This window comes from Aristolochia californica, unplaced genomic scaffold, assembly GCF_029961685.1.
Source record: "Aristolochia californica isolate CCGP_79_NKW_82.1479 unplaced genomic scaffold, dmAriCali1.0.hap1 SCAF_15, whole genome shotgun sequence".
NCBI lineage: Eukaryota > Viridiplantae > Streptophyta > Magnoliopsida > Piperales > Aristolochiaceae > Aristolochia > Aristolochia californica.
Genome location: NW_027181826.1, coordinates 14,941,198 through 15,085,376, shown reverse-complemented (window position 1 = coordinate 15,085,376; position 144,179 = coordinate 14,941,198).

Here is a 144,179-nt window from a genome sequence, read left to right as displayed (position 1 = left end):
AATAATTTTCTTCTCTTACAATCATTATAGTTTTCAAATATTTTTTCACACATAAACTCTAATTTTCATTTTGTTGTGATCTTTTTGCCTTATATCTTTTTTGTTTACGAGAAAAATGGGAGAGTGAAAACTCAATTTTGGATGTGAAAAAAAATTTGAACATCCAAAATGGAAATGCACAAATGCTGAGAGAGATAATTCAAAAAAGTATTTGTGATTTTTAAGGATAGGCAAAAAGTGTGTTGTTTGGCTCTGGTAAGAATCCAACCACACGTTAACTTGAGAATTTAATGTTTTCTACTCCTTGAAATTTTTGGATCATAACGTATCTTGCATCCTCAACATGTTTCTGGCATGGATATCCACCACACTTAAAACTTGTTAGGATTAGTTCGAAGTCTCTTTCCTATAAAATTCCACCAAGCTATTATTAGGGGGTTATACTAGTATAATTTCCCAAACATGGATAACAAAACTTTGGAGTTCATTTTTAGTGCGTGAAATAATTTTCTTCACTTACATTTGTGATAGTTTTCAAATTTTTTTGCTCACATGAACTCTAAAATTTTCATTTTGTTCGATCTATTTGCCTTATATCTTTTTTCTTTACGTGAAAATGGGAGAGTAAAAACTCAAGTTTGCATGTGAAAAAAAAATTGAACGTCCAAAATGGAAATCCACAAATGATGAGAGATATAATTCCAAAATGTATTTGTGATTTTTAAGGATAGACAAAAAGTGGGTTGTTTGGCTCTAGTAATCCAACCACACATTAACTTGAGAATTTAATTTTTTCTACTTCTTGAAATTTTTGGATATTTAGGTCACTTGCAACCTCAACATGTTTCTGGCATGCATATCCACCACACTTAAAACATGTTAGGATCAATTAGAAGTCTATTTCCAAATAAATTTCACCAAGCTATTATTAGGGGGTTGTACTAGTGGAATTTCCCAAACATGGATAACAAAAACTTTGGAGTTCATATTTAGTGCCTGTAATAATATTCTTCACTTACATTTATTATTTTTTTTAAATTTTTTTCACATAGGAACTCTAAAATTTTCATTTTGTTGCGATCTAATTGCCATATATCCCTTTTGTATACGACAAAAAATGGGTTAGTGAAAACTCAAGTTTGGATGTGAAAAAAAATTTAAACATCCAAAATGGAAATGCACAAATGCAGAGAGAGATTATTCCAAAAATTTTCTGTAATTTTTAAGGATAAGCAAAAAGTGGGTTGTTTGGCTCTATTAGGTATCCAACCACACGTTTACTTGAGAATTTTTTTTTTTTACTCCTTGAAATTTTAGGATCATTACGTCACTTTCATCCTCAACTTGTTTCTTGCATGCATATCCACCACACTTAAAACATGTTAGGATCAGTTATAAGTCTCTTTCCTATAAAATTCCACCAAGCTATTATTAGGGGGTTGTACTAGTGGAATTTCCCAAACATGGATAACAAAACTTTGGAGTTCATTTTTAGTGCGTGAAATAATTTTCTTCATATACATTTATTATAGTTTTCAAATTTTTTGCTCACATGAACTCTAAAATTTTCATTTTGTTGCGATCTATTTGCCTTATATCTTTTTTGTTTACGTGAAATATGCGAGTGTTAAAACTCAAGTTTGCACGTGAAAAAAATTTTGAACGTCCAAAATCGAAATCCACAAATGCTGAGAGATATAATTCCAAAAAGTATCTGTGATTTTTAAGGATAGACAAAAAGTGGGTTGTTTGGCTCTGGAAAATATCCAACCACACATTAACTTGAGAATTTAATTTTTTCTACTTCTTAAAATTTTTGGATCATTAGGTCACTTGCTACCTCAACATGTTTCTGGCATGCATATCCACCACACTTAAAACATGTTAGGATTAGTTAGAAGTCTCTTTCCTATAAATTTCCACCAAGCTATTATTAGGGGGTTGTACAAGTGGAATTTCCCAAACATGGATAACGAAAAATTTGGAGTTCATATTTTGTCCGTGTAATAATTTTCTTCACTTACATTTATTATAGTTTTCAAATTTTTTTGCACTCAGGAACTCTAAAATTTTCATTTTGTTGCGATCTATTTGCCATATATCTTGTTATTTACGACAAAAATGGGAGAGTGAATACTCAAGTTTCGATGTGAAAAAAAATTTGAACATCCAAATTGGAAATGCACAAATTCTGAGAGAGATAATTCCAAAATGTATCTATAATTTTTATGGATAGGCAAAAAGTGGGTTGTTTGGCTCTGTTAAATATCCAACCACACGTTAACTTGAGAATTTAATTTTTTCTACTCCTTGAAATTTTTAGATCATTAGGTCACTTACATCCTCTACATGTTTCTGGCATGCATATCCAACACACTTAAAACATGTTAGGATCAGTTAGAAGTCTCTTTCCTAAAAAATTCCACCAAGCTATTATTAGGGGGTTATACTAGTGGAATTTCCCAAACATGGATAAAAAAATGTTGGAGTTCATTTTTAGTTTGGGAAATAATTTTCTTCACTTACATTTATTATAGTATTCAATTTTTTTTGCTCACATGAACTATAAAACTTTCATTTTGTTGAGATCTATTTGCCATATATCTTTTTTGTTTACGAGAAAAATGGGAGAGTGAAAACTCAAGTTTGGATGTGAAAAAAAATTTGAACATCCAAAATGGAAATGCACAAATGCTGAAAGAGATAATTCCAAAAAGTATCTTTGATTTTTAAGGATAGGCAAAAAGTGGATTGTTTGGCTCTGGTAAGCGTTAACTTGAGAATTTAATTTTTTCTACTCCTTGAAATTTTTTGGATCATTAGGTCACTTGCATCCTCAACATGTTTTTGGCATGCATATCCACCACACTTAAAACACGTTTGGATCAGTTAGAAGTCTCTTTCCTATAAAATTCCACAAAGCTATTATTGGGGGTTGTACTAGTGGAATTTCCCAAGCATGGTTAACAAAAGTTTGTAGATCATATTTAGTGCGTGAAATAATTTTCTTCACTTACATTATTATAGTTTTCAAATATTTTTGCACACATGAACTATAAAATTTTCATTTTTTTGTGATCTATTTGCTTTATATCGTTTTTGTTTACGAGAAAAATGGGAGAGTGAAAACACAAGTTTGGATCTAAAAAAAAAATTATTAATTTTTGGATCATTAGGTCACTTGCATCCTCAACATGTTTCTGGCATGCATATCCACCACACTTAAAACATATTAGGATCAGTTAGAAGTCTCTTTCCTATAAAATTCCACCAAGCTATTATTAGGGGGTTGTACTAGTGGAATTTCCCAAACATTGATAACAAAACTTTTGAATTCATTTTTAGTTCGTGAAATAATTTTCTTCACTTACATTTATTATAGTTTTCAAATTATTTTGCTCACATGAACTCTAAAATTTTCATTTTGTTGCGATCTATTTGCCATATATCTTTTTTGTTTACAAGAAAAATGGGAGAGTGAAAAATCAAGTTTGAATCTGAAAAAAAAATTGAACTTCCAAAATGGAAATTTAAAAATACAGAGAAAGATAATTCCAAAAAGTATCTGTGATTTTTAAGGATAGGCAAAAAGTGGTTTGTTTTGCTTTGGTAAGTATCCAACCACTCGTTCACTTGAGAATTTAATTTTTTCAACTCTTTGAAATTTTGGGATCATTAGGTCACTTGCATCCTTAACATGTTTCGGGCATGCATATCCTCCACACTTAAAACATGTTAGGATCAGTTAGAAGTGTCTTTCCAATAAAATTCCACCAAGCTATTATTGTGGGGTTGTACTTGTGGAATTCCCCAAACTTGGATAACAAATCTTCTGGTATCATATTTAGTGCGTGAAATTTTTTCTTCACTTACATTATTATAGTTTTCAAATATTTTTGACAACATGAACTCTAAAATTTTCATTTTGTTGCGATCTATGTGCCTTATATCTTTTTAGTTTACTAGAAAAATGGGAGAGTGAAAACTAGAGTTTGCATATGAAAAAAAATTTGAACATCAAAAATGGAAATGCACGAATGCTGAGAGAGATAATTCTAAAAAGTATCCATGATTTTTAACGGCAGGCAAAAAGTTGGTTGTTTGGCTCAGGTAAGTATCCAACCACATGTTAACTTGAGAATTTAATTTTTTCTACTCCTTGAAAATTTTGGATCATTAGGTCACTTGAATCCTCAACATGTTTCTGGCATGCATATCCACCACCCTTAAAACATGTTAGGATCAGTTAGAAGTCTCTTTCCGATAAAATTCCACCAACATATTATTAGGGGTTTGTACTAGAGGACTTTCACAAACATTGATAACAAAACTTTCGAGTTCATTTTTAGTGCGTGAAATAATTTTTTTCACTTACATTTATTATAGTTTTCAAATATTTTTGCACACATGATCTCTAAAATTTTCATTTTGTTGCGATCAATTGGCCTTGTATCTTTTTTGTTTACGAGAAAAATGGGAGAGTGAAAACTCAAGTTTGGATGTGAAAAAAAATTTGAGCATCCAAAATGGAAATGCACAAATGCTGAGAGAGATAATTCAAGAAAGTATCTGTGATTTTTTAGGATAGGCAAAAAGTGGGTTATTTGGCTCTGGAAAATATCCAACCACACGTTAACTTGAGAATTTAATTTTTTCTACTCCTTGAAATTTTTGGAAAATTAGGTCACTTGCCTCCTCATCATGTTTCTGGCATGCATATCCACCACACTTAAAACATGTTAGGATCAGTTAGAAGTCTCTTTCCAATAAAATTTCTCCAAGCCATTATTAGGGGATTGGACTAGTGGAATTTCCCAAACATGGATAAAAAAATTTGGAGTTCATTTTTAGTGCGTGAAATAATTATCTTCACTTACACTTATTTTAGATTTCAAATTTTTTTGCACACATGAACTCTTAAATTTTCATTTTGTTGTGATCAATTTTCCTTATATCTTTTTTGTTTACGAGAAAAATAGGAGAGTGAAAACTCAAGTTTGTATGTGAAAAAAAATTTGAATATCCAAAATGGAAATGCGCAAATACTGAGAGAGATAATTTACAAAAGTATCTGTGATTTTTAAGGATTGGCAAGAAGTGGGTTGTTTGGCTATGGTAAATATTCAACAACACATTAACTTGAGAATTTAATTTTTTGTACTCCTTGAAATTTATGGATCATTAGGTCACTTGCATCCTCAACATGTTTCTGGCATGCATATCTACCACACTTAAAACATGTTAGGATCAGTTACAAGTCTCTTTCCTATAAAATTCCACCAAGCTATTATTAGGGGGTTGTACTAGTGGAATTTCCCAAACATGGATAACAAAACTTTGGAGTTCATTTTTAGGGCGTGAAATAATTTTCTTCACTAACATTTATTATGGTTTTCAAATTTTTTTGCACACATGAACTCTAAAATTTTCATTTTGTTGTGATCTATTTGCCTTATATCTTTTTTGTTTACGAGAAAAATGGGAGAGTGAAAATCAAGTTTGGATGTGAAAAAAAATTTGAACATCCAAAATGGAAATGCACAAATGCTGAGAGAGATAATTCTAAATAGTATCTGTGATTTTTAAGGATAGGCAAAAAGTGGGTTGTTTGGCTCTGGTAAATCCAACCACTCATAAACCTGAGAATTTAATTTTTTCTACTCCTTGAAAGTTTTGGATCATTAGGTCACTTGCAACCTCAACATGTTTCTGGCATGCATATCCTCCACACTTAAAACATGTTAGGATCAGTTAGAAGTCTCTTTCCTACAAAATTCTACCAAGCTATTATTAGGGAGTGGTACTAATGGAATTTCCCAAACAAGGATAACAAAACCTTGGAGTTCATATATAGTGCGTGAAATAATTTTCTTGACTTACTTTTATTTTAGTTTTCAAATTTTTTTTGCACACATGAACTCTAAAATTTTCATTTTGTTGCGATCTATTTGCATTATATCGTTTTTGTTCACGAGAAAAATGGGAGAGTGAAAACACAAGTTTGGATCTAAAAAAAAAATTGAACAACCAAAATGGAAATGCACAACTACTGAGAGAGATAATTCCAAAAAGTATATGTGATTTTTGAGGATAGGTAAAAAGTGGGTTGTTTGGCTCAGGTAAGTATCCAACCACATGTTAACTTGAGAATTTTATTTTCTCTACTCCTTGAAATTTTTGGATCATAAGGTCACTTGCATTCTCAACATGTTTCTGGCATGCATATCCAACACACTTAAAACATGTTAGGATCAGTTAGAAGTCTCTTTCCTATAAAATACCACCAAGCTATTATTAGAGGGTTGTACTTGTGGAATTTCCCAAAGATGGATTTTTCAGTTCATTTTTAGTGCATGAAATAATTTTCTTCACTTATATTTATCATAGTTTTCAAAATTTTTTGCACACATTAACTCTAAAATTTTCATTTTGTTGCGATCTATTTGCCTTATATCTTTTTTGTTTACGAGAAAAAAGGGAGAGTGAAAATTCAAGTTTGGATCTGGAAAAAATTTGAACATCCAAAATGGGAATCCTCAAATGCTGAGAGAGATAATTCCAAAAAGTATCTGTGATTTTTAAGGATAGGAAAACGGTGGGTTGTTTGGCTCTGGTAAGTATCCAACCACATGTTAACATGAGAATTTAATTTTTTCTACTCCTTGAAATTTTTGGGTCAATAGGTTACTTGCACCCTCAACATGTTTCTGGCATGCATATCCACCACACTTGAAACATGTTAGGATCAGTTAGAAGTCTCTTTCCTATAAAATGTCACGGAGCTATTATTAGGGGGTTGTACTAGTGGATTTTCCTACACATGGATAACAAAACTTTGGAGTTCATTTTTAGTACGTGAAATAATTTTCTTCACATACATTTATCATAGTTTTCAAATTATTTTGCACACATGAACTCTAAAATTTTCATTTTGTTGCGATGAATTTGCCTTATATCTTTTTTGTTTACGAGAAAAATGGGAGAGTGAAAACTCAAGTTTGGATGTGAATAAAAATTTGAACATCCAAAATGGAAATGCACAAATGCTTAGAAAGATAATTCCAAATAGTATATGTGATTTTTAAGGATAGGCAAAAAGTGGGTTGTTTGGCTCTGGTAAATATCCAACCACACATTAACTTGAGAACTTAATTTTTTCTACTCCTTGAAATTTTTGGATCATTAGGTCACTTGCATCGTCAACATATTTTTGGCATGCATATCTACCACACATAAAACATTTTAGGATCAGTTAGAAGTCTCTTTCCTATCAAATTCAACCAAGCTATTATTATGGGTTTGTACTAGTAGAATTTCCAAAACACGGATAACAAAACATGAGAGATCATATTTAGTGCGTGAAATAATTTTCTTCACTTACATTTATTATAGTTTTCAAATATTTTTGCACACTTGACCTCTAAAATTTTCATTTTGTTGCGATCTATTTGCCTTATATCTTTTTTTTTAACGAGAAAAAAGGGAGAGTGAAAACTCAAGTTTGGATCTAAAAAAAAATTTGCCCATCGAAAATAGAAATGCACAAATGCTGAGAGAGATAATTCCAAAAAGTATCCGTGATTTTTAAGGGTAGGAAAAAAGTTGGTTGTTTGGCTCTGGTAAGTATCCAACCACACGTTAACTTGAAAATTTAATTTTTTCTAGTCTTTGAAATTTTTGGATCATTAGGTCACTTGCATCCTCAACATGTTTTTGGCATGCATATCCACAATACTTAAAACATGTTTGGATCAGTTAGAAGCCTTTTTCCTATAAATATCTCCAAGCTATTATTAGGGGGTTGTACTAGTGGAATTTCCCAAACATGGATAACAAGACTTTGGAGTTAATTTTTAGTGCGTGAAATAATTTTCTTCACTTACATTTATTAAAGTTTTTGAATTTTTTTGCACACATGAACTCTAAAATTTTCATTTTGTTGCGATCTATTTGCCTTGTATCTTTTTTGTTTACGAGAAAAATGGGAGAGTGAAAACTCAAGTTTGGATCTGAAAAACAATTTGAACATCCAAAATGGAAATGCACAAATGCTTAGAGAGATAATTCGAAAAAGTATCTGTTATTTTTAAGGATAGGCAAAAAGTTGGTTGTTTGGCTCTAGTAAATATCCAACCACACGTTCACTTGAGAATTTAATTTTTTCTATTCCTTGAAATTTTTGGATCGTTAGGTCACTTGCATCCTCAACATGTTTCTGGCATGCATATCCACCTCAATTAAAACATGTTATGATCGGTTAGATGTCTCTTTCCTATAAAATTCCGCCACTATTATTAGGGGGTTGTACTAGTGGAATTTCCCAAACATTGATAACGAAACTTTGGAGTTCATTTTTAGCGCATGATATAATTTTTTCACTTACATTTATTATAGTTTTCAAATTATTTTGCACACATGAACTTTAAAATTTTCATTTAGTTGAGATCTATTTGCCATATACCTTTTTTGTTTACAAGAAAAATAGGAGAGTGAAAAATCAAGTTTGAATCTGAAAAAAAATTTGAACATCCAAAATTGAAATTCACAAATACAGAGAGAGAAAATTCCAAAAAGTATCTTTGATTTTTAAGGATAGGCAAAAAGTGGTTTGTTTGGCTCTAGTAAGTATCCAACCACTCGTTCACTTGAGAATTTAATTTTTTCTACTCTTTGAAAATTTGGGATCATTAGGTCACTTGCATCCTCAACATGTTTCTGGCATGCATATCCTCCACACTTAAAACATGTTAGGATCAGTTAGAAGTGTCTTTCCTATAAAATTCCACCAAGCTACTATTATGGGGTAATACTTGTGGAATTTCCCAAACATAGATTACAAATTTTCTGAGATCATATTTAGTGCGTGAAAAAATTTTCTTCACTTACATTATTATAGTTTTCAAATATTTTTGAACACATGAACTCTAAAATTTTCATTTTCTTGTGATCTATGAGCCTTATATCTTTTTTGTTTACTAGAAAAATGGGAGAGTGAAAACTTGAGTTTGCATCTGAAAAAAAATTTTAACATCCAAAATGGTAACGCACGAATGCTGAGACAGATAATTCCAAAAAGTATCCGTGATTTTTAAGGGTAGGCAAAAAGTTGGTTGTTTGGCTCTTGTAAGTATCAAACCTCACGTTAACTTGAGAATTTAATTTTTTCTACTCCTTGAAAATTTTAGATAATAAGGTCACTTTCTAGCATGCATATCCACCACACTTAAAACATGTTAGGATCAGTTAGAAGTCTCTTTCCTATAAAATTCCACCAACCTATTATTAGGGGGTTGTACTAGAGGAGTTTCACAAACATTGATAACAAAACTTTGGAGTTCATTTTTAGTGCGTGAAATAATTTTCTTTACTTACATTTATTATAGTTTTCAAATATTTTTTCACACATTATCTCTGAAGTTTTGATTTTTTTGCGATCAATTTGCCTTAAATCTTTTTTGTTTACGAGAAAAATGGGAGAGTGAAAACTCAAGTTTGGATGTGAAAAAAAATTTGAACATCCAAAATGGAAATGCACAAATGCTGAGACAGAGAATTCCAGAAAGTATCTGTGATTTTGTAGGTTAGGCAAAAAGTGGGTTGCTTGGCTCTAGAAAATATCCAACTACACATTAACTTGAGAATTTCATTTTTTCTACTCATTGAAATTTTTGGATCATTATGTCACTTGCCTCCTGAACATGTTTATGCCATGCAAATCCACCGCACTTAAAACATGTTAGGATCAATTAGAAGTCTCATTCCTATAAAATTCCACCAAGCTATAATTCGGGGGTTGTACTAGTGGAATTTCCCAAACATGGATAATAAAACTTTGGAGTTCATTTTTAGTGCGTGAAATAATTTTCTTCACTTAAATTTATTTTAGTTTTCAAATTTTTTTGCACACATGAACTCTAAGATTTTCATTTTGTTGTGATCCATTAGCCTTATATCTTTTTTGTTTACGAGAAAAATGGAAGAGTGAAAACTCAAGGTTGGATCTGAAAAACAATTTGATCATCAAAAATGGAAATGCACAAATGCTAAGAGAGATAATTCCAAAAAGTAACTGTGATTTTTAAGGATAGGTAAATAGTGGGTTGTTTGGCTCTGGTATATATCCAACCACACGTTAACTAGAGAATTTAATTTTTCTACTCCTTGAGATTTTGGTATGATTAGGTTACTTGCATCCTCAACATGTTTCTGGCATTCTTATCCACCACACTTAAAACATGTTACAATTAGATAGAAGTATCTTCCCTATAAAATTCGACCAAGCTATTACTAGGGGGTTGTACAAGTGGAATTTCCCAAACCTGGGTAACAAAACTTTGGAGTTATTTTTTAGTGCGTGAAATAATTTTCTTCACTTATATTTATTATAGTTTCCAAATTTTCTTGCACACATGAACTTTAAAATTTTCATTTGTTGCCATCTATTTGCGTTATATCTTTTTTGTTTACGAGAGAAATGGAAGAGTAAAAACTCAACGTTGGATCTGAAAAAAAAATTTGATCATCTAAAATGGAAATGGCCAAATGCTAAAAGAGATAATTCGAAAAAGTATCTGTGACTTTTAAGGATAAGCAAAAAGTGGGATGTTTGGCTCTAGTAAATATCCAACACAACGTTCACTTCAGAATTAATTTTTTTCTACCCCTTGAAATTTTTTGATCGTTAGGTCACTTGCATCCTCAACATGTTTCTCGCATGCATATCCACCACGCTTAAAACATGTTAGGATCAGTTGGAAGTCTCTTTCCTATAAAATTCCACCAAGCTATTATTAGGGGGTTGTACTAGTGGAATTTCCCAAACATGGATAACAAAACTTTGGATTTAATTTTTAGTGCATGAAATATTTTTTTCACTTACATTTGTTATAGATTTCAAATTTTTTTGCACACATGAACTCTAAAATTTTCATTTTGTTGCAATCTATTTGCCTTATCTATTTTTTGTTTACGAGAAAAATGGGAGAGTGAAAACTCAAGTTTGGTTCTAAAAAAACAATTTGAACATCCAAAATGGAAATGCTCAAATGCAGAGAGAGATAATTCCAAAAAGTATCTGTGATTTCTAAGGATAGGCAAAAAATGGGTTGTTTGGCTCTGGTAAGTATCCAACCACACATTAACTTGAGAATTTAATTTTTTCTACACTTTGAAATTTTTGGATCATTAGGTCACTTGCATCCTCAACATGTTTCTGGCATGCATATCCACCACACTTAAAACATGTTAGGATTAGTTAGATGTCTCTTTCCTATAAAATTCCACCAAGCTATTATTAGTGGGTTGTACGAGTGGAGTTTCCCAAACATGGATAACAAAACTTTGGAGTTCATTTTCAGTGCGTGAAATAATTTTCTTCACTTATATTATTATAGTTTTCAAATATTTTTGCACGTATGAACTCTAAAATTTTCATTTTGTTGCGATCTATTTTCCTTATATCTTTTTGGTTTACGAGAAAAATGGGAGAGTGAAAACTCAAGTTTTGATGTTAAAAAAAATTTGAATCATTAAGTCACTTCCATCCTCAGCATGTTTATGGAAAGCATATCCACCACACTTATAACATGTTAGGATCTGTTAGAAGTCTCTTTCCTATAAAATTCCACCAACGAGCCATTCATTTCCAAGGACTAAATCTAGTCCTGAGTTTATGTTTGATCCTAAACTAATGAACTTTGGAATCATAAACTTTTCACCTCCAATGTCGAGATCAATGTTTCGGGCTTCGCAAGGAAGAGAGATATTTTCTCCGGAGCCAACGGTTACTTGAAGGGGTAAGCTATTATTAGGGGGTTGTACTAGTGGAATTTCCCAAACATGGATAACAAAACTTTGGAGTTCATTTTTAGTGCATGAAATAATTTTCTTCACTTACATTTATTATACTTTTCAAATTTTTTTGCACACATGAACTATAAATTTTCATTTTATATCTTTTTGTTTACGAGAGAAATGGGAGAGTGAAAACTCAAGTTTGGTTCTAAAAAACAATTTGAACATCCAAAATGGAAATGCTCAAATGCGGAGAGAGATAATTCCAAAAAGCATCTGTGATTTCTAAGGATAGGATAAAAATGGGTTGTTTGGCTCTGGTAAGTATCCAACCACACATTAACTTGAGAATTTAATTTTTTCTACACTTTGAAAATTTTGGATCATTAGGTCACTTGCATCCTCAACATGTTTCTGGCATGCATATCCACCACACTTAAAACATGTTAGGATTAGTTAGACGTCTCTTTCCTATAAAATTCCACCAAGCTATTATTAGTGGGTTGTACGAGTGAAATTTCCCCAACATGGATAATTAAACTTTGGAGATCATATTTAGTGCGTGAAATAATTTTCTTCACTTACATTTATTATAGTTTTCAAATATTTTTGCACACATGAACTCTAAAATTTTCATTTTGTTGCGATCTATTTGCCTTATATCTTTTTTGTTTAGGAGAAAAATGGGAGAGTGAAAACTCAAGTTTGGATCTGAAAAAAAATTTGAACATCCGAAATGGAAATGCACAAATGCTGAGAGAGATAATTCAAAAAAGTATCTCCAATTTTTAAGGATAGGCAAAAAGTGGGTTGTTTGGCTCTCGTAAGTATCCAACCACACATTAAACTGAGAATTTAATTTTTTCTTCTCCTTGAAATTTTTGGATCATTACGTCACTTGCATCCTCAACATGTTTCCGGCATGCATATCCACCACACTTAAAACATGTTAGGATCAGTTAGAAGTCTCTTTCCTATAAAATTTCACCAAGCTATTATTAGGTAGTTGTACTAGTGGTATTTTCCAAACATGGATAACAAAACTTTGGAGTTCATTTTTAGTGCGTGAAATAATTTTATTCACTTACATTTATTATAGTTTTCAAATTTTTTTGCACACATGAACTCTAAAATTTTCATTTTGTTGCCATCTATTTGCCTTATATATTTTTTGTTTATGAGAAAAATGGGAGAGTGAAAACTTGAGTTTGGATGTGAAAAAAAAATTGAACATCCAAAATGGAAATGCATTATTGCAGAGAGAGATAATTCCAAAAAGTATCTGTGATTTTTAATGATTGCCAAAAGTGGTTTGTTTGGCTCTGGTAAATATCCAACCACACGTTAAGTTGAGAATTTAATTTTTTCTACTCCTTGAAATTTTTGGATCATTAGGTCACTTGTATCCTCAACATATTTCTGGCATGCATATCCCCCACACTTAAAACATGTTAGGAACAGTTAGAAGTCTCTTTCCTATAAAATTCCACCAAGCTATTATTAGGGGGTTGTACTAGTGGAATTTCCCAAACATGGATAACAAAACTTTGGAGTTCATTTTTAGTGCGTGAAATAATTTTCTTCACTTACATTTATTATACTGTTCAAATTTTTTTGCACACATGAACTCTAAATTTTCATTTTATATCTTTTTGTTTACGAGAAAAATGGGAGAGTGAAAACTCAAGTTTGGTTCTAAAAAACAATTTGAACATCCAAAAAGGAAATGCTCAAATGCGGAGAGAGATAATTCCAAAAAGTATCTGTGATTTCTAAGGATAGGCAAAAAATGGGTTGTTTGGCTCTGGTAAGTATCCAACCACACATTAACTTGAGAATTTAATTTTTTCTACACTTTGAAATTTTTGCATCATTAGGTCACTTGCATCCTCAACATGTTTCTGGCATTCATATCCACCACAATTAAAACATGTTAGGATTAGTTAGACGTTTCTTTCCTATAAAATTCCACCAACCTATTATTAGCGGGTTGTTGATGTAGAATTTTAGTTACATCGACTTTTATACCTCGCAAGCGTATGAATCGTTCATGTAATCTAGCAGTAAGCGAGGGTCATATCCACAGGGAGGATTGAATTTCGTGTATTCTTCAGTCAACTAGCCTAACCAAATATGATGAATTAATATGAACTAAACACTAATTCTATCCTAAATTATCAAGCAATATATTTAATTAACTACTTGCACAACAGGAAACGTTAACTCTGGATTTTACCGTGATTCGTGCCTCTCTCAAGCGCCACGTAACCACGAATCCGGATTTCTCAATCCTTGCGTCTAGCCCCTCTCGGGCGCCTAGAGTTGAAGACAGAAATCGGATCAAAATACCAAAATCTCCTCAATTATAATCTTACCCTAATTAACTAATTTAATCAAATATCAAGAAAACAAGTCTTAAATAAAATTAATTATCAAATCAAATTCAATTAACATTCAAAACCTAAGTTCAAACCATATAAAAAATCAAATTCAATAATGACGAAATACTCCCCTTCTTCCTCCTCTCGCTCGGGCAGCAACTCGTTCTCACGGGTGCTGTGATTTCCGGAAATTGGTGGCGTCGGGTAGCAATAGTCAGTGGCCGGAGGTAGAGACGACGCCGGCGACGACGGTTAGAAGCCGACGGACGGAGGTAACGTCCGGCGAAGAGTGAAACAGAGCTAACGTTCTCTAACCGGCTCTCTCGAGTCTCGGTTGGAGTCGGAATGGCTCTGGGACTGGTCGGAATATGTAAACGACACCGGAGGATGGTCGGAAATAAGAAGTGGCACCGGAGAAGCCCTCTCGGATCCCCTCCCGGCCTGGCGAGCGACTGTCGAACTCACCTCGACGGAGACTCTCTCGAGCTCTCCTCGGGTTTGTTCTCAGTTGCTGGACGGCGGTGGACGGCGGTGGATGACGGTGGCGTGGCGAAAGGTCTTGGCCGGCGAACAGCGGTGGGGAACTCCTCTCGGGTCCTCCCCTGTTTCCGGTCAAAGTCCTCTGTTTTTCTCTCCTCCTCTTCTCTTTACGCTCTCCTCTCTTCACGCTCCTTTCCTCTTCGGGTTTTCCCTCTCGGGTCCCCCCTCTCGGGTCCCCTTTCGACCTCTCCCTCGCTCGACGCCCCCCCTTTCCTTTAAATACCATCTTGTTTATTTTAAAACAATTTGACCTAAAAATCATCTCCATTTCACTAAGGGTATTTTGGTAAATATCTCCTTCTCCACCGTAATTCTCCTGAAATTCCATAATTAAATCTATAAAAAGCATTTCAGGAAGAAATAAACCTTAAAAACAATAAAATATAATTCAGGAGAGAAAAATATACAATATCGACAGTGATTAATGCCAAATTCAATAAATGCTCATTTCATTTGAAAACCGATAAATAACCACCTATAACACAATTATAAAGGTTATTCTATTATAATTAACTTAATTCTCATGTCAGAATATAGCATCTATCACACCCCCAAACCTAAATCTTTGCTAGTCCCTAGCAAAACAACAATCAAACCAAAATTAAGCCTAAGAAAACAAAATGCCACTTTCGTAGGGAGCACGATTGCATTTAGCGCATGCAACAAGCCGTTAAACCCCTACTCTACAGTAGTGGACGAGTTATGTCTCGTGAGGGTTTGCATGGAATTTACCCACAAAATTCATATAAATCAATAATATAAAAAGAAAAACTGAAGAAAATTTACTCCTCATTAGCATATGACTAACATTTAGTATCGTAAAATATCTGAAAATCATATGAGATCTTGCGAAATATTAAAACCTGTGTAAAATATAGCCTATTATCAATCCAAATACACTCATTATTACTCCACCTGAACCAATGTGACCCATAAGCTATTACTTCAACAGAACAAAGAGGCAACAAATAACAATAAAATCCTGGTCACATCACAATTAAGAGAAAATAGTAAAGTAAGTCTGTTGTCTTACAATCTCACAAAAGAAATATACCAATTTCAATCTTGACTTGCAACTTCTTTCAAATTACAATTCATCATCAAAGTTAAGGAAACTCATTGCTTCCAGATTTAGAACCATTTTACGCTATTACCAGCGCACTTTTGCTATTACCAGCGTATTTTTTTTTCTTCACTGAATACTTTTGGTATTACCACCATTTTGTATTCGTCTTCACTGCACATGCACTTATTTTTAAGTAACCGACTGTTCCGGTGCATGTCCCTGGGTTTGCCCAGGCTGTTTCTGAAGTTATCTGTCTTTTGCAAGCAAGAGCATTTCCATTTGCATTCATACATTACAACAAGGAATTTCACTGAGGTATAAAAAGGAATGAGTTCAAACAGGCATACAAGACTATTCAGACTAACATAGATCAACACTAGATTTACATGTTCTCTTTTGCAACTAAGTTCCAAGTCTAATGCAATAGTAAGTTATCCCATTGAATTCTCATGAATCACAACAAATGATATCAGATTTCTACTAGGCATATTCCACACAGTTTTACGAAAATTTTTGAAACACATTTGATCAACTTATTTTAACTCTACTAATGTTAACCACATACTAAGAGGAGTAATTTGAAAACCGGTAACATAAATCAAAAGAAAATTATTGCTAAGACATAAAAGAGTCGTTTTCCCCCCCAAACCTAAACCTGACATTGTCCTCAATGGGGAAAAGTTAAAACACTATAACGACTACAAAAAAAATAAAAATAAAAATAATAATAAAGACCCCCAGGAATGATACATAGTCTCCCTCGAAGAAGGTTTACTCGTATCAGCCGTACCCGTAGGTAATCATCCGTAGATGAAACCGCTATCCCACATCACACTTTGAAGAAATCTCCGTGTGACTGGCCACTGAAGGCAGCAGGAATCACGCGCTGAACACAAGTCCTTAAGTTACTCACCATAAGGTTTTCATTCAATACTTCAAGATCGAACTGGTCAATCCCAGAACGGTTGTTTGAGTACAGACCTCTCAAACTAGGGACCAAAAGTCTGGTCATCGACTACCGGAACCATTTATGCTCTCAGCCGGTAAGAGAGTATGAATAAACCAAAAAATAAAATAAAAATAGAAATAAAAGTAAAACTGTAATGTACAAAGGGATAGAAACGTGGGGATTGCCCACAATGTGCTAAGTTTATAGTCGTAAGCAAGACTTTGACGCATTCAAGATGAATTCTCAAGATACGGTTTGAGCCTCTGACCGTTAACTTTGAAGACCGACCCGTCTTCGTGATTGCGGATCTCAATAGCGCCATGAGGAAACATCTGTGTGACCTCAAATGGACCGGACCATCTGGATCTTAGCTTCCCTGTTGCAGGTAACTGTAATGGTTCACCCTGATTGCCCATGGTAGCTCTTACTTTGACTTCAGGTGTTTTCCTACAAATCTGTTCTACCTCTTCAACAAAGGGAGCTAATGGTCCACCTAGGGAGCGGCGCCCGTGCATAAAAACACAAAAAGAAACAAAACGAACTATCAAATTAAGCTAACAAACTCACTACTAAAAATATGAACTAACTAGAATAAATAAAAAAATTTCATAAAAAAAAAAAAATCCCAAGCAAAAATTATGAAAGCAGAAATAAAATAAAATAAAATAAAATAAAATAAAATAAATAATAAAATAATATAAAAATAAATCTAACCTAAGACCATGGAGAACAAAGAAATACACTTAATACGTGCCTCCCCGGCAACGGCGCCAAAAACTTGATGTAGAATTTTAGTTACATCGACTTTTATACCTCGCAAGCCTACGAATCGTTCATGTAATCTAGCAGTAAGCGAGGGTCATATCCACAGGGAGGATTGAATTTCGTGTATTCTTCAGTCAACTAGCCTAACCAAATATGATGAATTAATATGAACTAAACACTAATTATATCCTAAATTATCAAGCAATATATATAATTAACTACTTGCACAACAGGAAACGTTAACTCTGGATTTTACCGTGATTCGTGCCTCTCTCGAGCGCCACGTAACCACGAATCCGGATTTCTCAATCCTTGCGTCTAGCCCCTCTCGGGCGCCTAGAGTTGAAGACAGAAATCGGATCAAAATACCAAAATCTCCTCAATTATAATCTTACCCTAATTAACTAATTTAATCAAATATCAAGAAAACAAGTCTTAAATAAAATTAATTATCAAATCAAATTCAATTAACATTCAAAACCTAAGTTCAAACCATATAAAAAATCAAATTCAATAATGACGAATTACTCCCCTTCTTCCTCCTCTCGCTCGGGCAGCAACTCGTTCTCACGGGTGCTGTGATTTCCGGAAATTGGTGGCGTCGGGTAGCAATAGTCAGTGGCCGGAGGTAGAGACGACGCCGGCGACGACGGTTAGAAGCCGACGGACGGAGGTAACGTCCGGCGAAGATCGAAACAGAGCTAACGTTCTCTAACCGGCTCTCTCGAGTCTCGGTTGGAGTCGGAATGGCTCTGGGACTGGTCGGAATATGTAAACGACGCCGGAGGATGGTCGGAAATAAGAAGTGGCACCGGAGAAGCCCTCTCGGATCCCCTCCCGGCCTGGCGAGCGACTGTCGAACTCACCTCGACGGAGACTCTCTCGAGCTCTCCTCGGGTTTGTTCTCAGTTGCTGGACGGCGGTGGACGACGGTGGACGACGGTGGCATGGCGAAAGGTCTTGGCCGGCGAACAGCGGTGGGGAACTCCTCTCGGGTCCTCCCCTGTTTCCGGTCAAAGTCCTCTGTTTTTCTCTCCTCCTCTTCTCTTTACGCTCTCCTCTCTTCACGCTCCTTTCCTCTTCGGGTTTTCCCTCTCGGGTCCCCCCTCTCGGGTCCCCTTTCGACCTCTCCCTCGCTCGACGCCCCCCCTTTCCTTTAAATACCATCTTGTTTATTTTAAAACAATTTGACCTAAAAATCATCTCCATTTCACTAAGGGTATTTTGGTAAATATCTCCTTCTCCACCGTAATTCTCCTGAAATTCCATAATTAAATCTATAAAAAGCATTTCAGGAAGAAATAAACCTTAAAAACAATAAAATATAATTCAGGAGAGAAAAATATACAATATCGACAGTGATTAATGCCAAATTCAATAAATGCTCATTTCATTTGAAAACCGATAAATAACCACCTATAACACAATTATAAAGGTTATTCTATTATAATTAACTTAATTCTCATGTCAGAATATAGCATCTATCAGTTGTACGAGTGACATTTCCCAAACATGGATAATTAAACTTTGGAGATCATATTTAGTGCGTGAAATAATTTTCTTCACTTACATTTATTATAGTTTTCAAATATTTTTTCACACATGAACTCTAAAATTTTCATTTTGTTGCGATCTATTTGCCTTATATCTTTTTTGTTTAGGAGAAAAATGGGAGAGTGAAAACTCAAGTTTGGATCTGAAAAAAAATTTGAACATCCGAATTGGAAATGCACAAATGCTGAGAGAGATAATTCAAAAAAGTAACAGTGATTTTTATGGATAGGCAAAAAGTGGGTTGTTTGGCTCTGTTAAGTATCCAACCACACATTAACTTGAGAATTTAATTTTTTCTACTCCTTGAAATTTTTTGATCAGTACGTCACTTGCATCCTCAACATGTTTTCGGCATGCATATCCACCACACTTAAAACATGTTAGGATCAGTTAGAAGTCTCTTTCCTATAAAATTCCACCAAGCTATTATTAGGTAGTTGTACTAGTGGAATTTTCCAAACATGGATAACAAAACTTTGGAGTTCATTTTTAGTGTGTGAAATAATTTTCTACACTTACATTTATTATAATTTTCAAATTTTTTTGCACACATGAACTCTAAAATTTTCATTTTGTTGCAATCTATTTGCCTTATATCTTTTTTGTTTATGAGAAAAATGGGAGAGTGAAAACTTGAGTTTGGATGTGAAAAAAAAAATTGAACATCCAAAATGGAAATGCATTATTGCAGAGAGAGATAATTCAAAAAAGTATCTGTGATTTTTAATGATAGCCAAAAGTGGGTTGTTTGGCTCTGGTAAATATCCAACCACACGTTAAGTTGAGAATTTAATTTTTTCTACTCCTTGAAATTTTTGGATCATTAGGTCACTTGCATCCTCAACATATTTCTGGCATGCATATCCCCCACACTTAAAACATGTTAGGATCAGTTAGAAGTCTCTTTCCTATAAAATTCCACCAAGCTTTTATGAGGGGGTTGTACTAGTGGAATTTCCCAAACATGGATAACAAAACTTTGGAGTTCATTTTTAGTGCATGAAATAATTTTCTTCACTTACATTTATTATAGTTTTCAAATTTTTTTGCACACATGAACTCTAAACTTTTCATTTTTTTGCGATCTATTTGCCATATATCTTTTTTTTTGCGAGAAAAATGGGAGAGTGAAATCAAAAGTTTGGATTGGAAAAAAAATTTGAACATCCAAAATGGAAATGCACATATGCTGAGAGAGATAATTCCGAAAAGTATATGTGATTTTTAAGGATAGGAAAAAAATCGTTGTTTTGCTCTGGTAAATATCCAACTACACGTTAACTTGAGAATTTAATTTTTTCTACACCTTCAAATTTTTGGGTCATTAGGTCACTTGCATCCTCAACATGTTTCTGGCATGCATATCCACCACACTTAAAACTTGTTAGGATCAGTTAGAAGTCTGTTTCCTATAAAATTCCACCAAGCTATTATTAGGGGGTTGTAGTAGTGGAATTTCGCAAACAGGGATAAAAAAACATTGGGGTTCATTTTTAATGTGGGAAATAATTTTGTTCACTTACATATATTATAGTTTTCAAATTTTTTTGCTCACATGAACTATAAAATTTTCATTTTGTTGTGATCTATTTGCCATATATCTTTTTTGTTTAGGAGAAAAATGGGAGAGTGAAAACTCAAGTTTGGATGTGAAAAAAAATTTGAACATCCAAAATGGATATGCACAAAACCTGAGAGAGATAATTCCAAAAAGTATCTTTGATTTTTAAGGATAGGCAAAAAGTGGATTGTTTGGCTCTGGTAAGCGTTAACTTGAGAATTTAATTTTTTCTACTCCTAGAATTTTTTGGATCATTTGGTCACTTGCATCATCAACATGTTTTTTGCATGCATATCCACCATACTTAAAACCTGTTAGGATTAGTTAGAAGTCTCCTTCCTATAATATTCCACAAAGCTATTATTTGGGGGTTGTACTAGTGGAATTTCCCAAACATGGGTAACAAAACTTTGGATACCATATTTAGTGCGTGAAATAATTTTCTTCACTTACATTATTATAGTTTTCAAATATTTTGGCACACATGAACTATAAAATTTTTATTTTTTGCGATCTATGTGCCTTATATCTTTTTTTATAACAAGAAAAATGGGAGAGTGAAAACTTCAAGTTTGCATCTGAAAAAAAATAATAACATCCAAAATTGAAATGCACGAATGCTGAGAGAGATAATTCCAGAAAGTATCCGTGATTTTTAAGGGTAGGCAAAAAGTTGGTTGTTTGGCTCGGGTAAGTATCCAACCACACGTTAACTTGAGAATTTAATTCTTTCTACTCCTTCAAATTTTTGGATCATTAGGTCACTTGCATCCTCAACATGTTTCTGGCATGCATATCCACCACACTTAAAACTAGTTAGGATCAGTTAGAAGTCTCTTTCTTATAAAATCTCCAAGCTATTATTTGGGGGTTGTACTAGTGGAATTTCCCAAACACGGAAAACAAAACTTTGGAGTTCATTTTTAGTGCGTGAAATAATTTTCTTCACTTACATTTATTATAGTTTTCAAATTTTTTTGTACACATGAACTATAAATTTTTATTTTGTTGCGATCTATTTGCCTTATATCTTTTTTTTTCCGAGAAAAATTGGAGAGTGAAAACTCAAGTTTGGATCTGAAAAAAATTTGAACATCCAAAAATGGAAATGCACAAATGCAGAGAGAGGAAATTACAAAAAGTATCTGTGATTTTTAAGGATGGGCAAAAAGTGGGTTGTTTGGCTCTGGTAAGTATCCAACCACACGTTAACTTGAGAATTTGATTTTTTCTACACCTTGAAATTTTGGGATCATTAGGTCACTTGCATCCTCAACATGTTTCTGCCATGCATATCCACCACACTTAAAACATGTTAGGATAAATTAGAAGTCTCTTTTTTATAAAATTCCACCAAGCTATAATTAGGGGCTTGTACTAGTGGAATTTCCCAAACATGGACAATAAAACTTTGGAGTTCATTTTTAGTGCGTTAAATAATTTTCTTCACTTAAATTTATTTTAGTTTTCAAATTTTTTTGCACACATGAACTCTTAAATTTTCATTTTGTTGCGATCTATTTGCCTTATATCTTTTTTGTTTACGGAAAAAATGGGAGAGTGAATACTCAAGGTTGGATCTGAATAATAATTTTGATCATCTAAAATGGAAATGCAAAAATACTAAAAGAGATAATTCCAAAAAGTATCTGTGATTTTTAAATATAGGCAAAAAGTGGGTTGTTTGGCTCTGGTATATATCCAACCACACGTTAACTTGAGAATATAATTTTTTCTACTCCTTGAAATTTTTGGATCATTAGGTTACTTGCATGCTCAACATGTTTCTGGCACGCATATCCTCCACACTTAAAACATGTTAGGATCAGATAGAAGTATCTTCCCTATAAAATTCAACCAAGCTATTATTAGGGTGTTGTACTAGTGGAATTTCCCAAACATGGATAACAAAATTTTGGAGTTAATTTTTAGTTTGTGAAATAATTTTCTTCACTTATATTTATTATATTTTTCAAATTTTTTTGCACACATGAACTCTAAAATTTTCATTTTGTTGCGATCTATCTACCTTGTATCTTTTTGGTTTTCGAGAAAATTGGGAGAGTGAAAACTCAAGTTTGGATCTGAAAAAAAATTAGAACATCCAAAATGGAAATGGACAAATGCTGAGAGAGATAATTCCAAAAAGTATCAGTGATTTTTATGGATAAGCAAAGAGTGGGATGTTTGGCTCTAGTAAATATCCAACCACACGTTCACTTGAAAATTTAATTTTTTCTACTCATTGAAATTTTTGGATCGTTAGGTCACTTGCAACCTCAACATGTTTCTGGCATGCATATCCACCACACTTAAAACTTGCTAAGATCAGTTGGAAGTTTCTTTCCTATAAAATTCCACCAAGCTATTATTAGGGGGTTGTACTAGTGGAATTTCCCAAACATGGATAAGAAAACTTTGGAGATCATTTTTAGTGCGTGAAGTCATTTTCTTTACTTACATACATTATAGTTTTCAAATATTTTTTCACACTTGAACTCTAAAATTTTCATTTTGCTGCGATCTATTTGCCTTATATCTTTTTTTTTACGAGAAAAATGGGAAACTGAAAACTCAAGTTTGGATCTGAAAAAAATTTGAACATCCAAAATGGAATTGCACAAATGCTGAGAGAGATAATTCCAAAAAGTATCTGTGATTTTTAAGGGTAGGCAAAAAGTGGGATGTTTGGCTCTGGTAAATATCCAACCACACGTTCACTTGAGAATTTAATTTTTTCTACTCGAAATTTTTGGATCGTTAGGTCACTTGAATCCTCAACATGTTTTTGGCATGCATATCCACCACTCTTAAAACATGTTAGGATCAGTTAGAAGTCTCTTTCCTATAAAATTCCACCAAGATATTTTTAGGGGGTTGTGCTAGTGGAATTTCCCAAACATGGATAACAAAACTTTGGAGTTCATTTTTAGTGCGTGAAATAATTTTCTTCACTTACTTTTATTATAGTTTTCAATTTTTTTTGCACACATGAACTCTAAACTTTTCATTTTGTAGCGATCTATTTGCCATATATCTTTTTCGTTTTCGAGAAAAATGGGAGAGTGAAAACCCAAGTTTGGATGTGAAAAAAAATTTGAACATCCAAAATGGAAATGCACAAATGAGGAGAGAGATAATTCCAAACAGTTTCTGTGATTTTTTAGGATAGGCAAAAAGTGGGTTGTTTGGCTCTGGAAAATATCCTACACTCGTTAACTTGAGGATTTAAATTTTTCTACTCCTTGAAATTTTTGGATCATTAGATCACTTGCCTCCTCAACATAATTAAGGCATGCATATCCACCACACTTAAAAAATGTTAGGATCAGTTAGAAGTCTCTTTCCTATAAAATTTCTCCAAGCTATTATTAGGGGGTTGTACTAGTGGAATTTCCCAAACATGGATAAAAAAACTTTGGAGTTCATTTTTAGTGCGTGAAATAATTTTCTTCAATTACCATTTGTTATAGTTTTCAAATTTTTTTGCGCACATGAACTCTAAAATTTTCATTTTGTTGCCATCTATTTGCGTTATATTTTTTTTCTTTACGAGAGAAATGGATGAGTGAAAACTCAACGTTGGATCTGAAAAACAATTTGATCATCTAAAATGGAAATGCCCAAATGCTAAGAGAGATAATTCCAAAAAGTATCTGTGATTTTTAAGGATAAGCAAAAAGTGGGTTGTTTGGCTCTAGTAAATATCCAACCACATGTTCACTTCAGAATTTAATTTTTTCTACCCCATGAAATTTTTGGATCGTTAGGTCACTTGCATCCTCAACATGTTTCTGGCATGCATATCCACCACGCTTAAAACATGTTAGGATTAGTTGGAAGTCTCTTTCTTATAAAATTCCACCAAGCTATTATTAGGGGGGTGTACTAGTGGAATTTCCCAAACATGGATAACAAAACTTTGGATTTAATTTTTAGTGCATGAAATAATTTTCTTCACTTACATTTATTATAGTTTTCAAATTTTTTTGCACACATGAACTCTAAAATTTTCCTTTTGTTGCGATCTGTTTGCCTTATCTCTTTTTTGTTTACGAGAAAAGTGGGAGAGTGAAAACTCAAGTTTGGATGTGAAAAAAAAGTTGAACATCCAAAATGGAAATGCACAAATGCTCAGAGATAATTCCAAGAAGTATCTGTGAGTTTTAAGGATAGGCCAAAAGTGGGTTGTTCGGCTCTGGTAAATATCCAACCATACATCAACTTGAGAATTTAATTTTTTCTACTCCTTGAAATTTTTGGATCATTATGTCACTTGCATCCTCACTATGTTTCTGGCATGCATATCCACCACACTTAAAACATGTTAGGATCAATTAGAAGTCTGTTTCCTATAAAATTCCACCAAGCTATTATTGGGGGGTTGTACTAGTGAAATTTCCCAAACATGATAACAAAACTTTGGAGTTCATTTTCAGTGCGTGAAATAATTTTCTTCACTTATATTATTATAGTTTTCAAATATTTTGGCACATATGAACTCTAAAATTTTCATTTTGTTGCGATCTATTTGCCTTATATGTTTTTGGTTTACGAGAAAAATGGGAGAGTGAAAACTCAAGTTTGGATGTTAAAAAAAATTTGAACCATTAAGTCACATGCATCCTCAGCATGTTTGTGGAAAGCATATCCACCAGACTTATAACATGTTAGGATCAGTTAGAAGTCGCTTTCCTATAAAATTCCACCAACGAGCCATTCGTTTCCTAGGACTAAATCTAGTCCTGAGTTTATGTTTGATCCTAAACTAATGAGTTTTGGAATCATAAACTTTTCACCTCCAATGTCGAGATCAATGTTTCGGGCTTCGGCAGGAAGAGAGATATTTTCTCCGGAGCCAACGGTTACTTGAAGGGTAAGCTATTATTAGGGGGTTGTACTAGTGGAATTTCCCAAACATGGATAACAAAACTTTGGAGTTCATTTTTTGTGCGTGAAATAATTTTCTTCACTTACATTTATTATACTTTTCAAATTTTTTTGCACACATGAACTCTAAAATTTTCATTTAATATCTTTTTGTTTACGAGAAAAATGGGAGAGTGAAAACTCAAGTTTGGTTCTAAAAAAAAATTTGAACAACCAAAATAGAAATGCTCAAATGCGGAGAGAGATAATTCCAAAAAGTATTTGTGATTTCTAAGGATTGGCAAAAATTGGGTTGTTTGGCTCAGGTAAGTATCCAACCGCACATTAACTTGAGAATTTAATTTTTTCTACACTTTGAAATTTTTGGATCATTAGGTCACTTGCATCCTCAACATGTTTCTGGCATGCATATCCACCTCACTTCAAACATGTTAGGATTAGTTCGATGTCTCTTTCCTATAAAATTCCACCAAGCTATTATTAGCGGGTTGTACCAGTGGAATTTCCCAAACATGGATAATAAAACTTTGGAGATCATATTTAGTGCGTGAAATAATTTTCTTCACTTACATTTATTATAGTCGTCAAATATTTTTGCACACATGAACTCTAAAATTTTCATTTTGTTGCGATCTATTTCCCTTATATCTTTTTTGTTTAGGACAAAAATGGGAGAGTGAAAACTCAAGTTTGGATCTGAAAAAAAATTTGAACATCCCAATTGGAAATGCACAAATGCTGAGAGTGATAATTCAAAAAAGTATCAGTGATTTTTAAGGATAGGCAAAAAGTGGGTTGTTTGGCTCTGGTAAGTACCCAACCACACATTAACTTGAGAATTTAATTTTTTCTACTCGAAATTTTTGGATCATTACGTCACTTGCATCCTCAACATGTTTCCGGCAAGCATATCTACCACCCTTCAAACATGTTAGGATCAGTTAGAAGTCTCTTTCTTATAAAATTCCACCAAGCTATTATTAGGTAGTTGTACTAGTGGAATTTTCCAAACATGGATAACAAAACTTTGGAGTTCATTTTTAATGCGTGAAATAATTTTCTACGCTTACATTTATTATAGTTTTCAAATTTTTTTGCACACATGAACTCTAAAATTTTCATTTTGTTGCCATCTATTTGCCTTATATCTTTTTTTGTTTATGAGAAAAATGGGAGACTGAAAACTCGAGTTTGGATGTGAAAAAAAATTGAACATCCAAAATGAAATGCATTATTGCAGAGAGAGATAATTCAAAAAAGTATCAGTGATTTTTAAGGATAGGCAAAAAGTGGGTTGTTTGGCTCTGGTAAGTATCCAACCACACATTAACTTGAGAATTTAATTTTTTCTACTCCTTGAAATTTTTGGATCATTAGGTCACTTGCATCCTCAACATATTTCTGGCATGCATATCCCCCACACTTAAAACATGTTAGGATCAGTTAGAAGACTCTTTCCTATAAAATTCCACCAAGCTATTATTAGGGGGTTGTACTAGTGGAATTTCCCAAACACGGATAACAAAACATTGGAGTTCATTTTTAGTGCGTGAAATAATTTTCTTCACTTACATTTATTATAGTTTTCAAATTTTTTTGCACACATGAACTCTAAACTTTTCATTTTTTTGTGATCTATTTGCCATATATCTTTTTTTCACGAGAAAAATGGGAGAGTGAAAACTAAACTTTGGATGTAAAAAAAAATTTGAACATCCAAAATGGAAATGCACATATGCTAAAAGATATAATTCCGAAAAGTATATGTGATTTTTAAGGATAGGCAAAAAGTGAGTTGTTTTGCTCTAGTAAATATCCAACTACACGTTAACTTGGGAATTTAATTTTTTCTACACCTTCAAATTTTTGGATCATTAGGTCACTTGCATCCTCAACATGTTTATGGCATGCATATCCACCACACTTAAAACATGTTAGGATCAATTAGAAGTCTCTTTCCTATAAAATTCCACCAAGCTATTATTAGGGGGTTGTACTAGTGGAATTTCCCAAACAGGGATAAAAAAACCTTGGAGTTCATTTTTAATGTGGGAAATAATTTTCTTCACTTACATTAATTATAGTTTTCAAATTTTTTTGCTCACATGAACTATAAAATTTTCATTTTGTTGTGATCTTTTTGCCATATATCTTTTTTGTTTACGAGAAAAATGGGAGCGTGAAAACTCAAGTTTGGATGTGAAAAAAAATTTGAACATCCAAAATGGATATGCACAAAACCTGAGAGAGATAATTCCAAAAAGTATCTTTGATTTTTAAGGATAGGCAAAAAGTGGATTGTTTGGCTCTATTAAGTATTAACTTGAGAATTTAATTTTTTCTACTCGAATTTTTTGGATCATTAGGTCACTTGCATCCTCAAAATGTTTTTGGCATGCATATCCACCACACTTAAAACCTGTTAGGATCAGTTAGAAGTCTCATTCCTATAATATTCCGCAAAGATATTATTTGGGGGTTGTACTAGTGGAATTTCCCAAACATGGGTAACAAAACTTTGGAGATCATATTTAGTGCGTGAAATAATTTTCTTCACTAACATTATTATAGTTTTCACATATTTTGGCACACATGAACTATAAAATTTTTATTTTTTTGCGATCTATGTGCCTTATATCTTTTTTTATTACGAGAAAAAAGGGAGAGTGAAAGCTCAAGTTTGGATAAAAAAAAAATTTGAACAACCAAAATGGAAATTCACAAGTGCCGAGAGAGATAATTCCAAAAAGAATCTTTGATTTTTAAGGATAGGAAAAAAGTGGGTTGTTTGGCTCTGGTAAGTATCCAACCACACGTTAGCTTGAGAATTTAATTTTTTCTACTTCTAGAAATTTTTGGATCATAAGGTTACTTGCATCCTCAACATGTTTCTGGCATGCATATCCACCACACTTAAAACTTGTTAGGATCAGTTAGAAGTGTCTTTCCTATAAAATTCCACCAAGCTAATATTAGAGGGTTGTACTTGTGGAATTTCCCAAACAAGGTTTTTTGAGTTCATTTTTAGTGCGTGAAATAATTTTCTTCACTTACATTTATCATAGTTTTCAAATTTTTTTGCACACATGAACTCTAAAATTTTCATTTTGTTGCGATCTCTTTGCCTTACATCTTTTTTTTTTACGAGAAAAGTAGGAGAGTGAAAACTCAAGTTTGGATCTGAAAAAAATTTGAACATCCAAAATGGGAATGCACAAATGTTGAGAGAAATAATTCCAAAAAGTATCTGTGAATTTTAAAGATAGGAAAAAAGTGGGTTCTTTGGCTCTGGTAAATATCCAACCACACGTTAACTTGAGAATTTAATTTTTTCTACTACTTGAAAATTTTGGATCATTAGGTCACTTGCATCCCCAACATGTTTCTGGCTTGCATATCCACCACACTTAAAACATGTTGGGATCAGTTAGAAGTCTCTTTCCTATAAAAATTCTCCAAGCTGTTATTAGGGGGGTGTACAAGTGGAATTTCCCAAACAAGGATTTTGGAGATCATTTTTAGGGCATGAAATAATTTTCTTCACTTACATTTATCGTAGTTTTCAAATTTTTTGCTCACATGAACTCTAAAATTTTCATTTTATTGTGATCTATTTGCCTTATATCTTTTTGGTTTACGAGAAAAATGGGAGAGTAAAAATTATAGTTTGGATCTGAAAAAAAATTTGAACATCCAAAATGGAAATGCACAAATACCGAGTGAGATAATTCCAAAAAGTGTCTGTGATTTTTAAGGATAGGCAAAAAGTGGGTTGTTTGGCTCAGGTAAGTATCCAACCACATGTTAACTTGAGAATTAACATTTTCTACTCTTTGAAATTTTTGGATCATTAGGTCACTTGCATCTTCAACATGTTTCTGGCATGCATATCCACCACACTTAAAACATGTTGGGATAAGTTAGAAGTCTCTTTCCTATAAAATTCCACCAAGCTATTATTAGAGGGTTGTACTAGTGGAATTTCCCAAACAAGAATAACAAAATTTGGAGATCATTTTTAGTGCGTTAATTAATTTTCTTCACTTACATTTATTATAGTTTTCAAATATTTTTGCATACTTGAACTTTAAACTTTTCATTTTGTTGCAATCTATTTGCCTTATATCTTTTTTTTTTACGAGAAAAATGGGAGAGTGAAAACTCAAGTTTGGATCTCAAAAAAAATTTCAACAACCAAAATGGAAATGCACAAATGTTGAGAGAGATAATTCCAAAAAGTATTTGTGATTTTTAAAGATAGGCAAAAAGTGGGTTGTTTGGCTCTAGTAAGTATGCAACCAGACGTTTACTTGAGAATTTAATTTTTACTCCATGAAATTTCTGGATCATTAGGTCATTTGCATCCTCAACATGTTTCTGGCATGCATATCTATCACACTTAAAAGATGTTAGGATAAGTTAGAAGTCTCTTTCCTATAAAGTTCCACCTTGCTATTATTAGGGGGTTGTACTAGTGGAATTTCCCAAACATAGATAATAAAACTTAGAAGTTCATTTTTGGTGCATGAGATAATTTTCTTCACTTACATTTATCATAGTTTTCAATTTTTTTTGCACATGAACTCTAAAATTTTCATTTTGTTGCGATCTATTTGCCTTATATCTTATTTGTTTAGGAGAAAAATGGGAGAGAGAAAACTCTAGTTTGGATCTGAAAAAAAAATTGAACATCCAAAATGGAAATGCACAAATGCTGAGAGAGGTAATTCCAAAAAGTAATTGTGATTTTTAAGGATAGGCAAAAGGTGGGTTGTTTGGCTCTGGTAAGTATCCAACTGGACGTTAACATGAGAATTTAATTTTTTCTACTCCTTGAAATTTTTGGGTCATTAGGTCACTTGCATCCTCTACATGTTTCTGGCATGCATATCCACCACACTTAAAACATGTTAGGATCAGTTAGAATTCTCTTTCCTATAAAATTCCACCAAGAAATTATTCGGGGGTTGTACCAGTGGAAGTTCCCAAACATGGAGAACAAAACTTTGGAGTTCATTTTTAGTGCGTGAAATAATTTTTTTAGTTACATTTATTGTAGTTTTCTAATTTTATTGCACACACGAACTCTCAAATTTTCATTTTCTTGGGATCTTTTTTCCTTATATCTTTTTTTTTTTACGAGAAAAATGGAAGAGTGAAAACTCAAGTTTGGATCTGAAAAAAATTTGAACATCCAAAATGGAAATGCAAAAATACAGAGAGAGATAATTCCAAAAAGTATCTGTGATTTTTAAGGATAGGCAAAAAGTGGGAGGTTTCGCTTTGGTAAGTATCCAACCACACGTTAACTTGAGAATTTAATTTTTTCTACTCTTTGAAACTTTTGGATTATTAGGTTGCTTGCATCTTCAACATGTTCCTAGCAGGCATATCCACCACACTTAAAACAAGATAGGATCAGTTAGAAGTCTCTTTCCTATAAAATTCCACCAAGCTATTATTAGGGGGTTGTTCTAGTGGAATTTCCCAAACATGGATAACAAAACTTTGGAGATCATTTTTAGTGCGTGAAAAAATTTTCTTCACTTACATTTATTATAGTTTTCAAAGTTTTTAGCACACATGAACTCTAAAATTTTCATTTTGTTGCGATCTATTTCCCTTATATCGTTTTTGTTTACGAGAAAAATGGGAGAGTGAAAATCATGTCTGGATGTGAAAAAAAATTTTGAACATCCAAAATGGAAATGCACAAATGTTGAGAGAGATAATTCCAAAAAGTATCTGTGATTTTTAAGGATAGCTAAAAAGTGGGATGTTTGGCTCTGGCAAATATCCAACCACACGTTAACTTGAGAATTTAATTTTTTCTACTCCATGAAATTTCTGGATCATTAGGTCACTTGCATCCTCAACATGTTTCTGGCATGCATATCTACCACACTTAAAACATATTAGGATAAGTTAGAAGTCTCTTTCCTATAAAATTCCACCAAGCTATTATTAGGGGGTTGTACTAGTGGAATTTCCCAAACATGGATAAAAAACTTTGGAGTTCATTTTTAGTGCGTTACATAATTTTCTTCACTTACATTTATTATAGTTTTCAAATTTTTTTGCACACTTCAACTCTAAAATTTTCATTTTGTTGCAATCTATTTTCCTTATATCTTTTTTGTTTAAAAGAAAAATGGGAAAGTGAAAATCAAGTTTGGATGTGAAAAAAAAATTAAACATCAAAAAGGGAAGTGCACAAAAGATGAGAAAGATAATTCCAAGAAGTATCTGTGATTTTTAAGGATAGGCAAAAACTGGGTCGTTTGGCTCTAGTAAATATCCAACCACACATTAACTTAGGAATTTAATTTTTTCTTCTCCTTGAAAATTTTGGATCATTAGGCCACTTGCAACCTCTACATGTTTCTGGCTTGTATATCCACCACACTTAAAACATGTTAGGATTAGTTAGGGGGTTGTACTAGTGGAATTTCCCAAACATGGATAACAAAACATTGGAGTTCATTTTTAGTGCGTGAAATAATTTTCTTCACTTACATTTATTATAGTTTTCAAATTTTTTTGCACACATGAACTCTAAACTTTTCATTTTTATGCGATCTATTTGCCATATATCTTTTTTTTACGAGAAAAATGGGAGAGTGAAAACTAAAGTTTGGATGTGAAAAAAATTTGAACATCCAAAATGGAAATGCACATATGCTGAAAGATATAATTCCGAAAAGTATATGTGATTATTAAGGATAGGCAAAAAGTGAGTTGTTTTGCTCTAGTAAATATCCAACTACACGTTATTTAATTTTTTCTACACCTTCAAATTTTTGGATCATTAGGTCACTTGCATCCTCAACATGTTTCTGGCATGCATATCCACCACACTTCAAACATGTTACGATCAATTAGAAGTCTCTTTCCTATAAAATTCTACCAACCTATTATTAGGGGGTTGTACTAGAGGAATTTCCAAAACATGGATAATAAAACTTTGGAGTTCATTTTTAGTGCATAAAATAATTTTCTTTACTTACATTTATTATAGTTTTCAAATATTTTTGCACACATGAACTCTAAAATTTTCATTTTGTTGCGATCTATTTGCCTTATATCTTTTTTGTTTACGAGAAAAATGGGAGAGTGAAAACTCAAGTTTGGATATGAAAAACAATTTGAACATCCAAAATGGAAATGCCCAAATGCTGAGAGTGATAATTCCAAAAAGTATCTGTGATTTTTAAGGACAGGCAAAAACTGGGTTGTTTGGCTCTGTTAAATATCCAACCACTCATTAACTTGAGAATTGAAGTTTTTCTACTCCTTAAAATTTTAGGGTCATTAGGTCACTCGCATCCTCAACATGTTTCTAGCGAGCATATGTACCATACATAAAACATGTTAGGAGCAGTTAGAAGTCTCTTTCCTATAAAATTTCTCCAAGCTATTCTTAGGGGGTTGTACTAGTGGAATTTCCCAAAAATGCATAAGAAAACTTTGTAGTTCACTTTTAGTGCGTGAAACAATTTTTTTGCACACATGAACTGTAAAATTTTCATTTTGTTGCAATCTATTTGCCTTATATCTTTTTTGTTCACGAGAAAAAAGGGAGAGTGAAATCTCAAGTTTGGATTTGAAAAAAAAAATTGAACATCCAAAATGGAAATTCACAAATGCTGAGAGTGATAATTCCAAAAAGTATATGTGATTCTTTAGGATAAGCAAAAAGTGGGTTGTTTGGCTCTGGTAAATATCCAACCACACGTTAACTTCAGAATTTAATTTTTTCTACTCCTTGAAATTTTTGGATAGTTCGGTCACTTGCATCTTCAATATGTTTATGGCATGCATATCCACCACAATTAAAACATGTTAGGATTAGTTAGAAGTCTCTTTCCTATAAAATTCCACCAAGCTATTATTAGGGGGTTGTACTAGTCGAATTTCCCAAACATGGATAACAAAACTTTGGAGTTCATTTTTAGTGCGTGAAATAATTTTCTTCACTTACATTTTTTGTAGTTTTCAAATTTTTTTGCAAACATAAACTCTAAAATGTTCATTTTTTTGTGATCTATTTCCCTTATATCTTTTTTGTTTACGAGGAAATTGGGAGAGTCAAAACTAAAGTTTGGATGTGAAAAAAAATTTGAACATACAAAATGGAAATGCACAAACGCTGAGAGAGATAATTTCAAAAAGTATCTGTGATTTTTAACTATAGGCAAAAAGTGGGTTGTTTGGCTCTGGTAAATATCCAACCACATGTTAACTTGAGAATTTAATTTTTTCTACTCATTGAAATTTTTGGATCACTAGGTCACTCGCAATCTCAACATGTTTCTTCCTTGCATATCCACCACACTTAAAACATGTTAGGATCAGTTAGAAGTCTATTTCCTATAAAATTCCACCTAGTGGAATTTCCCAAACATTGAGAACAAAACATTGGAGTTTATATTTAAAGCGTGATATAATTTTCTTCACTTACAGTTTTTATAGTTTTCAAATTTTTTTCCACACAGGAACTCTAAAATTTTAATTTTTTTGCGATCTATTTGCCTTATATCTTTTTTGTTTACGAGAAAAATGGGAGAGTGAAAACTCAAGTTTGGATCTGAAAAAAAATTTTGAACATCCAAAACGAAAATGCATAAATGCTGAGAGAGATAAGTCCAAAAAGTATCTGTAATTTTTAAGGATAGGCAAAAGGTGGGTTGTTTGGCTCTGGTAAGTATCCAACCACAAGTTAACATGAGAATTTAATTTTTTCTTCTCCTTGAAATTTTTGGGTCATTAGGTCACTCGTATCCTCAACAAGTTTCTGGACACATAAAATATGTTAGGAGCAGTTAGAAGTCTCTTTCCTATAAAATTCCACCAAGCTATTATTAGGGGGTTGTACTAGTGGAATTTGCCAAACATGGATAACAAAACTTTGGAGTTTATTTTTAGTGCGTGAAATAATTTTCTTCACTTACATTTATCATAGTTTTCAAATTTTTTTGCACACATGAACTCTAAAATTTTCATTTTGTTTCAATCTATTTGCCTTATATCTTTTTTGTTTATGAGAAAAATGGGAGAGTGAAAACTAAAGTTTGGATCTGAAAAAAAAATTTGAATATCCAAAATGGAAATGTACAAATGCTGAGAGAGATAATTCCAAAAAGTATTTGTTATTTTAAAGGATAGGCAAAAGGTGGGTTATTTGGGTCTCGTAAGTATCCCACCACACGTTAACATGAGAATTTAATTTTTTCTACTACTTGAAATTTTTGGGTCATTAGGTCACTTGTATCGTCAACATGTTTCTGGCATGCATATCCACCACACTGAAAACATGTTAGGATCAGTTAAAAGTCTCTTTCCTATAAAATTCCACCAACCTATTATTAGGGGGTTGTACTAGTGGAATTTCCCAAACATGGATAACAAAACTTTGGAGTTCATTTTTAGTGCATGAAATAATTTTTTTCACTTACATTTATTATAGTTTACAATTTTTTTTGCACACATGAACTCTTAAATTTTCTTTTTGTTGCGATCTATTTGCCTTATTTCTTTTTTGTTTACGAGAAAAATGGGAGAGTGAAAACTCAAGTTTGGATCTGAAAAAAAGTTTGACCATCCAAAATGCAAATGCACAAATACAGAGAGAGATAATTCCAAAAAGTATCTGTGATTTTTAAGGATAGGCAAGAAGTGGATGGTTTCACTCTGGTAAGTATCCAACCACACGTTAACTTCACAACTTAATTTTTTCTACTCCTTGAAATTTTTGGATCATTAGGTCACTTGCATCCTCAACATGTTTCTGGCATGCATATCCACCACACTTAAAACATGATAGGATCAGTTGGAAGTCTCTTTCCTATAAAATTCCACCAAGCTATTATTACGGGGTTGTACTAGTGGAATTTCCCAAACATGGAAAACAAAACTTTGGAGTTCATTTTTAGTGCGTAAAATAATTTTCTTCACTTACATTTATTATAGTTTTCAAATTTTTTTGCACACATGAACTCTAAACTTTTCATTTTGTTGCGATCTATTTGCCTTATATCTTTTTTGTTTACGAGAAAAGTCGGAGATTGAAAATCAAGTTTGGATGTGAAAAAAAATTTGAACATCCAAATTGGAAATGCACAAATGCTGAGAGAGATAATTCCAAAAAGTATCTGTGATTTTTAAGGAAAGGTAAAAAGTGGGTTGTTTGGCTCTGGTAAATATCCAACCACACGTTAAGTTGAGAATTTAATTTTTTGTACTCCATGAAATTTTTGGATCATTAGGTCACTTGCATCCTCAACATGTTTATGGAATGCATCTCTACCACACTTAAAACAAGTTAGGATCAATTAGAAGTCTCTTTCCTTTAAAATTCCTCCATGCTATTATTAGGGGGTTGGACTAGTGGAATTTCCCAAACATGGATAACAAAACTTTGGAGTTCATTTTTAGTGCGTGAACTAATTTTCTTCACTTATATCTTTTTTGCCTACGATAAAAATGAGAGAGTGAAAACTCAAGTTTGGATCTGAAAAAATAAATTGAACATCCAAAGTGGAAATGCACAAATGCTGAGAGAGATAATTCCAAAAAGTATCTGTGATTTTTTAAGATAGGCAAAAAGTGGGTTGTTTGGCTCAGGTAAATATCCAACCCCACGTTAACTTGAGAATTTAATTTTTTCTACTCCTTGAAATTTTTGGATGGTTCGGTCACTTGCATCCTCAAATTTTTTCTGGCATGCATATCCACCACACTTAACACATGTTAGGATCAGTTAGAAGTCTCTTTCCTATAAATTTCCACCAATTTATTATTAGGGGGTTGTACTAGTCGAATTTCCCAAACATAGATAACAAAACTCTAATGGTCATTTTCAGTGCGTGAAATAATTTTCCTCATTTACTTTTTTTATAGTTTTCAAATTTTTTTGCACACATGAACTCTAAAATTTTCATTTTGTTGCGATCTATTTGCCTAATATCTTTTCTGTTTACAAGAAAAATGGGAGAGTGAAAACTCAAGTTTGGATGTGAAAAATTTTTTTAACATCCAAAATGGAAAATGCACGAATACTGAGAGAGATAATTCCAAAAAGTATCTATGATTTTTTAGGATAGGCAAAAGGTGGGTTGTTTGGCTCTGGTAAATATCCAACCACACGTTAACATGAGAATATAATTTTTTCTACTCCTTGAAATTTTTGGATCCTTAGGTCACTTGCAACCTCACCATGTTTCTGGATTGCATATCCACCACACTTAAAACATGTTAGGATCAGTTAGAAGTCTCTTTCCTATAAAATTCCACCTAGCTATTATTAGGGGGTTGTACTAGTGGAATTTCCCAAACAAGGATAACAAAACTTTTGAGTTCATATTTTGTACGTGAAATAATTTTCTTCACTTAAATTTTTTATTGTTTTCAAATTTTTTTGCACACAGGAACTCTAAAATTTTCATTTTGTTGCGATGTACTTGCCTTATATCTTTTTTGTTTACGAGAAAAATGGGAGAGTGAAAACTCAGGTTTGGATCTGAAAAAAAATTTGAACATCTAAAATGGAAATGCACAAATGCTGAGAGAGATAATTCCAAAAAGTACCTGTGATTTTTAAGGATAGGCAAAAAGTGGGTTGTTTGGCTCTGGTAAGTATCCAACTAACACATTAACTTGAGAACTTAATGTTTTCTTCTCCTTGAAATTTTTGGATGAATAGGTCACTTGCATCCTCAACATGTTTATGGCATACATATCCACCACATTTAAAACATGTTAGGATCAGTTTGAAGTGTCTATCCTTTAAAATTCAACCAAGCTATTATAAGGGGGTTGTACTAGTAGAATTTCCCAAACATGGATAACCAAACATTGGAGTTAATTTTTAGTGCGTGAAATAATTTTCTTCACTTACATTTATTATAGTTTTCAAATCATTTTGCACACATGTACACTCAAATTTTCATTTTGTGGCGTTCTATGTGCCTTATATCTTTTTTGTTTATGAGAAAAATGGGAAAGTGAAATCTCAAGTTTGGATCTGGAAAAAAAAATTTAACATCTAAAATGGAAATGCACAAATGCTGAGAGAGATAATTCCAAAAAGTATCTGTAATTTTTAGGGATAGGCAAAATGTTGGTTGTTTGGCTCTGGTAAATATCCAACCACACGTTAACTTGAGAATTTAATTTTTTCTACTCCTTGAAATTTTTGGATCATTAGGTCACTTGCATCCTCAACATGTTTCTGGCATGCATATCCATCACACTTAAAACATGTTAGGATCAATTAGAAGTCTCTTTCCTATAAAATTCTACCAAGCTATTATTAGGAGGTTGTACAAGTGGAATTTCCCAAACATGGATAAAAAAACTTTGGAGTTCATTTTTAGTGCATGAAATAATTTTCTTCACTTACATTTATCATAGTTTTCAAATTTTTTTGCACACATGAACTCTAAAATTTTCATTTTGTTGTGATCTATTTTCCTTATATCTTGCTTGTTTAGAAGAAAAATGGGAGAGTGAAAACGCAAGTTTGGATCCGAAAAAAAATTTGAACATCCACAATGGAAATGCACAAATGCTGATAGAGATAATTCCAAAAAGTATCTGTGATTTTTTAGGATAAGCAAAAAGTGGGTTGTTAGGCTCTGGTAAGTATCCAACCACACGTTAACTTGAGAATTTAATTTTTTCAACTCCTTGAAATTTTTGGAGCAATAGGTCTCTTCCATCCTCAACATGTTTCTGACATGAATATCCACCATACTTAAAACATGTTAGGATCATTTAGAAGTCTCTTTCCTATAAATTCTACCAAGCTATTATTAGGGGGTTGTACTAGTGGAATTTCCCAAACATGGATAACAAAACTTTCAAGTTAATTTTTAATGCGTGAAATAATTTTCTTCACTTACATTTATCATAGTTTTCAAATTTTTTTGTACACATGAACTCTAAAATTTCATTTTGTTGCGATCTATTTGCCTTAAAACTTTTTTGTTTACAAGAAAAATGGGAGAGTGAAAACTCAATTTTGGATCTGAAAAAAAAATTGACCATCCAAAATGGAAATGCACAAATTCTGAGAGAGATAATTCAAAAAAGTATATGTGATTTTTAAGGATGGGCAAAAAGTGGGTTGTTTGGCTCTAGTAAGTATCCAACCACACGTTAAATTGAGAATTTAATTTTTTCTACTCCTTGAAATTTTTGGATCATTAGGTCACTTGCATCCTCAACATGTTTCTTGCATGCATATCCACCACACTTAATACGTGTTAGGACCAGTTAGAAGTCTCTTTCCTAAAAAATTATTCCAAGCTATTATTAGGGCGATGTACTAGTGGAATTTCCCAAACATGGATAACAAAACTTTGGAGTTCATTTTTAGTGCGTGAAATAATTTTCTTCACTCACATTTATTATAGTTTTCAAATCTTTTTGCACACATGAACTCTAAAATGTTCATTTTGGTGCGATCTATTTGCCTTATATCTTTTTTGTTTACTAGAAAAATGGGATAGTGAAAACTCAAGTTTGGATCTGAAAAAAAATTTGAACATCTAAAATGGAAATGCACAAATGCTGAGAGAGATAATTCCAAAAAGTATATGCGATTTTAAAGGATAGGCAAAAAGTTGGTTGTTTGGCTCTGGTAAATATCCAACCACACGTTAACTTGAGAATTTAATTTTTTCTACTCCTTGAAATTTTTGGATCATTAGGTCATATTCATCCTCAACAAGTTTCTCGCATGCATATCCACCACATTTAAATCATGTTAGGATCAGTTAGAAGTCTCTTTCCTATAAAATTCCACCTAGCTATTATTAGGGGGTTGTACTAGTGGAATTTCTCAAACATGGATAACAAAACTTTGGAGTTCATTTTTAGTGCGTGAAATAATTTTCTTCACTTACATTTATTATAGTTTTCAAATTTTTTTGCACACATGAACTCTAAAATTTTCATTTGATTGCGATCTATTTGCCATATATCTTTTTTGTTTACGAGAAAAATGGGATAGTGAAAACTCAAGTTTGGATATGAAAAAAAATTTGAACATCTAAAATGGAAATGCAAAATGATGAGAGAGATAATTCCAAAAAGTATCTGTGATTTTTAAGGATAGGCAAAAAGTTGGTTGTTTGGCTCTGGTAAATATCCTACTACAAGTTAACTTGAGAATTTAATTTTTTCGACTCGAAATTTTTGGATCATTAGGTCACTTGCATCCTCAACATGTTTCTGGCATGCATATCCACCACACTTAAAACATGTTAGGATCAGTTAGAAGTCTCTTTCATATAAAATTCTACCAAGCTATTATAAGGGGGTTGTACTTGTGGAATTTCCCAAACATGGATAACAAAACTTTGGTGTTCACTTTTAGAGCGTCAAATAATTTTCTTCACGTACCATTTTTTTATAATTTTCAAATTTTTTTGCACACGTGAACTCTAAAATTTTATTTTGTTGCGATCTATTTGCCTTATATCTTTTTTGTCTTCAAGAAAAATGGGAGAGTGAAAACTCAAGTTTGGATCTGAAAAAAATTTGAACATCCAAAATGGAAATGCAGAAATGCTGAGAGAAATAATTCCAAAAAGTATCTATGATTTTTGAGGATAGGCAAAAAGTGGGTTGTTTGGCACTGGTAAATATCCAACCATACGTTAACTTGAAAATTTGATTTTTCTACTCCTTAAAATTTTTGGATCATTAAGTCACTTGCATCCTCAACATGTGTCTGGCGTGCATATCCACCACATTTAAAACATGTTAGGATCAGTTAGAAGTCTCTTTCCTCTAAAATTCCACCTAGCTATTAGGGGGTTGTACTAGTGGAATTTTCCAAACATGGATTACAAAACTTTGGAGTTCATTTTTAGTGCATGAAATAATTTTCTTCACTTACCATTTAGTATAATTTTCAAATTTTTTTGCACACATGAACTCTAAAATTTTCATTTTGTTGTGATGTATTTGCCTTATATCTTTTTTGTTTACGAGAAAATGGGAGAGTGAAAACTCAGGTTTGGATATAAAAAAAAATTTGAACATCCAAAATGGAAATACACAAATTCTGAGATAGATAATTCCAAAAAGTATCTGTGATTTGGAAGGATTGGCAAAAAGTGGGTTGTTTGGCTGTGGCAAATATTCCACCACACGTTAACATAGAATTTAATTTTTTCTACTCCTTGAAATTTTTGGATCATTAGGTCACTTGCATCCTCAACATGTTTCAGGCATACATACCCACCACATTTAAAACATTTTATGATCACTTAGATGTCTCTTTCCTATAAAATTCCACCAAGCTATTAGGGGGTGGATAACAAAACTTTGGAGTTCATTTATAGTGCGTGAAAGAATTTTCTTCACATACAATTTATTATAGTTTTCAATTTTTTTTGCACACATGAACTATAAAATTTTCATTTTGTTGCGATCTATTTGCCTTATATCTTTTTTGTTTATGAGAAAAATGGGAGAGTGAAAACTCAGGTTTGGGTCTGAAAAAAACTTTGAACATTGAAAATGGAAATGGGCAAATGCTAAGAGAGCTAATTCCAAAAAGTATTTGTGATTTTTAAGGATAGGCAAAAAGTTGGTTGTATGGCTCTGGTAAATATCCAACCACTCGTTAACTTGAGAATTTAATTTTTTCTACTCCTTGAAATTTTTGAATCATTAGGTCACTTGCATCCTCAACATGTTTCAGGCATGCATATCCACCACATTAAAAACATGTTAGGATCAGTTAGAAGTCTCTTTCCTTTAAAATTCCACCATGCTATTAGGGGTTGTACTAGTGGAATTTTCCAAACATGGATAACAAAACTTTGGAGTTCATTTTTAGTGCGTGAAATAATTTTCTTCACTTAGATTTATTATAGTTTTCAAATTTTTTGGCACACATGAACTCTTAAATTTTCATTTTCTTGCGATCAATTTGCCACATATCGTTTTTTTTTTTTACGAGAAAAATGGGATGGTGAAAACTAAGTTTGGATCTGAAAAAAAATTTGAACTTCCAAAATGGAAATGTACAAAAGCTCAGAGATATAATTCCAAAACGTATCTGTGATTTTTAAGGATAGGCAAGAAGTTGGTTTTTTGGCTCTGGAAAATATCCAACCACACGTTAACTTGAGAATTTAATTTTTTCTACTCCTTGAAATTTTTGGATCATTAGGTCACTTGTATCCTCAACATGTTTCTGGCAGGCATATCCACCACATTTAAAACATGTTAGGATCAGTTAGAAGTCTCTTTCCTATAAAATTCCACCAAGCTATTAGGGGTTGTACTAGTGGACTTTCCCAAACATGGATAACAAAACTTTGGAGTTCATTTTTAGTGCGTGAAGTAATTTTCTTCACTTACATTTATTATTGTTTTCAATTTCTTTTGCATTCATGAACTCTAAAATTTTCATTTTGTTGCGATCTATTTCCCTTATATCTTTTTTGTTTATGAGAAAAATGGGAGAGTGAAAACTCAGGTTTGGATCTAAAAATAAAAATTGAACATACAATAAGGAAATGCACAAATGCTGAGAGAGATAATTCCTAAAAGTATTTGTGATTTTGAAGGATAGGCAAAAAGTGGGTTGTTTGGCACTGGTAAATATCCAACCACATGTTAACTTGAGAATTTAATTTTATCTACTCCTTGAAATTCTTAGATCATTAGGTCACTTGCATGTTCAACATGCTTCTGGCATGCATATCCAGACATTTAAAACATGTTAGGACCAGTTAGAAGTATCTTTCCTACAAAATTCCACCAAGTTATTAGGGTTTGTACTAGTGGAATTTCCTAAACATGGATAACAAAACTTTGGAGTTCTTTTTTAGTGCATAAAATAATATTCTTCACTTACATTTATTATAGTTTTCAAATTTTTGTGCATACATGAACTCTAGAATTTCCATTTTTTTGCAATCCATTTGCATTATATCTTTTTTGTTTACTAGAGAAAAATAGGAGAGTGAAAACTCAAGTTGGGATCTGAAAAAAAAATGAATATCCAAAATGGATATGCACAAATGCACAGAGAGATAATTCCAAAAAGTATCGGTGATTTTTAAGGATAGGCAAAAAGTGGGTTGTTTGGCTCTGGTAAATATCCAACCACACGTTAAATTGAGAATTTAATTTTTTCTACTCCTTGAAATTTTTGGATCATTAGGTCACTTGGATCCTCAACATGTTTCTGGCATGCATATCCACCAAATTTATAACATGTTAGGATCAGTTAGAAGTCTCTTTCCTATAAAATTCCACCAAGCTATTAGGGGTTGTACTAGTGAAATTTCCCAAACATGGATAACAAAACTTTGGAGTTCATTTTTAGTGCGTGAAATAATTTTCTTCAATTACCATTTGTTATAGTTTTCAATTTTTTTTTCATACATGAACTCTAAAATTTTCATTTTGTTGCGATTTATTTGCCTTATATCTTTTTTCTTTACGAGAAAAATGGGAGAGAGAAAACTCAGTTTTGGATCTGAAAAAATTTGAACATCCAAAATGGAAATGCTCAAATGCTGAGAGAGATAATTCCAAAAAGTACATGTGATTTTTAAGGATGGGTAAAAAATACGTTATTTGGCTCTAGCAAATATCCAATCACACATTAACTTGAGAATTTAATTTTTTCTACTCCAAGAAATTTTTGGATCATTAGACCACTTGCATCCTTAACATGTTTCTGGCATGCATATCCACCACATTTAAAACATGTTAGGATCAGTTAGAAGTCTCTTTGGGATAAAATTCCACCAAGCTATTAGGGGTTGTACTAGTGGAATTTCCCAGACATGGATATCAAAACTTTGGAATTCATTTTAGTGTGTACAATAATTTTCTTCACTTACATTTATTATTGTTTTCAAATTTTTTTTCATACATCAACTCAAAAATTTTCATTTTGTTGCGATCTATTTGCCTTATATCTTTTTTGTTTATGAGAGAAAAGTAGGAGAGTGAAAACTATTGTTTGGATCTGAAAAAAAATTTGAACATCCAAAATGGAAATGCACAAATGCTGAGAGAGATAATTCCAAAAAGTATCTGTGATTTTTGTGGATAAGCAAAAAGTGGGTTGTTTGGCTCTGGTAAATACCCAACCACACTTTAACTTGAGAATTTAATTTTTTCTACTCCTTGAAATTTTTGGATCATTAAGTCACATGCATCCTCAACATGTTTCTGGCATGCATATCCACCACATTTAAAACATGTTAGGATCAGTTAGAAGTCTCTTTCCTACAAAATTCCACCAAGCTATTAGGGGTTGTAAGAGTGGAATTTCCCAAATATGGACAACAAAACTTTGGAGTTCATTTTTAGTGCGTGAAATAATTTTCTTCACTTACATTTATTATAGTTTTCATATTTTTTTTGTGTAAAAGAACTCAAAAATTTTCATTTTATTGCGTTGTATTTGCCTTTTATCTTTTTTGTTTACGAGAGAAAAGTGGGAGAGTGAAAACACAAGTTTGGATCTGAAAAATAATTTGAACATCCCAAATGGAAATGCACATACGTTGAGAGAGATAACTCCAAAAAGTATCTGTGATTTTTAAGGATAGGCAAAAAGTGGGTTGTTTGGCTCTAGTAAATATCCAACCACACGTTAATTTGAGAATATAATTTTTTCTACTCCTTGAAATTTTTGGATCACGAGGTCACTTGCATCCTCAACTTGTTTATGGCATGCATATCCACCATATTTAAAACATGTTAGGATCAGTTAGAAGTCTCTTTCTTATAAAATTCCACCAAGCTATTAGGGGTTGTACTAGTGGAATTTCCCAAACATGGATAACAAAACTTTGGAGTTGATTTTTCGTGCGTGAAATAATTTTCTTCAATTACCATTTATTATAGTTTTCAATTTTTTTTTCATACATGAACTCTAAAATTTTCATTTTGTTGCTATTTATTTGCCTTATATCTTTTTTCTTTACGAGAAAAATGGGAGAGAGAAAGCTCAGTTTTGGATCTGAAAAAATTTGAACATCCAAAATCGAAATGCTCAAATGCTGAGAGAGATAATTCCAAAAAGTATCTGTGATTTTTAAGGACGGGCAAAAAATACGTTATTTGGCTCTAGCAAATATCCAACCACACATTAACTTGAGAATTTAATTTTTTCTACTCCTAGAAATTTTTGGATCATTGGGCCACTTGCATCCTCAACATGTTTCTGGCTTGCATATCCTCCACATTTAAAACATGTTAGGATCAGTTAGAAGTCTCTTTCGGATAAAATTCCACCAAGCTATTAGGGGTTGTACTAGTGGATTTTCCCAGAGATGGATAACAAAACTTTGGAGTTCATTTATAGTGCGTACAATAATTTTCTTCACTTACATTTATTATTGTTTTCAAATTTTTTTTCATACATCAACTCAAACATTTTCATTCTGTTGCGATCTATTTGCCTTATATCTTTTTTGTTTATGAGAGAAAAGTAGGAGAGTGAAAACTATTGTATGGATCTGAAAAAAAATTTGAACATCCAAAATGGAAATGCACAAATGCTGAGAGAGATAATTCCAAAAAGTATATGTGATTTTTGTGGATAGGCAAAAAATGGGTTGTTTGGCTCTGGTAAATACCCAACCACACTTTAACTTGAGAAAATAATTTTTTCTACTCGTTGAAATTTTTGGATCATTAAGTCACATGCATCCTCAACATGTTTCTGGCATGCATATCCACCACATTTAAAACATGTTAGGATCAGTTAGAAATCTCTTTCTTATAAAATTTCACCAAGCTATTAGGGGTTGTGTGAGTGGAATTTCCCAAATATGGACAACCAAACTTTGGAGTTCATTTTTAGTGCGTTAAATAATTTTCTTCACTTACATTTATTATAGTTTTCATATTTTTTTGTGTAAATGAACTCAAAAATTTTCATTTTATTGCGTTGTATTTGCGTTTTTTCTTTTTTGTTTAGGAGAGAAAAGTGGGAGAGTGAAAACACAAGTTTGGATCTGAAAAAAAATTTGAACATCCCAAATGGACATGCACATATGTTGAGAGAGATAACTCCAAAAAGTATCTGTGATTTTTAAGGATAGGCAAAAAGTGGGTTGTTTGGCTCTAGTAAATATCAAACCACACGTTAACTTGCGAACTTAATTTTTTCTACTCCTTGAAATTTTTGGATCACGAGGTCACTTGCATCCTCAACTTGTTTATGGCATGCATATCCACCATATTTAAAACATGTTAGGATCAGTTAGAAGTCTCTTTCCTATAAAATTCCACCAAGCTATTAGGGGTTGTACTAGTGGAATTTCCCAAACATGGATAACAAAACTTTGGAGTTGATTTTTGGTGCGTGAAATAATTTTCTTCAATTACCATTTATTATAGTTTTCAATTTTTTTTTTCATACATGAACTCTAAAATTTTCATTTTGTTACGATTTATTTGCCTTATATCTTTTTTCTTTACGAGAAAAATGGGAGAGAGAAAACTCAGTTTTGGATCTGAAAAAATTTGAACATCCAGAATAAAAATGCAGAAATGCTGAGAGAGATAATTCCAAAAAGTATCTGTGATTTTTAAGGATAGGCAAAAACTAGGTTGTTTGGCACTGGTAAATATCCAACCACACGTTAACTTGAGAATTTAATTTTTTCTACTCCTAGAAATTTTTGGATCATTAGGCCACTTGCATCCTCAACATGTTTCTAGCATGTATATCCACCACATTTAAAACATGTTAGGATCAGTTAGAAGTCTCTTTCCTATAAAATTCCACCTAGCTATTTGGGGTAGTACTAGTGGAATTTCCCAAACGTGGATAACAAAACTTTGGAGATAATTTTTAGTACGTGAAATAATTTTCTTCACTTACCATTTAATATAATTTTCAAATTTTTTTGCATACATGAACTCTAAAATTTTCATTTTGTTGCGATCTATTTGCCTTATATCTTTTTTGTTTACGAGAAAAATTAGAGAGTGAAAACTCAGGTTTGGATCTGAAAAAAAATTTGAACATCCAAAATGGAAATGCGCAAATGCTGAGAGAGATAATTCCAAAAATTATCAGTGATTTTTAAGGAATGGCAAAAAGTGGGTTGTTTGGCTCTTGTAAATATACAACCACACGTTAACTAGACAATTTAATTTTTTCTACTCCAAAATTTTTTTGGATCATTAGGTCACTTGCATCCTCAACATGTTTCTCGCATGCTTATCCACCATATTTAAAACATGATAGGACCAGTTAGAAGTCTCTTTCCTATAAAATTCCACCAAGCTATTTGGGGGTTGTACTAGTGGAATTTCCCAAACATGGATAACAAAACTTTGGAGTTCATTTTTAGTGCGTGAAATAATTTTCTTCACTTACACTTATTACAGTTTTCAAATATTTTTGTATACATTAACTCTAAAATTTTCATTTTGTTGCGATCTATTAGTCTGATATCTTTTTTGTTTACGAGAAAAATGGGAGATTGAAAACTTAGGTCTGGATCTAAAAAAAATAAATTGAACATACAAAAATAAAATGCACAAATGCTGAGAGAGAAAATTCCAAAAAGTATATGTGATTTTGAAAGATAGGCAAACAGTGGGTTGTTCGGCTCTGGTAAATATCCAACCACACGTTAACTTGAGAATTTAATTTTTTCAACTCATTGTAATTTTTGGATCATTAGGTCACTTGCATCTTCAACATGTTTCTGGCATGCATATCCACCACATTTAAAACATGATAGGATCAGTTAGAAGTCACTTTCCTATAAAATTCCACCAAGCTATTAGGGGTTGTACTAGTGGAATTTCCCAAACATGGATAACTAAACATTGAGTTCATTTATAGTGCGTGAAATAAATTTTTTCACTTACATTTATTATAGTTTTGAAATTTTATTACATACATGAACTCAAAAATTTTCATTTTATTGCGATCTATTTGCCTTATATCTTTTTGGTTTACGAGAGAAAAGTGGGAGATTGAAAAAACAAGTTTGGATCTGAAAAAAAATTTTAACATCCCACATGGAAATGCACAAATGCTGAGAGAGATAATTCCAAAAAGTATCTGTGATTTTTAAGGATAGGCAAAAAGTGGATTGTTTGGCTCTGGTAATTTTATCCATCCACACATTAACTTGAGAATGTAATTTTTTCTACTCCTTGAAATTTTTGGATGATTTGGTCACTTGCATCCTCCACATGTTTATGGCATGCATATCCACCACATTTAAAACATGTTAGGATCAGTTAGAAGTGTCTTTCCTATAAAATTCTACCAAGCTCTTAGGGTTTGTACAAGTGGAATTTCTCGAACATGGATAACAAAAAATTGGAGTTCATTTTTAGTGCGTGAAATAATTTTCTCCACATACATTTATGCTAGTTTTAAAATTTTTATGCAAACATGAACTCTTAAAATTTCATTTTGTTGCGATCTATTTGCCTTATATCTTTTTTGTTTACGAGAGAAAAATGGGAGAGTGAAAACTCATGTATGGAGCTGAAAAAAAAAATTTGAACTTCCAAAATGGAAATGCACAAAAGCTCAGAGATATAATTCCAAAAAGTATCTGTGATTTTTAAGGATAGGCAAAAAGTTGGTTGTTTGGCTCTAGTAAATATTTAACCACACATTAACTTGAGAATTTAATTTTTTCTAGTCCTTGAAATTTTTGGATCATTAGGTCACTTGCTTCCTCAACATGTTTCTGGCATGCATATCCACCACATTTAAAACATGTTAGGAGCAATTAGAAATCTTTTTCGTTTAAAATTCCATAGAGCGATTAGGGGGTGTACTAGTGGAATTTCCCAAACATGGATAACAAAACTTTGCAGGTCATTTTTAGTGCGCGAAATAATTTTATTCACTTACATTTATTATAGTTTTCAAATTTTTTTGCATACATGAACTCTAAAATTTTCATTTTGTTGCGATCTATTTGCCTTATATCTTTTTTGTTTACGAGAAAAAAATGGGAGAGTGAAAACTCAAGTTTGGATCAGAAAAAAAATTTTAACATCCAAAATGGAAATGCACAAATGCTGAGTGAGATAATTCCAAAAAGTATCTGTAATTTTTAAGGATAGGCAAAAAGTGGGTTGTATGGCTCTGGTAAATATCCAACCACTCGTTAACTTGAGAATTTAATTTTTTGTACTCCTTGATATTTTTGGATCATTAGGTCACTTGCATCCTCAACATGTTTCAGGCATGCATATCCACCACATTAAAAACATGTTAGGATCAGTTAGAAGTCTCTTTCCTTTAAAATTCCACCATGCTATTAGGGGTTGTACTAGTGGAATTTCCCAAACATGGATAACAAAACTTTGGAGTTCATTTTTAGTGCGTGAAATAATTTTCTTCACTTAGATTTATTATAGTTTTCAAATTTTTTGGCACACATGAACTCTTAAATTTTCATTTACTTGCGATCAATTGGCCATATATCTTTTTTGTTTTTTCGAGAAAAATGGGAGGGTGAAAACTCAAGTTTGGATTTGAAAAAAAAATTTGAACTTCCAAAATGGAAATGTACAAAAGCTCAGAGATATAATTCCAAAAAGTATCTGTGATTTTTAAGGATAGGCAAGAAGTTGGTTTTTTGGCTCTGGAAAATATCCAACCACACGTTAACTTGAGAATTTAATTTTTTCTACTCCTTGAAATTTTTGGATCATTAGGTCACTTGTATCCTCAACTTGTTTCTGGCAGGCATATCCACCACATTTAAAACATATTAGGATCAGTTAGAAGTCTCTTTCCTATAAAATTCCACCAAGCTATTAGGGGTTGTACTAGTGGAATTTCCCAAACATGGATAACAAAACTTTGGAGTTCATTTTTAGTTCGTGAAGTAATATTCTTCACTTACATTTATTATTGTTTTCAATTTCTTTTGCATACATGAACTCTAAAATTTTCATTTTGTTGCTATCTATTTGCCTTATATCTTTTTTGTTTACGAGAAAAATGGGAGAGTGAAAACTCAGGTTTGGATCTAAAAATAAAAATTGAACATACAATAAGGAAATGAACAAATGCTGACAGAGATAATTCCTAAAAGTATTTGTGATTTTGAAGGATGGGCAAAAAGTGGGTTGTTTGGCACTGGTAAATATCCAACCACATGTTAACTTGAGAATTTAATTTTATCTACTCCTTGAAATTCTTAGATCATTAGGTCACTTGCATGTTCAACATGCTTCTGGCATGCATATCCAGACATTTAAAACAAGTTAGGATCAGTTAGATGTATCTTTCCTATAAAATTCCACCAAGTTATTAGGGTTTGTACTAGTGGAATTTCCAAAACATGGATAACAAAACTTTGGAGTTCTTTTTTAGTGCATAAAATAATATTCTTCACTTACATTTATTATAGTTTTCAAATTTTTGTGCATACATAAACTCTAAAATTTCCATTTTTTTGCAATCCATTTGCCGTATATCTTTTTTGTTTACCAGAGAAAAATGGGAGAGTAAAAACTAAAGTTGGGACTGAAAAAAAAATGAATATCCAAACTGGATATGCACAAATGCACTGAGAGATAATTCCAAAAAGTATCAGTGATTTTTAAGGATAGGCAAAAAGTGGGTTGCTTGGCTCTGGTAAATATCCAACCACACGTTAAATTGAGAATTTAATTTTTTCTACTCCTTGAAATTTTTGGATCATTAGGTCACTTGGATCCTCAACATGTTTCTGGCATGCATATCCACCAAATTTATAACATGTTAGGATCAGTTAGAAGTTTCTTTCCTATAAAATTCCACCAAGCTATTAGGGGTTGTACTAGTGGAATTTCCCAAACATGGATAACAAAACTTTGGAGTTCATTTTTACTGCGTGAAATAATTTTCTTCAACTACCATTTATTATAGTTTTCAATTTTTTTTTCATACATGAACTCTAAAATTTTCATTTTGTTGCGATTTATTTGCCTTATATCTTTTTTCTTTACGAGAAAAATGGGAGAGAGAAAACTCAGTTTTGGATCTGAAAAAATTTGAACATCCAAAATGGAAATGCTCAAATGCTGAGAGAGATAATTCCAAAAAGTATCTGTGATTTTTAAGGATGGGAAAAAAATAGGTTATTTGGCTCTAGCAAATATCCAATCACACATTAACTTGAGAATTTAATTTTTTCTACTCCTAGAAATTTTTGGATCATTAGGCCACTTGCATCATTAACATGTTTCTAGCATGCATATCCACCACATTTAAAACATGTTAGGATCAGTTAGAAGTCTCTTTGGGATAAAATTCCACCAAGCTATTAGGGGTTGTACTAGTGGAATTTCCCAGACATGGATATCAAAACTTTGGAATTCATTTTTAGTGCGTACAATAATTTTCTTCACTTACATTTATTATTGTTTTCAAATTTTTTTTCATACATCAACTCAAAAATTTTCATTTTATTGCGATCTATTTGCCTTATATCTTTTTTGTTTATGAGAGAAAAGTAGGAGAGTGAAAACTATTGTTTGGATCTGAAAAAAAATTTGAACATCCAAAATGGAAATGCACAAATGCTGAGAGAGATAATTCCAAAAAGTATCTGTGATTTTTGTGGATAAGGCAAAAGTGGGTTGTTTGGCTCTGGTAATTACCCAACCACACTTTAACTTGAGAATTTAATTTTTTCTACTCCTTGAAATTTTTGGATCATTAAGTCACATGCATCCTCAACATGTTTCTGGCATACATATCCACCACATTTAAAACATGTTAGGATTAGTTAGAAGTCTCTTTTCTACAAAATTCCACCAAGCTATTAGGGGTTGTACGAGTGGAATTTCCCAAATATGGACAACAAAACTTTGGAGTTCATTTTTAGTGCGTGAAAAGATTTTCTTCAGTTACATTTATTATAGTTTTCATATTTTTTTGTGTAAAAGAACTAAAAAATTTTCATTTTATTGCGTTGTATTTGCGTTTTATTTTTTTTGTTTATGAGAGAAAAGTGGGAGAGTGAAAACACAAGTTTGGATCTGAAAAAAAATTTGAACATCCCAAATGGAAATGCACATACGTTGAGAGAGATAACTCCAAAAAGTATCTTTGATTTTTAAGGATAGGCAAAAAGTGGGTTGTTTGGCTCTAGTAAATATCCAACCACACGTTAACTTGAGAATTTAATTTTTTCTACTCCTTGAAATTTTTGGATCACGAGGTCACTTGCATCCTGAACTTGTTTATGGCATGCATATCCACCATATTTAAAACATGTTAGGATCAGTTAGAAGTCTCTTTCCTATAAAATTCCACTAAGCTATTAGGGGTTGTACTAGTGGAATTTCCCAAACATGGATAACAAAACTTTGGAGTTGATTTTTGGTGCGTGAAATAATTTTCTTCAATTACCATTTATTATAGTTTTCAATTTTTTTTTCATACATGAACTCTAAAATTTTCATTTTGTTGCTATTTATTTGCCTTATATCTTTTTTCTGTACGAGAAAAATGGGAGAGAGAAAACTCAGTTTTGGATCTGAAAAAATTTGAACATCCAAAATGGAAATGCTCAAATGCTGAGAGAGATAATTCCAAAAAGTATCTGTGATTTTTAAGGAGGGGCAAAAAATAGGTTATTTGGCTCTAGCAAATATCCAACCACACATTAACTTGAGAATTTAATTTTTTCTACTCCTAGAAATTTTTGGATCATTAGGCCACTTGCATCCTCAACATGTTTCTGGCTTGCATATCCACCACATTTAAAACATGTTAGGATCAGTTAGAAGTCTCTTTCGGATAAAATTCCACCAATCTATTAGGGGTTGTACTAGTGGAATTTCCCAGACATGGATAACAAAACTTTGGAGTTCATTTTTAGTGCGTACAACAATTTTCTTCACTTACATTTATTATTGTTTTCAAATTTTTTTTCATACATCAACTCAAAAATTTTCATTTTGTTGCGATCTATTTGCCTTATATCTTTTTTGTTTATGAGAGAAAAGTAGGAGAGTGAAAACTATTGTTTGGATCTGAAAAAAAATTTGAACATCGAAAATGGAAATGCACAAATGCTGAGAGAGATAATTCCAAAAAGTATTTGTGATTTTTGTGGATAGGCAAAAAATGGGTTGTTTGGCTCTGGTAAATACCCAACCACACTTTAACTTGAGAATTTAATTTTTCTACTCCTTGAAATTTTTGGATCATTAAGTCACATGCATCCTCAACATGTTTCTGGCATGCATATCCACCACATTTAAAACATGTTAGGATCAGTTAGAAATCTCTTTCTTATAAAATTCCACCAAGCTATTAGGGGTTGTACGAGTGGAATTTCCCATATATGGACAAGAAAACTTTGGAGTTCATTTTTAGTGCGTGAAATAATTTTCTTCACTTACATTTATTATAGTTTTCATATTTTTTTGTGTAAATGAACTCAAAAATTTTCATTTTATTGCGTTGTATTTGCGTTTTTTCTTTTTTGTTTACGAGAGAAAAGTGGGAGAGTGAAAACACAAGTTTGGATCTGAAAAAAAATTTGAACATCCCAAATGGAAATGCACATATGTTGAGAGCGATAACTCCAAAAAGTATCTGTGATTTTTAAGGATAGGCAAAAAGTGGGTTGTTTGGCTCTAGTAAATATCCAACCACATGTTAACTTGAGAACTTAATTTTTTCTACTCGTTGAAATTTTTGGATCACGAGGTCACTTTCATCCTCAACTTGTTTATGGCATGCATATCCACCATATTTAAAACTTGTTAGGATCAGTTAGAAGTCTCTTTCCTATAAAATTCCACCAAGCTATTAGGGGTTGTACTAGTGGAATTTCCCAAACATGGATAACAAAACTTTGGAGTTGATTTTTGGTGCTTCAAATAATTTTCTTCAATTACCATTTATTATAGTTTTCAATTTTTTTTTCATACATGAACTCTAAAATTTTCATTTTATTGCGATTTATTTGCCTTATATCTTTTTTCTTTACGAGAAAAATGGGAGAGAGAAAACTCAGTTTTGGATCTGAAAAAATTTGAACATCCAAAATGGAAATGCTCAAATGCTGAGAGTGATAATTCCAAAAAGTATCTGTGATTTTTAAGGATGGGCAAAAACTAGGTTATTTGGCTCTAGCAAATATCCAACCACACATTCATGAGAATTTAATTTTTACTACTCCTAGAAATTTTTGGATCATTAGGCCACTTGCATCCTCAACATGTTTCTGCCATGCATATCTACCACATTTAAAACATGTTGGATCAGTTAGAAGTCTCTTTCGGATAAAATTCCACCAAGCTATTAGTGGTTGTACTAGTGGAATTTCCCAGACATGGATAACAAAACTTTGGAGTTCATTTTTAGTGCGTACAATAATTTTCTTCACTTACATTTATTATTGTTTTCAAAAAAATTTTCATACATCAACTCAAAAATTTTTATTTTTTTGCGATCTATTTGCCTTATATCTTTTTTGTTTATGAGAGAAATGTAGGAGAGTGAAAACTATTGTTTGGATCTGAAAAAAAATTTGAACACCCAAAATGGAAATGCACAAATGCTAAGAGAGATAATTCCAAAAATTATCTGTGATTTTTGTGGATAGGCAAAAAGTGGGTTGTTTGGCTCTGGTAAATACCCAACCACACTTTAACTTGAGAATTTAATTTTTTCTATTCCTTGAAATTTTTGGATCATTAAGTCACATACATCCTCAACATGTTTCTGGCATGCATATCCACCACATTTAAAACATGTTAGGATCAGTTAGAAGTCTCTTTCCTATAAAATTCCACCCAGCTATTAGGGGTTGTACGAGTGAAATTTCCCAAATATGGACAACAAAACTTTGGAGTTCATTTTTAGTGCGTGAAATAATTTTCTTCACTTACATTTATTATAGTTTTCATATTTTTTTGTGTAAAAGAAGTCAAAAATTTTCATTTTATTGCGTTGTATTTGCGTTTTTTCTTTTTTGTTTACGAGAGAAAAGTGGGAGAGTGAAAACACAAGTTTGGATCTGAAAAAAAATTTGAACATCCCAAATGGAAATGCACATATGTTGAGAAAGATAACTCCAAAAAGTATCTGTGATTTTTAAGGATAGGCAAAAAGTGGGTTGTTTGGCTCTAGTAAATATCCAACCACACGTTAACTTGAGAACTTAATTTTTTCTACTCGTTGAAATTTTTGGATCACGAGGTCACTTGCATCCTCAACTTGTTTATGGCATGCATATCCACCATATTTAAAACATGTTAGTATCAGTTAGAAGTCTCTTTCCTATAAAATTCCACCAAGCTATTAGGGGTTGTACTAGTGGAATTTCCCAAACATGGATAACAAAACTTTGGAGTTGATTTTTGGTGTGTGAAATAATTTTCTTCATTTACATATATTATAGTTTTCAAATTCTTTTGGATACATGAACTCTTAAAATTTCATTTTGTTGCGATCTATTTGCCTTACATCTTTTTTGTTTACGAGAGAAAAATGGGAGAGTGAAAACTCAAGTTTGGATCTAAAAAAAAATTTGAACTTCAAAAATGGAAATGCACAAAAGCTCAGAGATATAATTCCAAAAAGTATCTGTGATTTTTAACGATAATCAAAAAGTGGGTTGTTTGGCTCTGGTAAATATCCAACCACACGTTAACTTGAGAATTTAATTTTTTCTAATCCTTGAAATTTTATGATCATTAGGTCACTGGCATCCTCAACATGTTTCTGGCATGCATATCCACCACATTTAAAACATGTTAGGATCAATTTGAAGTCTCTTTCCTATAAAATTCCACCAAGCTATTCGGGGTAGTACTAGTGGAATTTCCCAAACATGGATAACAAAACTTTGGAGTTCATTTTTAGTACATGAAATAATTTTCTTCACTTACATTTGTGATAGTTTTCAATTTTTTTTGCATATATGAACTCTAAAATTTTTCATTTTGTTGCGATCTATTTGCCTTATATCTTTTCTGTTTACGGGAGAAAAACGGGAGAGTGAAAACTCATGTTTGGATTTGAAAACAATTTTGAACCTCCAAAATGGAAATGCACAAATGCTGAGAGTGATAATTCCCAAAAGTATCTGTGATTTTTAAGGATAGGCAAAAAGTGGGTTGTTTGGCTCTGGAAACTGAGTCCTCCACCTCGGAAAACTCAGAGAACATGTTAGACTCTTCAGGTTTCTTCTCTGAATGAGTATCCGCATAAACGCAGAGCATGTTGCATCTGGAAATTCTTATATCACGATCATGCTTAAACTACCCGGATATATCAAATTCCATATACACGCTCTAGTAGATACAGGAAGTTCATATTGTCTAACTAGACAAAATCTACTTCCCACAGATCTATGGAAACCACTTGAAGCGCCCCTTCAAGTAACAGTTGGCTCCGGAGAAACTATCTCTCTTCCTGCCGAAACCCACAACATTCATCTCGACATTGGACGTGAAAAATTTATGATTCCAAAACTCATTAGTTTAGGATCAAACATAAATTCCGGACCAGATTTAGTCCTAAGAAATGAATGGCTCATGTTTCATGCCCCTGTTGAGCAAACACCAGCCTACTATAAACTTCGATGTCGCACTCGACGTGAAATCGACAATACTGTTGTCTTTGTCTACGCAGTAAAACCTACTGAAGCCTATGCCATTTCTGGCAATGGAGCTGTCCTCCATCAGGTCTTCAAAAAACGCAGCAAGCGTGGTGATGAAATTCCTCCCTTAGAAGCTCTACTCCTCGCTGAATCCTGTGAATCTGAAGTTCAGCAACTTCTAGAATCCACTTGTTCTGAGAAACCCTTAGAATGGTGGCATAAGCAAAAACCATATGCAGACCTCGAACTTCTAGATCCTGAAAAAGAAATCCGAGAGAAACCTATGGTTTATACTCCTTCTGATGTTGAAGAATTCTCAACACAGATAAATGATTTGCTGGCTCAAGGTTTAATCCACACAAGTCATTCTCCACATACATCTCCTGCTTTCCTGGTAAGGAATCACGCAGAGATAAAACGAGGTAAAGCTCGAATGGTCATTAACTATAAAAAGGTTAATGAAGCCAAAAAAATGGATGGCTACTATCTTCCTAACAAAGAAAGATTGATAGCTGCCATAAGAGGAAAACAATGGTTTTCTAAATTTGATTGCAAATCTGGGTTTTGGCAAATTCGTTTAACCGAAAGAGCTATTCCCCTAACTGCATTTAGTTGTCCTTCAGGACATTATGAGTGGCTTGTAATGCCCTTTGGGTTAAAACAAGCACCCAACATATTTCAAAGAAGAATGGATGATATTCTCAAACCATTCTTTAAATTTTGCTTAGTTTATGTTGATGATATCCTAGTCTTTTCAGAAACTAAGGATCAACATAAAGAGCAATTACTAAAGGTCTTAAATGCCTTAAAAACTGCTGGGATAGCACTCAGCAAAAAGAAATCAGAGTTGCTTAAAACCAAGATCGATTTCTTAGGTCTAAACATCTCAAAAGGAGAAATCATTCTTCAAAATCATATTCTGGAAAAACTAGCTGCTTTTCCAAATGAAATTGAAGATATAAAACAACTTCAACGTTTCTTAGGATGCCTAACATATGCTGAACAATTCATACAGAATTTAGCAGAAATTAGGAAACCCCTTCAAAAGAAACTAAAGAAAGACATCAAATGGGAATGGACACCCACTGATAGTCTTGAAGTAATCCGGATCAAACAGATGATGAAACACCTCCCGGTGTTAACTCTACCCGATCCAGATGCAAATCTGATTTTAGAAACTGACGCCTCTGATCACACTTGGGCAGCAGTCCTAAAATGCAAAATCAATGATTTTGAAAGAATATGCAAATATACATCAGGAACATTTTCATCTGCTGAAACAAACTATCATTCTTATGAAAAAGAAATTTTAGCAGTAAAAAATGGGATAAAAAAGTTTTATATTTATCTCGCTCCCATAGAATTTCTGGTAAGAACTGACTGTAAAAATTTTGTCGGTTTTATGACAAGAAATTTAGAAGATTCACTTTGTCACGGTAGGTTACTCCGTTGGCAGCAATGGTTCTTTCAATTCTCTTTCACTGTTGAACACATTAAAGGAGATAAAAACTATTTACCTGACACTCTTACTCGAGAATTTTCTTGTGTTACAGACAGGTAAAATGGATCCCCTCAGCAGCACCCTGACGGACCTAGCAGCAGCAATTGCCGCACTCACGGTATTGCTCTCAACCCTACAGTCACTGTTCGACAGTCTTTTAGTTCTCTCAGAACGAGGAGACATTTATGAGAATTGTGCCCGTTACGGGTTAAGTGGAGAACTCTTACAACTCAAGGTTAAAGAATTAACCGAAGAGTTAAAAGAACTCACCCTATGGCATGAAATGCCAAGCTCCTCCGGGACTTCTACCGGATCTCCATTGCGAGAAAAGGAAGCCACAACGTCAGCTAATCAGTAGGCGGATGACTTTAGTGTTTTGATAAATACAGGTCGACCCAGGATTTCTACCGGTCATGCCAGGCATGAGAAGGAAATCACAACCCAATCTTCTCTGAAGATAGGGGAATCAGGGATTTCTACCTGCCAGTCAAGAGCTGGAAAGGAAACCTTAACGATTTCTTTGAAATCGGAATCAGGGACTTCTACCTGTCAGTCTAGAGCTGAAAAGGAAGTCTTAACGGATCCATCCCTGATGGAAACGGACTTGTCTAGGAATGAGAAATCATTCAAGACAAAATTGGTTACCCCGTCTGAGTTTACAAGGTTGAAAAGCCTAAATAAACCAGATAAAACTAGTTTTAATGAGTTTGAGTTTTTAAAGAAATTTAAACCTTTAAAACTTTCGGACATTATGTCTGAGGAACCCTCGCTACGCCCTCAACAGGTGGACAACGTTCGTTGAAAGATCGAATCCGATCATACTGTTCAATTCCAGAGATGGAATGAACAAATTGGACAAGGGATGAACACTCCCTTCTTCACCACTGAGCCCAACAACAGTTTGAATCAAGTGAAGCTGAGTCATGAAATAGACTCAAAATATGCATCCATGCTTTATGCATATGGATTCATAAAACAACTGGTATTGCCCTCCACCGACTTATCAGTATTGGAGAAAATGCCAAAGGAATTTATGGAGGCTTGCAAAAGCTTTATCTCCATAACGAAGAGTAAAGGAATTCGACTGCATTTCGTTTCCTGTATTGCTGAAATTGTTACTGACACCAAAATGTTTCCAAGCATTTCCGTCGTGACTATTGAAGGCATCAAAGAAGGTGACGCCAACATGGAATATGATCCCAGACATGTTCCAAAAGCCAAGCCTTGCCCAGAAGCAGTCTGGCCAACCAGACGTATCCACGGGCTAAAACACCTGATACAGCTCATGAAGCAGCTGATTCAGAATAAGAGAAGCTTCGTCTACAAGACCTCCGTCCCATTGACGATCATCTCTAAACCTAAACCCTAAACCCTAAACCCCAACTGGTAGGTCAGAAGGAACTCATCGGTCCTTCTTACGACACCGTGTTGAAAACTGGATAGACAAATGTTTGTCCAATAATAGGCTATCCACATGGATGGCTATCCACATGGATGGCATGACAAGAATAATCCAATATTAAATAATATAATGGATTTAGTTGGTGATATACATCACAGCTTCTTTCTGAAAAGATGCTGGGAAAAATACACCCCAGAAAGCGTTGCTTTCCTATGCTTAGGAATAGAAAGTGACGTTAATGAACAAGTACAGAAACTCAAGAGAAGAATTAATGCTCATCTTGAGGTACTTAAAACAGGAAATACTGACGAAACAGTACGTTTCCTTACAGATCTACAAAGCTATGTAGATGAAGAAATAAATCCTTCTAGGATCTTAGCACCAATCCGAGAAGCGAAAATAAAGATGGTTAATAACAAACCATCAAAAAAGGAGTTACAAGAAGTAATTTGCAAAATATCTTCTGTAAAAACTCATCATGGAACAGATAGAGATCGTCTTATACGAGATATTTGTGCCTTAACACAAAATGAGAAATTGAGAGAACTTGTTATACAACACATCACTCCTTTCATCACTTTGTATCAATTGGAACGATTGTTTGAACTCCTGTTCCAAAAATTAGAAGAGACCTCAACTCATCTAAAATTCCTAAATGTCTGAACAAATAGGAATCGAATGTACTTCTCTCCAAAACAGTGTTCATATACATCATGAAACACAGGGAGAATACGATGAACATCCTAATCTCATGCAGGATGGACAAAAGTGGACAATAAGTATCCCTAGGATAACTGAAGTCTACAACAAAGATTGGATTGAATTCCAAAAGAAATCCTTCGTCTTCCAAAAGGAACTATCTGTAGAAATACAGGATACCGACTCAGGTACTTTTTGCTACAGATTATTAAGTGAATCTGACTTAGCTAAGCTAAAGAGATTCAAATACGTCCATTATGGACTAGTTCGTATAGGATTAGACCCCTTAATACGAATCAATCAGAATTTACCCTTCATAGCAGCTATAGTAGATAACTCTGTGAAGAATAATTTTGAAAAGGCCCTACTCGGAGGAGTTAGAGCAAATTTAGGATTAGGCCTAGTATCCTTTACAACATGGCCCAATCTACAAATAGATTTAGAAGACAAGCACATCCAAGACACCTTGTCCCTAAAAATCTATACAGACAACTGGTCAAAAAATGGAATTCAACCAGGAATAAGAGTTATGCACATACTTGTATGCATAGTAGCCCGAGGAATCAACACTGGAAAGGTTCCAGTTAAAGATTCAAAGAAACTCACAGAATTAGCCAAAAACATTGGTTATTCTGAAAACTTGACCATTTTCAAATATGTCCATTATGGACTAGTTCGTATAGGATTAGACCCCTTAATACGAATCAATCAGAATTTACCCTTCATAGCAGCTATAGTAGATAACTCTGTGAAGAATAATTTTGAAAAGGCCCTACTCGGAGGAGTTAGAGCAAATTTAGGATTAGGCCCTGTATCCTTTACAACATGGCCCAATCTCCAAATAGATTTAGAAGACAAGCACATCCAAGATACCTTGTCCCTAAAAATCTATACAGACAACTGGTCGAAAAATGGAATTCAACCAGGAAGAAGAGTTATGCGCATACTTGTATGCATAGTAGCCCGAGGAATCAACACTGGAAAGGTTCCAGTTAAAGATTCAAAGAAACTCACAAAATTAGCCAAAAACATTGGTTATTCTGAAAACTTGACCATAGAAGAACTCGACCCAAGAGAGTTAACATGGCCAACAGAATGGGTAGTTCAACCTTTGGCACCCAGACACCTTCCTCTCTCTCGAAAAACCATAAAGGAGATAGAAGGAAAACTAGTGATCACAAACACTAGACCCAGCTTTTCCATCGAACAGGACAGGCCCTCTACCTCACTAAGTAGAACCTCAACTAGTTCCCGTTTCGAAGGAATAGGAAATCCAAGGCCCAATGCTTATGTTCCTCTTCACATAGATGATGGCACATAATCCATACAAAGCCTTAGGTCCACCTACAGGAAATAGTGACATTGTCACCAATTCCATTCAAACCTTAGAGTCTTATGGTAAGACCCTTAATAGGTTAGAAAAAACTGTTGAAAACCTCCAACAGAAAATAGATTTCCTCTATGATGAACATAAACATAGAGAAATAATAAAGTGTCAAAACATCCTAGAAAATATTGACCATGAAAATAGTCCTATTTTCTTCAAAGAGTTAACAGAACTTAAACAAAGTTTAGATAATCTAAACAAAGATAAAATGCAAGAAATTCTGACAGAAGTCTTAGCATTAAAAGAACATCAAGCTTCAAAAGAACGTCTAGGTTCTCCAAGTCCATCACGGTATAAAACACCTTTTACACCTTGGACACCAGAATGATCTATAAAAGGAAACTTTTAGATCGTTTAAAATTAAAAAGAGAAAGCCTTGACCTCGCTTTACTCCAAAGAAATACTCTTCAGCCAGAAGATAATACAATCCCAGCAATGGTATGGTATTACTATTTTTGGGAAAGATATTCTGATCGCATCTACAACCTTAGATGCAAGATCAAGAAAATCAAAAGGAAGCTAAATCTTTTAGCTTTGTAAAATGATCAGTAGAGCAAGACTACTAGATCAACTTTGTCTGGTACGGTCAATGCAAGCCCAAAATTGGCAAGCCAGAGAAACTCTCACACCAATAAATGATACCGATATAGCTTATCAGGCATATCTAAATAAATGGTGGAGATTAACCAGTAGAGAAATTCTACTACGGTATCTTATTAAAAAGTTTCAACGGAAGCTTCAAGAATTAGCTCTATGACAGAGTTTTTCTATTTAATGGATATGGAAACTCCATTACCATTAGGCCTTCCTGACATCACCGGATGGCTTAAAAACCTAGTGTACATTGCAACACCTTGCATAGCACCTAGAAGAAAAGATCTAGCACCACCTGCTTTTAGGATCGCTTCAAAAGCATCATCCTCCACCTATGATGAAGTTTACGCAGAATATAATACCTTCGGTCGTCAACCGATTTATTATGTTCAAGAAGAAAAACCTTCTTCTAGTAAACAACAAGAGCAACACGACAGTGAACCAGAAGCCTGGGAATCTGATGAAGTTGCAGAAGAAAATACCAAGAAAACAGACTACTCTGCTAAAGACAAAAAGGCAGATGATCTTGGTAAAAGGTTTCGAATGCTTCGTGGTAGTGACCATTTTGAAGCAGAAACTTCAAGGGTACGAGATACCCACATGGAAGATAGCTTTCAAGATAACTTCCGAAACCGTACTGCGGTTCATCCGCAAGAACGAGAAAGTTTCTCCCACTCCAAAATATCCCTGGGAGGACAAAGGTATTCGACAAAATACACAAATGTCGATCCTTCAAATGCTACTAAGGGACACCGAACCATAGATAGCATAAACCCTTTTGGATTTTACCTCAACTTGGATTGCCCCAAGGATGGAGAAAAAGTCCTTAAAGATTGGGAAAGAAGCATGAGCAATGCTGCAAATATGCATGAATCTTGGAACCAAGAATCAGCATTTAATTTCTTTACCCATGCTTTACAGGGTAATGTAGCTCTTTGGTGGGACAACCTTCCCGAAGACCAAAAACGAGCTAATACCTCAATATCGATAGCCAATATCTTGAAAGGATTAGTGGCTAAGATATCAAAGGAATTTCTAGGAATACATCCAACCCTAGAAGCCTACAATGAGAATACTAAACAAAGAAAACGTTTAGAAACTCTTCAGAAATTAAACAAGTTACAAATCTGTAACATTTGTTTTTATGAGAAGTATTACTGCGAGTTTGCAAGTTACTTCTATAAACTGCAAAAAGAAGACCAGAAAACTTATTTGTCTATCTTTTATACAAAATTGCCAGAACCATTTGCACATGTAGCTGAAAAAGACTACGTTACAAAATATTGGCAAAACAATCCAGAACTTGGTACTTTAACCATGGATATTTTCCTAAACATTGATACTTTAGGAAGAAGGCATAGATTTTTACAAGACATGTTGGCAAATCTTTGTGAAGCCCAAAAACTACAAAAGAAAAGTAGTAAGGCAAATAAACAAACATTATGTTGTTCAAATCAGAATAAAAATGTAGGAGCTTATGGTTGCAAAATCACCTCACATAAGCAACAAAAATATCCTAAGAAAAAATTTAGGATACAAAAAAGTTCTACAACAAGGTACACTCCTAAAAAGAGATACTTTCGAAAGAGAACAAATTCTGGCCCGACCACATCCAGTAAAGGGTCAAATGCATACTGCCCAAAGGGGAAAACCCAAGCAAATGCAAATGCTGGATATGCCAGAAAGAAGGACATTTCGCCAGAGATTGTCCAAATGAACAACAACAACGGCGGTACAGTACATACATGTTACTAGCCGAAGAAAATGGATTGGAAATCATCCATTACGATGACATCCAGTCAGAAGATGAGGTATATGAACTTCATCTCAAAACCGAGTCTTCCTCCTCAGAAAACTCAGAAAATATGAGTGACTCTTCAGGCACAACTTTTGCCTAAAAATAGGTCATGCTTTTGCTTACCCGTTATACAAATGGCAGCTAGCGTGGTGATTTATCTCCCACTATTGTCATAAAATACTTTCTCTACTCCTGCATCATGCATTATAGAGAATTTGATAATTAACCTGATACTCTTACCACTCGAGATTTTCTTGTGTTACAGACAGGTAAAATGGATCCCCTCAGCAGCAGCCTGACGGACCTAGCAGCAGCAATTGCCGCACTCACGGTATTGCTCTCAACCCTACAGTCACTATTCGACAGTCTTTTAGTTCTCTCAGAACGAGAAGACATTTATGAGAATTGTGCCTGTTACGGGTTAAGTGGAAAACTCTTACAACTCAAGGTTAAATAATTAACCGAAGAGTTAAAAGAACTCACCCTACGGCATGAAATGCCAAGCTCCTCCGGGACTTCTACCGGATCTCCATTGCGAGAAAAGGAAGCCACAACGTCAGCTAATCAGCAGACGGATGACTTTAGTGTTTTGATAAACACAGGTCGACCCGGGATTTCTACCGGTCATGCCAGGCATGAGAAGAAAATCACAACCCAATCTTCTCTGAAGATAGGGGAATCAGGGATTTCTACCTGCCAGTCAAGAGCTGGAAAGGAAACCTTAACGATTTCTTTGAAATCGGAATCAGGGACTTCTACCTGTCAGTCTAGAGCTGAAAAGGAAGTCTTAACGGATCCATCCCTGATGGAAACGGACTTGTCTAGGAATGAGAAATCATTCAAGACAAAATTGGTTACCCCGTCTGAGTTTACAAGGTTGAAAAGCCTAAATAAACCAGATAAAACTAGTTTTAATGAGTTTGAGTTTTTAAAGAAATTTAAACCTTTAAAACTTTCGGACATTATGTCTGAGGAACCCTCGCTACGCCCTCAACTGGTGGACAACGTTCGTTCAAAGATCGAATCCGATCATACTGTTCAATTCCAGAGATGGAATGAACAAATTGGACAAGGGATGAACACTCCCTTCTTCACCACTGAGCCCAACAACAGTTGGAATCAAGTGAAGCTGAGTCATGAAATAGACTCAAAATATGCATCCATGCTTTATGCATATGGATTCATAAAACAATTGGTATTGCCCTCCACCGACTTATCAGTATTGGAGAAAATGCCAAAGGAATTTATGGAGGCTTGCAAAAGCTTTATCTCCATAACGAAGAGTAAAGGAATTCGACTGCATTTTGGTTCCTGTATTGCTGAAATTGTTACTGACACCAAAATGTTTCCAAGCATTTTCGTCGTGACTATTGAAGGCATCAAAGAAGGTGACACCAACATGGAATATGATCCCAGACATGTTCCAAAAGCCAAGCCTTGCCCAGAAGTAGTCTGGCCAACCAGACGTATCCACGGGCTAAAACACCTGATATAGCTCATGAAGCAGCTGATTCAGAAAAAGAGAAGCTTCGTCTACAAGACCTCCGTCCCACTGACGATCATCTCTAAAAGCTATAAAGAGACTCCGGCATCCGTCCAGACCAGTCTTGAAGTTACGCTGAAGAAACTCCTTGGAGGAAATATCCCCTTCAGCAAAACAACAAAGGAAAGCTTCTGCCAGATGGCCCAGAAGACTTTTTCTAAGGAGCACACATGTAAACTGTGCACAGAAAGGCAGCTGTCCGAATGAGCAGTCAGCAGCCACGTCAACCGACTAGTCAGCAGCCATGTCAGCAGACTAGGCCCACGACGAAAACAAAGTCAGCAAAGGCGGCTCAAAAGTCTGCCATGGCGGCTACAAAAAGTCATCAATGACGGCTACACAAGTCAACAAAGATGGCTAAAAAAGATTCCTGCACGTCATCATCATGACGTCACAAGCAGAAAAGACATTTCTACCCCTGCTTTCGGCGCCGAAAGATAATAATGCAAGGGCAAAAGAGACATGCCAAAAAGACAAAAGTTACCCTTTGTCTTTAAACGCACACCTTACAATCAAGGGTAAAGGTGGAAAAGCTGAACAATCTTCAGCTATAAATACGATGCTCCTCCAGAGGAAACATCATCGAAACTTGGAGCAACTCACCAATAGACGAGCATTAGTTCCGAAGAAGAAGGCGATTTCCGGCGACCTTTCTCCGGCAAGTTCCTCAAGCACGGTATGTGCTTAAACAGCCGTAATGGCTGAGTAAAAAAGAGGGAACCGACCGGTGCCACGGTCGGTAACTTCGGGAGTTATGTAGATAAGTAGTTTTTCTTTTCCTTTTTTAAGGGTATGTATTTTATGTTTTGTTTTAGACAATGTTTTTTATATTTCCGTATGTTTATAAATATGATCTCCACAGTAGTTGTTTTTACTGTTCATATTCCGCATCTATGTCTTGATCTCCACAATGTTTGTTTTTACTGTTCCATAGTTACTGTTCAAAAGTACTGTTCATTTTTACTATTCATGATTACTATTCATGTTTACTGTTCACTCGTCAAAAAGAAATAGTATCGAAATAGTGCCAAATAGGACAGACGCTAGAGACTTAGAATTATTCGGCTAAGTTCTAGAGACAATTTAATTTTTTCAACTCCTTGAAATTTTTGGATCATTCGGTCAGTTGCTGTTATGCACGCAATAACATTATTATTTTAGTTGTTTTATTTAATTTACTTTATTTTATTTCAGTTTTAGGCCATAGGGGTATTTTTGGAATTATTTATTAATAGGGATATTTTTGAAATATTTTATTCATAGGGATATTTCTGTAATATTTTATTAAACCCTAACAGGGTGAACCCTATTTAAGGGGTAAGAGTAATGAGAAAAGGAAGCATTGAAGTATTAAGAATTAGGTTAAATCTAGCGTAAAGAGGCTTAGAGTTCTCCTCAACAAGCTCTAGGGTTTTCAAGCTTCCCTTTGGCTTGATCTTTCGTTTTCGTTTTCCATGTCTTCCTTCAATCCTTACTATCCGTACGGTAATCCATGGCAGATTGCAGATCCACCCAAAGAATCCACGTGTCAGATTCGGGATTGTAACAACTGGTATCAGAGCAGGAACACAATGAATTATTCTATATCTCAAGAAGGAACACAAGCTCGCATGGAGAAGGCATACAATTCCGCGGACAAACTATGCAAAGAATTTGGAGAAGCACGAGCATTATATGAAATTTTCATGGAATGCTGGACAAGGGAGCCACGTGCTGCCGCAAAACAGGTCACACGACCTAAATTTGCCGAGCACGACAGTGGCATAGAAGACGCAGAAGCTCTCTCGGACAAACAGAAGACTGTCTCGAGAAAACTCTCCAAAAATCCATAATCCGACGGCGGATACACCGGAATTTCAAAAATGGAAGAGGCTCACCCTTTCCCAATGGACGCCGTGAGTATCTCCGAACCGAAGCTGTAGCAGGGAGGTGATTTCCTAACAGAGGAAATCCTGAAATCGTCGGCACGGGAGGATTTTGGGATGAACGAAAATCTGAAATCGGAGGGGAATAGGAAATTCCGTCGGTGCCGTAGGCGAAATTTCCAATGGAATATCCGTCGGGCTCTATTCCGGGGGGCTGAGAAACAGAGGTTCTCTGTCTCGGCAATGCTCCCAGCGGCGAAGCCCCAATGGGCTTCTCATCGCCACCGGCGAAGCAGGATAGTTCATCGGCGCCGTAAGCAACTTTTTCGTAAGGGATCTCGGTTCCGGGAGGCTGAGCAACAACGATTCACAAGTTTTCGAGACCCCTCTATCTCGGAAACTATCCAGGCGGCGAAGCCCCGATGGGCTGTGATTCGCCACCAGAACATCAGGCGATTCTGTCGGTGCCGGGAGAGAGGAAGGAGACGCCCATCGTCGGACTTCGTCGGTGCCATGAGGAACAGAACTGTCGGCCCCCTAGTTCGGGAGCCGGAGGAAGAAGACAACTCCCGATTAAATTTTCCAAACTTAGGAAAATTTAATCGGCCTGGTCCGCTGAGTCGCACGCCGGACCGGGTTCCTGAACAGAGTCAACCCAGGTTAACTCGGACCGGCCCCAAAAAAAAAAAAAATAAAAAAAAAATTGGCATCCAGAGGGGGGGTCGTGTGCCGGACCGGGTTCCTAAACCGAGTCAACCCAGGTTAACTCGGACCTGGCCAAAAAAAAAAAAAAATGGCATCCTGAAGGGGGTCATAGCTATTGCAGATGCTACTACGGCACCGGTGGAGACGTCGGCATACAGACACTACTTCCGAGCTTGAGGACAAGCTCGTCTTCCAAGGGGGATGTTATGCACGCAATAACATTATTATTTTAGTTTTTTATTTAATTTACTTTATTTTATTTTAGTTTTAGGCCATAGGGGTATTTTTGGAATTATTTATTAATAGGGATATTTTTGGAATATTTTATTCATAGGGATATTTCTGTAATATTTTATTAAACACTAACAGGGTGAACCCTATTTAAGGGGTAAGAGTAATGAGAAAAGGAAGCATTGAAGTATTAAGGATTAGGTTAAATTTAGCGTAAAGAGGCTTAGAGTTCTCCTCAACGAGCTCTAGGGTTTTCAAGCTTCCCTTAGGCTTGATCTTTCGTTTTCATTCTCCATGTCTTCCTTCAATCCTTACTATCCGTACGGTAATCCGTGGCAGATTGCAGAACCACCCAAATAATCCACGTGTCAGATCCGGGACCGTAACAGTTGCATCCCCAACATGTTTCTCACATGCACATCCAACAACATTTCAAACATGTTAGGATCAGTTAAAATGTCTCTTTCCTAAAATTCCACCAAGCTATTAGGGGATGTACTAGTGGAATTTTCCAAACAAGGATAAAAAAACTTTGGAGTTCATTTTTAATGCGTGAAATAATTTTCTTCACTTACATTTATTATAGTTTTAACATTTTTTTGCATAAAAGAACTCTAAAAATTTTATTTTATTGCGATCTATTTTCCTTATATCTATTTTGTTTACGAGAAAAATGGGAGAGTGAAAACTCAAGTTTGGATTTGAAAAAAATTGAACATCCAAAATGGAAATGAATAAATGCTGAGAGAGAGAATTCTGAAAAGTATCTGTGATTTTTTAGCATAGGCAAAAAGTGGGTTGTTTGGCTCTGGTAAATATCCAACGACACGTTAACTTGATAATTTAATTTTTTCAACTCTTTGAAAATTATGGATCATTAGGTCACTTGCATCCTTAACATGTTTCTGGCATGCATATCCACCACATTTAAAACATGTTAGGATCAGTTAGAAATCTCTTTCCTATAAAATTCCACCTTGATATTAGGAGTTGTACTAGTGGAATTTCCCAAACATGGATAACAAAACTTTGGAGTTCATTTTTAGTGTGTGAAATAATTTTCTTCACTTACATTTATTAAATTTTTCAAATTTTTTTGCATACATGAACTCTAAAATTATCATTTTGTTGCGATCTATTTGCCTGACATCTTTTTAGTTTACGAGAAAAAAAGGGGACAGTGAGAACTCAAGTTTGGATCTGAAAAAAAATTTGAACATCCAAAATGGAAATGCACAAATGCTGAGAGAGATAATTCCAAAAATTATTTGTGATTTTTAAGGATGGGCAAAAAGTACATAGTTTTGCTCAGGAAAATATTCAACTACACGTTAACTTGAGAATTTAATTTTTTCTACTCCTTGAAAATTTTGGATCATTTGGACACTTGAATCCTCAACATGTTTCTGGCATGCATATCCACCACATTTAAAACATGTTAGGATCAGTTAGAAGTCTCTTTGTTATAAAATTCCACCATGCAATTAGGGGTTGGGCTAGTGGAATTTCCCAAACACGGATAACAAAACTTTGGAGTTCTTTTTTACTGCGTTAAATAATTTTCTTCACTTACATTTATCAAACTTTTTTGCATACGTGAACTCTAAAATTTTCATTTTGTTGCGATCTATTTGCCTTATATCTATTTTGTTTGCGAGAAAAAAAGGGAGAATGAAAACTCAAGTTTGGATCTGAAAAAAAATTTGAACATCCAAAATGGAAATGCACAAATGCTGAGAGATAATAATTCCAAAAAGTATCTGTGATTTTTAAGGATAGACAAAAAGTGGGTTGTATGGGTCTGGTAAATATCCAACCACACGTTAACTTGAGAATTTAATTTTTTCTACTCCTTGAAATTTTTGGATCATTAGGTCACTTGCGTCCTCAACATGTTTCTGGCATGCATATCCAACCACATATCAAACATGTTAGGATCAGTTAGAAGTCTCTTTCCTATAAAATTCCACCAAGCTATTAGGGGTTGTACTAGTGGAATTTCCTAAACATGGATAACAAAACTTTGGAGTTCATTTTTAGTGCATGAAATAATTTTCTTCTCTCACATTTACTATAGTTTTCAAAGTTTTTTGCATACATGAACCCTAAAATTTTTGTTTTGTTGCGATCTATTTGCCTTATAACTTTTTTGTTTACGAGAAAAAAAAGGGAGCTTGAAAACTCAAGTTTGGATCTGAAAAAAAAATGAACATCCAAAATGGAAATGAACAAATGCTGAGAGAGATAATTCCAAAAAGTATCTGAGATTTTTAAGGATAGGCAAAAAATGGGTTGTTTGGCTTTGGTAAATATCCAACCTCACGTTAACTTAAGAATTTAATTTTTTCTACCCCTCGAAATCTTTTGATCATTAGGTCACTGGATCCCTCAACATGTTTCTGGCATGCATATCCACCACATTTAAAACATGTTAGGATCAGTTAGAAGTCTCTTTCCTATAAAATTCCACCAAGCTATTAGGGGTTGTACTGGTAGAATTTCCCAAACAAGGATAACAAAACTTTGTAGTTCATTTTTAGTGCGTGAAATAATTTCCTTCACTTACATTTATTATAGTTTTCAAATTTTTTTGCATACATGAAATCTAAAATTTTTATTATGTTGTGATCTATTTGCGTTATATCTTTTTTGTTTACAAGAAAAAAAAGGGAGAGTGAAAACTCAAGTTTGGATCTGAAAAACAATATAAAATTCCAAAATGGAAATACACAAATGCTGAGAGAGATAATTCCAAAAAGTATCTGTGATTTTTAAGGATAGGCAAAAAGTGGGTTGTTTGGCACTGGTAAATATCCAACCACACGTTAACTTGACAATTTAATTTTTTCTAATCCTTGAAATTTTTGGATCATTAGGTCACTCGCATCCTCAACATGTTTCTGGCATGCATATCCACCACATTTAAAACATGTTAGGATCAATTTGAAGTCTCTTTTCGATAAAATTCCACCAAGCTATTAGGGGTAGTACTAGTGGAATTTCCCAAACATGGATAAAAAACTTTGGAGTTCATTTTTAGTGCATGAAATAATTTTCTTCACTTACATTTGTTATAGTTTTCAATTTTTTTTGCGTATATGAACTCTAAAATTTTCATTTTGTTACAATCTTTTTGCCTTATATCCTTTTTGTTTACGAGAGAAAAATGGGAGAGTGAAAACTCATGTTTGGATATGAAAAAAAATTTGAACCTCCAAAATGGAAATGCACAAATGCTGAGAGTGATAATTCCAAAAAGTATCTGTGATTTTTAAGGATAGGAAAAAAGTGGGTTGTTTGGCTCTGGTAATTATCCAACCACATGTTAACTTGACAATTTAATTTTTTCAACTCCTTGAAATTTTTGGATCATTAGGTCAGTTGCATCCTCAACATGTTTCTGGCATGCACATCCAACAACATTTCAAACATGTTAGGATCAGTGAAAATGTCTCTTTCCTCTAAAATTCCACCAAGCTATTAGGGGGTGTACTAGTGGAATTTCCAAAAAAAGGATAACAAAACTTTGGAATTCATTTTTATTGCATGAAATAATTCTCTTCACTCACATTTATTATAGTTTTCAAATTTTTTTGCATACAAGAACTCTAAATTTTTTATTTTGTTGCGATCTATTTTCCTTATATTTTTTTTGTTTACGAGAAAAATGGGAGAGTGAAAACTCAACTTTGGATCCGAAAAAAATTGAACATCCAAAATGGAAATGCACAAATGCTGAGAGAGATAATTCTGAAAAGTATCTGTGATTTTTAAGGATAGGCAAAAAGTGGGTTGTTTGGCTCTGGTAAATATCCAACCACACGTTAACTTGAGAATTTAATTTTTTCTACTCTTTGAAAATTATGGATCATTAGGTCACTTGCATCCTCAACATGTTTCTGGCATGCATATCCACCACATTTAAAACACGTTAAGATCAGTTAGAAATCTCTTCCCTATAAAATTCCACCTAGATATCAGGGGTTGTACTAGTGGTATTTCCCATACATGGATAACAAAAATTTTGAGTTCATTTTTATTGTGTGAAATAATTTTCTTCACCTACATTTATTATAGTTTTCAAATATTTTTGCACACATGAACTCTAAAATTTTCATTTTGTTGCGATCTATTTTCCTTATATCTTTTTTGTTTACGAGAAAAATGGGAGAGTGAAAACTCAAGTTTGGATCTGAAAAAAAATTAGTACATCCAAAATGGAAATGCACAAATGTTGAGAGAGATAATTCCAAAAAGTATCTGTGATATTTAGGGATAGGCAAAAAGTGGGTTATATGGCTCTTTTTAATATCCAACCACACGTTAACTTGAGAATTTAATATTTTACACTCCTTGAAATTTTTGGATCATTAGGTCACTTGCATCCTCAACATGTTTCTGGCATGCATATCCAACCACATTTAAAACATGTTAGGATCAGTTAGAAGTCTCTTTCCTATATAATTCCACCAAGCTATTTGGGGTTGTACTAGTGGAATTTCCGAAACATTGATCAGAAAACTTTGGAGTTCATTTTTAGTGCATGTAATTACTTTCTTCACTTAAATTTATTATAGTTTTCAAATTTTTTTGCATACATGAACTCTAAAATTTTTATTTTGTTGCTATCTATTTGACTTATATCTTTTTTGTTTACGAGAAAAATGGGAGAGTGAAATCTCAAGTTTTGGATCTGAAAAAAAATTTGAACATCCAAAATGGAAATGCACAAATGCTGAGAGAGATAATTCCAAAACGTATTTGTGATTTTTTAGGATGGGCAAAAAGTGGGTTGTTTTGTTCTGGAAAATATCCAACTACACGTTAACTTGAGAATTTAATTTTTGCTACTCCTTGAAATTTTTGGATCATTAGCACACTTGAATCCTCAACATGTTTCTGGCATGCATATTCACCACATTAAAAACATGTTAGGATCAGTTAGAAGTCTCTTTGTTATAAAATTCAACCATGCAATTAGGGATTGTACTAGTGGAATTTCCCAAACACGGATAACAAAACTTTGGAGTTCATTTTTAGTGCGTGAAATAATTTTCATCACTTACATTTATTAAAGTTTTCAAATTTTTGCATACATGAATTCTAAAATTTTCATTTTGTTGCGATCTATTTGCCTTATATCTTTTTAGTTTACGCGAAAAAAATGGGAGAGTGAGTACTCAAGTTTGGATCTGAAAAAAAATTTGAACATCCAAAATTAAAGTGCACAAATGCTGAGAGAGATAATTCCAAAAAGTATCTGTGATTTTTAAGGAAAGGAAAAAAGTGGGTTGTTTAGCTCTGGAAGATATCCAACCAAACGTTATCTTGAGAAATTAATTTTTTCTACTCGAAATTTTTGGATCATTAGGCCACTTGCATCCATAACATGTTTCTGGCATTCATATCCACCACATTTAAAACATGTTAGAATCAGTTAAAAGTCTCTTTCCTATAAAATTCCACCAAGCTATTAGGGGTTGTACTGGTATAATTTCCCAAACATGGATAACAAGACTTTGAAGTTCATTTTTAGTGCGTGAAATAATTTTCTTCACTTACATTTATTATAGTTTTCTAATTTTTTTGCATACATGAACTCTAAAATTTTCATTTTGTTGCGATCTATTTGCCTTATATCTTTTTTGTTTACTAAAAAAAAAGGGAGAATGAAAACTCAAGTTTAGATCTGAAAAAAAATTTGAACATCCAAAATGGGAATGCACAAATGCTGAGAGAGATAATTCTAAAAAGTATCTATGATTTTTAAGGATAGACAAAAAGTGGGTTGTTTGGGTCTTGTAAATATCCAACCACACGTTAACTTGAGAATTTAATTTTTTCTACTCGAAATTTTAGGATCATTAGGTCACTTACGTCCTCAACATGTTTCTGGCATGCATATCCAACCACTTTTCAAACATGATAGGATCAGTTAGAAGTCTCTTTCCTAGAAAATTCCACCAAGCTATTAGAGGTTGTACTAGTGGAATTTACCAAACATGGACAACAAAACTTTGGAGTTCATTTTTAGTGCATGAAAGAATTTTCTTCACTTACATTTATTATAGTTTTCAATTTTTTTTGCATACATGAACTCTAAAAATTTCATTTTGTTGCGATCTATTTGCCTTATAACTTTTTAGTTTACAATAAAAAAATGGGAGAGTGAAAACTCGAGTGTGGATCTGAAAAAAAATTTGAACATCCAAAATGGAAATGCACAAATGCTGAGAGAGATAATTCCAAAAAGTATCATAGATTTTTAAGGATAGGAAAAAATTTAGTTGTTTTGGTCATGTAAATATCCTACCACACGTTAACTTTAGAATTTTATTTTTTCTACTCCTTGAAATTTTTTGATCCTTAGGTTACTTCTATCCTCAACATGTTTCCTGGCATGCATATCCACCACATTTAAAACAAGTTAGGATCAGTTATAAGTCTCTTCCCAATAAAATTCCTTCTAGCTATTAGTGGTTGTACTAGTGGAATTTCCCAAACATGGATACCAAAACATTCGAGTTCATTTTTAGTGCGTGAAATAATTTTCTTCACTTACATTTATGATAGTTTTCAAATTTTTTTGCATACATGAACTCTAAAATTTTCATTTTGTTGTGATCTATTTCCTTTATATCTTTTTTGTTTACGAGAAAAAAATGGGAGAGTGAAAACTCAAGTTTGGATCTGAAAAAAAGTTTTGAACATCCATAACGGAAATGCACAAATGCTGAGAGAGATAATTCCGAAAAGTAACTGTGATTTTTAAGGATAGGCAAAAATTGGTGGTTTGGCTCACGTAAATATCCAACCACATGTTAACTTGTGAATTTAATTTTTTCTACTCCTCGAAATCTTTGAATCATTAGCTCACTTGATCCCTCAACATGTTTCTGGCAAGCATATCCACCACTTTTAAAACATGTTAGGATCAGTTAGAAGTCTCTTTCCTATAAAATTACACCAAGCTATTAGGGGTTGTACAGGTAGAAATTTCCTAACATGGATGACAAAACTTTGGAGTTCATTTTTAGTGCGTGAAATAATTTTCCTCACTAACATTTATTATAGTTTTCAAATTTTTTTGCAAACATGAACTCTAAAATTTTCGTTTTGTTGCGATCTATTTGCCTTATATCTTTTTTGTTTACGAGAAAAAAAAAAGGAGAGTGAAAACTCAATTTTGGATCTGAAAAAAAAACTGAACATCCAAAATGGAAATGCACAAATGCTGAGAGAGATAATTCCAAAAAGTATATGTGATTTGTTAGGATAGGCAAAAAGTGGGTTGTTTGGCTTTGGTAAATATCCAACCACACGTTAACTTCAGAATTTAATTCTTTCTTCTCCTTGAAATTTTTGGGTCATTAGGTCAATTGCATCCTCAACATGTTTCTGGCATGCATATCCACCACATTTAAAACATGTTAGGATCAGTTATAAATCTCTTCCCAATAAAATTCCACCTAGCTATTAGGGGTTGTACTATTAGAATTTCCCAAACATGGATGACAAAACTTTTGGAGTTCATTTTTAGTGTGTGAAATAATTTTCTTAACCTACATTTATTATAGTTTTCAAATTTTTTTGCCTGCATGAACTCTAAAGTTTTCATTTTGTTGCGATCTATTTGCCTTATATCTTTTTTTTTTTTACGAGAAAAAAGGGAGAGTGTAAACTCAAGTTTGGATCTAAAAAAAAATTTGAACATCCAAAATGGAAATGCACAAATGCTGAGAGAGAAAATTCCAAAAAGTATCAACGATTTTTAAAGATAGGCAAAAAGTGGGTTGTTTGGCTCTGGTAAATATTCATCCACAAGTTAACTTGAGAATTTAATTTTTTCTACTCCTCAAAATCTTTGGATCATTAGGTCACTTGATCCCCCAACATGTTTCTGGCATGCATATTCACCACATTTAAAATATGTTAGGATCAGTTAGAAGTCTCTTTCCTATAAAATTCCACCAAGCTATTAGGGGTTGTAAAGGTAGAATTTCCCAAACAAGGATAACAAAACTTTGGAGTTCATTTTTAGTGGATGAAATAATTTATTTCACATACATTTATTATAGTTTTCAAATTTTTTTGCATACTTGAAATCAAAAATTTTCATTATGTTGTGATGTATTTGCCTTATATCTTTTTTGTTTATGAGAAAAAACACGAAGAGTGAAAACTCAAGTTTGGATCTGAAAAAAAATTTGAACATCCAAAATGGAAATGCACAAATGCTCTGAGAGATAATTCTAAAAAGTATCTGTGATTTTTAAGGATAGGCAAAAATTGGTTTGTTTGGCACTTTTTGGATCATTAGGTCACTTGCATCCACAACATGTTTCTGGCATGCATATCCACCACATTTAAAACATGTTAGGGTCAGTTGGAAGTCTCTTTGTTATAAAATTCCACCAAGCTATTAGGGGTTGTACTAGTGGAATTTCCCAAACATGGATAACAAAACTTTGGGGTTCATTTTTAGTGCGTGAAATAATTTTCTTTACTTACATTTATTAAAGTTTTCAAATTTTTTTACATACATGTACTCTAAAATTTTAATTTTGTTGCGATCTATTTGCCTTATATTTTTTTTGTTTACAAAAAAAAAATGGAAGAGTGAGAACTCAAGTTTGGATCTGAAAAAAAATTTGAGCATCCAAAATTGAAATACACAAATGCTGAGAGAGATAATTCCAAAAAGTATATGTGATTTTTAATTATAGGCAAAAAGTGGTTTGTTTGGCTCTGGTAAATATCCAACCACACGTTAACTTGAGAATTTAATTTTTCTACTCCTTGAAATGTTTGGATCATTAGGTCACTTGCATCCATAACATGTTTCTGGCATACATATCCACCACATTTTAAACATGTTAGGATCAGTCAGAAGTCTTTTTCCTATAAAATTCCACCAAGCTCTCAGGGATTGTACTAGTGGTTTTTCCCAAACATCGATAACAAAACTTTGGAGTTCATATTTAGTGCATGAAATAATTTTCTTCTCATACATTAATTGTAGTTTTAGAATTTTTTTGCATACTTGAACTCTAAAATTTTCATTTTGTTGCGGTCTATTTGCCTTACATCTTTTTTGTTTACGAAAAAAAAAAATGGGAGAGGAAAAATTGAAGTTTGGATCTGAAAAAAAATTTGAACATCCAAAATGGAAATGCACAAATGCTGAGAGATATAATTCCAAAAAGTACCGGTGATTTTTAAGGATAGGCAAAAAGTGGGTTGTTTGGGACTGGTAAATATCCAACCACACGTCAACTTGAGAAATTAATTTTTTCTACTACTTGAAATTTTTGGATCATTAGGTTACTTCTATCCTCAACAAGTTTCTGGCATGCATATCCACCACATTTAAAACATGTTAGGATCAGTTATAAATCTCTTCCCAATAAAATTCCACCTAGTTGTTAGGGGTTGTACTAGTAGAATTTCCCAAACATGGATAACAAAACTTTGGAGTTCATTTTTAGTGTGTGAAATAATTTTCATCACTTACATTTATGATAGTTTTCAAATTTTTTGTATACATGAACTCTAAAATTTTCATTTTGTAGTGATCTATTTGCCTTATATCTTTTTAGTTTACGAGAAAAATATGGGAGAGTGAAAACTCAAGTTTGGATCTGAAAAAAAAAATTGAACATCCAAAATGGAAATGCACAAATGCTAAGAGAGATAATTCCAAAAAGTATCTGTGATTTTTAAAGATAGGCAAAAAGTGGGTTGTTTGGCTCTGGTAAATATCCAACCACATGTTAACTTGAGAATATAATTTTTTCTACACCTCGAAATCTTTGGATCATTAGGTCACTTGATCCCTCAACATGTTTCTTGCATGCATATTGACCACATTTAAAACATGTTAGGATCAGTTAGAAGTCTCTTTCCTATAAAATTCCACCAAGCTATTAGGGGTTGTACAGGTAGAATTTCCCAAACATGGATAACAAAACTTTGGAGTTCATTTTTAGTGCGTGAAATAATTTGCTTCACATACATTTATTATAGTTTTCAAATTTTTATGCATACATGAACTCTAAAATTTTCATTTCGGTGCGATCTATTTGGCTTATATCTTTTGTCTTTACGAGAGGAAAATGGGAGAGTGAAAACTCAAGTTTGGATCTGAAAAAAAATTTGAACATAAAAAATAAAATTGCACAATTGCTGAGAGAGATAATTCCAAAAAGTATCTGTGATTTTTAAGGATAGGCGAAAAGTGGGTTGTTTGGCTCTGGTAAATATCCAACCACTCGTTAACTATAGAATTAAAATTTTTCTACTCGTAATTTTTTGATCATTAGGTCACATGCATCCTCAACATGTTTCTAGCATGCATATCCACCACATTTAAAACATGTTAGGATCAGTAAGAAGTCTCTTTCCTATAAAATTCCACCAAGCTATTAGGGTTTGTATTAGTGGAATTTCCCAAACATGGATAACAAAACTTTGGAGTTCATTTTTAGTGCGTGAAATAATTTTCTTCACTTACATTTATTATAGTTTTCAAATTTTTTTGCATACATGAACTCTAAAATTTTCATTTTGTTGCAATCTATTTGCCTTATATCTTTTTTGTTTAGGAGAGAAAAATGGGAGAGTGAAAACTCAAGTTGGGATCTGAAAAAAAATTTGAATATCCAAATTGGAAATGCACAAATGCTCAGAGAGATAATTCCAAAAAGTATCTGTGATTTTTAAGGATAGGCAAAAAGTGGGTTGTTCGGCTTTAGTAAATATCCAACCACACGTTAACTTGAGAATTTAATTTTTCTACTCCTTTAAATTTTTGGATCATTAGGTCACTTGCATCCTCAACATGTTTCTGGCATACATATCCACCATATTTAAAACATGTTAGGATCAGTTAGAAATCTCTTTCCAATAAAATTCCACAGAGCTATTCGGGGGTGTACTAGTGGAATTTCCCAACCTCATTTTTATTGCATGAAATAATTTTCTTCACTTCAATTATTATAGTTTTCAAATTTTTTTCATACATGAACCCTAAAATTTTCATTTGTTGCGATCTATTTGCCTAATACCTTTTTTGTTTATGAGAGAAAAAAGAGAGAGTGAAAACTCAAGTTTGGATATGAAAAAAAATTTGAATATCAAAAATGGAAATGCACAAATGCTTAGAGATATAATTCCAAAAAGTATCTGTGATTTTTAAGGATAGGCAAAAATTGGGTTGTTTGGCTCTCGTAAATATCCAACCACACGTTAACTTGAGAAATTAATTTTTTCTACTCGAAATTTTTGGATCATTAGGTCACTTGCATCATCAACATGTTTCTGGCATGCATATCCACCACACTTAAAACATGTTAGGATCAGTTAGAAGTCTCTTTCCTATAAAATTCTATAGAGCTATAAAGGGGTGTACTAGTGGAATTTCCCAAACATGGATAACAAAACTTTGGAGTTCATTCTTAGTGCGTGAAATAATTTTATTCAGTTACATTGCCTTATATCTTTTTTCTTTACGAAAGGAAAATGGGAGAGTGAAAACTCAAGTTTGGATCTGAAAAAAAATTTGAACATTCAAAATGGAAATGCGCAAATGCTGAGAGAAATAATTCTAAAAAGTATCTGTGATTTTTAAGGAGTGGCAAAAAGTGGGTTGTTTGGGTCGGGTAAATATCCAACCACACGTTAACTTGGGAATTTAATTTTGTCTACTCCATGAAATTTTTGGATCATTAGGTCACTTGCATCCTCAACATCTTTCTAGCATGGATATCCACCACATTTAACAACATGTAAGGATCAGTTAGAAGTCTCTTTCCTATAAAATTCCACCAACTATTAGGGGTTGTACTAGTGGAATTTCCCAAACAAGGATAACAAAACTTTGGAGTTCATTTTTAGTGCGTGAAATAATTTTCTTCACTTAGATTTATTATAGTTTTCAAATTTTTTTGCCAACATGAACTCTAAAATTTTCATTTTGTTGCTATCTATTTGCCTTATATCTTTTTTGTTTACAAGAAAAATGGGAGAGTGAAAACTCAGGTTTGGATCTGAAAAAAAATTTGACTATCCAAAATGGAAATGCACAAATACTGAGAGAGATAATTCCAAAAAGTATCTGTGATTTTTAAGGATAGGCAAAAAGTGGGTGGTTTGGCTCAGGTACATATCCAACCACACGTTAACTTGTGAATTTAATTTTTTCTACTCCTTGAAATTTTTGGATTATTAGGTCAGTTGCATCCTCAACATGTTTCTAGCATGCATATCAACCACATTTAAAACATGTTCAGATCAGTTAGAAGTCTCTTTCCTAAAAAATTCTACCAAGCTATAAGGGGGTTGTACTTGTTGAATTTCCCAAACATGGAAAACAAAACTATGGAGTTCATTTTTAGTGTGTGAAATAATTTTATTCACATACCATTTATTATAGTTTTCAAATTTTTTTTCATACATGAACTCTGAAATTTTCATTTCGTTGCGATTTATTTGCCATATATCTTTTTTGTTTACAAGAAAAATGGGAGAGTCAAAACTCAGGTTTGGATCTGAATAAAATTTGAACATCCAAAATGGAAATTCTAAAATGCTGAGAGAGATAATTCCAAAAAGTACCTACGATTTTTAAGGATAGGCAAAAAGTTGGTTGTTTGGCTCTGGTAAATATCCAACCACACGTTAAGTTGAGAATTTAATTTTTTCTACTCCTTGAAATTTTAGGATCATTAGGTCACTTGTATCCTCAACATGTTTATGGCATGCATATCCACCACATTTAAAACATGTGCAGATCAGTTAGAAGTCTCTTTCCTATAAAATTCTACCAAGCTGGAATTTCCCAAACATGGTTAAAATAACTTTGGTGTTCATTTAAGGTGCATGAAATAATTTTCTTCACTTACATTTATTATAGTTTTCAATTTTTTTTGCATACATGAACTCCAAAATTTTCATTTTGTTGCGATCTATTTGCCATATATCTTTTTTGTTTACTAGAGTAAAATGGGAGAGTGAAAACTCTTGTTTGGATCTGAAATAAATTTGAACATCAGAAATTTAAATGCACAAATGCAGAGAGAGATAATTCCAAAAAGTATCTATGATTGTTGAGGATAGGCAAAAAGTGGGTTGTTTGGCTCTGGTAAATATCAAACCACACTTTAACTTGAGAATTTAATTTTTTCTACTCCTAGAATTTTTTGGATCGTTAAGTCACTTGCATCCTCAACAAGTTTCTGGCATGCATATCCACCACATTTAAAACATGTTAGGATCAGTTAGAAGTCTCTTTCCTATAAAATTCCACAACCCTATTAGGGGTTGTACGAGTGGAATTTTCCAAACATGGATAACAAAACTTTGGAGTTCATTTTTAGTGCATGAAATAATTTTCTTCACTTACATTTATTATAGTTTTCCAATTTTTTTGCATACATGAACTCTAAAATTTTCATTTTGTTGCGTTCTATTTGCCTTATATCTTTTTTTTTTTTTACGAGAGAAAAGTGGGAGAGTCAAAACTCAAGCAAGGATCTGAAAAAAAATTTGAACATCCAAAACGGAAATGCACAAATACTGAGAGAGATAATTCCAAAAAGTATCTGTGATTTTTAAGGATAGGGAAAAAGTGGGTTGTTTGGCTCTAGTACATATCCAACCACACGTTAACTTGAGAATTTAAAATTTTCTACTCCTTGAAATTTTTGGATCATTAGGTCACTTCCAACGTCAGCTTGTTTCTGACATGCATATCCACAACATTTAAATCATGTTAGGATCAGTTGGAAGTCTCTTCCATATAAAATTCCACCAAGCTATTAGGGGGTGTACTAGTGGAATTTCCAAAACATGGATAACAAAACTTTGGAGTTCATTTTTAGTGCGTGACATAATTTTCTTCACTTACATTTATTAAAGTTTTCAAATTTTTTTGTAAACAAGCACTCTAAAATTTTCATTTTGTTGCGATCTATTTGCCTTATATCTTTTATTTTTATGAGAGAAAAATGGGAGAGTGAAAACTCAAGTTTGGTTTTGAAAAAAAATTTGAAAATAAAAAATGGAAATGCACAAATGCTGATAGAGATAATTCCAAAAACTATCAGTGATTTTTACGGATAGGCAAAAAGTGGGTTGTTTGGCTCTAGAAAATATTCAACCACACATTAACTTGAGAATTAAAATTTTTCTTCTCCTAGAAATTTTTGGATCATTAGGACACTTGCATCCTCAACATGGTTCTGGCATGCATATCCACCACATTTAAAAAATGTTAGGATCAGTTAGCAGTCTCTTTCGTATAAAATTCCACAGAACTATTAGCGGATGTACTAGTGGAATTTCGCAAACATGGATAACAAAACTTTGGAGTTCATTTTTAGTGCGTGAAATAATTTTATTCACTTACATTTATTATTGTTTTCTAATTTTTTTGCATACATGAACTCTAAAACTTCTATTTTGTTGCGATCTATTTGCCTTATATCTTTTTTGTTTACGAGAGAAAAATGGAAGAGTTAAAACTCATGTTTGGATCAGAAAAAAAATTTGAACATCCAAAATGGAAATGCACAAATGCTGAAAGAGATAATTCCAAAAAGTATCAGTGATTTTTTAGGATAGGCAAAAAGTGGGTTGTTTGGCTTTGGTAAATATCCAACCACTCGTTTACTTTAGAATTTAATTTTATCTACTCCTTGAAATTTTTGGATCATTAGGTCCCTTGACCCCTAAACATGTTTCAGGCATGCATATCCACCACATTTAAAACATGTTACGATCAGTTAGAAGTCTCTTTCCGATAAAATTCCACCAAGCTATTAGGGGTTGTACTAGTGGAATTTCCCAAACATGGATAACAAAACTTTGGAGTTCATTTTTAGTGCCTGAAATAATTTTCTTCACTTTCATTTATTATAGTTTTCAATTTTTTTTGCATACATGAACTCTAAAATTTTCATTATGTTGCGATCTATTTGCCTTATCTATTTTTTTTTTTGAGAGAAAAATGGGATAGAGAAAACTCAAGTTTGGATCTGAAAAAAAATTTGAAATTCCAAAATGGAAATGCACAAATTGTTAGAGATATAATTCCAAAAAGTATCTGTGATTTTTAAGGATAGGCAAAAAGTGGGTTGTTTGGCTCTTGTAAATATCCAACCACACGTGAACTTGAGAATTTAATTCATTCTACTCCTTGAAATTTTTGGATCATTAGGTCACTTGCATCCTCAACATCTTTCTGGCATGCATATCCACCACATTTGAAATATGTTAGGATCAGTTAGAAGTCTCTTTCCTACAAAATTCCACCAACCTATTAGGGGTTGTACTAGTGGAATTTCCCAAACATGGATAACAAAACTTTGGATTTCATTTTTGGTGCATGAAATAATTTTATTCACTTACATTTATTATAGTTTTCAAATTTTTTTGCATACATGAACTTTAAAATTTTCATTTTGCTGCGATCTATTTGCCTTATATCTTTTTTGTCTAAGAGATAAAAAAGGGAGAGTGAAAACTCAAGTTTGGATGTGAAAAAAAATTTGAACTTCCAAAACGGAAATGCACAAAAGCTCAGAGATATAATTCCAAAAAGTATCTCTGATTTTTAAGGATAGGCAAAAAGTTTGTTTTTTGGCTCTGGTAAATATCCAACCACACGTTAACTAGAGAATTTATTTTTTTCTACTCGAAATTTTTGGATAATTAGGTGACTTGCATCGTCAACATGTTTCTGGCATGCATATCCACCACATTTAAAACATGTTAGGATAAGTTAGAAGTCTCTTTCCAATCAAATTCCACCAAGCTATTAGCGGGGTTGTACTAGTGGAATTTCCCAAACATGTATAACAAAATTTTTGAGTTCATTTTTAGTGCGTGAAATAATTTTCTTCACTTACATTTATTATTGTTTTCAAAATTTTTTGCATACCTGAACTCCAAAATTTTCATTTTTTCGTGATCTAATTGCGTTATATCTTTTTTGTTTACGAGAAAAATGGGAGAGTGAAAACTCAGGTTTGGATCTAAAAAAAAAATTGAACATACAAAACGGAAAAGCACAAATGCTGAGAGAGATAATTCCAAAAAGTATCTGTGATTTTGAAGGATGGGAAAAAAGTGGGTTGTTTGGCTCTGGTAAATATTCAACCACACGTTAGCTTGAGAATTTAATTTTTTCTACTCCTTGAAATTTTTGGATCATTAGGTCACTTTCATCCTCAACATGTTTTTGGCATGCTTATCCACCACATTTAAAACATGTTAGGATCAGTTAGAAGTCTCTTTCCTATAAAATTCCACAGAGCTATTAGGGGGTGTATTTGTGGAATTTCCCAAACATGGATAACAAAACTTTGGAGTTCATTTTTAGTTCGTGAAATAATATTCTTCACGTACATTAATTATAGTTTTCAAAAAATTTTGCATACATGAACTCTAAAATTTCCATTTTTTTGCAATATATTTGCCTTATATCTTTTTTTTGTACGAGAGAAAAAAGGGAGAGTGAAAACTCAAGTTTGGATCTAAAAAAAAAATTCAATATCCAAAATGGAAATGCACAAATGCTCAGAGATATAATTTCAAAAAGTATCTGTGATTTATAAGGATAGGCAAAAAGTGGGTTGTTTGGCACATGTAAATATCCAACCACACGTTCAGTTAAAAATTTAATATTTTCTACTCCTTGAAATCTTTGGATCATTAGGTCACTTGCATCCTCAACATGTTTCTGCCATGCATATCCACCACATTTAAAACATGTTAGGATCAGCTAGATGTCTCTTTCCTATAAAATTCTACCAAGCTATTATGGGGTTGTACTAGTGGAAATTCCCAAACATGGATAACAAAACTTTGGAGTTCATTTTTAGTTCGTGAAAAAATTCTCTTCAATTACAATTTATTATAGTTTTCAAAAAGTTTTTTATACATGAACTCTAAAATTTTTATTTTGTTGCGATTTGTTTACCTTTTATCTTTTTTGTTTACGATAAAAATGGATGAGTGAAAACTCAGGTTTGGATCTGAAAAAAATTTGAACATCCAAAATGGAAATGCACAAATGCTGAGAGAGATAATTCCAAAAAGTATCGGTGATTTTTAAGGATAGGCCAAAAGTTGGTTGTATGGCTCAAGTAAATATCCAACCACACGATAACTTGAGAATTTAAATTTTTCTACTCCTTCAAATTTTTGGTTCATTAGGTCACTTGCATCCTCAACATGTTTCTGACATGCATATCCACCACATTTAAAACATGTTACGATCAGTTAGAAGTCTCTTTCCGATAAAATTCCACCAAGCTATTAGGGGTTGTACTAGTGGAATTTCCCAAACATGGATAACAAAACTTTGGAGTTCATTTTTAGTGCCTGAAATAATTTTCTTCACTTTCATTTATTATAGTTTTCAATTTTTTTTGCATACATGAACTCTAAAATTTTCAATGTGTTGCGATCTATTTGCCTTATCTCTTTTTTTTTTTTTTTTTGAGAGAGAAAAATGGGATAGAGAAAACTCAAGTTTGGATCTGAAAAAAAATTTGAAATTCCAAAATGGAAATGCACAAATTGTTAGAGATATAATTCCAAAAAGTATCTGTGATTTTTAAGGATAGGCAAAAAGTGGGTTGTTTGGCTCTGGTAAATATCCAACCACACGTTAACTTGAGAATTTAATATTTTCTACTCCTTGAAATCTTTGGATCATTAGGTCACTTGCATCCTCAACATGTTTCTGGCATGCATACCCACCACATTTAAAACATGTTAGGATCAGCTAGATGTCTCTTTCCTATAAAATTCCACCAAGCTATTAGGGGTTGTACTTGTAAAATTTCCCAACCGTGGATAACAAAAATTTGGACTTCTTTTTTAGTGCGTGAAATAATTTTCTTCACTTACATTTATTAAAGTTTTCAAATTTTTTTGCATACATGAACTCTAAAATTTTCATTTTGTTGCGATCTATTTGCTTTATATCTTTTTTGTTTATGAGAAAAAAAAGGGAGAGTGAAAACTCAAGTTTGGATCTGAAAAAAAATTTGAAAATCAAAAATGGAAATGCACAAATGCTGAGAGAAATAATTCAAAAAAAAAATCTGTGATTTTTAAGGATAGGCAAAAAGTGGGTTGATTGACTCTGGTAAACATCCAACCACACGTTAACTTGAGAATTTAATTTTTTCTACTCCATTAAAATTTTTGATCATTAGGTCACCTGCATCCTCAACATGTTTCTGGCATGCATATTCAACCACATTCCAAACATGTTAGGATCAGTTAGAAGACTCTTTCCTATAAAATCCCACCAAGCAATTCGTGGTTGTGCTAGTGGATTTTCCCATGCATGGATAACAAAGCTTTGGAGTTCATTTTTAGTGCGTGAAATTTTTTTTTCACTTACATTTATTATAGTTTTCAAATATTTTCGCATACATCAACTCTAAAATTTTCATTTTGTTGCGATCTATTTGGCTAATATCTTTTTTGTTTACGAGAAAAAAATGGGAGAGTGAAAACTCAAGTTTAGATCTGAAAAAAAATTTGAACATCCAAAATGGAAATGTACAAATGCTGAGAGAGATAAATCGAAAAAGTATCTGTGATTTTTAAGGATAGGCAAAAAGTGGGTTGTTTGGCTCTGGTAAATATCCAACCACACGTTAACTTGAGAATTTAATATTTTCTACTCCTTGAAATCTTTGGATCATTAGGTCACTTGCATCCTCAACATGTTTCTGCCATGCATATCCACCACATTTAAAACATGTTAGGATCAGCTAGATGTCCCTTTCCTATAAAATTCCACCAAGCTATTAGGGGTTGTACTTGTAGAATTTCCCAAACATGGATAACAAAACTTTGGAGTTCATTTTTAGTGCGTGAAATAATTTTCTTCACTTACATTTATTAATGTTTTCAAATTTTTTTGCATACATGAACTCTAAAATTTTCATTTTGTTGCGATCTATTTGCCTTATATATTTTTTGTTTACGAGAAAAAAAAGGGAGAGTGACAACTCAAGTTTGGATCTGAAAAAAAAATTGAAAATCAAAAATGGAAATGCACAAATGCTGAGAGAGATAATTCAAAAAAATATCTGTGATTTTTAAGGATAGGCAAAAAGTGGGTTGATTGGCTCTGGTAAATATCCAACCACACGTTAACTTGGGAATTTAATTTTTTCTACTCCATGAAAATTTTGGATCATTAGGTCACTTGCATCCTCAACATGTTTCTCGCATGCATATTCAACCACATTTCAAACATGTTAGGATCAGTTAGAAGACTCTTTCCTATAAAATTCCACCAAGCTATTAGGGGTTGTATAAGTAGAATTTCCCAAACATGGATAACAAAACTTTGGAGTTCATTTTTAGTGCGTGAAATAATTTGCTTCACATACATTTATTATAGTTTTCAAATTTTTTTGCATACATGAAATCTAAAATTTTCATTATGTTGTGATGTATTTGCCTTATATATTTTTTGTTTACGAGAAAAAAACGGAGAGTGAAACTCAAGTTTGGATCTGAAAAAAAAAATTGAACATCAAAAATAAAAATGCACAATTGCTGAGAGAGATAATTCCAAAAAGTATCTGTGATTTTTAAGGATAGGCAAAAAGTACGTTGTTTGGCTCTGGTAAATATCCAACCACACGTTAACTTGAGAATTTAATTTTTTCGACTCATAATTTTTTGATCATTAGGTCACATGCATCCTCAACATGTTTCTGGCATGCATATCCACCATATTTAAAACATGTTAGGATCAGTAAGAAGTCTCTTTCCTATAAAATTCAACCAAGTTATTAGGGTTTGTAGTAGTGGAATTTCCCAAACATGGATAACAAAACTTTGGCGTTCATTTTTAGTGCGTGAAATAATTTTATTCACTTACATTTATTATAGTTTTCAAATTTTTTTGCATACATGAACTCTAAAATTTTCATTTTGTTGCAATCTATTTGCCTTATATCTTTTTTGTTTATGACAAAAAAATGGGAGAGTGAAAACTCAAGATGGGATCTGAAAAAAAATTTGAATTTTAAAAAAGGAAATGCACAAATGTTCAGAGAGATAATTCCAAAAATTATCTGTGATTTTTTAGGATAGGCAAATAGTGGGTTGTTCGGCTCTGGTAAATATCCGACCACACGTTAACTTGAGAATTTAATTTTTCTACTCTTTTAAATTTTTTGATCATTAGGTCACTTGCGTCCTGAACATGTTTCTGGTATGCATATCCACCATATTAAAAACATGTTAGGATCAGTTAGAAATCTCTTTCCAATAAAATTCTACAGAGCTATTAGGGGGTGTACTAGTGGAATTTCCCAAACATGGATAACAAAACGTTGGAGTTCATTTTTAGTGCATGAAATAATTTTCTCAGTTCATTTATTATAGTTTTCAAATTTTTTTCATACATGAACCCTAAAATTTTCATTTGTTACGATCTATTTGCCTAATACCTTTTTTTGTTTATGAGAGAAAAAAGAGAGAGTGAAAACTCAAGTTTGGATCTGAAAAAAAAATTGAATATCAAAAATTGAAATGCACAAATGCTTAGAGATATAATTCCAAAAAATATCTGTGATTTTTATGGATAGGCAAAAAGTGGGTTGTTTGGCTCTGGTAAATATCCAACCACACGTTAACTTGAGAATTTACTTTTTTCTACTCCTTGAAATTTTTGGATGATTAGGTCACTTGCATGCTCAACAAGTTTCTGGCATGTAAATCTAACCACATTTAAAACATGTTAGGATAAGTCAGAAGTCTCTTTCCTATAAAATTCCACCAAGCTATTAGCAGTTGCACTAGAGGAATTTCCCAAACATGGATAACAAAACTTTGGAGTTCATTTTTAGTGCGTCAAATAATTTTCTTCACTTACATTCGTTATTGTTTTCAAATTTTTTTGCATACATGAACTTTAAAATTTTCATTTTGTTGTGATCTATAGCCCTTATTTCTTTTTTATTTACAAGAAAAAAATGGGAGAGTGAAAACTCAAGTTTGGATCTGAAAAAAAATTTGAACATCCAAAATTGAAATGCACAAATGCTGAGAGAGATAATTTCAAAAAGTATCTGTGATTTTTTAGGATAGGGAAAAAGTGGGTTGTTTGGATCTACTAAATATCCAACCACAAGTTAACTAGAGATTTTAATTTTTTCTACTCTTTGAAATTTTTGGATCATTTGGACACTTGCATCCTCAACATGTTTCTGGCATGCATATCCACCACATTTTAAACATGTTAGGATCAGTTAGAAGTCTCTTTCCGAAAAAATTCCACCAAGCTATTAGGGGTTGAACTAGTGGAATTTCCCACACATGGATAACAAAACTTGGGAGTTCATTTTCTGTGTGTGATATAATTTTCTTCACTTACATTTATTATAGTTTTAAAATTTTTTTGCATACATGAACTCTGAAATTTTCACTTTGTTGCGATCTATTTGCCTTATATCTTTTTTGTTTACGAGAAAAATGGGAGAGTGAAATCTCAAGATTGGATCTGAAAAAATTTGAACATCCAAAATGAAAATGCACAAATGCCGAGAGAGATAATTCCAAAAAGTATCAGTGTTTTTTAAGGATAGGCAAAAAGTGGGTTGTTTGGCTTAGGTAAATATCCAACCACACATTAACTTGAGAATTTAATTTTTTCCAGTCCTTGAAATCTTTGGATCATTAGGTCACTTGCATCATCAACATGTTTCTGGCGTGCATATCTAACCACATTTCAAACATGTTAGGATCAGTTAGAAGTCTCTTTCCTATAAAACTCCTCCTAGCTATTAGCGGTTGTACTAGTGGAATTTCCCAAACATGGATAACAAAACTTTGGACTTCATTTTTAGTGTGTGAAATAATTTTCTTCACTTACATTTATTATAATTTTCAAATTTTTTTGCATACATGAACTCTAAAATTTTCATTTTGTTGCGATGAATTAGCCTTATATCTTTTTCTTTACGAGAAAAAAATGGGAGTGAAAACTAAAGTTTGGATCTGAAAAAAAAATTGAACATCCAAAATTGAAACGCACAAATGGTGAGAGAGATAATTCCAAAAAGTACCTGTGATTTATAAGAAGAGGGAAAAAGTGGGTTGTTTTGCTCGGGAAAATATTCAACCACACGTTAACTTGAGAATATAATTTTTTCTACTCTTTGAAATTTTTGGATCATTAGGTCACTTGCATCCTCAACAAGTTTCTGGCATGTATATCCAACCACATTTAAAACATCTTAGGATCAATTAGAAGTCTCTTTCCTATAAATTCAACCAAGCTATTAGTGGTTGTTCTAGTGGAATTTCCCAAACATGGATAACAAAACTTTGGAGTTCATTTTTAGTGCATGAAATAATTTATTTCACTTACATTTATTATAGTTTTAGAATTTTTTTGCATATATGAACTCTAAAATTTTCATTTTGTTGCGATCTATTTGCCTTATATCTTTTTTCTTTATGAGAAAAAAATGGGAGACTAAAAACTCAAGTTTGGAACTGAAAAAAAATTTGAACATCCAAAATTGAAATGCACAAATACTGAGAGAGATAATTCCAAAACCTATCTGTGATTTTTAAGGATTGGCAAAAAGTGGGTTGTTTGGCTCTGGAAAATATCCAACCACAAGTTAACTTGAGAATTTAATTTTTTCTACTCGAAAATTTTGGATCATTAGGATACTTGCATCCTCAACATGTTTCTGGCATACATATCCACCACATTTAAAACATGTTAGGATCAGTTACAAATCTCTTCCCTTAAAAATTCCACCTAGCTATTAGGGGTTGTACAAGTGGAATTTCCCAAACAAGGATAACGAAACTTTGGAGTTCTTTTTTAGTGTGTGAAATAAATTTCTTCACTTACAATTATTATAGTTTTCAAATTTTTTTGCATACATGAACTCTAAAATTTTCATTTTGTTGCGATCTATTCGCCTTATATCTTTTTTGTTTACGAGAAAAAAATGGGAGAGTCAAAACTCAGGTTTGGATCTGAAAACAAATTTGAACATCCAAAATGGAAAAGCACAAATGCTGAGAGAGATAATTCCAAAAAGTATATGTGATTTTTAAGGATAGGCAAAAAGTGGGTTGTTTGGCTCTAGTAATTATCCAACCACACGTTAACTTGAGAATTTAATTTTTTCTACTCCTCGAAATATTTGGATCATTAGGTCACTTGATCCCTCAACATGTTTCTGGCATGCATATCCACCACATTTAAAACATGTTAGGATCAGATAGATGTCTCTTTCCTATAAAATTCTACCAAGCTATTAGGGGTTGTACACGCAGAATTTCCCAAACATGGATAACAAAACTTTGGAGTTCATTTTTAGTGCGCGAAATAATTTTCTTCACATACATTTATTAATGTTTTCAAATTTTTTTGCCTACATGAACTCTAAAATTTTCATTTTGTTCGATCTATTTGCTTTATATCTTTTTTGTTTTCGAGAAAAAAAGGGAGAGTGAAAACTCAAGTTTGGATCTGAAAAAAAATTTGAACATCCAAAATTGAAATACAGAAATGCTGAGAGAGATAATTCCAAGAAGTACCTGTGATTGTTTAGGATAGGGAAAAAGAGGGTTGTTTGGCTCTGGTAAATATCCTACCACACGTTAACTTGAGAATTTAATTTTTTCTACTCTTTTAAAATTTTGGATCATTAGGTCACTTGCATCCTCAACAAGTTTCTGGCATGTATATCTAACCACATTTAAAACAAGTTAGGATCAGTCAGAAAACTCTTTCCTATAAAATTCCACGAAGCTATTAGGGGTTGTACTAGTGGAATTTCCCAAACATGGATAACAAAACTTTGGAGTTCATTTTTAGTGCACGAAATAATTTTCTTCACTTACATTTATTATAGTTTTAGAATTTTTTAAACACATGAACTCTAAAATTTTCATTTTGTTGCAATCGATTTGCCTTATATCTTTTTTGTTTACGAGAAAAAAATTGGAGAGTGATAACTCAAGTTTGGATCTGAAAAAAAATTTGAACATCCAAAATGGAAATGCACAAATGCTGAGAAAGATAACTCCAAAAATTATTTGTCATTTTTATGGATAGGGAAAAAGTGGGTTGTCTGGCTCTGGTAAATATCCAACCACCCGTTATCTTGAGAATTTAATTTTTTCTACTCCTTGAAATTTTGGATCATTAGGTCACTTGCATCCTTGACTCTAGTTTAGATCTGAAAAAAAATTTGAACATCCAAAATGAAAATGCACAAATGTTGAGAGAGATAATTCCAAAAAGTATCTCTGATTTTAAGGATAGGAAAAAAGTGGGTTGTTTGGCTCTAGTATATCCAACCACACGTTAAGTTGAGAATTTAATTTTTTCTACACCTCGAAATCTTTGGACCATTAGGTCACTTGATCCTTCAACATGTTTTTGGCATGCATATCCACCACATTTAAACATGTTAGGATCAGTTAGAAGTCTCTTTCCTATAAAATTCCACCAAGCTATTAGGGGTTGTACAGGTAGAATTTTCCAAACATGGATAACAAAACTTTGGAGTTCATTTTTAGTGTGTGAAATAATTTTCTTCACTTACATTTATTATAGTTTTCCAATTTTTTTGCATACATGAACTCTAAAATTTTCATTCTTGGTGATCTATTTGCCTTATATCTTTTCTGTTTATGAGGAAAAAAAGGAGAGTGAAAACTCAAGTTTGGATCTAAAAAAAAATTTGAAAATCCAAAATGGAAATGCACAAATGCTGAGAGAGATAAATCCAAAAAGTATCTGTGATTTTTAAGGAAAGGCAAAAAGTGGATTGTTTGGCTCTAGTAAATATCCAACCACACGTTAACTTGAGAACTTAATTTTTTCTACTCCTAGAAATTTTTGGATCATTAGGTCACTTGCATTCTCAACATGTTTCTGGCATGCATATCCAACCACATTTAAAACATGTTAGGATCAGTTAGAAGTCTCTTTCCAATAAAATTCCACCAAGCTATTAGGGGTTGTAGTAGTGGAATTTCCCAAACATGGATAAAAAAACTTCGGAGTTCATTTCTAGTGCGTGAAATAATTTTCTTCACTTACATTTATTATAGTTTTTTTATTTTTTAGCAAACATTAACTCTAAAATTTTCATTTTGTTGCGATCTATTGTCCTCATATCTTTTTTGTTTACGAGAAAAAAATGGGAGAGTGAAAACTCAAGTTTGGATCAGAAAAAAAATTTGAACATTCAACAAAGAAATGCACAAATGCTGAGAGAGATAATTCCAAAAAGTATCTGTGATTTTTAAGGATAGGCAAAGTGTGGGTTGTTTGGCTCTGGTAAATATCTAACCACACGTTAACTTGAGAATTTAATTTTTTCTACTCCATGAAAATTTTGGATCATTAGGTCACTTGCATCCTCAACATGTTTCTGGCATGCATATCCAATCACATTTAAAACATGTTAGGATCTATTAGAAGTCTCTTTCCTATAAAATTCCACAAGCTATTAGTGGTTGTACTAGTGGAATTTCCCATATATGGATAACAAAACTTTGGAGTTCATTTTTAGTGGATGAAATAATTTTCTTCACTTTCATTTATTATAGTTTACAATTTTTTTTGCATACATGAACTCTAACATTTTCATTTTGTCGTGATCTATTTGCCTTTTATGTTTTTTGTTTACGAGAAAAAAATGGGAGAGTGAAAACTCAAGTTTGGAACTGGAAAAAAATTTGAACATCCAAAATTGAAACGCACAAATGCTTGGAGAGATAATTCCAAAAAGTATCTGGGGTTTTTAAGGATGGGGAAAAAGTGGGTTGTATGGCTCTGGAAAATATCCAACCACACGTTAACTTGAGAATTTAATTTTTTCTACTCCTTGAAATTTTTGGATCATTAGGTCACTTGCATCCTCAACAAGTTTCTGGCATGTATATCCAACCACATTTGAAACACGTTAGGATTTGTCAGAAGTCTCTTTCCTAAAAAATTCCACCAAGCAATTAGGGGTTGTGCTAGTGGAATTTCCTAAACATGGATAACTAAACTTTGGAGTTCGTTTTTAATGCATGAAATAATTTTCTTCACTTACATTTACTATAGTTGTAGAATTTTTTTGCATACATGAACTCGAAAATTTTTATTTTGTTGCGATCTATTTGCCTTATATCTTTTTTCTTTACGAGAAAAAAAAAGGAAGAGTGAAAACTCAAGCTTGGAACTGAAAAAAGATTTGAACTTCCAAAATGGAAATGCACAAATGCTGAGAGAGATAATTCCAAAAAGTATATTTGATTTTTAAGGATAGGCAAAAAGTTGGGTGTTCGGCTATGGTAAATATCCAACCACACGTTAACATGAGAATTTTTTTTTTCTACTCCTTTAAATTTTGAATCATTAGGTCACTTGCATGCTCAACATGTTTCGGCATGCATATCCACCACACATAAAACATTTTAGGATCAGTCAGATGTCTCTTTCCTATAAAATTCCACCAAGCTATTATTATGGGGTTGTACTAGTGGAATTTCCCAAACATGGATAACAAAAATTTGGAGATTATTTTTAGTGCGTGAAATAATTTTCTTCTCTTACAATTATTATAGTTTTCAAATTTTTTTGCACACATGAACTCTAAAATTTTCATTTTCTTGCGATCTATTTGCCTTATATTTTTTTTTTATGAGAAAAAAATGGGAGAGTGAAAAGTCAAGTTTGGATCTAAAAACAAATTTGAAAATCCAAAATGGAAAATCACAAATGCAGAGAGAGATAATTCCAAACAGTATCTGTGATTTTTAAGGATAGGCAAAAAGTGGGTTGTTTGGCTCTGGTAAATTATCCAACTAGACGTTAACTTGAGAATTTAATTTTTTCTACTCCTCGAAATCTTTGAATCATTTGGTCACTTGATCCCTCAACATGTTTCTAGTATACATATCCACCACATTTAAAACATGTTAGGATCAGTTAGAAGTCTCTTTCCTATAAAATTCCACCAACCTATTAGGGGTTGTACTTGTGGAATTTCCCAAACATGGATAACAAAACTTTGAAGTTCATTTTTAGTGCGTGAAATAATTTTCTTCACTTACATTTATTATATTTTTCAAATTTTTTTGCATACATGAACTCTTAAATTTTCATTTTGTTGCGATCGATTTGCTGTATATCATATTTGTTTATGAGAAAAAAATTGGAGAGTGAAAACTCAAGTTTGGATATGAAAAAAAATTTGAACATCCAAAATGGAAATGCACAAATGCTGAGAGAGATAATTCCAAAACGTATCAGTGATTTATATGGATAGGCAAAAAGTGGGTTGTTTGGCTCTGGCTTGCATATCCAACCACATGTAAAACATGTTTTGATCAGTTAGAAGTCTCTTTCCTATAAAATTTCACCAAGCTATTAGGGATTGTACTAGTGGAATTTCCCATACATGGATAACAAACCTTTGGAGTTCATTTTTTGTGCGTGAAATAATTTTCTTCACTTAGATTTATTATAGTTTTCAATTTTTTTTGCATACATGAACTTTAATATTTTCATTTTCTTGCGATCTACGTGTCGTATATCTTTTTTGTTTATGAGAAAAAAATGGGAGAGTGAAAACTTAAGTTTGGATCGGAGAAAAAAATTTAACATCCAAAATGGAAATCCACAAATGTTGAGAGAGATAATTCCAAAAAGTATCTGTGATTTTTAAAGATAGGCAAAAATTGGGTTGTTTGGCTCTGGTAAATATCCAACCACACGTTAACTTGAGAATTTAATTTCTTCTACTCCTTGAAATAATTGGATCAATAGGTCACTTGCATCCTCAACATGTTTCTGGCATGCATATCCAACCACATTTAAAACATTTTAGGATCAGTTAGAAGTCTCTTTCCAATAAAATTCCACCAAGCTATTGGGGTTGTACTAGAGTAATTTCCCAAACATGGAGAACAAAACTTTAGAGTTCATTTTAAGTGCATGAAATAATTTTCTTCACTTACATTTATTAAGTTTTCAAATTTTTTAGCATACATGAACTCTAAAATGTTCATTTTGTTGCGATCTATTTGCCTTATATATGTTTTGTTTACGAGAAAAAAATGGGAGAGTGAAAACTCAAGTTTGGATCAGAAAAAAATTTGAACATTCAAAATGGAAAAGCACAAATACTAAGAGAAAAAATTCCAAAAAGTATCTGTGATTTTTAAGGATAGGCAAAAAGTGGGTTGTTTAGCTCTGGTAAATATCCAACCACACGTTAACTTTAGTATTTAATTTTTTCTACTCCTTGATATTTTTGGATCATTAGGTCACTTGCATCAGCAACATGTTTTTGGCTTGCATATCCAACCTCTTTTAAAACATGTTAGGATCAGTTAGAAGTCTCTTTACTATAAAATTCCACCAAACTATTAGTCGTTGTACTAGTGGAATTTCCCAAACATGGATAACAAAACTTTGGAGTACATTTTTAGTGCGAGAAATAATTTTCTTCACTTAGATTTCTTATTGTTTTTAAATTTTTTTGCATATATCAACTCAAAACATTTCATTTTGTTGCGATCTATTTGCCTTATATCTTTTTTGTTTACGAGAAAAATGGGAGAGTGAAAACACAAGTTTGGATCTGAAAAAAAATTTGAACATCCAAAATGGAAATGCACAAATGCTGAGAGAGAGATAATTCCAAAAAGTATCTATGATTTTTAAGGATAGGCAAAAAGTTGGTTGTTTGGCTCTTTTAAATATCCAAACACACGTTAACTTGAGAATTTAATTTTTTCTACTCCTTGATATTTTTTGATCATTAGGTCACTTGCATCCTCAACATGTTTCTGGCTTGCATATCCACCACATTTGAAACATGTTAAGATCAATTAGAAGTTCTTTTTCCTATAAAATTCCACGAAGCTATTAGGGGTTGTACTAGTGGAATTTCCCAAACATGGATAACAAAACTTTGGAGTTCGTTTTTAGTGCGTGAAATAATTTTCTTCACTTACATTTATTTTAGTTTTCAAATTTTTTTGCATACATGAACTCTTAAATTTTCATTTTGTTGCGATCTATTTGCCTTATATCTTTTTGTTTACGAGAAAAAAGGGAGAGTGAAAACTCAAGTTTCGATCGGAAAAAAAATTTGACCATTCAAAATGGAAAAGCACAAATACTGAGACAGATAATTCCAAAAAGTATCTGTGATTTTTAAGGATAGGTAAAAAGTGGGTTGTTTGGCTTTGGTAAATATCCAACCTCACGTTAACATGAGAATTTAATTTTTCTGCTCCTTGATATTTTTGGACCATTAGGTCACTTGGATCCGCAACATGTTTCTGGAATGCATATCCAACCTCTTTTAAAACATGTTAGGATCAATTAGAAGTCTTTTTACTACAAAATTCCACCAAGCTATTGGGGGTTGTACTAGTGGAATTTCCCAAACATGGATAACAAAAATTTGGAGTTCATTTTTAGTGCGTGAAAAAATTTTCTTCACTTAGATTTCTTATTGTTTTTAAATTTTTTGCATACATTAACTCTTTACATTTCATTTTGTTGCGATCTATTTGCCTTATATCTTTTTTGTTTAGGAGAAAAATGGGAGAGTGAAAACACAAGTTTGGATCTGAAAAAATATTTGAACAACACAAATGGAAATGCACAAATGCTGAGAGAGATAATTCCAAAAAGTATCTGTGATTTTTAAGGATTGGCAAAAAGTGGGTTGTTTTGCTCTTTTAAATATCCAAATACACGTTAACTTGAGAATTTAATTTTTTCTACTCCTTGAAATTTTTGGATAATTAGGTCACTTGCATCCTCAACATGTTTCTGGCTTGCATATCCACCACATTGAAAACATATTAGAATCAATTAGAAGTCTTTTTCCTATAAAATTCCACAAAGCTATTAGGGGTTGCACAAGTGGAATTTCCAAAACTTGGATAACAAAACTTTGGAGTTCATTTTTAGTGCGTGAAATAATTTTCTTCACTTACATTTATTATAGTTTTTAAATTTTTTTGCATACATGAACTCTAAAATTTTCAATTGGCTGCGATATATTTGCCTTATATCTTTTTTTCTTACGAGAAAAAATGGGAGAGTGAAAACTCAAGTTTGGAACTGCAAAAGAATTTGAACATTCAATATGGAAATGCACAAATGCTGAGAGAGATAATTCCAAAAATTATCTGTGATTTTTAAGGATAGGCAAAAAGTGGGTTGTTTGGCTCTGGTAAATATCCAACAACATGTTAACTTGAGAATTTAATTTTTTCTACTCCTTGATATTTTTGGATCATTAGGTCACTTGCATCTGCAACATGTTTCTTGCATGCATATCCAGCCAAATTTAAAACATATTAGCATCAGTTAGAAGTCTCTTTCCTATAAAATTCCACCAAGCTATTAGGGGGTTGTACTAGTGGAATTTCCCAAACATGGATAACAAAACTTTGGAGTTCATTTTTAGTGCGTGAAATAATTTTCTTCACCTACATTTATTTTAGTTTTCAAATTTTTTTTCATAAATGAACTCTAAAATTTTCATTTTGTTGCGATCTGTTTGCCTTATATCTTTTTTGTTTACGAGAAAAAAATGGGAGAGTGAAAACTCAAGTTTGGATCTGAAAAAAAATTTTAAAATCCAAAATGGAAATGCACAAATGCTGAGAGAGAAAATATCAAAAAGTATCTGTGATTTTAAAGGGTAGGCAAAAAGTGGGTTGTTTGGCTCTACTAAATTATCCAACCACACGATAACTTGAGAATTTAATTTCTTCTACTCCTTGAAATCTTTGGATCATTAGGTCACTTGATCCCTCAATATGTTTCTGGCATGCATATCCACTACATTTAAAACATGTTAGGATCAGTTAGAAGTCTCTTTCCTATAAAATTCCACCAAGTTATTAGGGGTTGTATGAGTGGAATTTCCCAAACATCGATAACAAAGCTTTGGAGTTCATTTTTAGTGAGTGAAATAATTTTCTTCACTTACATTTATTATAGTTTTCAATTTTTTTTTTCATAAATGAACTCTAAAATTTTCATTTTGTTGCAATCTATTTGCCTTAAATCTTTTTTGTTTTAGAGAAAAAAATAGGAGAGTGAAAACTCAAGTTTGGATCTTAAAAAAAATTTGAACATCCAAAATGGAAATGCACAAATGCTGAGAGAGATAATTGCAAAACGTATCTTTAATTTATTTGGATAGGTAAAAAGTGGGTTGTTTGGCTCTGGTAAATATCCAACCACCCGTTCACTTGAGAATTTAATTTTTTCTAGTCCTTGAAATTTTTGGATCATTAGGTCACTTGCATCCTCAACATGTTTCTACCATGCATATCCAACCACATTTAAAACATGTTAGGATCTGGCAGAAGTCCCTTTCCTATAAAATTCGACCAAGTTATTAGGGGTTGTACTATTGGAATTTCCCAAACATGGATAACAAAAAACTTTGGAGTTCATTTTTAGTGCGTGAAATAATTTTCTTCACTTACATTTATTATATTTTTCAAATTTTTTTGCATATATGAACTCTTAAATTTTCATTTTCTAGCGATCTATTTCTCTTATATCTTTTTTGTTTACGATAAAAAAAAATGGGAGAGAAAACAAAAGTTTGGATCTGAAAAAATATTTGAACATCCAAAATTAAAACGCACAAGTGCAGAGAGAGATAATTCCAAAAAGTATCTGTGATTTTTAAGGATAGAGAAAAAGTGGGTTGTTTGGCTCTGGAAAATATCCAACCACACGTTAACTTTAGAATTTAATTTTTTCCACTCCATTAAATTTTTGGATCATTTGGTGACTTGCATCCTCAACAAGTTTTTGGCATGTATATCCAACCATATTTAAAACATGTTAGGATTAGTCAGAAGTCTCTTTCCAATAAAATTCCACGAAGCTATAAGGGGTTGTACTAGTGGAATTTCCCAAATATGGATAACGAAACTTTGGAGTTTATTTTTAGTGCATGAAATAATTTTCTTCACTTACATTTATTATAGTTTTAGAATTTTTTTGCATACATAAACTCTAAAATTTTCGTTTTGTTTTGATCTATTTGCCTTATTTCTTTTTTTTTAGGGGAAAAAAATTGGATAGTGAAAACTCAAGTTAGGAACTGAAAAAAAATTTGAACATCCAAAATGGAAATGAACAAATGCTGAGAGAGAAAATTCCAAAAAGTATCTGTGATTTTTAAGGATTGGCAAAAAGTGGGTTGTTTGGCTCTGGTAAATATTCAACCACACGTTAACTTGAGAATTTAAATTTTTCTACTCCTTGAAAATTTTGGATCATTAGGTCACTTGCATCCTCAACATGTTTCTGGCATGCATATCCAAACACATGTAAAACATGTTTTGATCAGTTAGAAGTCTCTTTCCTATAAAATTCCACCAAGCTATTTGGGGTTATACAAGAGAAATTTCCCAAACATGGAGAACAAAACTTTGGAGTTCATTTTTAGTGCGTGAAATAATTTTCTTCACTTACATTTATTAAGTTTTCATATTTTTTAGCATACATGAACTCTAAAATTTTCATTTTGTTGCGATCTATTTGCCTTATATCTTTTTTGTTTTTGAGAAAAAAATGGGAGAGTGAAAATTCAAGTTTGGATCTGAAAAAAAATTTGAACATTCAAAATGGAAAAGCACAAATGCTGAGAGAGATAATTCCAAAAAGTATCTGTGATTTTTAAGGATAGGCAAAAAGTGGGTTGTTTGGCTATGGTAAATATCCAACCACACGTTAACTTGAGAATTTAATTTTTTCTACTCCTTGATATTTTTGGATCATTAGGTCACTTGCATCCGCAACATGTTTCTGGCATGCATATCCAACCTCTTTTAAAACATATTAGGATCAGTTAGAAGTCTCTTTACTATAAAATTCCACCAAGCTATTAGGGGTTGTACTAGTGAAATTTCCCAAACATGGATAACAAAACTTTGGAGTTCATTTTTAGTGCTTGAAATAATTTTCTTCACTTAGATTTCTTAATGTTTTTAAATTTTTTTGCATAAATTAACTCTTAACATTTCATTTTTTTGTGATCTATTTGCCTTATATCTATTTTGTTTATGAGAAAATTGGGAGAGTGAAAACAGAAGTTTGGATCTAAAAAAAATTTGAACATCCTAAATGGAAATGCACAAATGCTGAGAGAGAGAAAATTCCAAAAAGTATATGTGATTTTTAAGGATAGGCAAAAAGTGGGTTGTTTGGCTCTTTTAAATATCCAAACACACGTTAACTTGAGAATTTAATTTAATTTTCATTAGGTCACTTGCATCCTGAACATGTATCTGGCTTGCATATCCACCACATTTAAAACATGTTAGGATCAATTAGAAGTCTTTTTCCAATAAAATTCCACGAAGCTTTTAGGGGTTGTACTAGTGGAATTTCCAAAACATGGATAACAAAACTTTGGAGTTCATTTTTAATGCGTGAAATAATTTTCTTCACTTACATTTATTATAGTTTTCAAATTTTTTTGCATACATGAACTCTAAAATTTTCATTTTGTTGCGATCTATTTGCCTTATATCTTTTCGTTTACGAGAAAAATTTGAGAATGAAAACTCAAGTTTGGATCGGAAAAAAAATTTGAACATCCGAAATGGAAATGCACAAATGCTGAGAAAGATAATTCCAAAAAGTATCTGTGATTTTTAAGGATAGGCAAAAAGTGGTTTGTTTGGCTCTGGCAAATATCCAACCACACTTTAACTTGAGAATTTAATTTTTTCTACTCCTTGAAATTTTTGGATCATTAGGACACTTGCATTCACAACATGTTTTTGGCATGCATATCCACCACATTTAAAACATGTTAGGATCAGTTACAAGTCTCTTTCCTATAAAATTCCTCCAAGCTATTAGGGGGGTTACTAGTAGAATTTCCCAAACACGGATAACGAAACTTTGGAGTTCATTTTTTGTGCGTGAAATAATTGTCTTCACTTACATTTATTACAGTTTTGAAATTTTTTTGCATACATGAACTCTAAAATTTTCATTTTGTTGCGATCTAATGGCCTTATATCTTTTTTGTTTACAAGAAAAAAATGGGAGAGTGAAAACTCAAGTTTGGATCTGAAAAAGAATTTGGACATTCAAAATGGAAAAGCAAAAATTCTGAGAGAGATAATTCCAAAAAGTATCTGTGATTTTTAAGGATAGGAAAAAAGTGGGTTGTTTGGCTCTAGTAAATATCCAACCACACGTTAACTTGAGAATTTAATTTTTTCTACTCCTTGATATTTTTGGATCATTAGGTCACTTGCATCCGCAACATGTTTCTGGCATGCATATCCAACCTCTTTTAAAACATGTTAGGATCAGTTAGAAGTCTCTTTACTATTAAATTCCACCAAGCTATTAGGGGTTGTACTATTGGAATTTCCAAAACATGGATAACAAAACTTTAGAGTTCATTTTTAGTGCATGAAATAATTTTCTTCACTTACATTTATTATAGTTTTCAATTTTTTTTGCATACATGAACTCTAAAATTATCATTTTGTTGCGATCTATTTGTCTTATATCTTTTTTGCTTACGAGAAAAAAATGGGAGTAAAAACTAAAGTTTGGATCAGAAAAAAAATTTGAACATCCAAAATAGAAATGCAAAAATGTGAGAGAGATAATTCGAAAAAGTATTTGTGATTTTTTAAGGATAGGAAAAAAGTGGGTTGCTTGGCTCTGGTAAATATCCAACCGTTAACTTGAGAATTTAATTGTTTCTACTCTTTGAAAATTTGGATCATTACGTCACTTGCTACCTCAACATGTTTCTGGCATGCATATCCACCTCATTTATAACATGTTAGGATCAGTTAAAAAGTCTCTTTCCTATAAAATTCCACCTAGCAATGGGTTGTACTAGTGAAATTTCCCAAACATGGATAACAAAACTTTGGAGTTCATTTTTAATGCGTGAAATAATTTTCTTCACTTAGATTTCTTATAGTTTTTTAAATTTTTTGCATACATGAACTCTAAACTTTTCATTTTGGTGCGATCTATTTGCCTTATATTTTTTTTGTTTATGAGAAAAATGGGAGAGTGAAATCTCAAGTCTGGATCTGAAAAAAAAGATTGAACAACCAAAATGGAAATGCACAAATGCTGAGAGAGATAATTCCAAAAAGTATCTGTGATTTTTATGGATAGGCAAAAAGTAGGTTATTTGGTTCTGGTAAATATCCAACCACACGTTCACTTGAGAATTTAATTTTTTCTGCACCTTGAAATTTTTGGATCATTAGGCCACTTGCATCCTCAACATGTTTTTGGCATGCATATCCACCACATTTAAAACATGTTAGGATCAGTTAGAAGGCTCTTTCCTATAAAATTCCACCATACTATAAGGGGTTGTACTAGTGGTATTTCCCAAATACGGATCACAAAACTTTGCAGTTCATTTTTAGTGCGTGAAATAATTTTCTTCACATACATTTATTGTAGTTTTCAAATTTTTTTGCATACATGAACTCTAAAATTTTCATTTTGTTGCGATCTATTTACATTATATCTTTTTTGTTTATGAGAAAAAAATGGGAGAGTGAAAACTCAAGTTTGGATATGAAAAAAAATTTGAACATCCAAAATGCAAATGCACAAATGCTGAGAGAGATAATTCCAAGAGTATCTGTAATTTTTAAGGATAGGCAAAAAGTGGGTTGTTTGGCTCTGGTAAATATCCAACCACACGTTAACTTGAGAATTTAATTTTCTCTACTCCTTGAAATTTTTTGATCATTAGGACACTTACATCCTCAACATATTTCTGGCATGCATATCCACCACATTTAAAACATCTTAGATCAGTTAGAAGTCTCTTTCCTATAAAATTCCTCCAAGCTATTAGGGGTTGTACTAGTGGAATTTCCCAAACATGGATAACAAACTTTGGAGTTCAGTTTTAGTGCGTGAAATAATTTTCTTCACTTACAATTATTATAGTTTTCAAATTTTTTTGCATAAATGAACTCTAAAATTTTCATTTTGCTGCGATCTATTTGCCTTATATCTTTTAAGTTTATGAGAAAAATGGGAGAGTGAAAACTGAAGTTTCGATCTGAAAAAAAATTTTACCATCCAAAAATGGAAATGCACAAATTGTGAGAGAGATAATTCTGAAAAGTATCTGTGATTTTTAAGGATAGGCAAAAAGCGGGATGTTTGGCTTTGGCAAATATCCAACCACACGTTAACTTGAAAATTTAATTTTTTCTACTCCTTTAAATTTTTGGATCGTTAGGTGACTTGTATCCTCAACATGTTTCTGGCATGCATATCCAATCACATTTCAAACATGTTTGGATCACTTAGAAGTCTCTTTCTTATAAAATTCCACTAAGCTATTAGGAGTTGTAATAGTGGAATTTCCCAAACATGGATAACAAAACTTTGGAGTTCATTTTTAGTGTGTGAAACATTTTTCTTCATATACAATTATTATAGTTTTCAAATTTTTTTGCATACATGAACTCTAAAATTTCATTTTGTAGCAATCTATTTGCCTTCTATCTTATTTATTTACGCGAAAAAAGAGAGTGAAAAATCAAGTTTGGATCTGAAAAAAAATTAGAACATCCAAAAGGGAAATGCACAAATTGTGAGAGAGATAATTCTGAAAAGTATCTGTGATTTTTAAGGACAGGAAAAAAGTGGGTTGTTTGGCTTTGGTAAATATCAGATCACACGTTAACTTGAGAATTTAATTTTTTCTACTAGAAAGTTTTGGATCATTAGGTGACTTGCATCCTCAACATGTTTCTGGTATGCATATCCTACCACATTTAAAACATGTTAGGATCAGTTAGAAATTTTCATTTTGTTGCGATCTATTTGCCTTATATCTTTTTTGTTTACGAGAAAAAAATGGGAGAGTGAAAACTCAAGTTTGGATCTGATAAAAAATTTGAACATCCAAAATGGAAATGCACAAATGCTGAGAGAGATAATTCGAAAACATATCTATGATTTATATGGATAGGCAAAAAGTGGGTGGTTTGGCTCTGGTAAATATCGAACCACACGTTCACTTGAGAATTTAATTTTTTCTAGTCCTTGAAATTTTTGGATCATTAGGTCACTTGCATCCTCAACTTATTTCTGGCATGCATATTCTCCCACATTTAAAATATGTTAGGATATGTAAGAAGTCCCTTTCCTATAAAATTCCACCAAGCTATTAGGGGTTGTACTATTGGAGTTTCCTAAACATGGATAACAAAACTTTAGAGTTCATTTTTAGTGCATGAAATAATTTTCTTCACTTACATTTATTAAAGTTTTCAATTTTTTTTGCATACATGAACTCTAAAATTATCATTTTGTTGCGATCTATTTGTCTTATATCTTTTTTGTTTACGAGAAAAAAATGGGAGTAAAAACTAAAGTTTGGATTTGAAAAAAAATTTGAACATCCAAAATGGAAATGCAAAAATGTGAGAGAGATAATTCAAAAAAGTGTTTGTGATTTTTAAAAGATAGGCAAAAAGTGGGTTGTTTGGCTTTGGTAAATATCCAACCGCGCGTTAACTTGAGAATTTTATTGTTTCTTCTCTTTGAAAATTTTGGATCATTACGTCACTTGCTACCTCAACATGTTTCTGGCATGCTTATCCACCTCATTTAAAACATGCTAGGATCAGTTAGAAGTCTCTTTCCTATCAAATTCAACCAAGCAATGGGTTGTACTAGTGAAATTTCCCAAACATGGATAAATAAAACTTTGGAGTTCATTTTTAATGCGTGAAATAATTTTTTTCACTTAGATTTCTTATAGTTTTTAAATTTTTTTGCATACATAAACTCTTAAATTTTCATTTTGTTGCGATCTATTTGCCTTTTATTTTTTTGTATACGAGAAAAATGGGAGAGTGAAATCTGAAGTATGGATCTGAAAAAACATTTGAACAACCAAAATGGAAATGCACAAATGCGGAGAGAGATAATTCCAAAAAGTATCTGTGATTTTTATGGAAAGGCAAAAAGTGGGTTATTTGGCTCTGGTAAATATCCAACCACACGTTAATTTGAGAATTTAATTTTTTCTACTCCTTGAAATTTTTGGATCTTTAGGACACTTGCATCCTCAACATATTTCTGGCTTGCATATCCACCACATTTAAAGCATGTTAGATCAGTTAGAAGTCTCTTTCCTATAAAATTCAACCAAGCTATTACGGGTTGTACTAGTGGAATTTCCCAAACATGGTTAACAAAACTTTGGAGTTCATTTTTAGTGCGTGAAATAATTTTCTTCACTTACATTTATTATAGTTTTCAAACTTTTTTGCATAGGTGAACTTTAAAATTTTCATTTTATATCTTTTATGTTTACGAGAAAAATGGGAGAGTGGAAACTCAAGTTTCGATCTGAAAAAAACATTGGACATCCAAAAGGGAAATGCACAAATTGTGAGAGAGATAATTCTGAAAAGTATCTGTGATTTTTAAGGATAGGCAAAAAGTGGGTTGTTTGGCTTTGGTAAATATCAGATCACACGTTAACTTGAGAATTTAATTTTTTCTACTCCTTGAAATTGTTGGATCATTAGGTGACTTGCATCCTCAAATTGTTTATGGTATGCATATCCTACCACATTTAAAACAAGTTAGGATCAGTTAGAAGTCTCTTTCAAATAAAATTCCACCAAGCTATTAGCGGTTGTACTAGTGGAATTTCCAGAACATGGATAACAAAACTTTGGAGTTCAGTTTTAGTTCGTGAAATAATTTTCTTCACTTACATTTATTAAAGTTTTCAATTTTTTTTGCATACATGAACTCCAAAATTTTCATTTTTTTGCAATCTATTTGCCTTATATCCTTTTTGTTTACGAGAATAATGGGAGAGAGAAAACTCAAGTTTGGATCTGAAAAAAAATTTGAACATCCAAAATGGAAATGCACAAATGCTGAGAGAGATAATTCCAAAACGTATCTGTGATTTTTAAGGATAGGCAAAAAGTGGGTGGTTTGGCTCTGCTAAGTATCCAACCACACGTTAACTTGAGAATTTAATTTTTTCTACTCCTTGAAATTTTGGGATCATTAGGCCACTTGCATCCTCAACATGTTTGTGGCATGCATATCCACCACATTTAAAACATGTTTGGATTAGTTAGAAGTCTCTTTCCTATAAAATTCCACCAAGTTATTAGGGGTTGTATTAGTAGAATTTCCCAATCATGGATAACAAAACTTTGGAGTTCGTTTTTAATGCGTGAAATAATTTTCTTCACTTACATTTATTAAAGTTTTAGAATTTTTTTGTATACATGAACTTTAAAATTTTCATTTTGTTGCGATCTATTTGCCTTATTATTTTTTGTTTACGAAAAAAAATGGGAGATTGAAAACACAAGTTTGGATGTGAAAAACAAATTTGAACATCCAAAATGGAAATGCACAAATTCAGAGAGAGATAATTCCAAAAAGTTTCTGTGATTTTTAAGGATAGGCAAAAAGTGGGTTGTTTGGCTTTGGTAAATATCCAACCACATGTTAACTTGAAAATTTAATTTTTTCTACTCCTTGAAATTTTGGATCCTTAGGTCACTTGCATCCCCAACATGTTTCTGGCATGCATATCATCCCATATTTCAAACATGTTAGGATCAGTTAGAAGTCTCTTTTCTATAAAGTTCCACAGAGATATTAGGAGTTGTACTAGTGGTATTTTCGAAACATAGATAACAAAACTTTGGAGTTCAGTTTTAGAGCGTGAAGTAATTTTCTTCACTTACATTTAGTATAGTTTACAAATTTTTTTGCATACATGAACTCTAAAATTTTCATTTTGTTGCGATCTATTTGCCTTATATCTTTTCTGTTTACGAGAAAAAAATGGGAGAGTGAAAACTCAAGTTTGGATCTGAAAAAAATTTGAACATTCAAAATGAAAATGCACAAATGCTAAGTGAGAATATTCCAAAAAGTATATGTGATTTTTAAGGATAGGCAAAATATTGGGGTTTTTGGCTCTGGTAAATATCCAACCACACGTTAACTTGTAAATTTATTTTTTTCTTCTCGAAATTTTTGGATCATTAGGTCACTTGCATCCTCAACATGTTTCTTGCATGCATATCCAACCACATTTAAAACATGTTTGGGTCATTTCGAAGTCTCTTTCCTATAAAATTCCACCAAGGTATTAGGGGTTGTACTAGTGGAATTTCCCAAACATGGATAACGAAACTTGGGAGTTCATTTTTAGTGCGGGAAATAATTTTCTTCACTTACATTTAGTATAGTTTTCCAATTTTTTTGCATACTTGAACTCCAAAATTTTCTTTTTGTTGCGTTATATTTGCCTTATATCTTTTTTGTTTACGATAATAGTGGTAGAGTGAAAACTAAAGTTTGGATCTGAAAAAAAATTTGAACATCCAAAATGGAAATGCACGAATGCTGAGAGAGATATTTCCAAAGAGTATCTAAAAATTTATAAGGATTGGCAAAAAGTGGGTTGTTTGGCTCTGGTAAATATCCAACCACACGTTCACTTGAGAATTTAATTTTTGCTACTCCTTGAAATTTTTGGATCATTAGGATACTTGCATCCTCAACATGTTTCTGGCATGCATATCCACCACATTTAAAACATGTTAGGATCAGTTTGAAGTCTCTTTCCTATAAAATTCCACCAAGCTATTAGCGGTTGTACTAGTGGAATCTCCCAAACATGGATAACAAAACTTTGGAGTTCATTTTAAGTGTGTGAAATAATTTTCTTCACTTACATTTATTATAGTTTTCATATTTTTTTGCATACATGAACTCTAAATTTTTCATTTTTTTGCGATCTATTTGCCTTATATCTTTTTTGTTTACGAGAATAGTGGGGGAGTGAAAACTCAAGTTTGGATCTGAAAAAAAAATTGAACATCCAAAATGGAAATGCACAAATGCTGAGAGAGATAATTCCAAAAAGTATCTTTGATTTTTAAGGATAGGCAAAAAGTAGGTTGTTTGGCTTTTGTAAATATACAACCACACATTAACATGAGAATTTAATTTTTTCTATTCCTTGAAATTTTTGGATCATTAGGTCACTTGCAACCTCAACATGTTTGTGGCATGCATATCTAACCACATTTAAAACATGTTAGGATCAGTTAGAAGTCTCTTTCCAATAAAATTCCACGAAGCTATTAGGGGTTGTACTATTGGAATTTCCCAAACATGGATAACAAAACTTTGGAGTTCATTTTTAGTGTGTGAAATAATTTTCTTCACTTCCATTTATTATAGTTTCCAAATTTTTTTGCATACAGGAACTTTAAAATTTTTATTTTGTTGCGACCTATTTGCCTTATACCTTTTTGTTTACGAAAGAAATGGAAGACTGAAAACTCAAGTTTGTATCTGAAAAAAAATTTGTACATCCAAAATGGAAATGCACAAATGCTGAGATAGATAATTCTAAAAAGTATCTGTGATTTTTAAGGATAGGCAAAAAGTGGGTTGTTTGGCTCTGGTAAATATCCAATAACTTGAGAATTTAATTTTTTCTTCTCGAAATTTTTGAATCATTAGGTCACTTGCATCCTCAACATGTTTCTGGCATGCATATCCAACCACATTTAAAACATGTTAGGATCAGTGAGAAGACTCTGTCCTATAAAATTCCACCAAGCTATTAGGGGTTGTACGAGTGGAATTTTCATAAATTGGATAACAAAACTTTGGAGTTCATTTTTAGTGCGTGAAATAATTTTCTTCACTTACATTTATTATAGTTTTCAAAATTTTTTGTATAAATGAACTCTAAAATTTTCATTTTTTTGCGATCTATTTGCCTTAAATCTTTTATGTTTACGAGAAAAATGGGAGAGTGAAAACTCAAGTTTCGATCTGAAAAAAAATTTGAACATTCAAAAGGGAAATGCACAAATTTTGAGAGAGATAATTCGAAAACATATCTGTGATTTATAAGGTTCGGCAAAAAGTGGGTTGTTTGGCTCTGGTAAATATCGAACCACACGTTCACTTGAGAATTTAATTTTTTCTAGTCCTTGAAATTTTTGGATCATTAGGTCACTGGCATCCTCAACATGTTTCTGGCATGCATATTCTCCCACATTTAAAATATGTTAGGATATGTCAGAAGTCCCTTTCCTATAAAATTCCACCAAGCTATTAGGGGTTGTACTATTGGAGTTTCCCAAACATGAATAACAAAACTTTAGAGTTCATTTTTAGTGCATGAAATAATTTTCTTCACTTAAATTTATTATAGTTTTCAATTTTTTTTGCGTACATGAACTCTAAAATTATCATTTTGTTGCGATCTATTTGTCTTATATCTTTTTTGTTTACGAGAAAAAAATGGGAGTAAAAACTAAAGTTTGGATTTGAAAAAAAATTTGAACATCCAAAATGGAAATGCAAAAATGTGAGAGAGATAATTCAAAAAAGTATTTGTGATTTTTTAAGGATAGGCAAAAAGTGGGTTATTTGGCTCTGGTAAATATCCAACCGCACGTTAACTTGAGAATTTTATTGTTTCTTCTCTTTGAAAATTTTGGATCATTACGTCACTTGCTACCTCAACATGTTTCTGGCATGCTTATCCACCACATTTAAAACATGCAAGGATCAATTAGAAGTCTCTTTCCTATCAAATTCCACCAAGCAATGGGTTGTACTAGTGAAATTTCCCAAACATGGATAAATAAAACTTTGGAGTTCATTTTTAATGCGTGAAATAATTTTTTTCACTTAGATTTCTTATAGTTTTTAAATTTTTTTGCATACATAAACTCTTAAATTTTCATTTTGTTGCGATCTATTTGCCTTATATTTTTTTGTATACGAGAAAAATGGGAGAGTGAAATCTGAAGTATGGATCTGAAAAAAAATTTGAACAACCAAAATGGAAATGCACAAATGCTGAGAGAGATAATTCCAAAAAGTATCTGTGATTTTTATGGAAAGGCAAAAAGCGGGTTATTTGGCTCTGGTAAATATCCAACCACACGTTAATTTGAGAATTTAATTTTTTCTACTCCTTGAAATTTTTGGATCTTTAGGACACTTGCATCCTCAACATATTTCTGGCTTGCATATCCACCACATTTAAAGAATGTTAGATCAGTTAGAAGTCACTTTCCTATAAAATTCAACCAAGCTATTACGGGTTGTACTAGTGGAATTTCCCAAACATGGTTAACAAAACTTTGGAGTTCATTTTTAGTGCGTGAAATAATTTTCTTCACTTACATTTAGTTTAGTTTTCAATTTTTTTTGCATACATGAACTTTAAAATTTTCATTTTTTTGCGAACTATTTTCCTTATATCTTTTATGTTTACGAGAAAAATGGGAGAGTGAAAACTCAAGTTTCGATCTGAAAAAAAATTTGGACATCCAAAAGGGAAATGCACAAATTGTGAGAGAGATAATTCTGAAAAGTATCTGTGATTTTTGAGGTTAGGCAAAAAGGGGGTTGTTTGGCTTTGGTTAATATCCAACCATATGTTAACTTGAGAATTTAATTTTTTCTACTCCTTGAAATTTTTGGATCATTAGGTGACCTGCATCCTCAACATGTGTCTGGCATGCATATCCAACCACATTTGAAACATATTTGGATCACTTAGAAGTCTCTTTCTTATAAAATTCCACTAAGCTTTTAGGGTTGTACTAGTGGAATTTCCCAAACATGGATAACAAAACTTTGGAGTTCATTTTTAGTGCGTGAAATAATTTTCTTCACTTACATTTATTATAGTTTTCAAATTTTTTTCATAAATGAAATCTAAAATTTTCATTTTGTTGCGATCTATTTGGCTTATATCTTTTTTGTTTACGAGAAAAAAATGGGAGAGTGAAAACACAAGTTTGGATCTGAAAAAAAATTTGAACATCCAAAATGGAAATGCAAAAATGCTGAGAGTGATAATTCTAAAACGTATCTGTGATTTATAAGGATAGGCAAAAAGTGGGTTGTTTGGCTCTGGTAAATATCCAACCACATGTTCACTTGAGAATTTAATTTTTTCTAGTCCTTGAAATTTTTGGATCATTAGGTCACTTGCATCCTCAACATGTTTCTGGCATGCATATTCAACAACATTTAAAATTTGTTAGGCTCAGTCAGAAGTCCCTTTCCTATAAAATTCCACCAAGCTATTAGGAGTTGTACTATTGGAATTTCCCAATCATGGATAATTGGACTTAAGAGTTCATTTTTAGAGCATGAAATAATTTTCTTCACTTACATTTATTATAGTTTTCAATTTATTTTGCATACATGAACTCTAAAATTATCATTTTGTTGCGATCTATTTGTCTTATATCTTTTTTGTTTACGAGAAAAAAATGGGAGTAAAAACTTAAGTTTGGATTTGAAAAAAAATTTGAACATCCAAAATGGAAATGCAAAAATGCGAGAGAGATAATTCGAAAAAGTAGCTGTGATTTTTAAGGATAGGCAAAAAGTGGGTTGTTTGGCTCTGGTAAATAACCAACCGCACATTAACTTGAGAATTTAATTGTTTCTACTCTTTGAAAAATTTGAATCATTACGTCAGTTGCAACCTCAACATGTTTCTGGCATGCATATCCACCACATTTAAAACATGTTAGGATTAGTTAGAAGTCTCTTTCCAATAAAATGCCACCAAGCAATGGGTTGTTCTAGCTGAATTTCCCAAACTTGGATAACAAAACTTTGGATTTCATTTTTAGTGCATGAAATAATTTTCTTCACTTAGATTTCTTATAGTTTTTAAAACATTTTTGCATACATGAACTCTAAACTTTTCATTTTGTTGCGATCTATTTGACTTATATTTTTTTGTTTACGAGAAAAATCGGAGAGGGAAATCTCATGTTTGGATCTGAAAAAAAATTTGAAGATCCAAAATGAAAATGAACAAATGCTTAGAGAGATAATTCCAAAAAGTATCTGTCATTTTTATGGACAGGCAAAAAGTGGGTTGTTTGGCTCCAGTAAATATCCAACCACACGTTAACTTGAGAATTTAATTTTTTCTACACCTTGAAAATTTTGGATCATTAGGCCAATTGCATCCTCAACATGTTTGTGGCATGCATATCCACCACATTTAAAACATGTTAGGATCAGTTGGAAGTCTCTTTCCTACAAAATTCCACCAAACTATTAGGGGTTGTACTAGTGGTATTTCCCAAATATGGATAACAAAACTTTGGAGTTCATTTTTAGTGCGTGAAAAAATTTTCTTCACTTACATTTATTGTAGTTTTCAAATTTTTTTGCATACATGAACAATAAAATATTCATTTTGTTGCGATCTATTTACATTATATCTTTTTTTTTACAAGAAAAAAATGGCAGAGTCAAAACTCAAGTTTGGATATGAAAAAAAAATTTGAACATCCAAAATGCAAATGCACAAATGCTGAGAGAGATAATTCCAAAATGGATAGGCACAAAGTGGGTTGTTTGGCTCTGGTAAATATCCAACCACACGTTAACTTGAGAATTTAATTTTCTCTACTCCTTGAAATTTTTGGATCATTAGCCCACTTGGACCCTCAACATATTTCTAGCATGCATATCAACCACATTTAAAACATGTTACGATCAGTTAGAAGTCTCTTTCCAATAAAATTCCACCAAGCTATTAGGGGTTTTACTAGTGGAATTTCCCAAACATGGATAACAAAACTTTGCAGTTCATTTTTAGTGCGTGAAATAATTTTCTTCACTTACATTTATTATAGTTTTCTAATTTTTTTGCATACATGAACTCTAAAAATTTCATTTTGTTGCAATCTATTTGCCTAATATCTTTTATGTTTACAAGAAAAATGCAAGAGTGAAAACTCAAGTTTCGATCTGAAAAAAATTTGAACATAAAAAATGGAAATGCACAAAAATGTGAGGGAGATAATTCTGAAAAGTATCTGTGATTTTTAACGATAGGCAAAAAGTGGGTTGTGTGGCTTTGGTAAATATCCAACCACACTTAAACTTGAGAATTTAATTTTTTCTACTCCTTGAAAATTTTGGATTATTAGGTGACTTGCATCCTCAACATGTTTCTGGCATGCATATCCATCCACATTTCAAACATGTTTGAATTACTTAGAAGTCTCTTTCTCATAAAATTCCAATAGTGGAATTTCCCAAACATGGATAACAAAACTTTGGAGTTCATTTTTAGAGCGTGAAACAATTTTCTTCACTTACAATTATTATAGTTTTAATATATTTTTGCATACATGAACTCTAAAATTTTCATTTTGTAGCGATCTATTTTCCTTGTATCTTATTTATTTACACGAAAAAAAGGCAGCGAAAACTCAAGTTTGGATCTGAAAAAAAAAATTTGAACATCCAAAATGCAAATGCACAAATGCTGAGAGAGATAATTCTAAAAAGTATCGGTGATTTTTAAGGATAGGCAAAAAGTGGGTTGTTTGGCTCTGGTAAATATCAGACCACACGTTAACTTGAGAATTTAATTTTTTCTACTCCTTGAAATTTTTGGATCATTAGGTCACTTGCATCCTCAACATGTTTCTGGTATGCATATCCTACCACATTTAAAACATGTTGGGATCAGTTAGAAGTCTCTTTCAATTAAAATTCCACCAAGCTATTAGCGGTTGTACTAGTGGAATTTCCCAAACATGGATAATAAAACTTTAGAGTTCAGTTTTAGTGCATGAAATAATTTTCTTCACTTACATTTATTAAAGTTTTCAATTTTTTTTGCATACATGAACTCTAAAATTTTCATTTTTTTGCAATCAATTTGCCTTATATCCTTTTTGTTTATGAGAATAATGGGAGAGTGAAAACTCAAGTTTGGATCTGAAAAAAATTAGAACATCCAAAATGGAAATGCACAAATGCTGAGAGAGATAATTCCAAAATGTATCTGTGATTTTTAAGGATAGGCCAAAAGTGGGTTGTTTGGAATTGGTAAATATCCAACCACACGTTAACTTGAGAATTTAATTTTTTCTACTCCATAAAATTTTTGGATCATTAGGCCACTTTTATCCTCGACTTGTTCGTGACATGCATATCCACCACATTTAAAACATGTTAGGATCAGTTAGAAGTCTATTTCCTATAAAATTCCACCAAGCCATTAGGGGTTTTACTAGTGGAATTTCCCAAACATGGATAACAAAACTTTGCAGTTCATTTTTAGTGCGTGAAATAATTTTCTTCACTTACATTTATTATAGTTTTCTAATTTTTTTGCATACATGAACTCTAAAAATTTCATTTTGTTGCGATCTATTTGCCTTATATCTTTTATGTTTACAAGAAAAATGCAAGAGTGAAAACTCAAGTTTCGATCAGAAAAACAAATTTGAACATCAAAAATGGAAATGCACAAAAATGTGAGGGAGATAATTCTGAAAAGTATCTGTGATTTTTAAGGATAGGCAAAAAGTGGGTTGTTTGGCTTTGGTAAATATCCGACCACACGTTAACTTGAGAATTTAATTTTTTCTACTCTTTTAAATTTTTGGATTATTAGGTGACTTGCATCCTCAACATGTTTCTGGCATGCACATCCATCCACATTTCAAACATGTTTGGATCACTTAGAAGTCTCTTTCTTATAAAATTCCACTAGTGGAATTTCCCAAACATGGATAACAAAACTTTTGAGTTCATTTTTAGTGCGCGAAACAATTTTCTTCACTTAAAATTATTATAGTTTTAATATTTTTTTGCATACATGAACTCTAAAATTTTCATTTTGTAGCGATCTATTTTCCTTGTATCTTATTTATTTACATAAAAAAAAGGGAGCGAAAACTCAAGTTTGGATCTGAAAAAAAATTTGAACATCCAAAATGCAAATGCACAAATGCTGAGAGAGATAATTCCAAAAAGTATCTATGATTTTTAAGGATAGGCAAAAAGTGGGTAGTTTGGCTCTGGTAAATATCAGACCATGCGTTAACTTGAGAATTTAATTTTTTATACTCCTTGAAATTTTTGGATTAATGGTCACTTGCATCCTCAACAAGTTTCTGGTATGCATATCCTACCACATTTAAAACATGTTAGGATCAGTTAGAAGTCTCTTTCAAATAAAATTCCACCAAGCTATTAGCGGTTCTACTAGTGGAATTTCCCAAACATGGATAATAAAACTTTGGAGTTCAGTTTTAGTGCATGAAATAATTTTCTTCACTTACATTTATTAAAGTTTTCAATTTTTTTTGCATACATGAACTCTAAAATTTTCATTTTTTTGTAATCTATTTGCCTTATATCCTTTTTGTTTACGAGAATAATGGGAGAGTGAAAACTCAAGTTTGGATCTGAAAAAAAATTTGAACATCCAAAATGGAAATGCACAAATGCTGAGAGTGATAATTCCAAAACGTATATGTGATTTTTAAAGATAGGCCAAAAGTGGGTTGTTTGGCTCTGGTAAATATCCAACCACACGTTAACTTGAGAATTTAATTTTTTCTACTCAAAATTTTTGGATCATTAGGGCACTTTTATCCTCGACATGTTCGTGGCATGCATATTCACCACATTTAAAACATGTTAGGATCAGTTAGAAGCATCTTTCCAATAAAATTCCACCAAGTTATTAGGGGTTGTACTAGTAGAATTTCCCAAACATGGATAACAAAACTTTGGAGTTCGTTTTTAGTGCATGAAATAATTTTCTTCACTCACATTTATTATAGTTTTAGAATTTTTTTGCAGACATGAACTCTAAAATTTTCATTTTGTTGCGATCAATTTGCCTTATATCTTTTTTGTTTACGAAAAAAAATGAGAGATTGAAAACTCAAGTTTGGATCTGAAAAACAAATTTGAACATCCAAAATGGAAATGCACAAATGCTGAGAGAGATAATTCCAAAAAGTATCTGTGATTTTTAATGATAGGCAAAAAGTGGGTTGTTTGGCTTTGCAAAATATCCAACCACACGCTAACTTGAGACTTTAATTTTTTCTACTCCTTGAAATTTTTGGATCATTAGGTCACTTGCATCCTCAACATGTTTCTGGCTTGCATATCATCCCATATTTCAAACATGTTAGGATCAGATAGAAGTCTCTTTTCTATTAAATTCCACAGAAATATTAGGTGTTGTACTAGTGGTATTTCCCAAACATGGATAACAAAACTTTGGAGTTCAGTTTTAGAGTGTGAAATAATTTTCTTCACTTACATTTAGTATAGTTTACAAATTTTTTTGCTTACATGAACTTTAAAATTTTCATTTTGTTGTGATCAATTTGCCTTATATCTTTTTTGGTTACGAGAAAAAAATGGGAGAGTGAAAACTCAAGTTTGGATCTGAAAAAAAATTTGAACATCAAAAATGGAAATGCGCAAATGCTGAGAGAGAATATTCATAAAAGTATCTGTGATTTTTAAGGATAGGCAAAAAGTGGGTTGTTTGGCTGTGGTAAATATCCAACCACACGTTCAGTTGAGAATTTAATTTTTTCTACTCCTTGAAATTTTTGGATCATTAGATCACTTGCATCCTCAACATGTTTCTGGCATGCATATCCAACCACATTTAAAACATGTTAGGATCATTTAGAAGGCTCTTTCCTATAAAATTCCACCAAGGTATAAGGGGTTGTACTAGTGGAATTTCCCAAAACATTGATAACGAAACTTTGGAGTTCATTTTTAGTGGGGGAAATAATTTTCTTCACTTACAATTATTATAGTTTTCCAAATTTTTTGCATACATCAACTCTAAAATTTTCATTTTGTTGCGATCTATTTGCCTTATATCTTTTTTTGCTTACGAGAAAAAAATCAGAGAGAGAAAACTCAAGTTTGGATCAGAAAAAAAATTTGAACATCCAAAATGGAAATGCACAAATGTAGAGACAGATAAATCCAAAAAGTAAATGTGATTTTTATAAATAGGCAAAAATTGGGTTGTTCGGCTCTGGTAAATATCCAACCACACGTTAACTTGAGGATTTAATTTTTTCTACTCGAAATTTTGGATCATTCGGTCACTTGCATCCTCAACATGTTTGTGGCATGAATATCCACCACATTTAAAAATGTTAGGATCAGTTAGAAGTCTCTTTCCTATAAAATCCCACCAAACTATCAGGGGTTGTACTAGTGGTATTTCCCAAACACGGATAACAAAACTTTGGAGTTCATTTTTAGTGCGTGAAATAATTTTCTTCACTTACATTTATAATAGTTTTCAAATTTTTTTGCATACACGAACTTTAAAATTTTCATTTTGTTGTGATCTATTTGCATTATATCTTTTTTGTTTACAAGAAAAAAATGGGTGAGTGAAAACTCAACTTTGGATCTGAAAAAAAATTTGAACATCCAAAATTGAAATGCACAAATGCTGAGAGAGATAATTCCAAAAAGTATCTGTAATTTTTAAGGATAGGCAAAAAGTGGGTTGCTTGGCTCTGGTAAATATCCAACCACACGTTAACTTGAGAATTTAATTTTTGCTACTCCATGAAATTTTTGGATCATTAAGACACTTTCATCCTCAACATTTTTCTAGCATACATATCCACCACATTAAAAACATGTTAGGATCAGTTAGAAGTCTCTTTCCTATAAAATTCCACCAAACTATTAGGGGTTGTACTAGTGGAATTTCCCAAACATGGATAACAAAACTTTTGAGTTCATTTTTAGAGTGTGAAATAATTTTCATAACTTACATTTATGATAGTTTTCAAATTGTTTTGCATACATGAACTCTAAAATTTTCATTTTGTTGCGATCTATTGGCCTTATATCTTTTTTGTTTACGAGAAAAAAATGGGAGAGTGAAAACTAAAGTTTGGATCTGAAAAAGAATTTGGACATTCAAAATGGAAAAGCAAAAATTCTGAGAGAGATAATTCCAAAAAGTATTTGTGATTTTTAAGGATAGGAAAAAGTGGGTTGTTTGGCTGTAGTATATATCCAACCACACATTAACTTGAGAATTTAATTTTTTCTACTCCTTGATATTTTTGGATCATTAGGTCACTTGCATCCGCAACATGTTTCTGGCATGCATATCCAACCTCTTTTAAAACATGTTAGGATCAGTTAGAAGTCTCTTTACTATAAAATTCCACCAAGCTATTAGGGGTTGTACTAGTGGAATTTCCCAAACATGGATAACAAAAATTTGGAGTTCATTTTTAGTGCATGAAATAATTTTCTTCACTTAGATTTCTTAATGTTTTTAAATTTTTTTATATACATTAACTCTTAACACTTCATTTTGTTGTAAACTATTTGTCTTATATCTTTTTTGTTTGCGAGAAAAATGGGAGAGTGAAAACACAAGTTTGGATCTAAAAAAAAATTTGAACATCCAAAATGGAAATGCACAAATGCAGAGAGAGACAATTCAAAAAAGTATCTGTGATTTGTAAGGATAGGCAAAAAGTGGGTGGTTTGGCTCTTTTAAATATCCAAACACACGTTAACTTGAGAATTTAATTTTTTGTACTCGAAATTTTTGGATCATTAGGTCACTTGCATCCTCAACTTGTTTCTGACATGCATATCCAACCACATTTAAAACATGTTAGGATCAGTTAGAAGTCTCTTTCCTATAAAATTCCACCAAGCTATTAGCAGTTGTACTAGTGGAATTTCCCAAACATGGATAACGAAACTTTGGACTTCATTTTTAGAGCGTCATATAAACTTCTTTACTTACATTTTTTATAGTTTTTGAATTTTTTTGCATACATGAACTCTAAAATTTTCATTTTATTGCTATCTATTTGCTTCTATCTTTTTTGTTTACGAGAAAAAAATGGGAGAGTGAAAGCTCAAGTATGTATCTGAAAAAAAATTGAACATCCAAAATGGAAATGCACAATGCTGAGAAAGATAGTTCCAAAAAGTATCTGTGATTTTTACGGATAGGCAAAAGTTGGTCGTTTGGCTCTGTTAATTATCCAACAACACGTTAACTTGAGAATTTAATTTTTTCTACTCTTTGAAATTTTTGGATCATTAGGTCACTTGCATCCTCAACATGTTTCTGGCATGCATATCCAACCGCATTTAAAACATGTTAGGATCAGTTAGAAGTCTCTTTCCTTAGAAGTCTCTTTCCTATAAAATTCCACCAAGCTATTAGCGGTTGTACAAGTGGAATTTACCAAACATGGATAACAAAATTTTGGAGTTCATTTTTAGTGTGTGAAATAATTTTCTTCACATACATTTATTATAGTTTTCAAAATTTTTAGCATACATGAACTCTAAAACTTTCATTTGGTTGAAATCTATTTGCCTTATATCTTTTTTGTTTTCGAGAATAGTGGGGGAGTGGAAACTTAAGTTTGGATCTGAAAAAAAATTTGAACATCCAAAATGGAAATGTACAAATGCTGAGAGAGATAATTCCAAAACGTATCTATGATTTATAAGGATAGGCAAAAAGTTGGTTGTTTAGCTCTGGTAAATATCGAACCACACGTTCACATGAGAATTTAATTTTTTCTAGTCCTTGAAATTTTTGGATCATTAGGTCACTTGCATCCTCAACATGTTTCTGGCATGCATCTTCAACCACATTTAAAATATGTTAGGATATTTCAGAAGTCCCTTTCCTATAAAATTCCACCAAGCTATTAGGGGTTGTACTATTGGAATTTCCAAAACATGGATAACAAAACTTTAGAGTTCATTTTTAGTGCATGAAATAATTTTCTTCACTTAAATTTATTATAGTTTTCAATTTTTTTTTGCATACATGAACTCTAAAATTATCATTTTGTTGCGATCTATTTGTCTTATATCTTTTTTACTTACGAGAAAAAAATGGGAGTAAAAACTAAAGTTTGGATCTGAAAAAAAATTTGAACATGCAAAACAGAAACGTAAAAATGTGAGAGAGATAATTCGAAAAAGTATTTGTGATTTTTTAAGGATAGGCAAAAAGTGGGTTGTTTGGCACTGGTAAATATCCAACCGCACGTTAACTTGAGAATTTAATTGTTTCTACTCTTTGAAAACTTTGGATCATTACGTCACTTGCTACCTCAACATGTTTCTGGCATGCATATCCACCTCATTTAAAACATGTTAGGTTCAGTTAGAAGTCTCTTTCCTATAAAATTCCACCAAGCAATGGGTTGTACTAGTGGAATTTCCCAAACATGTATAACCAAACTTTCGAGTTCATTTTTAATGCGTGAAATAATTTTCTTCACTTAGATTTCTTATAGTTTTGAAATTTTTTTGGATACATGAACTCTAAACTTTTCATTTTGTTCGATCTATTTGCCTTATTTTTTTTGTCTATTAGAAAAATGGGAGAGTGAAATCTGAAGTCTAAATCTGAAAAAAAAAATTGAACAACCAAAATGGAAATGCACAAATGCTGAGAGAGATAATTCCAAAAAGTATCTGTGATTTTTATGGTTAGGCAAAAAGTGGGTTATTTGGCTCTGGTAAATATCCAACCACACGTTAACTTGAGAATTTAATGTTTTCTACACCTTGAAATTTTTGGATCATTAGGCCACTTGCATCCTCAACATGTTTCTGGCATGCATATCCACCACATTTAAAACATGTTAGGATCAGTTAGAAGGCTCTTTCCTATAAATTCCACCAAACTATTAGGGGTTGTACTAGTGGTATTTCCCAAATACGGATAACAAAACTTTGCAGTTCATTTTTAGTGCGTGAAATAATTTTCTTCACTTACATTTATTGTAGTTTAAAATTTTTTTTGCATACATGAACTCTAAAATTTTCATTTATTTGCGATCTATTTACATTATATCTTTTTTGTTTATGAGAAAAAAATTGGAGAGTGAAAACACAAGTTTGGATCTGAAAAAAATTTTGAACATCCAAAATACAAATGCACAAATGCTGAGAGAGATAATTCCAAAAAGTATCTGTAATTTTTAAGGATAGGCAAAAAGTGGGTTGTTTGGCTCTGGTAAATATCCAACCACACGTTAACTTGAGAATTTAATTTTCTTTACTCCTTGAAATTTTTTGATCATTAGGACACTTACATCCTCAACATATTTCTGGCATGCATATCCACCACATTTAAAACATCTTAGATCAGTTAGAAGTCTCTTTCCTATAAAATTCCACCAAGCTATGAGGGGTTGTACTAGTGGAATTTCCCAAACATGGATAATAAACTTTGGAGTTCAGTTTTAGTGCGTGAAATAATTTTCTTCACTTACATTTATTAGAGTTTTCAAATTTTTTTGCTTACATGAACTCTAAAATTTTCATTTTGTTGCGATCTTTTTGCCTTATATCTTTTATGTTTACTAGAAAAATGGGAGAGTGAAAACTCAAATTTCGATCTGAAAAAAATTTGAACATCCAAAAATGGAAATGCAGAAATTGTGAGGGAGATAATTCTGAAGAGTATCTGTGATTTTTAACGATAGGCAAAAAGCGGGGTGTTTGGGTTTTGGCAAATATCCAACCACACGTTAACTTGAGAATTTTATTTTTTCTACTCCTTTAAATTTTTGGATCGTTAGGTGACTTGCATCCTCAAAATGTTTCTAGCATGCATATCCAATCACATTTCAACCATGTTTGGATCACTTAGAAGTCTCTTTCTTATAAAATTCCACTAAGCTATTAGGGGTTGTAATAGTGGAATTTCCCAAACATGGATAACAAAACTTTGGAGTTCATTTTTAGTGTGTGAAACATTTTTCTTCATATACAATTATTATAGTTTTCAAATTTTTTTGCATACATGAACTCTAAAATTTTATTTTGTAGCGATCAATTTGCCTTCTATCTTATTTATTTACGCAAAAAAAAGGGAGTGAAAACTCAAGTTTGGATCTGAAAAAAAATTAGAACATCCAAAAGGGAAATGCACAAATTGTGAGAGAGATAATTCTGAAAGTATCTGTGATTTTTAAGGATAGGCAAAAAGTAGGTTGTTTGGCTTTGGTAAATATCAAATCACACGTTAACTTGAGAATTTAATTTTTTCTACTCCTTGAAATTTTTGGATCATTAGGTGACTTGCATCCTCAACATGTTTCTGGTATGCATATCCTACCACATTTAAAACATGTTAGGTTCTGTTAGAAATCTCTTTAAAATAAAATTCCACCAAGCTATTAGCGGTTGTACTAGTGGAATTTCCAGAACATGGATAACAAAACTTTGGAGTTCAGTTTTAGTGCATGAAATAATTTTCTTCACTTACATTTATTAAAGTTTTCAATTTTTTTTTGCAAACATGAACTCCAAAATTTTCATTTTTTTGCAATCTATTTGCCTTATATCCTTTTTGTTTACGAGAATAATGGGAGAGTGAAAACTCAAGTTTGGATCTGAAAAAAATTTGAACATTCAAAATGGAAATGCACAAATGCTGAGAGAGACAATTCCAAAACGTATCTGTGATTTTTAAGGATAGGCAAAAAGTGGGTTGTTTGGCTCTGCTAAGTATCCAACCACACGTTAACTTGAGAATTTAATTTTTTCTACTCCTTGAAATTTTTGGATCATTATGCCACTTTCTTCCTCAACATGTTTGTGGCATGCATATCCACCACATTTAAAACATGTTAGGATCAGTTCGAAGTCTCTTTCCAATAAAACTCCACCAAGTTATTAGGGGTTGTATAAGTAGAATTTCCCAAACATCGATAACAAAACTTTGGAGTTCGTTTTTAACGTGTGAAATAATTTTCTTCACTTACATTTATTAAAGTTTTAGAATTGTTTTTGTATTCATGAACTTTAAAATTTTCATTTTGTTGCGATCTATTTGCCTTATATCTTTTTTGTTTACGAAAAAAATGGGAGATTGAAAACACAAGTTTGGATGTGAAAAACAAATTTGAACATCCAAAATGAATATGCACAAATTCTGAGAGAGATAATTCCAAAAAGTATCTGTGATTTTTAAGGATAGGCAAAAAGTGGGTTGTTTGGCTTTGGTAAATATCCAACCACACGTTAACTTGAAAATTAATTTTTTCTACTCCTTGAAATTTTGGATCCTTAGGTCACTTGCATCCCCAACATGTTTCTGGCATGCATATCATCCCATATTTCAAACATGTTAGGATCAGTTAGAAGTCTCTTTTCTATAAAATTCCATAGAGATATTAGGGGTTGTACTAGTGGTATTTCCGAAACATGGATAACAAAACTTTGGAGTTCAGTTTTAGAGCGTGAAGTAATTTTCTTCACTTACATTTAGTATAGTTTACAAATGTTTTTGCGTACATGAACTTTAAAATTTTCATTTTGTTGTGATCTATTTGCATTATATCTTTTTTGTTTACAAGAAAAAAATGGGTGAGTGAAAACTCAAGTTTGGATCTGAAAAAAAATTTGAACATCCAAAATTGAAATGCACAAATGCTGAGAGAGATAATGCCAAAAAGTATCTGTAATTTTTAAGGACAGGCAAAAAGTGGGTTGCTTGGCTCTGGTAAATATCCAACCACACGTTAACTTGAGAATTTAATTTTTGCTACTCCATGAAATTTTTGGATCATTAAGACACTTTCATCCTCAACATTTTTCTAGTATACATATCAGCCACATTAAAAACATGTTAGGATCAGTTAGAAGTCTCTTTCCTATAAAATTCCACCAAGCTATTAGGGGTTGTACTAGCGGAATTTCCCAAACATGGATAACAAAACTTTTGAGTTCATTTTTAGAGTGTGAAATAATTTTCATCACTTAAATTTATTATAGTTTTCAAATTGTTTTGCATACATGAACTCTAAAATTTTCATTTTGTTGCGATCTATTGGCCTTATATCTTTTTTGTTTACGAGAAAAAAATGGGAGAGTGAAAACTCAAATTTGGATCTGAAAAAGAATTTGGACATTCAAAATGGAAAAGCAAAAATTCTGAGAGAGGTAATTCCAAAAAGTTTCTGTGATTTTTAAGGATAGGAAAAAAGTGGGTTGTTTGGCTGTAGTAAATATCCAACCACATATTAATTTGACAATTTAATTTTTTCTACTCCTTGATATTTTTTGATCATTAGGTCACTTGCATTCGCAACATGTTTCTAGCATGCATATCCAACCTCTTTTAAAACATGTTAGGATCAGTTAGAAGTCTCTTTACTATAAAATTCCACCAAGCTATTAGGGGTTGTACTAGTGGAATTTCCCAAACATGGATAACAAAACTTTGGAGTTCATTTTTAGTGCGTGAAATAATTTTCTTCACTTAGATTTCTTAATGCTTTTAAATTTTTTTACATACATTAACTCTTAACACTTCATTTTGTTGTAAACTATTTGTCTTATATCTTTTTTGTTGACGAGAAAAATGGGAGAGTGTAAACACAAGTTTGGATCTAAAAAAAAAATTGAACATCCAAAATGGAAATGAACAAATGCAGAGAGAGACAATTCCAAAAAGTATCTGTGATTTTTAAGGATGGGCAAAAAGTGGGTGGTTTGGCACTTTTACATATCCAAACACACGTTAACTTGAGAATTTAAATTTTTCTACTCCTTGAAATTTTTGGATCATTAGGTCACTTGCATCCTCAACTTGTTTCTGGCATGCATATCCAACCACATTTAAAACATGTTAGGATCAGTTAGAAGTCTCTTTCTTATAAAATTCCACCAAGCTATTAGCGGTTGTACTAGTGGAATTTCCCAAACATGGATAACGAAACTTTGGAGTTCATTTTTAGTGCGTGATATAAACTTCTTTACTTACTTTTTTTATAGTTTTTGAATTTTTTTGCATACATGAACTCTAAAATTTTCATTTTGTTGCTATCAATTTGCCTTATATCTTTTTTGTTTACGAGAAAAAAATGGGAGAGTGAAAGCTGAAATATGTATCTGAAAAAAAATATGAACATCCAAAATGGAAATGCACAATGCTGAGAACGATAGTTCCAAAAAGTATCTGTGATTTTTATGGATAGGCAAAAGTGGGTTGTTTGGCTCTGTTAAATATCCAACAACACGTTAACTTGAGAATTTAATTTTTTCTACTCCTTGAAATTTTTGGATCATTAGGTCACTTGTATCCTCAACATGTTTCTGGCATGCATATCCAACCGCATTTAAAACATGTTAGGATCAGTTAGAAGTCTCTTTCCTATAAAATTCCACCAAGCTATTAGCGGTTGTACTAGCGGAATATCTCAAACATGGATAACAAAAATTTGGAGTTCATTTTTAGTGTGTGAAATGATTTTCTTCACTTACATTTATTATAGTTTTCAAATTTTTTTCCATACATGAACTCTAAAATTTTCATTTTGTTGCGATCTATTGGCCTTATATCTTTTTTGTTTACAAGAAAAAAATGGGATAGTGAAAACTAAAGTTTGGATTTGGAAAAGAAATTGAACATCCAAAATGGAAAAGCACAATTGCTGAGAGAGATAATTCCAAAAAGCATCTGTGATTTTTAAGGATAGGCAAAAAGTGGGTTGTTCGGTCTGGTAAATATCCAACCACACGTTAACTTGAGAATTTAATTTTTCTACTCCTTGAATTTTTGGATCATTAGGATACTTGCATCCTCAACATGTTTCTGGCATGCATATCCACCACATTTAAAACATTTTAGGATCAGTTAGAAGTCTCTTTCCTATAAAATTCCACCAAGCTATTAGGGGTTGTACTAGTGGAATTTCCCAAGCATGGATAACGAAACTCTGGAGTTCATTTTTAGTGCGTGATATAAATTTCTTCACTTACTTTTTTTATAGTTTTCAAAATTTTTTGCATACATGAACTCTTAAATTTTCATTTTGTTGCTATCTATTTGCCTTATATCTTTTTTGTTTATGAGAAAAAAATGGGAGAGTGAAAGCTCAAGTTTGGATTTGAAAAAAAAATTTAACATCCAAAATGGAAATGGACAAATGCTGAGAATGATAGTTCCAAAAAGTATCTGTGATTTTTATGGATAGGCAAAAAGTGGGTTGTTTGGCTCTGGTAAATATCCAACCACACGTTAACTTGAGAATTTAATTTTTTCTACTGCTTGAAATTTTTGGATCATTAGGTCACTTGCGTCCTCAACTTGTTTCTGGCATGCATATCCAACCACATTTAAAACATGTTAGGATCAGTTAGAAGTCTCTTTCCTATAAAATTCCACCAAGCTATTAGCGGTTGTACGAGTGGAATTTACCAAACATGAATAACAAAATTTTGGAGTTCATTTTTAGTGTGTGAAATAATTTTCTTCACTTCCATTTATTATAGTTTTCAAATTTTTTAGCATACATGAACTCTAAAACTTTCATTTGGTTGAAATCTATTTGCCTTATATCTTTTTTGTTTTCGAGAATATTGGGGGAGTGAAAACTTAAGTTTGGATCTGAAAAAAAATTTGAACATCCAAAATGGAAATGCACAAATGCTGAGAGAGATAATTCCAAAACGTATCTATGATTTATAAGGATAGGCAAAAACTTGGTCGTTTGGCTTTGGTAAATATCGAACCACACGTTCACATGAGAATTTAATTTTTTCTAGTCGTTGAAATTTTTGGATCATTAGGTCACTTGCATCCTCAACATGTTTCTGGCATGCATATTCAACTACATTTAAAATATGTTAGGATATGTCAGAAGTCCCTTTCCTATAAAATTCCACCAAGCTATTAGGGGTTGTACTTTTGGAATTTCCAAAACATGGATAACAATACTTTAGAGTTCATTTTTAGTGCATGAAATAATTTTCTTCACTTACTTTTATTATAGTTTTCAATTTTTTTTGCATACATGAACTCTAAAATTATCATTTTGTTGTGATCTATTTGTCTTATATCTTTTTTGTTTACGAGAAAAAAATGGGAGTAAAAACTAAAGTTTGGATCTGAGAAAAAATTTGAACATCCAAAACAGAAACGTAAAAATGTGAGAGAGATAATTCGAAAAAGTATTTGTGATTTTTTAAGGATAGGCAAAAAGTGGGTTGTTTGGCTCTGGTAAATATCCAACCGCACGTTAACTTGAGAATTTAATTGTTTCTACTCTTTGAAAAATTTGGATCATTACGTCACTTGCTACCTCAACATGTTTCTGGCATGAATATCCACCTCATTTAAAAAATGTTAGGATCAGTTAGATGTCTCTTTCCTATAAAATTCCACCAAGCAATGGGTTGTACTAGTGGAATTTCCCAAACATGGATAACCAAACTTTGGAGTTTATTTTTAATGCGTGAAATAATTTTCTTCATTTAGATTTCTTTTAGTTTTGAAAAGTTTTTGGATACATGAACTCTAAACTTTTCATTTTGTTGCGATCTATTTGCCTTATTTTTTTTGTCTATGAGAAAAATGGGAGAGTGAAATCTGAAGTCTAGATCTAAAAAAAAAAATTGAACAACCAAAATGGAAATGCACAAATGCTGGGAGAGATAATTCCAAAAAGTATCTGTGATTTTTGTGGTTAGGCAAAAAGTGGGTTATTTGGCTCTGGTAAATATCCAACCACACGTTAACTTGAGAATTTAATTTTTTCTACACCTTGAAATTTTTGGATCATTAGGCCACTTGCATCCTCAACATGTTTCTGGCATGCATATCCACCACATTTAAAACATGTTAGGATCAAGTAGAAGGCTCTTTCCTATAAAATTCCACCAAACTATTAGGGGTTGTACTAGTGGTATTTCCCAAATACGGATAACAAAACTTTGCAGTTCATTTTTAGTGCGTGAAATAATTTTCTTCACTTACATTTATTGTAGTTTACAATTTTTTTTGCATACATGAACTCTAAAATTTTCATTTATTTGCGATCTATTTACATTATATCTTTTTTGTTTATTAGAAAAAAATTGGAGAGTGAAAACACAAGTTTGGATCTGAAAAAAAAATTGAACATCCAAAATGCAAATGCACAAATGCGGAGAGAGATAATTCCAAAAAGTATCTGTAATTTTTAAGGATAGGCAAAAAGTGGGTTGTTTGGCTCTGGTAAATATCCAACCACACGCTAACTTGAGAATTTAATTTTCTCTACTCCTTGAAATTTTTTGATCATTAGGACACTTACATCCTCAACATATTTCTGGCATGCATATCCACCACATTTAAAACATCTTAGATCAGTTAGAAGTCTCTTTCCTATAAAATTCCACCAAGCTATTAGGGGTTGTACTAGTGGAATTTCCCAAACATGGATAACAAACTTTGGAGTTCAGTTTTAGTGCGTGAAATAATTTTCTTCACTCACATTTATTATAGTTTTCAGTTTTTTTTTGCATACTTGAACTCTAAAATTTTCATTTTGTTGCGATCTTTTTGCCTTATATCTTTTATGTTTACTAGAAAGATGGGAGAGTGAAAACTCAAATTTCGATCTGAAAAAAAATTTGAACATCCAAAAATGGAAATGCAGAAATTGTGAGGGAGATAATTCTGAAGAGTATCTGTGATTTTTAAGGATAGGCAAAAAGCGGGTTGTTTGGGTTTTGGTAAATATCCAACCACACGTTAACTTGAGAATTTTATTTTTTCTACTCCTTTAAATTTTTGGATCGTTAGGTGACTTGCATCCTCAACATGTTTCTGGCATGCATATCCAATCACATTTCAAACATGTTTGGATCACTTAGTAGTCTCTTTCTTATAAAATTCCACTAAGCTATTAGGGGTTGTAATAGTGGAATTTCCCAAACATGGATAACAAAACTTTGGAGTTCATTTTTAGTGTGTGAAACATTTTTCTTCATATACAATTATTATAGTTTTCAAATTTTTTTGCATACATGAACTCTAAAATTTCATTTTGTAGCGATCTATTTGCCTTCTATCTTATTTATTTACGCAAAAAAAGGGAGTGAAAACTCAAGTTTGGATCTGAAAAAAAATTAGAACATCCAAAAGGGAAATGCACAAATTGTGAGAGAGATAATTCTGAAAGTATCTGTGATTTTTAAGGATAGGCAAAAAGTGGGTTGTTTGGCTTTGGTAAATATCAAATCACACCTTTACTTGAGAATTTAATTTTTTCTACTCCTTGAAATTTTTGGATCATTAGGTGACTTGCATCCTCAACATGTTTCTGGTCTGCATATCCTACCACATTTAAAACATGTTAGGTTTAGTTAGAAATCTCTTTAAAATAAAATTCCACCAAGCTATTAGCGGCAGTACTAGTGGAATTTCCAGAACTTGGATAACAAAACTTTGGAGTTCAGTTTTAGTGCATGAAATAATTTTCTTCACTTACATTTATTAAAGTTTTCAATTTTTTTGCATACATGAACTCTAAAATTTTCATTTTTTTGCAATCTATCTGCCTCATATCCTTTTTGTTTTCGAGAATAATGAGAGAGTGAAAACTCAAGTTTGGATCTGAAAAAAAATTTGAACATCCAAAATGGAAATGCAGAAATGCTGAGAGAGATAATTCCAAAATGTATCTATGATTTTTAAGGATAGGCAAAAAGTGGGTTGTTTGGCTCTGCTAAGTATCCAACCACACGTTAACTTGAGAATTTAATTTTTTCTACTCCTTGAAATTTTTGATCATTAGGCCACTTTCTTCCTCACAATGTCTGTGGCATGCATATCCACCACATTTAAAACATGTTAGGATCAGTTAGAAGTCTTTTTCCTATAAAATTCCACCAAGTTATTAGGGGTTGTATTAGTAGAATTTCCCAAACATCGATAACAAAACTTTGGATTTCGTTTTTAATGCGTGAAATAATTTTCTTCACTTACATTTATTAAAGTTTTAGAATTTTTTTGTATACATGAACTTTAAAATTTTCATTTTGTTGCGATCTATTTGCCTTATATCTTTTTTATTTACGAAAAAAAAATGGGAGATTGAAAACACAAGTTTGGATGTGAAAAAAAAAAATTGAACATCCAAAATGGAAATGCACAAATTCTGAGAGAGATAATTCCAAAAAGTATCTGTGATTTTTGAGGATAGGCAAAAAGTGAGTTGTTTGGCTTTGGTAAATATCCAACCACACATTAACTTGAAAATTTAATTTTTTCTACTCCTCGAAATTTTTGGATTATTAGGTCACTTGCATCCCCAACATGTTCCTGGCATGCATATCATTCCATATTTCAAACATGTTGGGATAAGTTAGATGTCTCTTTTCTATAAAATTCCACAGAGATATTAGGGGTTCTACAAGTGGTATTTCTGAAACATGGATAACAAAACATTGGAGTTCAGTTTTAGAGCGCGAAGTAATTTTCTTCACTTACATTTAGTATAGTTTACAAATTTTTTTGCATACATGAACTCTAAAATTTTCATTTTGTTGCGATCTATTTGCCTTATATCTTTTTGGTTTACGAGAAAAAAATGGGAGAGTGAAAACTCAAGTTTGGATCTGAAAAAAAATTTGAACATCCAAAATGGAAATGCACAAATGCTAAGCGAGAATATTCCAAAAAGTATCTGTGATTTTTAAGGATAGGCAAAAAGTGGGGTTTTTGGCTCTGGTAAATATCCAACCACACGTTAACTTGAGAATTTATTTTTTTCTACTCCTTGAAATTTTTGGATCATTAGGTCACTTGCATCCTCAACATGTTTCTTGCATGCATATCCAACCACATTTAAAACATGTTTGGATCATTTTGAAGTCTCTTTCCTATAAAATTCCACCAAGGTATTAGGGGTTGTACTAGTGGAATTTCCCAAACATGGATAACGAAACTTTGGAGTTCATTTTTAGTGCGGGAAATAATTTTCTTCACTTACATTTATTATAGTTTTCCAATTTTTTTGCATACATGAACTTTAAAATTTTCTTTTTGTTGCGTTCTGTTTGCCTTATATCTTTTTTGTTTACGAGAATAGTGGTAGAGTGAAAAATCAAGTTTGGATCTGAAAAAAAATTTGAACATCCAAAATGGAAATGCTCGAATGCTGAGAGAGATAATTCCAAAGAGTATTTGTGATTTATAAGGATTGGCAAAAAGTGGGTTGTTTGGCTCTGGTAAATATCCCACCACACGTTCACTTGAGAATTTAATTTTTGCTACTCCTTGAAATTTTTGGATCATTAGGACACTTGCATCGTCAACATGTTTCTGGCATGCATATCCACCACATTTAAAACATGTTAGGATCAGTTTGAAGTCTCTTTCCTATAAAATTCCACCAAGCTATTAGCGGTTGTACTAGTGGAATTTCCCAAACATGGATAACAAACTTTCGAGTTCATTTTAAGTGTGTGAAATAATTTTCTTCACTTACATTTATTATAGTTTTCATATTTTTTTGCATACATGAACTCTAAATTTTTCATTTGGTTGCGATCTATTTGCCTTACATCTTTTTTGATTACGAGAATAGAGGGGGAGTGAAAACTCAAGTTTGGATCGGAAAAAAAAATTGAACATCCAAAAGGGAAATGCACAAATGCTGAGAGAGATAATTCCAAAAAGTATCTTTGATTTTTAAGGATAGGCAAAAAGTGAGTTGTTTGGCTGTTGTAAATATCCAACCACACATTAACTTGAGAATTTATTTTTTTCTATTCCTTGAAATTTTTGGATCATTAGGTCACTTGCAACCTCAACATGTTTGTGGCATGCATATCTAACCACATTTAAAACATGTTAGGATCAGTTAGAAGTCTCTTTCCAATAAAATTCCACGAAGCTATTAGGGGTTGTACTATTAGAATTTCCCAAACATGGATAACAAACTTTGGAGTTCATCTTTAGTGTGTGAAATAATTTTCATCACTTCCATTTATTATAGTTTCCAAATTTTTTTGCATATAGGAACTCTAAAACTTTTATTTTGTTGCGATCTATTTGCCTTATATCTTTTTGTTTACGAAAAAAATGGGAGAGTGAAAACTCAAGTTTGTACCTGAAAAAAAATTTGAACATCCAAAATGGAAATGCACAAATGCTGAGATAGATAATTCTGAAAAGTATCTATTATTTTTAAGGATAGGCAAAAAGTGGGTTGTTTGGCTCTGGTAAATATCCAATAACTTGAGAATTTAATTTTTTCTACTCAAAATTTTTGGATCATTAGGTCACTTGCATCCTCAACATGTTTCTGGCATGCATATCCAACCACATTTAAAAAATGTTAGGATCAGTGAGTAGACTCTTTCCTATAAAATTCCACCAAGATATTAGGGGTTGTACGAGTGGAATTTTCATAACTTGGATAACAAAACTTTGGAGTTCATTTTTAGTGCGTGAAATAATTTTCTTCACTTACATTTATTATATTTTTCAAATTTTTTTGTATAAATGAACTCTAAAATTTTCATTTTGTTGCGATCTATTTGCCTTATATCTTTTATGTTTACGAGAAAAATGGGAGAGTAAAACTCAAGTTTCGATCTGAAAAAAAATTTGAACATCCAAAAGGGAAATGCACAAATTTTGAGAAAGATAATTCTGAAAAGTATCTGTGATTTTTAAGGATAAGCAAAAAGCGGGTTGTTTGGCTTTGGCAAATATCCAACCACACGTTAACTTGAGAATTTAATTTTTTCTACTCTTTGAAATTTTTGGATCGTTAGGTGACTTGCATCCTCAACATGTTTCTGGCATGCATATCCAATCACATTTCAAACATGTTTGGATCATAGAAGTCTCTTTCTTATAAAATTCCACTAAGCTATTAGGGGTTGTACAAGTGAAATTTCCCAAACATGGATAACAAAACTTTGGAGTTCATTTTTAGTGTGTGAAACATTTTTCTTCACTTACAATTATTATAGTTTTCAAATTTTTTTGCATACATGAACTCTAAAATTTTCATTTTGTAGCAATCTATTTGCCTTCTATCTTATTCATTTACGTGAAAAAAAGGGAGAGAAAACTCAAGTTTGGATCTGAAAAAAAATTAGAACATCCAAAAGGGAAATGCACAAATTGTGAGAGAGATAATTCTGAAAAGTATCTGTGATTTTTAAGGATAGGCAAAAAGTGGGTTGTTTGGCTTTGGTAAATATCAGATCACACGTTAACTTGAGAATTTAATTTTTTTCTACTCCTTGAAATTTTTGGATTATTAGGTGAGTTCATCCTCAACATGTTTCTGGTATGCATATCCTTCCACATTTAAAACATGTTAGGATCAGTTAGAAGTCTCTTTCAAATAAAATTCCACCAAGCTATTAGCGGTTGTACTAGTGGAATTTCCAGAACATGGATAACAAAACTTTGGAGTTCAGTTTTAGTGTATGAAATAATTTTCTTCACTTACATTTATTAAAGTTTTCAATTTTTTTTGCATACATGAACTCTAAAATTTTCATTTTTTTTGCAATCTATTTGTCTTATATCCTTTTTGTTTACGAGAATAATGGGAGAGTGAAATCTCAAGTTTGGATCTGAAAAAAAATTTGAACATCCAAAATGGAAATGCACAAATGCTAAGAGAGATAATTCCAAAACGTATCTGTGATTTTTAAGGATAGGCAAAAAGTGGGTTGTTTGGCTCTGCTAAGTATCCAACCACACGTTAACTTGAGAATTTAATTTTTTCTACTCCTTGAAACTTTTGGATCATTAGGCCACTTGCATGCTCAACATGTTTGTGGCATGCATATCCACCACATTTAAAACATGTTAGGATCAGTTAGAAGTCTCTTTCCTATAAAATTCCATCAAGTTATTAGGGGTTGTACTAGTAGAATTTCCCAAACATGGATAACAAAACTTGGGAGTTCGTTTTTAGTGCGTGAAATAATTTTCTTCACTTACATTTATTACTGTTTTAGAATTTTTTTGTATACATGAACTCTTAAATTTTCATTTTGTTGCGATCTATTTGTCTTATATCTTTTTAGTTTATGATAAAGAAATGGGAGAATGAAAACACAAGTTTGGATCTGAAAAAAAAATTTGAACATCCAAAATGGAAATGTACAAATGCAGAGAGAGATAATTCCAAAAAGTATCTGTGATTTTTAAGGATAGGCAAAAAGTGGGTTGTTTGGCTTTGGTAAATATCCAACCACACGTTAACTTGAAAATTTAATTTTTTTCTTCTCCTTGAAATTTTTGGGTCATTAGGTCACTTGCATCCCCAATATGTTTCTGGCATGCATATCATCCTATATTTCAAACATGTTAGGATCAGTTAGAAGTCTCGTTTCTATAAAATTCCACAGACATATTAAGGGTTGTACTAGTCGTATTTCCGAAATAAGGTTAACAAAACTTTGGAGTTCAGTTTTAGAGCGTGAAGTAATTTTCTTCACTTACATTTAGTATAGTTTACAAATTTTTTTTCATACATGAACTCTAAAATTTTCATTTTGTTGCGATCTATTTGCCTTATATCTTTTTTGTTTACGAGAAAAAAATGGGAGAGTGAAAACTCAAGTTTGGATCTGAAAATAAATTTGAACATCCAAAATGGAAATGCACAAATGCTAAGCGAGAATAATCCAAAAAGTATCTGTGATTTTTAAGGATAGGGAAAAAATGGGGTTTTTGGCTCTGGTAAATATCCAACCACACGTTAACTTGAGAATTTAATTTTTTCTACTCCTTGAAATTTTTGGATCATTAGGTCACTTGCATCCTCAACATGTTTCTGGCATGCATATCCAACCACATTTAAAACATGTTTGGATCATTTCGAAGTCTCTTTCCTTTAAAATTCCACCAAGGTATTAGGGGTTGTACTAGTGGAATTTCCCAAACTTGGATAACGAAACTTTGGAGTTCATTTTTAGTGCGGGAAATAATTTTCTTCACTTACATTTATTATAGTTTTCCAGCTTTTTTGCATACATGAACTCTAAAATTTCCATTTTGTTGCGATCTATTTGCCCTATATTTTTTTTGTATACGAGAATAGTGGGAGAGTGAAAAATCAAGTTTGGATCTAAAAAAAAATTTGAACATGCAAAATGGAAATGTACAAATGCTGAGAGAGATAATTTCAAAGAGTATATGTGACTTATAAGGATTTGAAAAAAGTGGGTTGTTTGGCTCTGGCAAATATCCAACCACACGTTCACTTGAGAATTTAATTTTTGCTACTCCTTGAAATTTTTGGATCATTAGGACACTTGCATCCTCAACATATTTTTGGCATGCATATCCACCACATTTAAAACATGTTAGGATCAGTTTGAAGACTATTTCCAATAAAATTCCACCAAGCTATTAGCGGTTGTACTAGTGGAATTTCCCAAACATGGATAACAAAACTTTGGAATTCAATTTAAGTGTGTGAAATAATTTTCTTCACTTACATTTATTATAGTTTTCATATTTTTTTGCATACATGAACTCTAAAATTTACATTTGGTTGCGATCTATTTGCCTTATATCTTTTTTGTTTACGACAATAGTGGGGGAGTGAAAACTCAAATTTGGATCTGAAAAAAAATTTGAACATCCAAAATGGAAATGCACAAATGCTGAGAGAGATAATTCCAAATAGTATCTTTGATTTTTAACGATAGGCAAAATGTGGGTTGTTTGGCTTTTGTAAATATCCAAACACACATTAACTTGAGAATTTAATTTTTTCTATTCCTTGAAATTTTTGGATCATTAGGTCACTTGCAACCTCAACATGTTTGTGGCATGCATATTTAACCACATTTAAAACATATTAGGATCAATTAGAAGAGTCTTTCCTATAAAATTCCACCAAGCTATTTGGGGTTGTACGAGTGGAATTTTCATAACTTGGATAACAAAACTTTGGAGTTCATTTTTAGTGCGTCAAATAATCTTCTTCAGTTACATATATTATAGTTTTAGAATTTTTTAGCATACTTGAACTCTAAAATTTTCATTTTTTTCGATCTATTTGCCTTATATCTTTTTTGTTGACGAGAAAAAAATGGAAGAGTGAAAACTAGTTTTTGAATCCGAAAAAGAATTTGAACATTCATTATGGAAATGCACAAATGCTGAGAGAGATAATTGAAAAAATTATCTGTGATTTTTAAGGATAGGCAAAAAGTGGGTTGTTTGGCTCTTGTAAATATCCAACCAAACGTTAACTTCAGAATTTATTTTTTTCTACTCCTTGATATTTTTGGATCATTAGGTCACTTGCATCCGCAACATGTTTCTGGCATGCTTATCCACCCACCTTTATAACATATTAGCATCAATTAGAAGTCTCTTTCCTATAAAATTCCACCATGCTATTAGGGGTTGTACTAGTGGAATTTCCCAAACATGGATAACAAAACTTTGGAGTTCATTTTTAGTGCGTGAATTAATTTTCTTCACTTACATTTATTATAGTTTTCAAATTTTTTTGCATAAATGAACTCAAAAATTTTCATTTTGTTGCGATCTATTTGCCTTATATCTTTTTTGTTTACAAGAAAAAAAAGGGTGAGTGAAAACTCAAGTTTGGATCTGAAAAAAATTTGAACATCCAAAATGGAAATGCACAAATGCTGAGATAGATAATTCTGAAAAGTATCTGTGATTTTTATGGATAGGCAAAAAGTGGGTTGTTTGGCTCTAGTAAATATCCAATAACTTGAGAATTTAATTTTTTCCTATAAAATTCCACCAAGCTATTTGGGGTTGTACGAGTGGAATTTTCATAACTTGGATAACAAAACTTTGGAGTTCATTTGTAGTGCGTGAAATAATCTTCTTCAGTTACATATATTATAGTTTTAGAATTTTTTAGCATACTTGAACTCTAAAATTTTCATTTTTTTCCAATCTATTTGCCTTATATCTTTTTTGTTGACGAGAAAAAAATGGAAGAGTGAAAACTAGTGTTTGAATCCGAAAAAGAATTTGAACATTCATTATGGAAATGTACAAATGCTGAGAGAGATAATTGAAAAAATTATCTGTGATTTTTAAGGATAGGCAAAAAGAACCGTTTGGCTCATGTAAATATCCAACAAAACGTTAACTTGAGAATTTAATTTTTTCTACTCCTGGATATTTTTGGATCATTAGGTCACTTGCATCCGCAACATGTTTCTGGCATGCATATCCACCCACATTTAAAACATATTAGCATCAATTAGAAGTCTCTTTCCTATAAAATTCCACCATGCTATCAGGGGTTGTACTAGTGGAATTTCCCAAACATGGATAACAAAACTTTGGAGTTCATTTTTAGTGCGTGAAATAATTTTCTTCACTTACATTTATTATAGTTTTCAATTTTTTTTGCATAAATGAACTCTAAAATTTTCATTTTGTTGCGATCTATTTGCCTTATATCTTTTTTGTTTACGAGAAAAAAATGGGAGAGTGAAAACTCAAGTTTGGATCTGAAAAGAATTTGAACATCCAAAATGGAAATACACAAATGCTGAGATAGATAATTTTGAAAAGTATCTGTGAGTTTTAAGGATAGGCAAAAAGTGGGTTGTTTGGCTCTGGTAAATATCCAATAACTTGAGAATTTAATTTTTTCTAGTCCTTGAAATTTTTGGATCATTAGGTCACTTGCATCCTCAACATGTTTCTGGCATGCATATCCAACCACATTTAAAACATGTTAGGATCAGTGAGAAGACTCTTTCCTATAAAATTCCACCATCTATTAGGGGTTGTACGAGTGGAATTTTCATAACTTGGATAACAAAACTTTGGAGTTCATTTTTAGTGCGTGAAATAATTTTCTTCACTTACATTTATTATAGTTTTAGAATTTTTTAGCATACTTGCACTCTAAAATTTTCATTTTTTTGCGATCTATTTGCCTTATATCTTTTTTTTACGACAAAAAAATGGAAGAGTGAAAACTAGTGTTTGGATCTGAAAAAGAATTTGAACATTCATTATGGAAATGCACAAATACCGATAGAGATAATTCAAAAAATTATCTGTGATTTTTAAGGGTAGGCAAAAAGTGGGTTGTTTGGCTCATGTAAATATCCAACCAAACGTTAACTTGAGAATTTAATTTTTTCTACTCCTTGATATTTTTGGATCATTAGGTCACTTGCATCCGCAACATGTTTCTGGCATGCATATCCAGCCACATTTAAAACATATTAGCATCAATTAGAAGTCTCTTTCCTATAAAATTCCACCATGCTATTAGGGGTTGTACTAGTGGAATTTCCCAAACATGGATAAAAAAACATTGGAGTTCATTTTTGGTGCGTGAAATAATTTTCTTCACTTACATTTATTATAGTTTTCAAATTTTTTTGCATAAATGAACTCTAAAATTTTCATTTTGTTGCAATCTATTTCCCTTATATCTTTTTTGTTTACGAGAAAAAAATGGTAGAGTGAAAACTCAAGTATGGATCTGAAAAAAAAATTAAACATCCAAAATGGAAATGCACAAATGCTGAGATAGATACTTCTGAAAAGTATCTGTGATTTTTAAGGATAGGCAAAAAGTGGGTTGTTTGGCTCTGGTAAATATCCAATAACTTGAGAATTTAATTTTTTCTACTCCTTGAAATTTTTGGATCATTAGGTCAGTTGCATCCTCAACATGTTTCTGGCATGCATATCCAACCACATTTAAAACATGTTAGGATCAGTGAGAAGACTCTTTCCTATAAAATTCCACCAAGCTATTAGGGGTTGTACGAGTGGAATTTTCATAACTTGGATAACAAAACTTTGGAGTTCATTTTTAGTGCGTGAAATAACTTTCTTCACTTATATTTATTATAGTTTTAGAACTTTTTAGCATACTTGCACTCTAAAATTTTCATTTTTTTGCGATCTATTTGCCTTCTATCTTTTTTGTTTACGAGAAAAAAATGGAAGAGTGAAAACTAGTGTTTGGATCTGAAAAAGAATTTGAACATCCATTATGGAAATGTACAAATGCCGAGAGAGATAATTCAAAAAATTATCTTTGATTTTTAAGGATAAGCAAAAAGTGGCTTGTTTGGCTCTTGTAAATATCCAACCAAACGTTAACTTCAGAATTTAATTTTTTCTACTCCTTGATATTTTTGGATCATTACGTAACTTGCATCCGCAACATGTTTCAGGCATACATATCCAGCCACATTTAAAACATATTAGCATCAATTAGAAGTCTCTTTCCGATAAAATTCCACCATGCTATTAGGGGTTGTACTAGTGGAATTTTCCAAACATGGATAACAAAACTTTGGAGTTCATTTTTAGTGCGTGAAATAATTTTCTTCACTTGCATTTATTATAGTTTTCAAATTTTTTTCCATAAATGAACTCTAAAATTTTCATTTTGTTAGGATCTGTTTGCCTTATATCTTTTTAGTTTACGAGAAAAAGATGGGAGAGTGAAAACTCAAGTTTGGATCTGAAAAAAAATTTGAACATCCAAAATGGAAATGCACAAATGCTGAGAGAGATAATTCAAAAACATATATGTGATTTATAAGGATAGGCAAAAAGTAGGTTGTTTGGCTCTGGTAAATATCGAACCACACGTTCACTTGAGAATTTAATTTTTTCTAGTCCTTGAAATTTTTGGATCATTAGGTCACTTGCATCCTCAACATGTTTCTGGCATGCATATTCACCCACATTTAAAATATGTTAGGATATGTCAGAAGTCCCTTTCCTATAAAATTCCACCAAGCTATTAGGGGTTGTACTATTGGAGTTTCCCAAACATGGATAACAAAACTTTAGAGTTCATTTTTAGTGCATGAAATAATTTTCTTCACTTACATGTATTAAAGTTTTCAATTTTTTTTTTGCATACATGAACTCTACAATTATCATTTTGTTGCGATCTATTTGTCTTATATCTTTTTTGTTTACGAGAAAAAAATGGGAGTAAAAACTAAAGTTTGGATCTGAAAAAAAATTTTAACATCCAAAATGGAAATGCAAAAATGTGAGAGTGATAATTCAAAAAAGTATTTGTGATTTTTTAAGGACAGGCAAAAAGTGGGTTGTTTGGCTCTGGTAAGTATCCAACCGCACGTTAACCTGAGAATTTTATTGTTTCTTCTCTTTGAAATTTTTGGATCATTACGTCACTTGCTACCTCAACATGTTTCTGGCATGCATATCCACCTCATTTAAAACATGTTAGGATCATTTAGAAGTCTATTTCCTATCAAATTCTGCCAAGCAATGGGTTGTACTAGTGGAATTTCCCAAACATGGATAACAAAACTTTGGAGTTCATTTTCAATGCGTGAAATAATTTTTTTCACTTAGATTTCTTATAGTTTTTAAATTTTTTTGCAAACATGAACTCTTAAATTTTCATTTTGTTGCGATCTATTTCCCTTATATTTTTTTGTATACGAGAAAAATGGGAGTGTGAAATCTCAAGTATGGATCTGAAAAAAAATTTGAACAACCAAAATGGAAATGCACAAATGCTGAGAGAGATAATTCCAAAAAGCATCTGTGATTTTTATGGAAAGGCAAAAAGTGGGTTATTTGGCTCTAGTAAATATCCAAGCACACGTTAACTTGAGAATTTAAAATTTTCTGCTCCGTGAAATTTTTGGATCATTAGGCCACTTGCATTCTCAACAAGTTTGTGGCATGCATATCCGCCACATTTAAAACATGTTTGGATCAGTTAGAAGGCTGCTTCCTATAAAATTCCACCTAACTATTAGGGGTTGTACTAGTGTTATTTCCCAAATACGGATAACAAAACTTTGCAGTTCATTTTTAGTGCGTGAAATTATTTTCTTCACTTACATTTACAGTAGTTTTCAATTTTTTTTGCATACATGAACTCTAAAATTTTAATTTTGTTGCGATCTAATTACTTTATATCTTTTTTGTTTATGAGAAAAAAATGGGAGAGTGAAAACTCAAGTTTGGATCTGAAAAAAAATTTGAACATCCAAAATGGAAATGCACAAATGCAGAGAGAAATAATTCCAAAAAGTATCTGTAATTTTTAAGGATAGGCAAAAAGTGGGTTGTTTGGCTCTGGTAAATATCCAACCACACGTTAACTTGAGAATTTAATTTTTTCTACTCGAAATTTTTGGATCATTAGGACAGTTGCATCCTCAACATATTTTTGGCTTGCATATCCACCACATTTAAAACATGTTAGATCAGTTAGAAGTCTCTTTCCTATAAAATTCAACCAAGCTATTAGGGGTTGTACTAGTGGAATTTCCCAAACATGGTGAACAAAACTTTGGAGTTCATTTTTATGCGTGATATAATTTTCTTCACTTACATTTATTATAGTTTTCAATTTTTTTTGCATACATGAACTCTAAAATTTTCATTTTGTTGCGATCTATTTGCCTTATATCTTTTATGTTTACGAGAAAAATGGGAGAGTGAAAACACAAGTTTCGATCTGAAAAAAAATTTGGACATCCAAAAGGGAAATGCACAAATTGTGAGAGAGATAATTCTGAAAAGTATCTGTGATTTTTGAGGATAGGCAAAAAGTGGTTTGTTTGGCTTTGGTAAATATCCAACCACTCGTGAACTTGAGAATTTAATTTTTTCTACTCCTTGAAATTTTTGGATCATTAGGTGACTTGCATCCTCAACATGTTTCTGGCATGCATATCCAACCACATTTGAAACATGTTTGGATCAGTTAGAAGTCTCTTTCTTATAAAATTCCACTAAGCTTTTAGGGGTTGTACTAGTGGAATTTCCCAAACATGGATAACAAAACTTTGGAGTTCAGTTTTAGTGCGTGAAACATTTTTCTTCACTGACAATTGTTATAGTTTTCAATTTGTTTTGCATACATGAACTCCAAAATTTTCATTTTGTAGCGATCTATTTGCCTTCAATCTTATTTATTTACGTGAAAAAAAGAGAGTGAAAACTCAAGTTTGGATATGAAAAAAAATTTGAACATCCAAAATGGAAATGCAAAAATGCTGAGAGAGATAATTCCAAAATGTATCAGTGATTTTTAAGGATAGGAAAAAAGTGGGTTGTTTGGCTCAGGTAAATATCATACCACACGTTAACTTGAGAATTTAATTTTTTCTACTCCTTGAAATTTTTGGATCATTAGGTCACTTGCATCCTCAACATGTTTCTGGTATGCATATCCTACCACATTTAAAACATGTTAGGATCAGTTAGAAGTCACTTTCAAATAAAATTCCACCAAGCTATTAGCGGTTGTACTAGTGGAATTTCCCAAACATGGATAACAAAACTTTGGAGTTCAGTTTTAGTGCGTGAAATAATTTTATTCACTTACATTTATTAAAGTTTTCAATTTTTTTTGCATATATGAACTTTTAAATTTTCATTGTTTTGCAATCTATTTGCCTTATATCCTTTTTGTTTACGAGAATATTGGGAGATTGAAAACTCAAGTTTGGATTTGAAAAAAAAATTTAACATCCAAAATGGAAATGCATAAATGCTGAGAGAGATAATTCAACAAAGAATCTTTGATTTTTAAGGATAGGCAAAAAGTGGGTTGTTTGGCTTTAGTAAATATCCAACCACACGTTAACTTGAAAATTTAATTTTTTTCTACTCCTTGAAATTTTTGGATCATTAGGTCACTTGCATCCCCAATATGTTTCTGGCATGCATATCATTCCATATTTCAAACATGTTAGGATTAGTTAGAAGTCTCTTTTCTATAAAATTCCACAGAGATATTAGGGGTTGTACTAGTGGTATTTCCGAAATATGGTTAACAAAACTTTGGAGTTCAGTTTTAGAGCGTGAAGTAATTTTCTTCACTTACATTTAGTATAGTTTACAAAAAAAAATTCATACATGAACTCGAAAATTTTTATTTTGTTGCGATCTTTTTGCCTTATATCTTTTTTGTTTACGAGAAAAAAATGGGAGAGTGAAAACTCAAGTTTGGATCTGAAAAAAAATTTGAACATCCAAAATGGAAATGCACAAATGCTAAGCGAGAATATTCCAAAAAGTATCTGTGATTTTTAAGGATAGGGAAAAAATGGGGTTTCTGGCTCTGGTAAATATCCAACCACACGTTAACTTGAGAATTTAATTTTTTCTACTCCTTGAAATTTTTGGATCATTAGGTGACTTGCATCCTCAACATGTTTCTAGCATGCATATCCAACCACATTTAAAACATATATGGATCATTTTGAAGTCTCTTTCCTATAAAATTCCACCAAGGTATTAGGGGTTGTACTAGTGGAATTTCCCAAACTTGGATAACGAAACTTTGGAGTTCATTTTTAGTGCGGGAAATAATTTTCTTCACTTACACTTATTATAGTTTTCCAACTTTTTTGCATACATGAACTCTAAAATTTCCATTTTGTTGCGATCTATTTGCCCTATATCTTTTTTGTTTACGAGAATAATGGGAGAGTGAAAACTCAAGTTTGGATCTAAAAAAAATTTGAACATGCAAAATGGAAATGTACAAATGCTGAGAGAGATAATTTCAAAGAGTATCTGTGATTTATAAGGATTTGAAAAAAGTGGGTTGTTTGGCTCTGTCAAATATCCAACCACACGTTCACTTGAG